Here is a 144179-nt window from a genome sequence, read left to right as displayed (position 1 = left end):
AGGAAAATATAGAAATATGTCTTCTACATCGAAACATGAGGGGTGTAGAAAGAAACATTTGAGATATGCAATCAGTGTACTTTAATATGGTACAAAGTGATTAAATGGGCCCTAGAGAAGCACAAAGTTTTCTCTTGGTTTGCTAGAGAAGCAATGTCTGCATTGTTCCAAGGTAGTCACTAAGTGTCAAAACTTAATGTTTCTCTTACCAGAGAAATATGCCTGGTTTCAAGGTTACCAAACTGACTACTGTAAACAATTTCTGCAGTCAATTCACAGGACCTCCACGGTGTGCCTTTTGCTGGATAGGAAAATGCCAGCCAGCTTGGAAAACAAGAAGACACATTTATGTCTACCATGAGCATTGGCATCAGCCAATTATCCCACACCGTTTTCGGCTAGCCAGTGCTGAAGAGAGCAAGGTCAGTACTCTTTTAGCTGAAAGACCTAGGAGTTAACTAAGTGTGGCACTTTCTGTGTCAATTTCAAAGTATTTTATAATACTAAATAGTCACTAAATAGAATTTATGGAATTTCACACTTGGAGCATAAACTTTATGATCCTTCTCTTCCAGACTATTGTCATTTTCTTTCTGGCAAAGAATCAGATTTCTTCATTCCGTCTTTTCTAGTAATTCAACGAGCACTTATGCATTCTATTTACATAATGGTTTATCGACAATTCTTTTGGAGGTGTTCTGCAAGCCACTTACTTCACCTGTGGGTTTCAAGGCTTTGGTTTATCTTGCAAAACAGAGACAATATCACCCACATCACTGCTCTCCAACTATTTGTGGGAAAGAACCAGTATTTTTAAATTATTATTTCAACTCTGTCACAAACCTCTATGTAGTTGTACTGTGCATGGCTGGTTCACAATGCACACATGCAAGTCCGACAACACACTATCCAGTCTATACATGATCTATGGAACAAGGCCACTGATCCCAAGCTTGAATGTCATAGAAATGTCAAATTGCTACAAAATTTTCTAAGTGTTTATTCCTTATTTCTGTAACAGTGTGCATCAAATTTAGCTTTTATCTACACTTTCCACAGAGATCCATGACCCTTAGTACAAAACTGTGACCACCTGAGGAGCTCAATTGCTACCATCTAGTGGAATGACTCTTCTGGAGAACTCTTTCAGCCTAACCAACTACACATTTCCTTCAAGCACTGAACCTTCTACTTCATTTCCTTGCTGTTACAGTCTGTTTCCTTCTACGTATTACACATGTCCAGGAATGGACATTTCTGATATAGTCTTCTTTTTAATTGGAAGACAGAGCTCATTTTTATTGTTTATTTATTTTTGAGACAGAGTCTTACCCTGTCGTCCAGGCTGGAGTGCAGTGGTACAATCTCAGCTCACTGCAACCTCCCAGGTTCAAGTGATTCTCGTACCTCAGCCTCCCAAGCAGCTGGGATGATAGGCGTGCACCAACACACCCAGCTAATTTTTGTATTTTTAGTAGAGATGGGGTTTCACCATATTGTCCAGGCTGGTCTCGAACTCCTGACCTCAAGTGGTCCTCCCACCTGGGTCTCCCAAAGTGCTGGGATTACAAATGTGAGCCACTGTACCCACCCAGAGCTCATTTTTAAAAAGATATAGTCTCTACCCCAGGTTAAAAGCTGTATGTCAACATATTAGAAGTATCTTAAAGATAGAATGCCCATATTAATGTTAACAACTTAAGTGACCAACTTAAATCACATGTGTGGCCCAGGAGGCTCACAGCAAATATTTGACCAATTAATAACAGGAAGCATCAAAGGGAGAGAAGTGAGGTGACCACATAATTTAACATCCAAATGTAGTTTATAATTCAGAACTCAAAAACATTTTATTATACAGGCATACCTCACTTAATTATATATCCCTTTATCGCACTTCCCAGATACTGTGTTTTTCACACATTGAAGGTTTGCAGCAACCCTACACTGAGAAAACCTATCAGTGCCATTTTCCCAAGGGTGTGTGTTCACTTCACGTCTCTGTGTCACATTTTGGTAATCCTTACAATATTCTCACAATATTTCAGACCTTTTCATTATTATTATATCTGCTATGGTGATCTATGTTTGATGTTACTTTAATTGTTTTGAGGCACCACAAACCATACCCATATGACAGCAACTTAATCAATAAAGGTTGTGTGTGTTCTGAATGCTCCACTGACTAATTGTTTCCCATCTCTCTCCCTCTCCTCTAGCCTCCTTATTCCCTGAGACACAACAATATTGAAATTAAACCAATTAATAACCGTCCCATGGCATCTAAGTGTTCAAGTGAAAGGAAGAGTCGCATATCTCTCACTTTAAATGAAAACCTAGAAAAAAATTAAGCTTAGTGAAGAAGGCATATCTAAAGCTGAGATAGGCCAAAAGCTAGACTTCTTGTGCCAAATAGTTAGCCAAGCTGTAAATGAAAAGGAAAAATTCTTTGAGAACATTAAAGCTGCTACTCCAGTGAACGCACAAATGACAAGAAAGCAAAACAGCCTTATTGCTGACAGGGAGAAAGCGTGAGTGGTCCAAATAGATCAAACCAGCAACAACTTTGTCTTAAGCCAAAGCCTAATCCAGAGCAAAGCCCTAACTCTTTTCAGTTCTATGAAGGCTGAGAGAGGTGAGGAAGCAACTGAAGAAAAGTCAGAAGCTAGCAGAGGTTGTTACATGAGGTTTAAGGAAAGAAGCTGTCTCCATAGCATAAAAGAGTTACAGTAAATAGACAAGAACAAGGCAGGAGAGGGCTCTCCACTCACCAGGAATGTCAGGCAATCATCAGGTGATGGTCGGGTGGTTGTTAAACTGTCTCGCTAAGATAATAATTGGTTACAGCTGGCACCAGAAAAAGGCCGTCTCCAGGTAGATAGAAAACACCTGAAGCTAGTGATCACCTGCTTCCTGATAAGGTCTCGGGAATTGGGTGAGTGGGCTCCAGCATGTGTACTAAAAGGCAAAATGGCAGAGTTTAACTGGTATATGACCTTCTTGGAACACTTGACTGGTGAGGGAAGAATGCCTCAAGTGAGCATGCATACAACTCCAGTAATTACACTGCACATACAGCCCTTCCCAAGTGCTGACAGGCCACTGCACATGTGGACAGCCCAAACCAAGAAAAGAATCAGGAGAGAAGAGACACAAGACCCCAGAAGTATGCCAACATATAAAACCCTAAGTCAAAGGTCAAACTGCACACTTGAATCTCTCAAGTCACCCACCTGGGCCCCTTACAAGTGTACTCTGCTTCCTTTCATTCCTGCTCTAAAATTTTTTAATAAAATTTCAAACCTGCTCTAAAACTTGCCTCGGTCTCTCCCTCTGCCTTATGCTCCTTGGTCAAATTCTTTCTTCTGAGGAGGCAAGCATTGAGTTTGCTGAAGACCCATACAGATTCACCACTGCTAACAAAACTACAAGGTAAAGAAGCAAATGCTGATGTGGAAGCCGCAGCAAGTTATGAAGAAAATCTAGCTACAATCATTAATGAAGGTGGCTACACCAAACCACAGATTTTCAAGAGAGACAAACCAGTCATCTATTGAAACAAGATGCCATCTAGGATTTTCATAGCTAAAGAAGGGAAGCCAATACCTGGCTTCAAAGCTTCAAAGAACCATCTAACTCTCTTGTTAGGAGCTAATGCAGCTGATGACTTTAAATTAAAGCCAATGCTCATTTACCATTCTGACAATCTGACGGTTCTTAAGAATTATGCTACATCTACTCTTGCTGGGCTCTAGAAATGGAACGACACAATCTGAATGACAGCACAGTTTGCTGAATATTATAAGCCTAGGAGTGAAACCTATTGCTCAGAAAAAAAGATTCCTTTCAAAATACTACTGCTGTTGACAATGCACGTGGCCACCCAAGAGCCATGATGGAGATGTATAAGATTAATATTGTTTTCATGCCTGCTAACACAACATCCATTCTTTAACCCATGAGTCAAGGAGTAATTTTGACTTTCAAGTCTTATGATTTAAGAAATACATTTCATAAGGCTATAGCTGCCAAAGATAGTAATTCCTGTGCTGGATCTGGGCAAAGTCAATTGAAGATATTTACCATTCTAGATGTCATTAAAACATTCATGATTCATAGGAGGAAGTCAAAATATCAACATTATCAGGAGTTTGAAAAAAGTTGATTTCAACCCTCATGGAAGGCTTTGAGGGGTTCAAGACCTCAGTGGAGAAAGTCACTGCAGATGTGGTAGAAATAGCAAGAGAACTAGAATTAGAAATGGAGCCTGAAGCTTTGACTGAATTCCTGCAATCTCAAGATCAAACTTTAACAGACACAAGTTGCTTCACATATATGAGCAAAGACATTGATTTCTTGACATGAATCTACTCCTGGTGAAGATCCTGTGAACACTGTTAAAATAACAAAGGATTTAGAATATTACACCAACTTAGCTGGTAAAGCAGCATCGGGGTTTGAAAGCATTGACTTTAATTTTGAAAGAAGCTCTACTACTGTGGGTAAAACGCTATCAAACAGCATCACATGCTATAGAGAAATATTTTTTAAATGGAAGAGTCAATTGATAGAGCAAATTTATTGTCTGATTTTAAGAAATTGCCAGAGCCATCCCAGCCTTCAACAATTATCACTTTGATCCCTCAGCAGCCACCAACATTGTGGCAAGACCCACCAGCAAAAAGATGATGACTCACTGAAGACTCAGATGTTCCTTAGCATTTTTAGCGATTAAGTATTTTTTATTAATGTATGTACATTTTTAGATATAATACTACCACACACTACATAGACTATAGTACAGTATAAATATAACATTTATATTCACTGGGAAACCAAAAAATTTGTGTGACTAACTTTATTATGATATTCACTTTGTTGCAGTGGTTTGAAATCAAACCCTTGATATGTCTGAGGTATGCCTGTAACATAACATAATAAATTTCAATTGTGAAATATATTGACCCAAACCTTTGCTTCTTTCAGGAAAAGTTACAGAGTGTATAATGTACTTACAAAAAAAGTTTTTTAATAATCAGTGAAAGAATACAGGCATTGCTGGACAACATTTAAAGTAACATTATCTTCCTTGCCAATGATTTGGTAGAGATAAGGGAGGATGCTGGAAGAAGGTGGTTATTGCCCTCCTAAAATCCTCCTTGTGGTCCTAGGAGGCAATGGAAAGTTCTAGATGCTAACTCTGAGTGGTAATAGCAGGAACACTACTGCTGTCTTCACCCACCTCTTCTTACAAACAAATATTCAGAGATTCACTTGAATTTTAGGCAGATTTGCTTTCTCTGCTTTCTCTGTTCTGTAAAGAATCAAGAGTCAGAAAGTTGCCCTAAGATCCTATATCCCGACCAGTATGCACCGAATGGGAATTCTAAATTAATGTATTATTATTGTCAACTGCAAAGGGAGCTTCCTAATATCCCCTCTAATGAGAAAAGAAGAACAAAAATACAAGAAAATAAGGGAAAACAATAGCTTTGCGCAGGAGAGATTATAGCAGAAAGATTTGACATTTATTTTACCAGAAGTTATTATCTAATATATTACAAGGTCAGACCTGTATGAATGACAAAAATCAGAGAATTATTAAGGCTCACAGACCATGTCTTCTATTCTGAACAATGAGTGTTTGGGATACAACAAAACAAAGGTACTTTACACTTAAAGAATATTTTTCCCTCATTTAAATTTCATTCACTCCTTACCTAAATATCACTGACTCTTTTATTGGACCTTATTCACTTGTCATCCTTATTGCTTTTTTCATCTCCTTACTATGGAAATAAAATATACATGCAAGAACCTTGGGCTGAACTTACATCAAGTCCCACTGGAACATTGTAATAATACAAAATAAATCCTGAAATATAGACTTAAAAATATAGATAGTTCTATGAAGCTGGAGTTTACAATTTTTCTTTTCTAGAATCAGCCCTTAATCATACACCTCTTCTTTTCTTTTACTTACACAGAATTTCAACCCTTCTTGCTACATTCAAGACATAGAAATCCAGCCAGAAGACAACTCAAGATATTTTGTGGATCTATGCCTTGCCTTCAGAAAAGCAAATATCTACCATAAAAAAACACTGGTCCAATATTCACTTCTATAAGAAATGCAGGGGCAAATAAATTATGGATTTTATTATCGCTAACAGAGAGAGTCACTTAACCATTACTCCTTACTACATTCTGCTTTTCTAACAAAATTTCGACTGAATATTCTCCCTCAGAGCCTCCAAAAGGAACCAACTGATGACAGCTGATTTTGGACTTCTGGCCTCCTGAACTATAACAAAATAAACATCTGTTGTTTTAAGCAAGCCAGGTTGTGAATGTTTGTTACAGAAGCTCTAGGAAACTAAAATACTTAATATCTAAGTATCTTAAAACTAAGATACCTTCTTATACCTTCTTATCATGCAATCATAGAAAATATGTCCAATTAGTCACAAGTGGGATTGGGCAAGAGAAGATGGATAAGGGGTGTAAATCCTTCACCACAATTAAGAAATTATACGTAGAAATTGCATTCTATTGGTGAAGCAATAAAATCATTGTTGGGAATAAGAACAGCATTACAGTGTGGTGGCTCAAACCTGTACTCCCAGCAATTTGGGAGGCTGAGGCAGGCGATTCACTTGAGGTCAGGAGTTCAAGATCAGCCTGGCCAACATGGTTAAACCCCATCTCTACTAAAAATACAAAAATTAGCAGGGCATGGTGGCGTGTGCCTGTAATCCCAGCTACTTGGGAGGCCGAGAAGCAGGAGAACCACTTGAACCTGGGAGGTGGAGGTTGTAGTGAGCCAAGATCGTGCCACTGCACTTCAGTCTGGGTGACAGAGTGAGACTCCATCTTAAAAAAAGAGAATATCAATATGGTATGGCTTAATACAGAATACAGAAGCCTGGGTTTCAATCCTACCTTTACCACTTGCAATGTGTACGTATCTTTTTATTATTATTATTTCAGTAGATTTGGGAGGAACCAGTAGTGTTTGATTACATGAATAAGTTCTTTAGTGGTGATTTCTGAGATTTTGGCGCACCCATCACCCGAGCTGTGTACAATGTATCCAATGTGTAGTCTTTCATCCCTAACCTCCCTCCCACCCTCTCCTCTAAATTCCCAGAGTCCATTGTATCATTCTTATGCTTTTACATCCTCATAGCTTAGCTCCCACATATGAGTGAGAACATGCAGTGTTTGGTTTTCCATTCCTGAGATACTTCACTTAGAAAAATGGTCTCCAATTCCATCCACATTGCTGCGAATGCCATCATTTCCCTTCTTTTTATGGCTGAGTACTATTCCTTGGTGTATATATATCACATTTTCTTTATCCATTCTTTGATTGATAGGCATTTGGGCTGGTTCCATATTTTTGCAATTACAGATTGTGCTGCCATAAACATGCGTGTGCAGGCATCTGTTTTGTATAATGACTTCTATCCTTTCATCTGGGGTAGATACCTAGTAGTGGGATTGCTGGATCAAATGGTAGTTCTACTTTTAGTTATTTAAAGAATCTCCACACTGTTTTCCACAATGGTTTGACTAGTTTACATTCCCACCAACAATGTAAAAGTGTTCCCTTTTCACTACATCTATGCCAACATCTATTTTTTTTTAATTTTTTGATTATGCCATTCTTGCAGGAGTAAGGTAGTAACGCATAGTGGTTTTGATTTGCATTACCCTGATAATTTGTAATGCTGAGCATTTTTTTTCTTATGTTTGTTGGCCATTTGTATATCTTCTTTTGAGAATTGTCTATTCATGTCCTTAGCCCACTTTTTGATGGGATTGTTTGATTTTTCTTGCTGATTTGTTTGAGTTCCTTGTAGATTCTGGATATAAGTCCTTTGTTAGAAGTACAGATTGTGAAGATTTTCTCCTACTCTGTAGGTTGTCTGTTTACTCTGCTGATTGTTTCTTTTGCTGTGCAGAAGCATTTTAGTTTAAGTTCCATCTATCTTTGTTTTTTTTGCATTTGCTTTCGGGTTCTTGGTCATGAAATCGTTGCCTAATCCAATGTCTAGAGGGGTTTTTCTAATGTTATCTTCCAGAATTTTTATGGTTTTGGGTCTTAAATTTAAGTCTTTGATCTATCTTGAGTGATTTTTTTATAAGATGAGAGAAGAGGATCCAGTTTCATTCTTCAACATGTGGCTAGCCAATTAACCCAGCACCATTTGTTGAATAGCGTCTCCTTTCCCCACTTTATGTTTTTGTTTGCTTTGTCAAAGATCAGTTGACTATATGTATTTGGTTTTATTTCTGGGTTCTCCATTCTGTTCCATTGGTTTATATGCCTGTTTTTATACCAGTACCATGCTGTTTTGGTGACTATGGTCTTATAGTATAGTTTGAAGTCAGATAATGTGATGCCTCCAGATTTGTTCTTTTTACTTAGTCTTGCTTTTGGCTATGCAGGCAGGCCCATTTTGGTCCAATATGAATTTTAGAATTGTTTTTTTCTAGTTCTGTGAAGAATGATGGTAGTATTTTGATGGAAATTGCACTGAATTTGTAGAGTACTATTGGCAGTATGCCCATTTTCACAATATTGACTCTACCCATCCATGAGCATGGGATATATTTCGATTTGTTTGTGTCATCTATGATGTCTTTCTGCAGTGTTTTGTAGTTTTTCCTATAGAGGCCTTTTGCCTCCCTGGTTAAGTATATTCCTAAGAATTTTTTTTTTTTTTTTTTTTTGCAGCTACTGTCAAAGGGGTTGGGTTCTTGATTTGATTCTCAGCTTGGTTGCTGTTGGTATATAGCAGAGCCACTGATTTGTGTACATTAATTTTGTATTCTGAAACATTGATGAATTCATTTACCAGTTCTAGGAGCTTTTGGGATGAGTCTTTGGATTTTCCAGGTATATGATCATGTCATCCACAAACAGCAACAGTTTAACTTCCTCTTTACCAATTTGGATGCCCTTGATTTCATTCTCTTATCTGAGTGCTCTGGCTAGGACTTCCAACACTATGTTGAATAGAAGTGGTGAAAGTGGGCATCCTTGTCTTGTTCCAGTTTTCAGGGGGAATGCTTTCAACTTTTCTTAGTTCAGCGTAATGTTGGTTGTGGGTTTGTCATAGATGGCTTTTATTTCCTTAAGGTATATCCGTTCTATGCTGATTTTGCTGAGGATTTTAATCTTAAAGGGATACTGGATTTTGTCAAATGCTTTTTCTACATCTATTGAGATGACCATGTGATTTTTGTTTTTAATTTTGTTATGTGGTATATCACATTTATTGATTGGAGATGTTAAATCATCCCTGCAACCCTGGTATGAAACCCACTTGATCACGGTGGATTATCTTTTTTATGTGCTGTTGGATTCAGTTAGCTAATAATTTGTTGAAGATTTTTGCATCTGTGTCCATCAGGGATATTGGTCTGTAGTTTTCTTTTTTTATTATGTCCTTTCCTTGTTTTGGTATCAGGGTGATGCTGGCTTCATAAAAATGACTTAGGGAGGATTCCCTCTTTATCTATCTTGTGTCTCTTTATCTATCTTGAATAGTGTCAATAGGATTGGTACCAATTCTTCTTTGGATGTCTGATAGGATTCAAATATGAATCCGTCTGGGCCTGGACTTTTTTTTCTTGGTAACTTTTTAATTACCATTTAAATCTCGCTGTTTCTTATTGGTCTGTTCAGAGCTGCTATTTCTTCCTGGTTTGTAGGAGAGTTGCATATTTTCAAGAATTTATCCATATCCTCTAGGTTTTCTAGTTTATGCATGTAAAGGTGTTCATAGTAGCCTTGAATGATCTTTTGTATTTCTGTGGTATTGGATGTACTGTCTCCCATTTTGTTTCTAATTGAGCTTATTTGCATCTTTTCTCCTCTTTTCATGGTTAATCTTGCTAATGATCTATCAATTTTATTTATCTTTTCAAAGAACCAGCTGTTTCTTTCATTTATCTTTTATGTTTTTTGTTTCAATTTCATTTCGTTCTGCTCTAATCTTGGTTGTTTCTTTTCTTCTGCTGGGTTTGGGTTTGGTTTGTTCTTGTTTTCTATCTGCTTGAGGTGTGACTTTAAATTGTCTGTTTGGGCTCTTTCAGACTTTTTGATGTAGGCATTTAAGGCTATGAACTTTCCTCTTAGCACCACCTTTGCTGTATCCCAGAGGTTTTGATAGGCTGTGTCACTATTATCGTTAAGTTCAAAAAATTTTAAAATTTCCATTTTGATTTCATTGTTGACCCAGTGATCATTCAGGAGCAGGTTATTTAATTTCCATGTCTTTGCATGGTTTTGAGGGTTCCTTTTGGAGCTGGTTTCCAATTTTATTCCACTGTGGTCTGACAGAGTACTTGCTATAACTTCAATTTTCTTAAATTTGTTGAGACTTGTTTTGTGGCCTATCATATGGCCTATCTTGGAGAATGGAGAATGTTCCATGTGCTAATGAATAGAATGTATATTCTGTAGTTGTTGGGTAGAATGTTCTGTGAATATCTGTTAGGTCCATTTTTTCTAGGGTACAGTTTAAGTCCATTGTTTCTTTGTTGACTTTCTGTCTTGATGACCTGTCTAGTGTTGTCAGTGGAGTATTGAAGCCCCCCGCTATTATTGTGTTGCTGTCTATCTCATTTTTTTAGGTCTAGTAGTAATTGTTTTATAAATTTTGGAGCAACAGTGTTAGGTGCAAATATATTTAGAATTGTGATATTTTCCTGTTGAACTAGTTTTTTTATTAATATATAATGACGTCCCTCTTTATCTTTTTTAACTGCTGTTGCTTTAAAGTTTGTTTTGTCTGATATAAGAATAGCTACTCCTGCTTACTTTTGGTGTCCATTTGCACAGAATATCTTTTCCACCTTTTAACCTTAAGTTTAGCATATTCCTGGAATGTAGTAAGTACTAAATAAATGCTTATTACCTCTTAGTGTCATATTTTTAACTGTTAATACACCAGCAAACAAAATAAGCACACAAAAAATCTATTCCGACGTTTTCTCAGGGGACTATTATAGTAAGTAAGGATATGGTATAAATATCTGAACTGCCAACCGGTGGAAGGACAAGCCACTTTTAGTAGCAAATAAGCTATTAACACATTATAAGGTAATTAGACTGATCCAGCCAGATACAAAGAAGTACTTGCCTCATGTAAAAGGAATTTTTTTCCAGAATTTTTAGGCAGGTTTTTTATTTAGACATACACACAAAAATATGTTTTCTGAAAGACTGTACACAAAAAACTGCCCTACTGAATCCTTGCCCATATACCTGTGAAAAGAGCTCTGAACTGAGCATTGGGTTGACTTCAGACTCTGCTGTTCACTAGCTCTGTGACTTCCCTAAGTCTGTGTCCTCATGATTAAAAAAATAATGGGTAAAATATGTATCTTGTATAATTTTTGTAAGGATTGAATAATAATACAAGTGAATTAGAACTTTGTAGATTATAAGTTAATACACACTATGCAGTATTCTGTAACTGTAATGAAATGCTCTGAGGGCTGTGAACAGAAGGGTCAGGTCCAGGGTTCGAGCCCTACCCTAGGAGGTGATAATCCTGGAGAAGGCTGAATGTCATGTCCAAGTTCACACATCTAGGGCAGAGGGAGCAACATGACCCTGGTCCAGTTACTGTGAGAAAACATTTCTAATGGTCCATTTTCAAGGCATAATAAATCTATGTACTGGCAGCCTCCCTGCAGATGTAACAAACCACGCAGCTCATGCTTCTAGAAAGTCACAATAAGCAAACAGAATGTAGAGAAGACATCAGCCCATAAATAGAAGACAGTTTCGTTATTGGGAAATCCAAACTTAAGCGGGGAAGGAGACCAGGGTATAACTTTATAAGGAAGATAATGAGACCTAGGCAATGTCCGGGAGGATTGTAACCCCATAGTTCTCAACCAATGAGGAACTAGGGGAGGGACTTGTGTGCTGGGAGGTAAATTACCTGCAGTAACTGCCCCAGGTGTGCCTGCCTACCAGACACCCAATCTTGCAAGACCACCATTAAAAGTCTTGCTTCCACTGTTCTTCATGTCTCTGAGTTAATTCTTCGGGTTTGGATGGGTAAATGTGTGTTTCTCACAGTCACTTATCTCCTTCAAGCCTCTTGCAGTAACAGATAACTCTGGGTGACTGCCCAGATCACATGCATCCCTTCCTGAGAATGAGCCTGATTCAGAGAAGCAGGTCATCAGGATGCAAATCTATTCTGTGTGACCCTGTTCCCTGAGCCATAGGTGATTGCTCCAGGGGTACAGACCCAACCAAAGCAATCAATCATATTCTGTCTCATTTCAACTGAGGAACACAGATATGCAGAGCCTTGGAATTGCTGGATCTGGGTATCCCTGGAGATAGGTATTCCAGAAGGAAGTCCAGAAATGGCTGCTGCCAAGTCTCTGGAATCTCCCAGATTTCTTTTTTTCCTAAATCAACTTTTCCTTTACTTTCATGACATAAGCCAATAGCTTTCTACCAAATTCTTCATTTTTACTTAAGTCAATTAGGTCTTCATCCTTGGTCATCATCATGGTCATTCATCATCAGAAATGCAGGGGACTGATATTGCATTATTCTAATTTTACAGAAAATGTATGCACCTATTTAAAATACTATCTATAAGAAATAGTATAATATTATGTTTTATAAGCAATACAAGTCTAACTGACAAATAAACCCTGAATTCCACATTATAATGTATTTTATTTAAGGTGGACAATTGGAAACTTACTAACCAAAAGAAGTAGGGAGACAAGACAATGATATTTCTTGTTTATGTTCTTTTTGTTGAGGTTTTCAATAAACTGAAAAAGAATCAAACTTTCTACTAAAAGAAAAAAACCCAACTGTGACACTATCTTTTGCACTTTTTAACTACATATTTTTTTATTATAGGCTGAGGCGGGTGGATCACAAGGTCAGGAGTTGAAGGCCAGCCTGGCCAAGATGGTGAAACCCCATCTCCACTAAAAATACAAAAGTTAGCCGGGCATGGTGGCGGGCACCTGTAATCCCAGCTACTCGGAAGGCTGAGGCAGAGAATCGCTTGAACCCGGGAGCCAGAGGTTGCAGTGAGCCGAGATCACACCACTACATGCCAGCCTGGGTGACAGAGTGAGACTCCATCTCAAAGAAAAAAAAAAAAAGAGTCTGTATGCCTATTTTGTTTATATACACATATACAATTGTAAAAAATAGATCTGGTTATTGCTACCAAAAACTTGTGAGGTTTTAAAATAGATCAGGTTACCAAATGAACATAATTAGAGTAAAATGCATAAACTGTTAACAAGACAATATACTAGGCAATATAAACACTATACATAAAATCAGAGGCAATAAAGAATATCTCAAGAATAAGGTCAATTCCCATGTCAAAATTTTACTGCTGAAATTTCAGAGGTCTGTAACAGTTTTCCTTAATGACAAACTTTTAAAAAATTGATTAAATTGATGTAATAGCCTGGGAACTATCTTAAAGAACACAAAGACAGTATCAAAATTAGATTTTTCACTAATTTACCCTGAAATTATAAGTTTTATAAATCTTCTTTAAAAATGGCTTTGTTTCCATCTATATAGATCTTAACTCTTAACAATTGTCTTCACTTAAACCTCTTTTAAAAATAGGCAGGTGGTATAAAATGTATTTAGAAATGCAAAGAAACTAGAATAGTGAAACAACCTTGAAAAATAATAACAAAGTTGGGGGCTTCCATTTCCTAAAATAAAGATTTGGTATAAAGCTGCGATCATCAAGACATTGTGGGATTGGTGTTAAAACAAACAAATAGATCAATGGACTGTGCAGAAATAGACCCATACATGTATGATTGCATTAGTCAGCTAGAGCTGCCATAACGAGGTACCACAGATCAACTGACTTAAACAACAGAAATTTACTTTATCACAGTGCTGGAGGCTGGAAGTCCAAGATCAAGGGGTCAGCAGCATTGGTTTCTGGTGAGGCTTTTCTTCCTGGTTTGCAGGCGGCCACCTTCTCATTGTTTCTTTACATGGCCTTTTCCTCAGTGCTCAAGTGGAGAGAGAATTTTCTGGTGTCTCTTTCCCTTCTTCTATACTAGGCCTACTAGATCAGGGAGTCCCGACCTTATGACCTCTTTTAACCTTAATTACCTCCTTAAAGACCCTCCCTTCAAAAACAATCATGTTGGGAGTTAGGGCTTCAACATATGGCATTAGGAGAGAAATAATTCATAACAATGGTCAATATTTTTTGCAGAGATGTAAAGGAATCCGTGTAGAATGGATAGTCTTTTCAGCAAATGGTACTGAAACAATTGGATATCCATAGCCAAAGGGTGGGGAAAAAAGTACTTCAATCCATACATTGCCTCATATACAAAAATCAACTCAAAATGGGTGATATACCTAAATGTAAGAACTAAAACTACAGAACTTCCAAAGGCACTGTTAAAAATGAAAACAACAAACTGAAAGAATATCTCTGCAAATAACATATCTGACAAAAGAGCTATATAAAAACTCTCAAAACTCAATAAAAAGAAAACAAACAACCCAATCTTTAATGGGAAAAAGCTCTGAATGGACCTTTACCAAAGAAGATACATGGATGTCAAATAAGCACATGAAAATATGCTTAATATCATTAATCATTAGGAAAAGGGAAATTAAGACCACAATGGAAAACCACTACACACCTATAAGAATGGCTAAAATTTAAAAACTGACTTTACCAAGTGTTGGTGAAAATGGAACATAACTCTGTTCTGCTTAATGTCTTCCCAGCATCTGGTAGCCACTGGCACCCCCCGCCCCACCAAAAAAAAAAAAAAAAAACTGTTCTTAAATTGAAATTGTAGGGTGAAAGGAGGAAGTCACAACAAAGCATGAATTTTCATCAGTATCATGCTGCATGGATGTAAACTAGAATGAAAAACAAAAGTTCCAATTCACCAACTTTTATTGTGTGGATCATGTTTTGCTGTCTTATTTAATAAACTTTGCTTAGCCCCGTGTCACAAAGGTCTCCTGTGTTTTCATCGATAGGACATAATACACAACTGACCAATAAAAGTCAGATCTGAACCCGTTTCTAGAATCTAGGCACTCCCTTTTCACTGATTGGTAATTGGTAAAATGTAAGTTTAGATCTAATATTGTATTTGCTACTGAGTGGAGAGTTCCTGCTTGATAATGAAGACAACACACAAACAGCTGCCTCAAGAGAGAGAAAGGGAGGTTCCTGACCTGTCAGAAACCAACATAAATCCTGCACTCAAACTGACTTAAGACAGTTTGAGTTTGCTTCCCTCATTAGTTATTAAGCGGTCCTAACTAACAAAGTGACCATTTCTGGAGTAATTTCAGTATAAGAAACATGCAATTTCTAACATCTACCCCTAGACTGCTGTAAGGAATGAATGATAATGTACATAACTTGCTTAGCGCAGTGCTCAGCAAATATTGATTCTATAAAAGTTAGCATAGTAGGACCAGTAACCAGACTGCAGTGGATGAAAAAAAAAATGGAAGATGAAGAGAGAAACAGGTATGGGTAATATTCCAAGTGTTTTTGCCAGAAAGAGAAATAGAGAAGGGAAGTAGGGCTAGCAGAAGTGAAATTCACAGATAAGGAAATTTTAAGCTGAACTTCTTTTATGCTATTCCATTGAGTGTGTTGAGAAAAATGTGTTTTATCATGTTCAGTCAATATCATACTAAATTTGATTTTGGTTGTTTTCCTAACACCTTCAGATTTTTAATTACTATTGCTCTAAGGCTTGCTGAACTTATAAAATTTTATTACTCACTTAGAGAGAATATATGAGAAAAGTAACAGAATGTTTATGAATTAGACCTTTGGATTGAAGAAACTTAAATGAAACTTTCTCTTTCTTTCTAATTAGTAAAATCTCTTTTAGATGTTGCTGCCATTGATCCATGTTTCTCTGATAACTGTTATGATAAAATTATATTAAGCTGTTATGTATTATTCTTTCAAAATGAAAACGATCATATTAGAATATCATCAAATTATTCTATTTTAATGAGTTCAAAAAATTAGGGTTTAGGTTAATAAACACTATATAAAATGGTAAAAATTTGTCTAAGTTATAAGGATGATATCATCCTGAACCTTATTTCTTTTGCATAAAGTGTTAATTATCTACAGATCACAGGTTATTTTGCTATTCCTCCCACCATTGCATTATTTGAATTTTAATAATGGACTTTTGTATGTACAATGTCTCCATTCAAAATACTGACTCACTCTTGATGTAACTTGTGACACTAAATTAGAAACTCAAAAATGTTCATTTGAACCAAACTAAATTAATGTTGTGTGCTGCTCCAATTACCAATGAGAAAATGTTTTATCCTATCACTATAATTTTCCAGTGGATGTTGGTAGGGAAAGTGGGAAGTGTCAAAGTATGAACTAATTAAGCAGATCTATAATAACTACATTTTCATTCTCATACCACCAAGAATTATAACAGTATAACTGAAAAATATTGCCATCCACTTTTGAGCACAGTAACAGATCATTGATTCTACTTTCTACAAACCCCTGGTAAATTCTCTAGACTGTATTAAAGATGACTAACATACATATCTCTCATTGCTTACACAGTCTTTTACATAAATAACCCATAGGATCTCACCCAACTCAGTGAAGTAAATAAGACCTTTCAAAGGTGTGAGAAAACTAAGCTTCAGAAACATTTACTGACACCTAAAGTGCAGAGTTACCAAGAAATGAAACTATAATTCAAATGCATCATCCAACTCAAAATTTCATGGTTTTCAGTATACCACACATATATTTATAGACCTTATCATATGTATTATTTCTTCTAGCAAGAAATTAAGTGAAATTCCCTCACACAAATTTTAAGATGGTAAAAATGAGAACACCATAAATTCCTCTCACAGCCAAAGCTGTCCCTTCACAGCCTTGTTTTAAATTTTGATTGTCTATAAGAAAACCACAAACTTCCAAGAGCATTACTCTGACCCCACGGCAGCGGGCATCTTCCAGAGGATATTGACAGAACATATCCCTCTTTGACCTCAGGTGTCTGGGAACATGAATTGTGACTGCTTACCTCCTGCTAAGCCCCTGAAACCCACTGGGCTTCAACCTTTGCTGTAACCAGCAGGTTGCCCTGCTTGGATTACTCTTTTAATGAACAGAGCCAGATGGTGGCCAGTGAGTTTACTGGACAATAGAAGCTTCCTTTTCCTTGAAATCTGACTTTTTCATAATAGAAATGCTAACGTCTTTTCTGTAACTTCCCAGAAACCCACATTCTTATAATAGTCAATCCCTGAGAAATTTCCAAAAAATGTTTCTCATCCAAAACAACTTTTTATGGGTGTATATTCTCATGTCATTACATACTCTATCTCAACTAGATCATACAAATTTTAAACTCCAGGGGCTGAGGCAGGACTGCATGGTATCGCTTCTCTACTTCCACTAAGCAGCTCTGTCAACTCTACACACATTGCCCTGGTATGTTCCTGGATATTTAGTAGACACTCAAAGATCTTGACTGATTGTAGTAGTCACTGTGCAGACTGAGTCAACAGAAGAAGGCCTTCCCCCAAGGAATGTAAAACGTAAGATAGATAGCACAGGTTTAAATATACATTATATACATAATAAGAAATTCAGTAGAGAAGATTCTTTACAAATATACACAGAATATATTAATCTTAAGACATTCATATTATGTTCAAGTAAAGGTTTGATTTTTCTATTGTGAGATTGTAAATGAATCATTTCATTTATAGGTATGTATACCTAGGGGAAAAAAGGGTAATTTTAGCAGGTCTAAGGTAAGCTACATGTGAAAGATAAGAATTTGAGAGAAAAGGAAAATGAGAAACAAACAAGGGTAAGGAATGACATTGTAGCCTCTGAATGAAGGAAAACCTGAGAGACCCAAGTAGGAATGCTGCCTGCTCATCATTAACATGTTCTACGTTAAACATTACAAACTTAACATTTTTGTAGGTCAAAAATGGTCAAATATTGGCAATTTTGTATAGTTTCTTCTAATAAATACAGTGGTATATTCATCAATTATTCGGCAAATATACTTGAAAACCTTCCAATGAACAGAGAATATTGATGCAGGATCCAATAGTTGAATTGATAAGACCATATAAAAAAGATTATCCCAAACCTAAAGTGCAATAAGTTCTTGAGAAGACAAAATTTCTATAGTAAATATTTGGAAATAATATAAAATATTTTCCCATCAATCCAATTGAAAATTAGATGCATTTCTAAAAGTAAAAAATCACTGCCCAGATTACTAGAGTTAATATGTTTCTTACTTAAAAATTAGACATATAATAATATGAGATAGTAAGTGATATTTAGGTTCAGAAAAATAAATAATTATTGGGCTACTCATTGGATACCATCAAGTTCTCAATTAAGCCTCTACAAAAGTTACTCAAATTATGATGTTTTTATTAATCTATTGAGGATAAAAAGAAAAATTCCATCTCCCACAATGAATGTGTGTGTGTGTGTGTGTGTGTGTGTGTGTGTGTGTGACAATTGCCTCATTATTTAACTCTATATTATCTGGTTTTAAACACACACATAAAGACATTTAAGGACAATTTTATTCTTATTACTAATTACATTCATTATACCATGTTTCTATAGTTGAGTGAATAAGATACATATTTACCCATTTCTAAATGACTAGATAGATTTTTTACTGTATGTATTTTCACAAGTGTTTTCCTTTCATAACGTTGACCCATAAAGCATGTAGCCTAGTTTTAGAAAACATTCATATTTTCACCCACTAACAACAAGACTTAAATTTAATGTGTATGCATACAATTGGTATTTTTTATTGAGTTAGGAGACATGGAAATTACTGTCACTTCTTCCTTAGCAGCTTCTCACACCCCCTTTTATTTCCTGCTCATTCAAACTTAAGATTTCTAAGCTGGATTTGGATTAAGTTCTTTTAAAAGATGAATGGAGGCCAGGCACGGTGGCTCACGCCTGTAATTTCAGCACTTTGGGAGGACAGGGAGGGCGGATCACGAGGTCAGGAGATAGAGACCATCCTGGATAACACGGTGAAACCCCATCTCTACTAAAAATACAAAAAAATAGCCGGTAGTGGTGGCAGGCGCCTGTAGTCCCAGCTACTCGGGAGGCTGAGGCAGGAGAACGGCATGAACTCAGGAGGCAGAGTTTGCAGTGAACCGAGATCGCACCACTGCACTCCAGCCTGGGCGACAGAGCGAGACTCCGTCTCAAAAAAAAAAAAAAAAAAAAAAAAAGAAGATGAATGGAAATAATCAACAGAGAATTTGCCACCTCTGTCTACATCATACATGCCAGGGGGTTCCAGTCTCTGTGTTTCTTTAAAAATATTTTCTAAACTTGTTGATTTTTATCATTCTTAAATTTCAGGATAAGAGCACCATTATAGCCTTTGGATGAAATAGATTTCATGTTGTCAAAAGTCCAACACAGTGATAGTTATAGAATTATTCCCCAAAGACAACATATTACTAACTGTAAAAAAAAAATAAAATTTCGTTTAAAGCTTTAAAAAAAGCTTTTTATTAAAGCATATTGCTATCTTTAAAACAGGCAATTAGGGACTTACAGCTATAGTGGTGGGAAGCTGATTAATCCTTCCCACACACAAAAAAGTATATATATACTTTTTAATATTTACTCTTGTGTATATTTATTTATTATACATTGTATTATATATTTTGTGTATAGAGATATATACACAATATATACATATAGATATATACAATATATACATATTTTATGTATATACAGATATGTACACAAAATATTTTGTGTATATACAGATATATACACAATATATACATATAGAGAGAGAGATACACAATATTGTGCATATATAGAGATATATACACAATATATACATATAGATATATATACAATATATACATATTTTCTGTATATATATACACAAAATATAGATAATTACGCAAAAAATATATATATAAATAAATATATATGCAGAAAAATATACACACACACACACAAACTGAACAAATACAATCATGTCAGGGCTCTTAAAATCTATCAAGCCAGATGACAAATTGAGAAGTTTTTTCTTGAAAAACTACTGAAACTTTGGTTAAGAACAATAGCAGTTGGTGGCCTTTTTTGCCTGTGGCTGCTGGCATTCATTTGTCAGCCCCCACCTCAGGTCAGTTACCAAAAGCAAACAAATAGCTTTATCAGGTGGGTCTAACCTAAAAAAGCCTCAGTTTTACTCCCAGAGGGGATGTGGCATTAACTTGGGAGAGCAGGAAGGAAACTTATGGTTTTGTCAGTTAAAGATGGCAAAGTTGGAAGAAAACAAACTAGGGAAACCTGCAGCTTTACTAGCCTGTTACACTTCTGGATTGGGCAAGCATGGATCAGCCAGAGATTTAATTGGGAGAACCTGAAAGTGAGAAAACGTAGAAAGATTACGTAACTCTCCCAGATCCCTTGCTGACTGGAGAACTACTGCATTCATTAGAAAGACTCGAGCAATCTGGGCAGAAGTTAAAAGCTAAAAGAGATTGGAGAACTAGATAACTTTCAATATGCTCCCAAACCCACAACAAGATCAATTGAAAGATAGTAGAAGCCTTACTGGCTAGAAATGTTTGAACATATTATGTTTCCATAATTGACTAACCTCTAAGCTATCCAAACTTGTACTTTCTTGGGTGTTTTTGTTTGTTTGTTTTGTTTTTCGAGACAGGGTCTCAGTCTGTCACCCAGGCTGGAATATAGTGGCTCAATCATGGCTCACTGTCACCTTAACTTCCCAGGCTCAAGTGATTCTCCGATCTCAGCCTCCTCAGTAGCTGGGACTACAGGCACACATCACTGAAACCAACTAATTATTTTTTAATGTATTTTCTGTAGAGACAGGCCTTCACTATGTTTCCCAGCTAGTCTCAGACTCCTGAGCTCAAGCAATCTTCCCACCTCTATCTCCCAAAATACTAGGATTACAGGAATGAGCAACTGTGCTCAGACCAAATTTGGACTTTCTAAGGCAGCCTGGAATAAAAATTTAAATTTAAATTTAAAAACTGAGCAATTAAAATTTTAAAACTATGAAGCCAGGGTAATAAAATGTGGAAGTATCATTGGATATACCATGGGAGGGAGACAGATTTTGCATTGTAAGTCAATACAAGGTACTAAAAAGAAAAACAGAAAAGAAAAATTTCAGAAAAACAAAACATAATCTAGAGGTGAGATAACATATTACCTAAAATATTCAGTTCTTAACAAAAGAAAATGAGTTATGAAAAAACAAGAAAGTGTGAACCATACTCACTAGACGTTAACTCTAAGTGGATCCAGATATTAGATTTAGCAGACAAATACATCAAAGCAATTAAACAAAAGTATAATCATAATGAATCAATCAATGGGAATTCACAAAAGATGAATTAAAACTATAAAAAGAAATAAATAAAAATTCTATAGTTTGCAATTTATATAACTGAAATGAAAGTTTTACTATATGGGCTCAAAAGTGGATTTGAGATGGCAGAAGAGAATTAGCTGAAAGATCAATCAATATAAACTTTCCAATCCAAAGAACAAAAAGGGAAAAAAAATTTTAATGAGCAGAACCATAGAGTATTCTGAAGAAAGGTCAAAATAGATCTCACAAAAATGGTAAGAAATTATAGCCCAAAACTTTCTAAATTAGATGAAAATCACATATATCTAAAGATCCAAGAGTCTAGTGAACTCTGGGTAAAATAAACACAGATATCCAAGCCTAGGCATATCTTAGTGAAACTACTGAAAAGCAAATCAACTTATAATGAATGGAGAACAACAATATGATTAAGAGCTGATTTCTCAACAGAAAAAAATAGAGGCTTAAAGGAATTGGAATGACATAATCAATCTTCCAAAAGGAAGAATTAAAAAAAACCCTGTCAACCAAGAATTCTATACATAACAAAACTATCCTTTAAAAAAAGAATGTGAAAAAAGACAGAACAAAAGTGAAATAATTTGTTGATAAAAGATGTATCTTATAAGAAATTCTAAAGGAATTGTTTCAGGCTGAAAAAAAAATACCATATGATAACTTGAACGCAGAAGAAGGAATGAAGAGCACCAGAAATGGTATCTATGGATAAATATTAAATAAAGTATATTTTTTCATTAATTATTTTGATTTTTTAAATAGATAAAAATGTTTAAAGTCAAAATTATAACAATGTATTGTTGGGTTTATAATATAATTAACATAATATATATAAAAATAGTAGAACAAAGGAAGGGAAAGGAAATAAGCTATAGTAAATAGTTAATATATCTTACTAAAATAAGCCAGTGTTTACCTAAAGGAGATTAAAAAATTAAAAATGCATATTATAAACTTTAGAGGAATTATTTTTTAATTAAAAATATATAGATAAAAATTCCAAAGTATAATGGAACCTTAAATATTCTTTATTTAACACAAAGAAGATGGTAGAGAAGGAACAGAATAACAAAAAGCGACATGAAACATATAGAAAACAAATATCAAAGTGACATATATAAATGTAACCAAACAACAATTACATTAAATGTGAATGGACTAAACATTTCAATCAAAAGGCAGAGATTGACAAACTGGATTTGAAAACTAAGATCTAACTATATGCTATATATAAGAGGCATTCTTTAGATTCAAAGACACAAATAGGTCCAAAATGAAGAAGCAGAAAAAAGAAGGATCTTTCATAATCATTAAAGGGTTACTATATACATTAGGAAGATATAATAATTATAAATGTGTATGCACCTAACAATGGAGCCTACAAATATATAAAGCAGAAAAATAAGAGAACTAAATGGAGAAATAGACAACAACTATAGCTACAGGTTTTAGTAATTTCAAAAACTGATAGAACAACTAAGCAGAAAATCAAGAATATAGAAGACTACCAACCTATTTGACCTAACTGAAGTGTACAGAATATTTTACCCCAAAATGGAAGAATATTCTTTCTTTTTAAATGCACATGAAACATTCTCAAAAATAGACTATGTCTTAGTCCATAATCAAAATACTGAAATTATATAAAACATGTGTTCCGAATTCAATTTATTTAAATTAGAAATCAACAAAAGAGGGAAACAGCAAATTCTCACATATTTGGAAAATAAAGAACACACTTTTAAGTAGCAAATAGGTCAAAGAAGATATCAAAATTAAATTTTAAACTATAAAATTAATGAAAATACTGTACAATGTATCCAAATTCATTGAATAGAGTATCTAAAGAAAACTTACTACTTTATATGTTTATATTAGAAAGGAAGAAAGATCTAAAAAATCTAAATTTCCACTTCAGAGAGCCAAAAAAACAAGAACAAGTGATGCACAAAGTAAATAGAAGGAAGAAAATAAAATTGGAGTGGAAAACAATGAAATAGAAAACAGAAAAACAATAGAGGAAATTAATCAAACCAAAAGTTGGCTCTTTGAAAAGTTCAACAAAATTGATAAACCTTAACTAGATTGAAAAAAAAAAAAGAAAGAAAAGACAAAAGACAAAATTACCAAAAGAAAAAAAGGGCCATCCCTAAGACCCTAAATAAATTAAAAGTATTTTAAGGGACTATTATGAACAACTTTATGCCAACAAACTATTCAACTTAGATGAAATGAGCAAATTTTTATGGAGGTTATCAAAATGTTATCAAAAGGAATGGAAGCTGGGCACAGTGACTCACGCCTGTAATCCCAATGCTTTGGGAGGCCGAGGCAGGTGGATCACCTGAGGCCAAGAGTTCAAGACCAGCCTGGCCAATATGGCAAAACCCCATCTCTACTAAAAATACAAAAAAAAAAATTAGCTGGGCATGGTGGTGGGCACCTGTAATCCCAGCTACTCAGGAGGCTGGGGCAGGAAAATCGCTTGAACCTGAGAGGTAGAGGCTGCAGTGAGCCGAGATTATGCCATTGCACTCTAGCCTGGGCAAAAAGAAGGAAACTCTGTCTCAAAAAAAAAAAAAAAAAGAAGAAAGAAAGGAAATGGAAAACACATACAGATGTATATCAAGTAAAGAAATTAAATAAGTAATTTTAAAATTTCCCAGAAAGAACAGCCCTGACCCAGACTGATTCCCTACCAAATATTTAAGGAAAAAATATTACCAACCCTAAACAAATGCTTTCAGAAATTAGGAAAAGAGAAAAAATTTTCTAACTTATTTATTGAGCCAGTATTTCGAAGATAACAAAACTAAAGACTTTCTTAATTTTTATTTTTTAATTGACACATATTTATTGTACATATTTCTGTGGTACATGTGATATTTTGATTCATGTGTACAGCGTAATTGACATATCAGTCACCTTTTGACAAAGATGCCTTTATGAAAAATCAGTTGCTGTAATTGCATGGATTTATTTCTGGATTCTCTATTCTGTCCCATTGTTCTATGTGTCTGTATTTGTGCCAATACTATATGTTACTACTCTAGCTTTATAGTATATTTTGAAATAAGGTATTGCAATGCTTCCAGCTTTGTTTCTTTTTGCTCAGGATTGCTCTGGCTATTTGGGGTCTTTTGTGGTTCTATATAAATTCAGGGGTTTTTCTCTATTTCTGTGAAGAATGTCATTGGCATTTTCATAGAAATTGCATTAAATCTATAGATTTGGTAGTAGAGAAAGACTTTTTTAAAATAAAAATTACAAACCAATATCTCTCATAAATACAGACACAAAAATCCTTTATAAAATATTAGCAGAACAAATCCAGAAATACATGAAACAGAACACACACCTTGACCAAGTTCTCCTAGGAGTTCTCCCAGGAATGCAAGTTTGGTTTAACATCTGAAAATTAATTAGTGTGATGTACCATATTAATATTAATAGATATGAGGACAAAAGCCCCATGATCTCTCAATCAATTCAGAAAAGACATATGACAAAATCCAACATCGTTTCAAGATAAAAACACTCAATAAACTAAGAACAGAAAGGAAATTCTTCAACATGATAAAGGAAATCTATGAAAAACGTATAGCTAACATCATACTTAATGGTGAAAGAAGGTTGGAAACGAGGCCACATTGTCTGCTCTCATCATGTTGCAAATAACATGATTGTATAGGTAGACAACCCTAAGGAATCTACAATTTTTAAAACTTCTATAACTAATAAGTTTGGAAGATCACAGAATACAATATCAATGCACAAAAAGCAGTTGAATGTCTGCATACAAGCAATGAAGATGCAATTAAGGAAGCAATTACATTTGCATGTCATCAGAAAATGAAGTATTTAGAAAAAAAGTTAACAGAAGATTAAGACAAACCTCTGAAAACTATAAAACAGTTTTTTCACAGAGCAAAATTTAAGATCATCTTAAAAAATGGAGAACTAGTTCACATTCAAGGATTAGAAGACTAGATATTGTTTAAAAGGTAATTTTCTAAAGAACAGCAGGATATTCATGTACAAAATAAAAGAACTCGCACTGTTACCTCACATTATATCCTTTCCTCACACACCCCCACACACCACAGACCAAAGTAACACAAAATAAATTGTAGGCCTAAATGTAAGGACTAAGTTATAAAACTTGCAAGAGAACACAGCCTTAGGTAAACAAAAATATCTTTAATAAGACATCAAAAACATGATCCATGGCAGAAAGAATTAAAATTTGAAATAAATTGGACCTTATCAAAATTTAAAACTCAATCTTCAAATGACATCATTAAGAAAGTGAAAACATAAGCTACAGGACAGGAGAAAATAATTGTAAATCATATATCTGAAAGAATATATTTAAGGAAAAACAAAAGCTCTTACAATTCAATAACAAGAAAATCACTTAGTTAAAAAACAAATGGGCAAAAGATTGGAATAGACATTCACCAAAGAAGATATGTGGATAGCTAATAAACGCATGAAAAGATACTCATCATCATTAGTTATTGCACAAAAAATTAGAATCACGAACATATACCATTGTACACACACAGTAGAATATCTCTAATCAGAAACACTGGCAATATCAAGTGTTGGCAATGATGCTGAAAAACTGAAACTCTCATACATTGCTGGTGAAAATACAAAATGGTACAGCCTCTTTAAAAAACAGTTTGGTGGTTTCTTTTAAAAGTGTAAAGCATAAATATGTCATATAACACAACAATTTCAATCCTAGGTCTCTAGCCAAGAGAAATAAAAGCATTTGTCCCTAAAGACTTCTACATGAATATTCATAGCCTAGGTATTCATAATAGCCAAAAACTGGAAACAATCCGAATGTCTATCAACTGGTATGTACATAGGTAAAATGGAATTATACTAACAATAAAAAGTAACAAACTACTGCTATGTGCTGCAGTATGGATAAACCTTGAAAGAGATCCTAAAAACTAGATATTGTATGATTTTATTTAAATCATAAATTTAAGGGTTTTGTTTAAAAAAAAAAAAGTTCAGAGAAACCAAAAGTACATCAGTGGTTGCCTGGGGTTGGGGGTGGGAGCAGTGATTGATTGCAAATGGACACAAAGGAAGTTTTGAGAGTGATAGACTGTCCTAAAACTGGATTCAAATTTGGTTTGTTTACGGTGATTGGATTCTATAGTAAAGAAATTATACTTTAATAGGGCTGTTTAAAAAATTATTTGTCAACTGAGGCCGGGCACAGTGGCTCACACCTTTAATCCTAGCACTTTGGGAGGCCGAGGCAGGTGGATTGCCTGAGCTCAGGAGTTCAAGACCAGCTTGGGCAACATGGTGAAACCCTGTCTCTGAAAAAAATCTACCAGAAGAAGAAGAAGTAAAAACTGTTTCTGTAAATGTATTTAATATTATCACAATTCAATATTTATTGAAGATCATTATTAACCAGATATGTACCTTACTACTTAGAGTAGGAGGCTTGGCTATTACATAGTTTTACTATAACATAAACTATGTAGTAAACTATGAGTAGTATAATATAGTAGAGAAAACTGAAGTCCTAGAAGATAGAGGTAATGCATCTTGTCTTGGAATTAACTCTGAGGAACACAAATGAAAGGTATATGATAGTCAAAAATGTTTCCCTAGTCATCACCATTATATTTCCATTGACCCCTGAAGTATTTTAAGCAAATGACAATGAAACTTTGGATTACTTTTTTATGCTCCTGATGAGTAACAGAGTGAAGCAAAATGTCATCCCAGTGGCCCCAGGAGAAAAATGCACCTATGGTTACTTTGCTGCTTTGAGTCTTGCTGCCACTGATTTGTTCTAGGACTCTTTCCGTCTAAACTTAACCACTCATCACTCTCAACCCAAGTAGCAACTTTAGAGCCATTTTAGGGTGCTGAGACTTGGGGGTTTTTGCTACCAGAGTATAACCTAGCTAAGCCTAACGATACACTCTCTCCGTAAAGAGACTATAAATATATTCTTTTTTGCTACTGAGCCTATTCTGAAGGACCTACCCAGAATAAACTGTGAACAGCTGCCAAGTCAGTCATGTCTTCCAAATAAACCCTGGCGATCAATGGAGCTGTAAATGTCATCACTAAATTACCTCCACTCCAACACCAGAATTATAATCCCCAGCTCAGAAAGTGAAAGATCAGACTATAGTGAGGGACTATGATTTGGACACAGCTCTCTGGATTTCTCAATGAATAGCTTATATCTGTTCCAGCTACTTTGCCTAAAATCCTCTTCCTCAGTCCTCAAACATCTCTCCAATCAGTGAAAGCCTTGCAAAAGGTTTTTATCTTTTCTGTTTTTCAATCTTAATTGAAAGAGAACTCACAGAGAAGTAGGAGTATATTTTCTGGGTTTTGCAAGGGCTGCTTTCACCATCATAAAATGAAAATTATTATCATTCTTACATACACTTTACACAATTTAACATAGAATCAACAGAAATCCAAAATACTAAACTTGGAGCCAGAGATATTCATTGTTAATGAAATTAAAGAGTATGACAACTAAGAATTACTTTCTCATTTGTGCTCATTTAGACAAACCTGTTCAATATGGAGTAGGCATTGCTTCGTGGTTTTGGCACTAAATGATTTTAAGAGCTTTGTGTATTAATAATGAAAAAATCTCTTTTCTGTTACTTCATTATTAAAACTCTCTTTTTGTTTTTTTTTTTCAAATCTACCTAAACCTAGCAAGTAAAAGACTCTATATACTGATGATGAATGAAACCCATCTCAGTGAAGGTCACATTTAGAATGAAAACATTCAATTGTTGAAAGTTTCTTTCCTCTGAAAATACTGTAGAAGAATTTCAACATTACAGTTTGAATGACAATCATTATTCTACTTTGCAAATTACATAAAATTTCTGTAGAATGACAACCAAGGTCAACAGCTTCTTTGCACAATCCAAGAATAAAAATTAAACCCTAACATTATAGCATTTTAGACAGAAGGAAAACGTAAAAAGCTTTCTGTAATATGTTTTAAGTTTTAAAAAACTTTATATTTATAAACTATAAAAACTCAACAAATTTTGAGACATCCAGCTGTTTCTTGAAGGGAATTCAACGTATTTCCTTGAGGATTTTGTATTATATGAAAGCATTACTTCCTGTTTCTTCATAAAATCTAGGAAAATCTTTCTAATTCCAATTGGAAACTCTTCTTCATTTCACTACCACTCAATTAAAAAGAAATGATGACTTATGAAATTGTGTTTGGTTTTATTTACATTAATCAACAATGATCCTAAGTAAGTTCTTGCTCTTCTAAAGTTTATACTGTGTTTCACATACTATTTTTCTTCTCTGATGTAATAAATATTTATACCTAATTTATTTTTACATTATGTTATACCCTTTTCCTACTATTTAGGAATCCATCTTATCATTATTAGAAGAGGTTCTTTTCTCAACCACCTCTATTATAGACTTCAATCAACACATTTATTTCTCAGATTTCTTTTTAGCCTCCCTTGACCAAGAACAACGTTTTAAGTAAAATAACCCTTTTTTATTAATGTTGTGATGACCAAGTAATGTTCAGCTTGAATATTATAAGTTATCTTATGTTACACACATCTTGTATTTTATAATCGAGACTCAAGTTTAGCACCTTTTTTATAATTGGTTAAACAAGAAACAATTAGCAAAATCACTAATTAGAACACTGATATTTGGAATTAGCTATATGAAATAGAGAATCTCCATGTCTTCAGCCCTTCTCTCAACCTTTCTGTATTTCCACATGCCTGTCCTTTTTTAGTCCTGTATGATGATTAATTATAATAGCCCAAAAAAGAAATGGCAGATTGCATTAGGTTATACAGAACCAAAGAGATCTGGAAAAAACAGAGCGTGATCCATACCTACACGAGTTCTCAGATGATATCACATATTGCCAAGAAGTATTACTACATTAATACCACAACAACATAAAAATTATCAGTAAAAGCCACTAATACACAGTAAAAATCCAAACCTAAGGCTTATTCATGTGTGGGGTGTGGACGTGTGTGCATGTATGTGTGTGTGCATGCGTGTGTGTCTGTGTAGAAGAGAGACATGCGAGAGGTCAAAAATAGAGAAATGAGAAAGAAAAGGATAAAAGATAGATGATAGAAAGCCAAAGACCATTTCCCTTGTTCAGAACTGATCTCTTCCCGTGGAACCAGAGAGCTTTTGAGACTGGAAAATATGGGAAAATAGACATTTTACAACGAGGCCCTGTCACCTCCAGAAGTGTTTTGATAATGAAGAGAGCTCCGGCACTGCTGTAATCCCCATCCTGGGCAGCTTTCATCTCCCTGCTAAGACTGCATGGTCTCGGGTTATTTTTAGTGGTCTGCTTCCTTCTTTAACTTAATTTTGTGGTGATATGTATATAAAGGTTACATAGATGATCAAAGGAAGAGATCTTTAAAAGGCTGAAACCCTGCTGAGCATAAACAAAAAGAATTTTTGTCAGTATCCATGGTAGTTCTCTGTGACTTTAAAAAAAAATAGCAGCAGCTAAGACATACATTTCAAGCGATGAGAAGCAGGTTTGCAACTGAACTGCCTTGATCAACTTCTAAATTAATATTTTATGTGACAGGGAAGTATCCTCTCTTCTCCAGCCCAATCTGGGAACTTATTACTAGCTTTCCGCATGAGACCAGCTGGAAGCTCAGGCATGAAGGTAGAGGAATTGTCCCTGGCTATTGTCTATCAAAGCCTCCTCTTATAGCAGCAGCTGTAAACCGGCAGATGTGGAGCAAAATAAATCCAATTCAGATTTTCTTGCCTAATCTATATATCCCTCTAAGGGAAATGGCCTGCATATCAGTAAAACCAAGCTGCAAAAATGTCCTATTGTTTCATCAGCCTCCAGTTAATAAACAAGATTTTAAAAAATCATTTTCACCAACACAACCCTGCACTGTCCCAAGGGACCTGCCCTGAAGGACCTTCAAAAGGTGACTGTAAGAGTGAGTTTCTACCTTTGGGCTGAAATGTGGTGAATGGGCCAGTGTCTTTGGAAGGCTCCATTCTAAGCAGCACCTTGCACACCACAGGCTGCACAGATGGCAGTCCTCTGCCACTCTTCTCAAACCTACAGGCCTCCAACCTCTCTTCTTCCCCAGAAGCTCTGAGTGCCTGACCAGAGGTTACTTACGTCCACTGGATAGTTCCTTATGGAGATAAAAAATAAAAGAGAAAATACAAAGGGGAAAAGTGGCAGAATTGGAAAACTCATTTGTTTCCTCAAACCTCAAAGCATGACCACCCAGAAAGAGGTCGAATTGAGAAAATAATAACAAAGAAAATTTTACTGGAAATGACGGTGGGTAGGGGACAGAGAAAGGAAGCTCAGTCTAAAAAAGAATCTATCTAGCACCTTTTCAAATAATTCTATAAATGTCCTTCCAGAATGACTAAACCGGAAAGGAAATGTCTCCCCGACCCCTTGCTGGTTAATATTTAATGTTTGTTTAACACACTGCACAAGCTTTCTGCTGTTCTGTAACATTTGAGAAAGGAATTACACACTGATCATAATATATTGTTTAAATTATATGCATACCTAAAGTTTTCAGTTATAACTAAAATAGAAAATGTGATTGAGAATTTTTTTAATTGCTAGAAGATAGATTACACAGGTGCATTCATCACTGCGTTAGGCTTTTTTGTTGTTGTTGTCATTATTTTTACTATAGCATAGCACTTTCAGAGATGGAGGCTCAGGAAAGGCCTTCTAATGTGACAGTTTTCAGGCAATAAAATGGGACTCTTCCAGAAGAGACATTCTTGCATATTAAAGACTGTGCATGTGTCAGGGCAGCCGGTACATGGAAAATCTCTGAAACTTCCACTCAATTCTGCTGTGAACCTAAAACTGCTCTGAAAAAAAAATAAAAAATAAAAAAATAAAAAACTCTCTAAAAAAACGGCAGCAACCTTTTGGGAGATACGCAAAACAGATGAATAAATGGATATTAACTTTGCAAACTAGAAAAAGCTGAATCCTAAATTGTCAATGGAGGAATACTCAGGGCAGTGAATTGCTCTGTATAGTACTCCAATGGTGGCTACATTTGTCCAAACCTATAGAATGTACAACACTAACAGTTAATCAAAGAACCAGATGGAACATAACAGGGAAGATAGAAACACGTAATTACAAAACACATCCAAAAAGTGGGTAAATGACTAAGAAGAGAAGGAGAAACAAGACTAGTTGATGAAGATGTGAGAAAGTAAAAGTATTTGAAAATAACTTTGATTTAAAAGGAGAAAAAATGTAAGAGATTACAAAGTCAGAAACTAAAATGTAAGCAAACGAAATTCTACATGGAAAAAGGGTTATGACTGTTTTTACGGTTGATTTTTTAACCAATTATGACACCACGTGCCCTTTGTAAAAAATTTAGAAAATGCATCAAACTAAATAGAAGTAATAGTATCCATAATCCCACAATTCAAACCAAATATAATAAATATTCAAATGCATTTCTTTCTATATTTTAAACACATTTATATAGTTATGAAATGATGACATTGACAATTTAAATTCTGTTATTATCCCTTAACACAATCACGTGAATCATTTCCCACGTTATTAGAAATGCTATGCAAATGTTTTTAATTATTATATAATATTTATTGTACAGATATACCATGTTTTATTATCCTTTTTCCATTTGGGGGTATTTATACAGTTTTTCACTATTATAAGTTGTGCTGCAAATAGCATTTAAGCATCAGTTTTTTAATCTATATTTTAAGTTCTTTCCTTAGGATGGATTTTCTTAAACCATAATATTGCATCAAAGGGCTTCATTATCAAAGCTATTGGTACATATTACTAAATTGCATAAGTTTCTAAGATATGCTATCAGAGCCAATGGCAAATCTTCACTCTAGCACCAATTATTATCATTTTTTATTTTCCGAATATGTAATTTTAAAAAAAGCTTTCATTCTTATTTTATTTTATATTCCTCTATTAGAAAGCATGAATGTTTTCTCTCCAGTTGTGTTTTCTTATCTGGTTCCCTCCAGTATTTTGTAAACTGTTGGTTTACTTCGTCAATTAATTTTAACAGATTTGTAGTTTTCCTTATGGGAAATCATAAATTTCCTGGTTTTACCATTATGTTGAGAGGGAAAACAACATTATGTCAATTTTGCAAAGAATTTCTAGATGATGCTAGCTTAAAAATATATGGAATTTTTTATGACCTGAAGGTTATAACAGATAAAATGACGTTCAAGCTAGAGCTAAATATTTAATAAGGAGAAAGATTTTCAGAAATTTCACCCTTTGATGCTACCCAGGGTGGTGTCACAAAGTAACCAGAACCAAAGATTAATTGAAGCACATCTATAAAGAACTATTGTTGTAAAATAATTACTACCCTACGTTAAATAATCCAGAAATTTGAAATTTCATCACTAGAGTAGCCTAGGGATCCCTCTCTGAAAATGTAAATAATGCTAGTAGAAGTAGCACATGTAATAAAAGTGTGTGTGATTTGTAAGAGCTGCCTTTCTTCTCATGAGAAAAATCAAGCATGTGGGAAGCATTGGATCCCTGATGGGAGCATGAAAGACACCAAACCTAGGCATATCACAGGTAAGAGGCAAATCTCCCTCCGGCAAGCATTTTACCGATTTTTCCTCCTAACTCATAAGCTCCCCTTCTCTCCTTTTCCATCATGGTAATCCACTCTTTCTTCTTTAGGAGACCTGGGCCCTGGTCCCAATTCTTGCAGGAACAGAAAGAAAAGCTTAACGATGCCACTTCTCCCCCAGGCCTCAGGTTCCTATAAATTAAAGATTTGAATAAAATGATCACTTTAAAGTTCTGTAATTTATAAGTGTTGAGGTTTTAATGGTGCTTTGAGGGAAAATAGCAAAATGTTCTATCAACTGTATTGGTTTTGCTTGAAGTCATAATGTTCACTTTCAATACTTTCTCTTTATGACGATGGAAAATTCTTAAGTGTATTACTGTCTAATCCAAAGCAAAAATGAAAAGGTGCTGAAATCTGGCTTTTAACTCTGATATATTGATTTGTTATTTTAAGACTTATGAGACCAAATAAATGTATATTTTCCTGTTTTAAAAAAATATATTTTCTCAGCCTAGTTATGTAGCAAATTGTTAGCCCCACTAACAGAACTGTAAAGGGGATTTTCTTAAAGAAACCATAAAACAATGGCACAAGTTAGTGGGGAGGGAGAGATATAAATAGAGCACAGAGGATTTTTAGGGCAGTGAAATTGCTCTGTATGGTTCTATAATGGTGGATATATTTGTTCAAACCCATAGAATGTACAACACCAAGAGTAAACCCTAAGGGAAACTGTGGGTGATGACAGTGTGTCGATGTACATTCATCAGTTGTAACAAATGTACCACCCTGGTGAAGTGCTGATAATGGGGAAGATTATGCATGTATTGGGAAAGGGGGTATATGGCAAACCTCTGTACCTTCCACTTAATTTTGCTGTGAACCTAAAACTGCTCTTAAAAATAAAATCTATTTAAAAAAAACCATAGCAGCAACATTTTGGGAGATGCAAATCAGAGGAATGAATCGATATTAACTTTCCAAACTGGAAAAATCTAATCCTAAATTGTCAATGGAGAAAGCTGAACAGAAACCTAATTCACAAACCAGAATCTTCATATGTCTCAGAAGTCAGCAGCAGCGGAAAATTCCAGTATTGGAAGTGAAGATACAGCTGAAAATGGAAACAAATTTCAAAGTTTGATTAGAAAGCCTCGAATGAGCTCCCCTTCTTTGTTAAACTGAGCGATTACCTCTGCCTAATCCCTAGGGAAAGAAAAAACAGAAGGATTCTGGATGAGGACACTGCATACAGTTGAAGTCAGTGGTATCATACTAAAGGAGGATTAAAACTGAGCATTTACACTGTTGGTGGGAGTGTAAACTAGCTCAACCATTGTGGAAGACAGTGTGGCGATTCCTTAAGGATCTAGAAATAGAAATACCATTTGACCCAGCCATCCCATTACTGGGTATATACCCAAAGGATTATAAATCACACTACTATAAAGACACATGCACACATATGTTTATTGCGGCACTATTCACAATAGCAAAGACTTGGAACCAAGCCAGATATCCATCAATGATAGACTGGATTAAGAAACTGTGGCACATATACACCATGGATACTATGCAGCCATAAAAAAGGATGAGTTCATGTCCTTTGCAGGGACATGGATGAAGCTGGAAACCATCATCCTGAGCAAACTATCACAAAGATAGAAAACCAAACACCGCATGTTCTCACTCATGGGTGGGAATTGAACAATGAGAACACTTGGACACAGGGCAGGGAACATCATACATGGGGGCCTGTCATGGGGTGGGGGACAGGGGGAGGGATAGTATTAGGAGAAATACCTAATGTAAATGACGAGTTAATGGGTGCACCAAACCAACATGGCACATATATGCCTATGTAACAAACCTGCACGTTGTGCACATGTACCCTAGAACTTAAAGTATAAAAAAAAAATTGAACCTGAATATTGAAACTCCATCCCTCTTTCCTGACTTGGTTCACAGGACACTGGCAGGGGGAGCCTGGAAGATCCTTATCTGTAGAATCTCACCAACTCAAGCAAAAGAAATTAAAGATATTGATATCTGAGTGTATCCCCAATGAAACAGTCTGATCTGCTCAGTCTATTGTGAAGTCTGTGGTCAACAAGCCCTGCACATGCAATGAGCTTCTCAGTGCACCACACTTGAATGTAAACTCACAGACAAGGAGTAATAGTCATTGGAAAAAAGACTCTAAGTTTTAGGGAAGAGACAAAACAAAGACAGAAAAAGGAACTTGAAGGAAATAGAGAACATTCAAGAAAAAGAACAATTTTTAAAATGTGTCTTCAGTATTCTCAGAGAGAAGAGATTTTATATCAATGAAGCTTGAACACAATAATATAGAGTAAAAACTTTGAGAGGAGAAAAAAGAACTTTGAGAAATTGTTAATAGTAGTAGAAATGAAAAACTCAATAGAATGACTGAATGATAAACATGAGGATATCTCTCAAAAAGTAGAGCAAAAAGGACAAAGGTATAAAAAAAGAAGAAGAAGAAATGATAAGAAAATGTGAGGCTAAGTCCAGGAGCTCCAACATCGTAGTAAAAGAATAGAAGGAACATACTTCAAAATAATAAAGGCCATATATGATGAACTCACAGCTAATGTACCAAATTCATACCAAATGGGGAAAGCTGAAAGCCTTTCCTCCAGGATCTGGAACGAGACAAGGATGCCTGCTTTCACCACTCCTATTCATCATAGTACTGGAAGTCCTTGCCAAACAATCAGGCAAGCAAAAGAAATAAAAGGCATCCAAATTGAGGGGGAAAAGGGAAGTCAATTGTTCCTCTTTTCTGATGATATGATCTTATATCTAGAAAAACCTAAAGACCCCACCAAGAAAAATTATAACTGATAAATGAACTCAGTAAAGTTGCAGGATATAAAATCAACATACAAAAATCAGTAGTGTTTCTATACATCAATAATGAACTAACTGAGAAGGAAATCAAGAAGGCAATCCCATCTACAATAACAACAGAGGAAAACACCTAGGAATAAATTTAATCAAGGAGGTAAAATATCTTAATGAAGAAATCTACAAAACACTGAAAGAAATTGAAGAAGACACAAATGGAAAGATATCTCATGCTCATGGATTAGAAGAATTAATATAATTTAAATGACCATACTACCCAAAGAAATTCACAAATTCAATGACATCTCTATCAAAACACCAATGTCATTTTTCACAGAATTACAAAAAAGAATCTTAAAATTTGTTTGGAAACAAAAAAGAACCAGAATAGTGAAAGCAATCCTGGGCAAGAAAAACAAAGTGAAGTCACACTACTTGACTTCAAAGCATATTACAAAGCTACAGTAACCAAAACAACATGATATTGGTATAAAAACAGACACATAAAGCAATGGAACAAAAATAGAGAGTCCATAAATAAATTCCCATATTTACAGCCAACTGATTTTCTATAAAAATACCAGGAACATACACTGGGATAAGGACACCTTTTTCAATAAATGGTGCCAGGAAAATTGGATATTCATATGCAGAAGAATGAATCTGGGACCCTATCTCTCCCCATATACAAAAATCAACTCAAGATAGAATAAGGCTTAAGCATAAGACCTAAAACTATAACATTACTAGGAAAAAAATAGGGAAAACATTCAAGTCATCAATCTAGGCAAAGATTTCATGGCCCAGACCTCAAAAGCATAGACAATTATTACAAAAATAGACAAATGGGATTATATTAAACTAAAAAGCTACTGCACATCAAAGGAAACAATCAACAGATGAAAAGACAGGAAGAACAGGAGAACAGGAGAAAATATTTGCAAACTACTTATCTGACTAATATCCAAAATATACAAGGAACCTAAACAACTCAATGATTTAAAAAATGAATAATCCCATTAAAAAGTGGGCTAAGGACATGAACAGACATTTTTCAAAAGAAGACACATAAATGGCAGACAGGTCTATGAAAAAGTGCTCAACATCACTAATCAGGGAAATGCAGACTGAAACCACAATGAGATGTCATCTTTCCCCAGTTAGAATGGCTATGATGAAAGAGACAAAAAATGGCAAGAATGCAGAGAAAAGGGAACTCTTATAAACTGTTGATAGGAATGTAAATTAGTATAATCACTATGTAAAACAATGTGGAGGTTTCTCAAAAAATCTGAAAATAGAACTACAGTATAATCCAGCAAGCTCACTACTGGGTATTTATCCAAAGGAAAAGAAATAAGTATTATCAAAGGGATTCCTGCACCCCTATGTTGACTGCAGCACTATTCATAATATCAAAGAGATGGAATCAGCTTAAATATCCATCAATGGATGAATGGATAAAGAAATGTGGTATATGTATACAGTAGAATACTCTTCAATTACAAAAGAGAATGAAATCATGTCATCTTCAGCGACATGGAAGGAACCGGAGGTCATTGTGTTAAGTCAAATAAAGCAGGCACAAAGAGACAAATATTGCTTGTCCTCACTCATATGTGAAAGCAAAAAGAGTTTATCTCATAGAGGTAGAGAATAGAATGGTAGATACTGGAGGCTGGGAAGGGTGTGTGGGTGGGAGGCCCAGGATGCAGAAAGGTTGGTTAATGGGTACAAACATACAATTAGATAGAATATATAAGTTCTAAAGTTCATGACTTTAAGTTCTAGAGTAGCATGACTACAGTTAGCAACAACGTATTGTATATTTCTAAGTAGCTAGAAGAGAGGTCTTGAGTTGCTCCCAACACATAGAAATTATAAACACTCAAGGTGATGGGCACCCCAAATACCCCAACTTGATCATTACACATTCTATGCATGTAACCAATATTCGCATGTACCCCATAATTACATAAACTATTGCATATCAATAAAAAACTATCGAAATAGTAAATTTTATATTATGTATATCTTACCATAATAAAAAAAGAAAAAGAAAAAAGCTCCAGTAGGGATGTCTCCAAAAAGATGAAATATAGATACATTACTTGACCTGTTTTAATTAAGAGGAAATTAAAGTTTCTGAGGGATAAATTAGGAAAAAGAGATAAGTAAATAGAAAACAAAGCAAATTCAAAATGAGATAATTATTAACCACAACAAGAGAAATTTTTAAAGCTGTGCAAGGAAAGAAAAGTATCGCAGGGTCTAACCTAGCAAGTGGCTAACCTAGGCCCACTTCTAGCATTTACAGAATGGGGGCAAGATAAATGAAGGCCCACTTATCGTATGACTATATATTTTAAAAATACAAATTAAATTAGCAAAGTGTTAAATAAAATATATTCTATCCTCCTACCTTAGTAAATGACCTGGAAGTCCAGGACAGAATTTAAAATTCTCAAGTTTCTCCAAGTTCCACACCAGAACTTTGCAGTGGAAGGGGAGAACCAGCCACTGGCCCCAGCTGAACAGCTCACCCTTTTTCTTCCAGCCCCAGGGTCCATCCCACATCTGAAGAGCCTTGTGGGCATGTGTCTGGACACACACACGTGTCCATGCTCTGACCACACCCTCACCAACACCTCCCTCCTAGGTACCCACATAGGTGGCACCCTCCACCTTTAGTAGGACATGAGACACGCATGGGCCTTGGAAGCCATTTCAGGCCATTTGGGTGGGGAATTCTAGGTCTCTGAACCCAGTGCGAGACCTGGAAAGGGTGCCTCCTTGACCCTGTGAATTTCTCTCCCCATGAGTAAGGGCCAGAAGAAGATCTCCCAAAGAGTAGCTGGCAAGACACGGGCCTCTTTACAAATGTCTAAGACTAGTATTGGGCTCAGGTGAAAACAGCATTTATATAAGCATGGCAATGTACATAATAAATATTAATACAAAAATGTTAACATGAAATTATGAAGAGGATGATGGGAATGGGAAACATGCAGTGAAGTGCTTGGTATAAGGGGTAAAGGATTAAAGAGAAATAAGGCCTAATCTTTTATAGTAGGAAGTCTAAAGATAATGCCTAAAAGTGAAGAACCTAGAAGTTGAATATAATCATGTTATTTAGGGATATAAAGAAAAAAAAGAAATAACTAAAAAGCATTGAGCTCTAAGAAATAAAATGGAGGAGAGCAGAATTGTAGGGGAGTATTATTCTCTATATAAGACTTGTAGAGGCCGGGAGTGGTGACTTATGCCTGTAATCCCAGCACTTTGGGAGGCCAAGGGGGCCAGATCATTTGAGGTGAGGAGTTCAAGACCAGCCTGGCCAACATGGTGAAACCTCATCTCTACTAAAAATACAAAAATTAGCCGGACATGGTGGTGCATGCTTGTAATCTCAGCTACTTGGGAGGCTGAGGCAGGAGGATTGCTTGAACCCAGGAGGTGGAGGTTGCAGCGAGCTAAATCACGCCACTGCACTCCAGCCTGGGCAACAGAGCGAGACTCCATCTCAAAAAAAAAAAAGAGAGAGAGAGACTTGTATAATTATTTGACAACTATATGCATTTCAACTTTGATACTAAAAAAATTAAAAAGAACGTAGTATAAAGAATAATCTTTTCTAGTGCATTGAACCACTTGCACCTTAATATGAACTCTGGGAAACTTTTCATTAACCTGGTCCTTTCAGAATAACAAAAATATAAGAGGCAGAGCTTTAGAGGAGAATATTAGCATGTAAGAGGAACATTGGTGATAGGAAAATGTTTCAGATTCACAAATTTCCTTTGGGTTTTTTTTTTTTTTCACCTTAAGTTCTGGGATATATGTGCTGAACTGAGGACACTACATGTTTGAATTTATTCATTCAATAGATATTTATTGAGTAAGTATTTATTTATATGTGACAGGCACCATGTTAGGAGCTAGGGACACAGAAGCAAGAAAAAAAATTTTAACACATGTTTCTGTCCTTGCAGTACTTAATGTCAAGACCAGGTGACATTATTGAATCAAATATTCATTCAGTGAATATAAAATATCAACTGTGGCAGGTGCCATAAAGCAAAGTTCTTGGTGCTAAGAGTGTGTAGAAGAGTAAACCTCCCTCAGTGAGAAGAGTGGGGAAATGTTCCCCAGAAATCACCCTCAAGTTAAAATCCCACTGAGTGGGCCTTACCTAGACAAACCTGTGTGGGTGGAAAGAGAGGCACAGAAGAGTGTTCTGGAGGAAGAAAGAGCATTCCCAATGGCATCCTTGTTGTTTTATTCCTTTTTGTGTGTGTGTGTGCATCTTATTGACAAATGTCCCTACTCTGCTGTGAACCTTCCTAGCTTGTTACATTTTCAAGCCGTAAGAGGTGAGCAGGTGTATATGGTAAAGAGAACTAAAAGAGGTGCAGTGGCTCACGCCTGTAATCCCAGCACTTTGGGAGGCCAACGTGGAAGGCCAGAAGTTTGAGATCAGCCTGGACAACATAACATGACCCCAACTCTACAGAAAATATAAAATTAAAATAAAAGAGCTGAAAGAGGCTAGTCCTGGTAAGTTGCCAAGTGAGATTCTGACCACAGAGATTGGTGAGATGATCACACAGTGATCAAAATTTCTCATTTTTTTCTCTGAGAAGTCATACAGGAAGGCTTTGCAGGGTCTTCACAGTAGGCTGGGTGCTCTGAAAACAGACACTGCATTGGGATTAAACATGCAAGGATTTTATTAGAGGAAACCCCGTGAGAGGAAATGGGATAGGAGGGAGGCTAGGAAATGGTCAGACCATGATTAAGCTTGACCCTTCATGAAGGAGAGAGGGAAGGAAGGTTGGGTGGAAGTAGGGTTGCCTGGGACTGAGGGGTTTCTGTGACAAGATTGAAGGTGGGACAGTTGGGGCACACCGGGAAGGTTGGCCACCCTGGGCGGAAGCACTAGACTGCCCTGCCGTGCAGTCTAAGACAGGCTTGGCAAGGCCATCAGGGAGTCCTTGAGCCGAAGCCACCCATCGGGAGAGTCTTAGTACAAACTGCCACACTCATCATTAGCAGCAGCAGCTCGTGGGAATTTCAGCCTCAGTGAAAAAGCAGTAAAGGATTTGCAAGCACCGCAGCAGGGGCCCTAAGTCGATTCTGGGCAGCACCCGGTAGTTGGGATTCCATGAGGTGCATTCGCATGGAGGTCTTGGAAGCGGGTATTGGGAAGGGAGAAGGGGCCACAGCAGATCATTTTGTAAATAACATCCAGATGGCAACATGAACAATGCATTGGAGGAGAACAACAATAGATGCAAGGAGGCTGTGTAGCAGGTCCACCAAAGATAAAAAGAGGCTGCAGGTATACAAAGAAATGAGTACTTTACATAAGTAATTGATACACTACATAGTATTTTTATTACCCCTGATCAAAACTCTTTCACAGTCAGGAGTTTCAAGTTACCTTAAAACACAGTATCTTTGAAAGGTATTTAACTCCTAAACCCATGAAGAGATTCTCTTGTTATTTTTATAACAACATTTATTACCCATTGTGTATAACCATATAGGTTCAGTCATCAGAAATGGGTAATAGCATGAGTTGCCAGAAAAAAAGGCCAGCCTGGCCTCTAGCCTAGTCCAAACTTCTGTTTTCTTCGACTGTGAGTTGCTGGGCTGATTTACAGAACTTTGATGGCTTGTTTATTTTCAGTTCAGGGTTTTAAAACTTCCTGGTAAAGTTCCCAGAGACGTAAGATGCCCAGTGACTGAGCTACTTTGATAGTCTGCTAGTTTTGTTCTTTATGTATGACATATCTCAACTAAAAGAGCCACTTCTTGGTGCTTAATAACGCAACCAGCAGGATGATATCAACTTTGTTTTTATATTCTGCAAATCAGTTATTTCATGGGAAAGAATTTATTTCACCATTTAGGTACTTTTATTGACAGCTGTAAAAAATACTTTAATATCCTGCCCAGGGAATCTTCCTACACTGTCATATTTCCATTTAACTTAAATGTAAGTTTAAACACAGACTTGACTCGCAGAGTTATCTGCTCTGTTCAAAAGAACTCAAAATATCCGAGATATTCTGATTCTTTTTTACAAGAGAAATGAATGACAAACACACAATAAATTAACATTTCTGACACAAATGCTACTCTGCTCACTGTATTTTTTACCTCTTTTCTATTCTTTTTTTGCTGCCATTAAAGACAGAATCTGTTCTTCTAATTTATGAATTCATTGCATCCGTTTTCATACCAGAGTCAGCCTTCAGACTTAAACTCTGTAGTTACACTTCTCCAGAGTCTCCAATAGTCTCTCAGTGTATGTTTCACTTATTTTTTTATTATCATCCCTAAAAAAGCCATCCACTCATGTTTTACTGGAAGTTAATAACAGTGTTAAGATCCTTTATACTTTTGATATTTCAGTAAGAAGACTCTCTATTAATTCCCAATTAACTCGCTGACTGCCTTTTGCCACCCGCCAGATTTTCTTTTTTTTTTTTTTTTGAGAACGAGTTTCACTCTTGTTGCCCAGGCTGGAGTGCAGTGGCGTGATTTTGGCTCACTGCAACCTTCGCCTCCCTGGATCAAATGATTCTGCTGCCTCAGCCTCCCATGTAGCTGGGATTACAGGTGCCCGCCACCACACCTGGCTAATTATTTGTATTTAAAGCAGAGATGGGGTTTCACCATGTTGGCCAGGCTGGTCTTGAACTCCTGACCTCAGGTGATCCACCCACCTTGGCCTCCCAAAGTGCTGGGATTACAGGCGTGAGCCACCTCACCCGGCCACCACCCACCAAAGTTTCTATGCCTTGCCTATTCAGTTTAAAATAAAGAAGTATTTGACCTCTGCTCATGCATGAAAAGATCAGAATTTATAATTTCTGACTGACCTTCAAATTTATTCCAATGTTACCTTTCAGCAAGAGGAACAAAGTAGTTGAAAAATAAATATTTCTTATAACAGCAAATCTGCTATAGGTGCTCAAAAGGCAAAAAAAAAAAATCTGTAAAGCACAGAACCACTTGCAAATGGCAAAAACCACAATGTTTGTTCTTTTAAGGAGAATCACATTATCAGTGAAGAATATCAATCACATTTGCTACAAAAGCATTTAAAATATTTTCTCAGTTTGATATCCCAGTTCTCAAATTATGTTCCAAAAACTGAAACAATTCTTTCTGATATGTTTATATGCCATTAAATGAACTAATGATTTATTCTCTACTAAAATATTAACCAATATAGCTAATTCTAATGGAATAAACTATAATAAATTTTAAAATTTACAATCTATCTGCCCTAATAATTTTTGGCCCATGCATAATGTAGGCATTTAAACCAGGTATTCTGATTATTTGCTATGTTGCCTGTCTCCTTCTCCAAGCCTTCTCGTGAATAATCACTCTCTCCACCCCCCTGAATATTCTTTGTGCATTTACTAAATCAGAAGAGCAGAGCATAGTGCCTAATTGCTTTTTCATTTTCTTGCTATTATTCTTTTTTCCTTAACTCAGATACAGGCTTCTTGAAGACATGGTATATACCTTTAAAGCCTTTTCTGATATCCCAATCATTAACCAAAAAAAAATTAAAAACTCATCTACAGAAGCCACACTTGCCTTCATTACAGAATTACCCAACCCCTAATGGCTCTCCTCAGGAAGCTCTGCACCTGTGGTTAAAGAGTTCTGTCTCTGTTAGAAATCTTTTTATTGCAAATGGGGGAAAAACATCTCCAACTAGTTTAAACAAAAAAGTATTTTCTACTCACGTAAAAGTCCACACGACGTCGTGACTTCAGATACAGCTTTCTTCAGGACTCAGGTGATATCCCCTCTTTTCTTCACTTTCTTGGAGTTGACTTCATTCTCAGGCTCCCTGCAGTGATTCTTGCAACTCGGGATTCCCAGATCCACCACACACAGTCCAGTGCCGGAAGGAGAGTCCAACAAAAGCTCAAAAAAAGTCTTTGGCTAAGTCCTCTTGGTTGAGACTGGCCAGGTTGGCAGGTGCTAATAGCTTAGCTTGGGGAAAGCCTCCAGCTCTGGAGCCCAGGGCTCCAGACTCAAAACTTGCAGGCTAAAAGGGAAGACAGAGTGGCTTCCGGGAAAAACTGTGGTCAGAGAACAAGGACAAGGAGGGAAAAAACCAGTCCATAGCCACTTGTAGTATCGCATCCCCTTGTGACTTTTAGATGCCCAATAGCAGTATTCGTCTGAGGCTTTCCGTATTATGCTGCCGTGATGTTTCCTAGTGGCAAACACCTATGGGACTATCAAACAGAATCTTTGTTTGTTCTTCCAGAAACAATTTTCAAAGCAATGTAATATAAAATGTATAAATATACCAATAGTGTATCTCGACTTCCACTGACTATCAGTGTGTTCTTCTCAGGCTCTCAATATAATAAAATTATGTGATTTTTTCATTATCTGTTTTCTGACATTATGAACAACTATAATGCCATAAATAAAAACCTTTTGTTAATTCATAAATATTAATTTGTTGTATTGTCTTCAATTCTTTTTTTTTTTTCTTTTTTCGATACGAAGTCTTACTCTGTCACCCAGGGTGGAGTGCAGTGGCATTGTCTTCAATTCTTAATAGGGATTCTAAAATACTTCCTTGAGGTAACGGTTCTTTTTTTTTGAGATGGAGTTTCACTCTTGTCACCCAGGCTGGAGTGCAATGGCACGATCTCGGCTCACTGGAACCTCCGCCTCCTGGGTTCAAGCGATTCTCCTGCCTCAGCCTCCCAAGTAGCTGGGATTACAGGCGCACACCGCCACACCTGGCTAATTTTTGTATTTTAGTAGCCATGTTGGCCAGGCTGGTCTCAAACTTCTGACCTCATGTGATCCCCCCACCTCAGCCTCCCAAAGTGCTGGGATTACAGGCATGAGCCACCGCGCCCGGCCCTGAGGTAACACTTCTTGACTCGTAATTTTAGTTATTTTTACTTCATTTAACATGGCACTAAAAGCTCCCACGCAGAGGGGAACATATTACAGCCTGCTGTTAATGTTTCCCCTGATCCTAGACACCTTTCTTAAGAGGTCCATTCCTTTCAACACTTTCAAGCCAGGTAACCACGTTCACCAGTGTTACTTCCTTTTTCTCTATTGTAAACACTTGAGAAATATGTTAAATGTCATTCTATCATTTCCTCTTCCTCTTGCTTCCCTTTAAATATTTTGGTAGAAAATACTTTTCCCAGAAATATAACTGAGTTTATTCATCTTTAAAACCGTATCTTTGCATACTATAGAATATTTTTAGGCAATGCCAAGGATTTTTTGTTTTTTTGCCTCTCATCAATTTCTTCTCACATTTACTTTTTCATAAAGTTGACTTCTTTTTCATTCAAACTTCTGTCAGATTTCTACTTGTTCTCTCTTCTTTCCCTTAAGACTTGTTTAGTACCTTCTAAAAGATGCCTTCTCCAAACAATTTTTCAGAAGACTAAGATGCTGCTTAAACCTAAAACCACAGTCTTAAAATTATTTTTATTTTTCATCCACATGCAAATTGAAAGACGTGGAGTCATGAAATAAAATATTCTTAAGCTTATTAATATTTATGTTTACATATACATACACGGTGAGTCCCAAAATAGTATTTTAAAGTGCTGGATGTTTTTGCCTATTGATTTTAATTAAGTGTACTTTAGGTTGTCTGGATTGCAAGTAAGAGAGAAAGGAAAATAGATGAAAAAAATCAAAAGCAAGCTTTTTATTCCAGTTCTTGGGGAAAAAACTAATAAGCCACCTCCACAGTGAATTTCTAGTGAGTCATTAACGAGGGATTTGTTGCCTTGGTTACTGAGCCAGGTAGAGATTCCAGTAAAAAAAGCAATGTGACCTATAGCTCAAGAAACTGAAGAAGTGAAATTTCTGCATGATGATATTTGCAGTTACTACAGAAAGAAATGAAAAGAGTAAAAAGTATATGTTAAAAGGGAAAAGAAGATTACTTCGATTTTTGACCCCATGTCAAAGATGTTTACAACCACACAACACACACTTTTAAGAATAACATTTCAGTGTTTGTTTCCTTGTGAAATATTACAAGATATAAACCATTTCCAATATATGACACCTGTCCCACCCTAGAAAACAAAGCACTTGACTCATCAGTGGTGAATGGACATTCCTTTGGTAGAGAATATTGCAGTAACATACATTTACAAGATAAGCATTCAGAAAGCAGAATAATTGGATAGATTTTCCAGGCATCCTATCTCTGTGGCTTTTCCATCACACCGTATCAAAAATTTAAATTACCTGAAGATTGGTACCAAATCTAGAAGCAAAGCAATAACAAAAGGAAGAATTCGAAAGCAAGACTTCAAGCATCATCCTCATCTTTGGCTGTAACTGGCTTTTTCACTAAACTCAGAATCATACTGAAGATATTGATGGTCTACTAACCAACCTCCAGAGATGGCAGAGATTACAATATCTGTGATGATTCATTTTGTTCTGTTTCTCTGGAGAACCCTGACTAATACATTATCCAAGTCCTACTTCCCACTCTTTTCTGCCAATACTCCAAGCCACAGCAGTTTACACTAAAACCAAAATCCAATGGTAGAAAGTAAAAGACTGGCAAAGTCACCACTATCTTATGGATGAGAATAGGACATTTAATAAGAAACCACAAAAATCATAAATTTTGCCAACAACCAAGGCCATGACATAGGCAATAGGACAGCTTCTGTGAAACTGCATGAGCCTCAATTTCCTCCAGGAAATTGCCCAGGAATAATCATATCCCCTCCAGAAGATAGATTCTTACCAAACTCAAATGAGGTAATACATATGAAGCTCTGGTTAGATAAAAATTGATATCTTTTCTTTTCTCTTGTTTCCCATCTGGATCTCTTTTACCTCCATTTTTATTTAAAAGATCTGGTTTCCTAAAAGGTTTAAACTTAGAACTCTAAAATTTAAAACATTTTCCATGTACATTCTGGAAGGGCTATTTTTTTCGCTAAGTGCAATATCACTATTGACTATTGGTCGGCAACCCTCCTTCAACACATACAAACAAATACTTTGAAACAGAACTGGAAATAAAGGATAAAAGGGAAACAAAACTGGAAATAAAGGATAAAAGGGTAGACAGTGTTGGATCAAGGTGTAAATTTCTAAAACATTTATGTTGTTTAATCCATGCCCAAACTTGAATGCGTCATGTAGGGCTCACAGTAGATCTTACAGCCCAGACATGAAGCATTCATGATCAAACTATATTCTCAACCGTAAATTACCCTGGGCTTACAATCGTCCCACCATCCTCCTATATTTAATTGCAGGATTTCTTTCACCATCATTAATCCAATTTGGGAAAGGCTTAAAGTACTCTATTCGAGCTAAGCACCGACTGAGTTAAATGAGATGAATGTTTGGCATCTGTGGTTTATTGCAAATTCAACAGAGGGTGATGAGATTTGCTTTATTCCCAATCTGGCTTTATTGAGGCTTCTCTTTTTATGAAAGTAATGGGCTTTCTGCCTTTATTTCCTGTCAAAGTTCTTTAATGCTTATTACTTGATATTTATTTGTCCTTTAGCTTTCAGAGGTGGCCAACTCCTAAGATGCTTAAATATACTGCACAGAGTTTGAATTTTCTGGGATTTTTTTCTTTTTTCTATTTTTCAAAAAGGTTAGTTCTTCATAAGAATTATTTTACTGTTAGTGATAACAAAATGGTAAAAATACTTCTGGGGCTTTTAACTCTCTGCTTAGTAAAACTATCTTTTTTGTACTTTCTTCATGATTCAAATACCACATTATATTTACTACATAAGGGATGATCTTTAGATATTAGCCAATACAATTAAAGACATATAATAATCATATTTGAAAGTATCCATTTTACAAACAACAATTTCATTCTATGATTTTCTGTATTTTCATATAGAAGTCTGTCATAGGTAATGGACTTTTGGCCTATTTTGTGTCAGGCACTGAGGAAGTAAAACAAAAATATATGACATAGCTTCTGCTTTCAAGGGGTTTACAGTCTCTCTCCCAGAAGCGAAAAGCATATAAACAAGTCATTATTATATCATCTTGGCAGAGTTTTCCTGGAAAAACCACCTGAGGCAGGATGAAGCTCTGAAGATTTATTTGGGACATACAATCCCAGGGAAACAGGGGGAAGGAAAACTGTAAGTAAAGCTGGAGGGATGAGAAGCAATGCAAAGTGATGCATTACTGCGCTAGCAACTGCTTCATAAGGAACTCCAAAGAGACACAGCCGATCACTTTCAGGGCATTTGCTCAGCTACTCAGATGCCTCCAGACACACTCTGCACAGAGACTCTTTGCCTAGGGGGAAAAAAAGCCCATGGAAAAAGAGGATATTCTTCTATCTGGCCTCCTCCTATTTCCCACTGGTTAACGTTGACGCTGTGGAGAGTGAATTCCCCCGCCCATCATCTTGCACCAGCAAGCCCTTGGGCAGTCCATGGGCAGGCAGATGTGGCATGCAGCTGGTGGCCCTGTTCAGAGGTGGCCTGTAGGGTAGGGGCTGAAGCAGATCTCATAGCTCAGGAGCTCGGAGGGAGGGTGAGCCCCAAGACTGCACAGGCACCGGATGAATCGACACAAACAGGATGGCAATGAAGAAAGATAAAAATGTTAGGAAAACCCAGACAAGGAGCAACTGAGGAAAGCTGAATCTGTGACTAAAAAAGCAAATTCATGAAATTAAGTTTTTCATTGAAAGATTATATGCATATTATATACACCTCATAAAAGCTAACATGTGGCCTGGTGGTTCTTGGAAGGATCCACGTTGTTCAATTTTAAGCCCTAAGTCTGTACTAATGCCATGGCTATATTTCTCTAAGAAGAAATCTCAGCTTACCTGGGGGCAGTGGGCTCAACCAAGGCTATGGTTTAGAGGAGGAACTGATAACCCCATTGACTGCTACCGTCAATCATGTCAGAAATGTCAGTCACTTTCCAATGGTGAAAATTAACACTGACCTGTTTCATTTTCTAAGACAGGTGGTGCGCCCTCTTTATCATGTCTTGCCCTTGTTCCTTTGTGATGTTTTTATTCTTTCCTAGATAAATTCCCTCAGAAGAGAAAATAAGCAAAGTCAAAAATTCCCTCAGAAGAGAAAATAAGCAAAGTCAAATATAGAATGACAGCTAGTCTATCTAGGATTTTTGGTCTCAAGATTCTATGATTTAACATAAGCTGTAGCTTTTAAAATTCAGGTGCCCCATATGGGCTGCTGATGAGCATTCAGTTTGTGACTCTACTAAGTCATTCTCTCTTACTAAGTGTGTGAAAGTGTAAGTAGATTAGAAAAAGTTTAAATAGCAAAGTCAGCTTTATTAATTCAGCACAAATGGTTTGTATACATCCTGAGCACCTACGTCTTCACCATGAAAAATACATGTCTTTTTAGATTTTTTAAATTTCTATTTTTTTCTGCAACTCATACTATCCTTATTAGGCACCTATGTGCCTAATAGGACATTTGCAATGTTCTACACATTATAAGTGGTTCCAAAAGAAATGAATCTCATCCTTTATAGAGCTCACTGTCTAGTTAAGGAGACAATCTAGCATCAGAATATCAAGGATGGAAGTTACTATGGAGATTTGCTAAGGCCAAAACATGTCCCTGAAACAGTTAATAATATAACTACAGAAAATAAAAATAAGCAAAACAAACAACTGTCATAATAGTTTGAATATTTGAGAATGCCTGTTTGAGAAGTTGAAGGAGATTAATAGAAGAAGTAGTGAGTGAGCTGCAACCTGAAGAACGCCCAGATCTTAAATGTATAAAGCAGGAAGGCAAAGGACAGCCCAGTTACAATAAAAGAGCATGCGCAAAGGAACCCAGAAAAAAATGAACCCAACAAGGTCTCAAGACAATGGGGACACAATCCAAAGCAGTGGGCAGAGCAGAGGGTGCTGGTTGGGGAAGAACAGGGAATAAAACTGGTAGGATGAGAGGGGGAAAGATTTGAAAATCCAACCCACTATGACATAGATTTTTAAACACACATTAAACCCTATAGCCTAATTCTCCAGCTAACTTTTTTCAACCTTGATAACCTTCCAGAAGTCCAAACTCAAATCACTAATGGTATAGTGAATGGCAAGACCTGAAGTAGGTGCCTGAAAACAGGAAAAGCCTATATAATTCCAAGCGACAGTATGGATAACACTGCATCATCTAGACTATGCACTCCTGTGTATTTTAAGAATCCCTGGAATAATGATTTATATATTCAAAAAGCACAGATTTTAACCAGAGGTCTCCACTTTTCTTTCCCAACACACACGCATGACTTTTGGGGGGAAAAATGCCTAAGACCATTTACTAAGATGCAAAACATTCTCTCTCTCGTGGCATGGGGAAAATTGCATCTATTGACCCTTCTTCGTGTTTCTAAGGTTTTTATTAACAAAGCATGGAAATAAATTCTTTGTAACCTCAATCTGAACTTTTATTATTGGGATCTCATCTTCACATATGATGTTCTCTTAATTGCTGGAATCTAGGAGGTAATTTTAATTCTAGATTATTGTAACTTGAACATGACCCTGGTAAATTATACATACATGGTAAATCTCATGGATAGTGTTACTGAAAATCTTTAGAAAGTAGACATGTGGTTTGCAGCAGACCCATACCCACAGAAGACTTTAGACATAATTACTGCTTTTCTGATGTTATTTGGTCTGGAATTTGATGACAAACTGAAGCCACACTCTGCTAGCACCTGAAAAGATACATTGATGGTTGGGCCTTGGCCAGGCCACTTATTGGCCTGATGACACATTGACAAATATAACCCCAAAGTGAGTGTTCATGGCAAAGCAAGAATTGCCATTTGTGGTGGTGCATGGACCCTTGTGCGCTTATGTGGCCTCACCCCCAGCCTCCTGCTATCAAATACAAGGAGCCCATTGGCTCCCCGCTCTCCAGGTTGACTGCTGTTTGAACACAAGAGCTGAGGGGAACCTGAGGACCTGTATTCATTCATTTACCTGATTCCTTATTTCTTGCTTTTTTTTGCAAAGCTTCTTTGCCAATTTTGTAGTAACCCCACATGAATGGAAATGAAGCCACATCCAAGTTATCTCTCTCATTAGACTTGAAAATTGGATTTGAATTTGTGTTCTTTCATAATAAATTCTACTGAGCCTTTAAGATTGTTAGCTATTTTTTGAATAATGCTATTTAATTAAATAAACAGTTATTATTTATTTCAGCTGCTACATATCAATCACTGAGCTAGAAAATGGGAAACCCAAAGATTAATAATTAATATACAGACTCTGCCTTCAAGGAACTTGCGGCCTACTAGAAGGGACAGACAAATAAATAAAATGTACTTTTTAGTGATTTGCATTGAGTCCAATAGGAACTCAGAGTCACCTCACCTAACCAGTGGAGAAGAGAGCAGAAGACCTGAGGGAGGTAGGAAGAAAAGGTGATGCTTGAGTCAAGCTTTTGCATCAATAGTTGCGAGTAAATTAGGACAAAAGATATTCCTGAGGGAAAAGCATAAACTGAACAAAGGACTCAATAACCAGCATGGTGTGTGCAAAGAAGCAGAAGCCATGTGCCTACCTAATGCTTGAAATATGAGGTAGGGTAGACAGAAGATGAAGTCTTATTTGGTCCATGATGGGCTTTGCGTTTTATCCCATCAGTGATGAGGAGTCATGGAAGGTGTTGTGTAATGTAATTAGTGTTACCACTGGACAATGAGTTACCTGGGTAGACGAGCTCAGTGACAGTTCTAGTTAGATTTCTTTTTTTAAACAATTTCGCTTTGTTGCCCAGGCTGGAGTGCACTGGCACGATCTCGGCTCACTGCAACCTCCACCTCCCGAGTTCAAGCAATTCTCGTGTCTCAGCCTCCTGAGTAGCTAGGATTACAGGCACCCACCGCCATGCCCAGCTGATTTTTTGTATTTTAGTAGAGACGGGGTTTCACCACGTTGGCCAGGCTGGTCTCAAGCTCCTGAGCTCAGGCAATCTGCCCGTCTCAGCCTCCCAAAGTGCTAGGATTACAGGCATGAGCCACTGTGCCCGGCCTCTAGTTAGATCATGGTAAGAAGAAAAGATTTGTGACCATCTCTGACACATTAGTACCACAGTGTCCTTTCCAAAAGAGTTCATTTTCTTTCGTGTGTGTGTGTGTGTGTGTGTGTGTGTGTGTGTGTGTGTGTGTGTGCTGGACAGATAGACTAATCTGTATCTCATAGCCTCTGGAAAACCATCTTTAAGATTTATAAGAATTTGAATCTGAAAGTCAGCTGATTTAAAAAATAAAAACTTAAAACATTTTATGATTTAAACGTTTTACGATCTGAGGCAGGTGGATCACGAGGTCAGGAGATCGAGACCATCCTGGCTAACATGGTGAAATCCTGTCTCTACTAAAAATACAAAAAATTAGCCAGGCCTGGTGGCAGGCGCCTGTAGTCCCAGCTACTCGGGAGGCTGAGGCAGGAGAATGGCGTGAACCAGGTAGGCGGAGCTTGCAGTGAGCTGCGATCACGCCACTGCACTCCAGTCTGGGTGGCAGAGCGAGACTCCGTCTCAAAAAAATAAATAAATAAATAAATAAGAATGTTCACGGTTGTGCAGCAAATATTACAATGAAATCTAATAGCATATTATAATTCTGAGAGTATATAATTCCAGATATACTGTACACAAAGAAGGACACAAACCAGTATCTGTTAGGGAATGGTGAGTTATAAATTGCTACTGAAACAGAAACTGGCCCTGATAATGCAGCATACATTAAATATCAGAATCTTCACAAGTATTAATAACATTCAGGGTCCACCTAGTCCAGGTATCTAAATATAACAATCCCTGGGGCTTCTTTTAGCTGAGTACCATGAGTAGGTCAGAACAGCTCATTGGGAATGATTCAACCCTCACTCATAGACCAAATTAAAAAAATACACACAAATGAAAGTAATAAGCAAGGAGTTTCTGAAATTGACGTTCAAGACCTCTGAATACAACGGCAAGCACATTAGCTAGTGTGACTAATAGCACAGCCTCAGTTGGGGCTCATCTGGGACCATCTTCCTTGGTAGCCCCAGATCTGCTGACTCTGTCTGTGCAATGCTGCCTTAGCACTGATGTTACCACATTTCAGTGTGATTAGCCTTGGTATATGGAATTATTCAAAGTTCCTCTTTACCTGTTGATTTATACTGAAACTGTGTTTCATTCTAATATGCTCTGCAAAATGCTTGCAGTCTGCTTTACTCCTCAACTCTTGGGATAGCTTTTATCTGCCTGCTGGTCTAGATAGCTCTAACGTGAATGTCATGTGCAGAAATCTCTGCTCTGACAGCTGCATTCTCTCTGGGGTGTTAAGGCTGAGAGGAAGGTTTAATCTGTTCCCTTGCCAGGAATAGTCTCCATGGTATTGAGGCTTTAGATATAAAAACAGACCTACAATGCATATGCCCCCTACCTTACGTAATCCTTCTCCAGGTGTAAAAATTAATAGACAATACTGCATTCACCATACTTACTACACTCTGTTTTCCCAATTTCTCCTCAATGTGACATACTTAATCTTGTTATAAAAATTATCGTCTTTTAAATGTATCACTAAGGAATTCAGCTTTTAGAAACCATTCTCCAGCTTTTCCAGGAAAAGAGATATGGCTCAACCCTGTAGTTTTTACATACTTAACCTTGGAACCCTGTGCAATACAGCTCAGTCTCTAAGCCCCATCTTACCAGAAGCCAAATCTACCCAGGATAGGCTTAATTCTAAATATTAAGATTCTAAATACTGACCTTGGATATCTAGTTTTAGTATTTGATTCATGCTTTCTATGCTGTGTGGGAAGCTTCCCGGTTATGCAAAGCTGATTTTGGATTCTTATCTTTAAAATTCTGCATTGGTTAATAACTATCGGTATAGTTATATCTGCCATTGCTCACTTTTGCTCTCAGTTGAAGAATAGATTGAGTTGCTTAATAATTAAGCAAATTTTGTTCCACATATTCACCTTTTTTGACCAGAAATTCAGAGGCCAGAATTCTATTGCTGCTCTGGTAAAATGCCCAGGCAGGACAACTATCCTCACATGATCTAAATAGAGAGGAGGAAAAAGGTACTTATCCTACAAAGCCCAAAGTCAAGAAGCTCTGTTCTCTCAACTCCATTGTCATTGAAAATCTTCAAACCTCCAACAAAATTTTGTGACATTTCTGACACTCTATGAGTTGCAGAAACATCTATATAAGTGTTTCTAAACAACCACCTCTTCAGACTTAGAGACTTTCGCAAGAATACTACCAGTTCTGACTTCAATGTCTTAAGGATGGAGCTCTATTACTGAAAAAGAACACTTCTTATGGGATCTGGCCTTGACTTCTTACAAGCTTTTTCTGTGACATTGCCAACTAATCTGCTTCTAGCTTCTACAAATGTGGGTGCTAATAAAATCTGACCCACTTCTGCATGGGGATGTTGTGATGCCAATCGATGCACATAGAAATACTTCAGACAACACATAACTCAATGTTATAGCATCAGCATTACTGCGATAGTAAACATAAGTTGCCGGCTTGGTGAGGGAATATGTTAAGCCGGTGTGATAAATGACAGGCTAAAGACCCACACAGGAGTTACCTCTTCTCCTTCCCGCTGCGTGGCTTTGATCCTCCCTCAAAGACAGAAACTATTAGAGCTAACCTTTAAAAAGAGAGATGCACAAATGCACCCTCTCTGGCTATCACAAAGAGTTCTAAGTTGGTCTGAAATAAAGCACAGATCTTTGTTATTATAAGAATCTTCCTTGTTATATTAGTCATTTCACCCCAGAGATGAAAGTGATTCTAGCAGCCATCTATATATCTCATTTAACTGCCTCATTTTGTACATGAGGAAATCAAGGCTTGTGGAGGTAAAGCCACGGGCCAAAAACTACACAGCTACTGAGTAGCACAGCTGGAAGTAGAATCCAAGTGCCTGGATTCCTGGTCCTGTGCCTTCTCCACTATAATCATTGCCTGTATCGTCCACAGTTGCTGCATTATTTTTAAATAGATAACAGAAAAGGCAATGAATGCATGTATTCCTTTACTCAACATGTATTTATTGAGTGTTCACTATGGGCCAGGCATATTCAAGACACCGGAGATACAATAGTTAACAAAACACACAAATTTTCTGCCTTCAAAGAGCTTATACTTTTGAGAGAGGGGAGAGAGAGACAGAGAGAGAGAGAGAAGCAATTGCTAAGGAAAAATAAATAAATTAATCACAGAAGGAAAATATGGGGAAAGGAAATAAAATTCCTAAACAGGGCAGCCAGGGAAGGTGACTGTAAGTAAAGACCTGAAGGAAGTGAGAAAAGGAGCCATGCAAATATAGAGGGGACAAGCATTCCAGACAGGAAGTAACAAGAGCATAGGTCCTGAGGTAGCAGCTCCTGGTGGGGTTCAGGGAACAGGAAGGAGGCCAGTGTGGCAGGTGTGAGTGAATGAGGAGAGAGGCAATGAAGCCAGAAAGGTTGGACGGGAGACAAGTTTGCAGAGCTGCTTCATAGGTCAGTAAGGACTGCAACTGAGTCGGATGGGAAGCCTTAGAGCAGTAACATGACCAGACTTTCATTTGAACAGGATCGCTGTGGCGAGGTGCTGAGAAAGAGGACAAGCATAGGCACAGGATGGATGAACTGCTGTAAAAATCCAGGGGAGAGACGACGGTGGTTTGGACCGGGATGGTAGAACTGGGGCGATACCTGGTAGAGTAGACAGAATATGCTGATGAGCCACATGCAAGGTATGAGAGAAAAGGAGGTATTAAGCATGACACCACAGGTTTTGCCTTGAACAACAAGGAGGACAGAGTTGCCATTAGCTGAGTCAGGAAGAATTACGGGGAAAGCTGATTTGGGAAGGGGGTACCGAATAGCAAAAGCTCCATTCTGGACATAAATTTGAGGAGCTCATTAGACATCAGTGTAGAGATGTCGACTGGGTGGTCGAATATGTAAGTTTAGAGTCCAGAGGAAAAATGCTAACTGAAAGTATAAATTTAGGAGTGAAGCCAAAAAGGTAGTTAAAGCCATGAGAAGGCATGAGATCACCTGGGGAGAGTGAGGATAGATAGAGAAGAGGCTCAATTACTGAGCCCCAGGGTTCTCCAACATTTAAATGTGGAGAAGATGTGCTAAAATAAAAATATCAGGGAGCTAGAAAAGCAGCAAAATAATTATGGCCTATTCTCTCTGAATGAGTTCCTATCTCCATACTGCACATCCTTTTATGCCTAAATTCTTCTTCCCTTTTATTAACTTATTTTTGTAAATTGTATCACTCCATTTTATTATTTATCTTACTCGTCAGTCTTCACTGCAAAGGACTCATAATGTTTTTCAAAATCCAAATCCCCTCCCACTTTCTGAAAGAAGACATTTGCTGCCATCAAATACATTCAGAAGACTATGCCACAGACTCTGAAGTCTCTTCAACATGGGGAGATACAAAGATGAACAAATAAAGTATTTGTTGTCAAAGACATTATTATAAAAGTGTATAGTTTCCCCAGATGATTATTTGAAGGAGGAAATGGCCATTTGTATATATATTTCTATATATTTCTATTTATGTGTGTGTATGTATATACACACACAACAAATATTTATTCAATGCTTGCTAGGTGCCAGCTATTCTGTTAAGTGTGTTGTGTATATGCATTCTCTCAATGTCCTCCCAATAATCCCAAAAGGTAAGTACTATTATTATCTACATTCTAGAGGTGAGGAAAATGAGGCTTTCAGATGCTAAATAACTTGCCACGTTTATCAGGTTTAAGAGGTACTGAATCTAGACAGTTTGCCTCCTGAACCCCTACTTCTTAAACTTTTGCCCAGAATTCTAAGCTGGCCACCAGTGCAGAAGACGGATTTGAACCCATGCAGCTGTCTTGCTTGGTCTGCATGGTGTTTGTTTTGTTTTTAAATGGACTTTGAATGCCTTCAGGGGATGTACACATTCAGTAATCACAGCCCACACCAGTCATTACAGCCTTCATTTTTACCCTTCATCATTTAACTTAGCAGCTGCACCGAGTGCATTGGAGTTGTTGACCCTTGCTCTACCATCCTTCTTCCCTCGATCTTTAACAGGCTCAACATTACTTTCAATCCAGCACATTTATGCCCTACTTCTTGCATATTCACACATACCCACACATACACCACCCATCCCAACACCAACGCAAATACCTCCAACACTGCCATCAGGAGAAATAAAACAAAATAGGATTGTTCTTTCTTTCCATCCTTGATATTTTCCCCTATAAAAGTCATTTGTAATGTTTAAGGTCCTCTCCCAAATTTACCTCTCCCAATCTAATTCAAATACAACTCCCACAATGTAAAGGCAAACTTGTTTTTTGCCTAGAAACACAGGACTATGCCCCGGTGATGTTTTGTAACAGGAGGGACCCATCCTCCGAGAGCTGCATCATTCATCATTTGCTGGCTGTTGTTAACACCTCTCAACTCTGAGCGGCGGATTAGGACACACACGCATGTTCTAGTGAGGCTGAATTCAAGTCATTTTTGTTTTGAAATGGCAATGCCTATGCTAAGAAGAGTTGCCTTATGAAGTCATTCTTTTTTTTTTTTTTTTTTTTTTTTTTGAGATGCAGTTTTGCTCTTGTCGCCCAGGCTGGAGTACAACGGCAGTACATCCGCCCGCTGCGACCTCCGCCTCCTAGATTCAAGCAATTCTCCTGCCTCAGCCTCCCCATTAGCTGGGAATACAGGCACCTGCCACCGTGCCCTAATTTTGTATTTTTAGTATTTTTGTATTTTTGTGTGTGTGTATTTTTAGTAGAGACGGGGTTTCACCATGTTGGCTAGGCTGGTCTCAAATTCCTGACCTCAGGTGATCCACCCGCCTCGGCCTCCCAAAGTGCGGGGATTACAGGCATGCGCCACCGCGCCTGGCCATGAACTCATTCTTAATTGCATGTCCATTACACAGTTAGCACATAAGAAGATTTTCTTAAATCATCTGTATCAAGAAGTTAACAGAGTTATTTAGCTATTTCTGACTCGTAAGTGCTAAGGTTCTGTCTCCTTAGAATAGGGGAGAAAAATCTGAGTTCTTTTTGTAACTATTAGTATTTTTTTGTTTCTTTAAAGAAAGCAGGAAGACACTTTAACAAAAGCCCAATAGAAATCATGTTTTCTGTAAAAGGAAATGATGAAAATGAAGAGTTTGTTTGTGGACCTAAACTCTTGGAATATTGTATCATCAAGGTATTAGAACCAGTTTTCCAGAAGCTACTCTTTGTGTTGAGGGTTTCAGCAGAGCAGAGATAAAACCAGGTGCTGAGCACTAAATTAGGTCAGCTGAGCCCCTAGTCTAATGCACTGATGTTTGCAGCAGGGGCAGTTATTAACCTCAACAGGGTTTGGGGGTGGGGGTCATTGGCAGGGAAATGGTTGGATTTCCCTTCCCTTTATACATTGATATGCAAAAGATTAATTAGCCTTAAACCTCAAGACTCACTATGTTTCATCATTCATTTCACTAATGAGAACACCAGGATTCATCCTCATTAGAATTTGTCAAATACTTCACAATTTTTTTAAAACCAATACATTTGGCCAAGTTTCCACACCCATTAGCAGATATGATTTGTAAAATAGTTCTGCCAATAAAGAGCCATTTTATTATCCCCATTTCATACATGAGGAAAGTCCAAGAACCCAGTAACACTCCCGAGATCACACAGCTGCAAGGAATAATACAGCAGGAATTCCAACTCACGTTTTGTAGTCCAACTCCCACGTTCTTTCCATGAGTTATCATTTGTTGGCTGCTCTGATTTTCATGATTGAATAATGAGATGTGTGGCCCACGGTCTCATCACTCACAGTCCACCATCTGTATTAAAAATGGGTTAGGAGAATGGAAAACAGTCTTGCCAGGATATGACAACTTTCCCCTGGTCAGAATATGGATATAGAAAGTTCCAACAGTTTGTTCCTAAGCTGCTAACACAGTTTTTCCCATGAAACACTACCACTGCATGATGTTACACAAAGAGAGGTTTTGTGATCCCATTTCCTAGTACATCATCAATGTCCTACTGCGCTCCATGATCCTCTAGAAAAGGGTATGACAGTGAGTGTATTCCAAGTATTGTACTGAGCACCTGGGTAGATTCGTGTACCATGGATGCTCTGCAGGGTCCTTGTGAACCCCTGAAACTCACTAAATTCAGGGAAATTTTCCCTATGGAGCATTTCTCATAGCTTGAGAAACACTGTTTAGGGCAATTGGTAGTAAACTTTTAGAATTCACTCATCTGAAATTTAGTGTAGAACAAAAACTATAAATAGAATCAGAAACACCTCTGAATGAATTTATGAATGGCATATTTATCATCAATTACTCAGGGGAACCAGGAATGGCATGACCCGAATGTCCAAGGCAGATGTCAGAATTCTCAGCCCATTTCCAACCTGCCCCTCCATGCAGCTTGGTGAGATGGTGCTCCAGGTCGTGTGGTCAAAGGCTGACTCGGGATGACAGCTCTTGTGTTCTCAACTCAAATTTCCTTCAGGCTGCCACGCAGCTCTGTATTCATTCTTGTTAGTGATAATGAGATGAACCCAAGGCTTAAAAATAATTGTGTTTAAATTTAGACTTATCTACATGGAGAATGTCTCTCCAAACCTCAATATATTCTTTTGAACTAACAGTTGTTATTTTTTCCTCCTTTTCTTTCAGTGATGAACAAAATTAGAAAGTAAAATTTTATAAGAAATATTTTGTAAAGTCCCTTTCTTAACCCAAAATGAAATTCATAGATAATATATCTTATGTATACATACATAATCTTTTGTAAATCAATAACATATTCTAATCATACTACAAATGAGAAATAATAATTTCCAATGAGCTGAACGTCAACATGTAAATGCTCAAGCAATGCAACATTTCAAGATGTGAAGAATTTCTGATTTGTGCTCACTACATAACAATAGCCCCACCTTCATTATGACAAGTCAGAATACATCTTCTCAGCTTCAAAATGCCTTCTCGGTATCCCTTTTTTCCTCATTTAGAATCAATGTATTAAAGAATTTTAAGTAGGAAGCAAAAGGTTTTTATTACTTCCTTTAAAATAAATCACTTAGGCTGTTGTGTGGAGAATGAACAGAAGAGGGGCAAGAGAGAAAATGCAGAGACCCACTAGGAGGCCACACAGTGATCCCAGCAAAAGATGCTACTTTCACGCTACTAACAACTAAATCTGCAGTCTTCTTCCTGCATCCAGATGCCTATTAGACATCTCTATTTGAAGATGCTGGTGCTTTGTGAAATATTTCAATCTCCAAATTAAATTTTAGATTTCCCTCATTCTTCTACAACAAACTGCATCTCTTATTTTCTCATCATACCAGTCTTACATTTCTGCAACATCTCTTGAACTTTCACCTTCTTTTGTATCCAATCCCAGCCTTGTTCTTCTAGCCAGAAATAATAACAGACTCTTAGCTGGACGGCTGCCTTGTATCTCCAGTTGCAATCCACTCTATAAGCAGCTTCTAGAACAATCTCTCTTAAATACCAACATCTATACATCATTCACTTCTACAACCACTATCTTACCCTGGCATTTGCAAGATTGACTGGAGCTTCACATGGCATAGTGTGACCATGGAACACAAAAAGGGTCAAACCCATTGTTAAGGTGTTCTAACCATCCAAGTTATCCATCCAATGGGATGTCTTCCCCATTCCTCCTCTCTATTGCCTGCTATCTTTTGCAATTTCTTACATCATCTTACCTGTGAGACCTAACGACTCACTGCCCCCGCCAGCACTCTGAAAAAGCAAGAATATTTCATTCTTTCCCTCTTAACTTAGACACACACACAAACAGTAGGTTCTCAGTGTGTGTTTGATAAATTTATTTCAAAGTGTAAAATAAAGCTCCAAAATGATGACAAAAGAGAGTGCAAAGCAAAAACCTTAAGCATTTTCTGTGGATTTAAGAGTGTTTTTTTGGCTGCATAAATGTCTTCTTTTGAGAAGTGTCTGTTCATGTCCTTCGCCCACTTTTTGATGGGGTTGTTTGTTTTTTTCTTGTAAATTTGTTTGAGTTCATTGTAGATTCTGGATATTAGCCCTTTGTCAGATGAGTAGGTTGCAAAAATTTTCTCCCATTTCGTAGGTTGCCTGTTCACTCTGATGGTAGTTTCTTTTGCTGTGCAGAAGCTCTTTAGTTTAATTAGATCCCATTTGTCAATTTTGTCTTTTGTTGCCATTGCTTTTGGTGTTTTAGACATGAAGTCCTTGCCCATGCCTATATCCTGAATGGTAATGCCTAGGTTTTCTTCTAGGGTTTTTATGGTTTTAGGTCTAACGTTTAAGTCTTTAATCCATCTTGAATTAATTTTTGTATAAGGTGTAAGGAAGGGATCCAGTTTCAGCTTTCTACATATGGCTAGCCAGTTTTCCCAGCACCATTTATTAAATAGGGAATCCTTTCCCCATTGCTTGTTTTTCTCAGGTTTGTCAAAGATCAGATAGTTGTAGATATGTGGTGTTATTTCTGAAGGCTCAACCCTTGTGGAAGTCAGTGTGGCAATTCCTCAGGATCTAGAACTAGAAATACCATTTGACCCAGCCATCCCATTACTGGGTATATACCCAAAGGACTATAAATCATGCTGCTATAAAGACACATGCACACATATGTTTATTGCGGCACTATTCACAATAGCAAAGACTTGGAACCAACCCAAATGTCCAACAATGATAGACTGGGTTAAGAAAATGTGGCACATATACACCATGGAATACTATGCAGCCATAAAAAATGATGAGTTCATGTCCTTTGTAGGGACATGGATGAAACTGGAAATCATCATTCTCAGTAAACTATCACAAGAACAAAAAACCAAACACCGCATATTCTTACTCATAGGTGGGAACTGAACAATGAGAACACATGGACACAGGAAGGGGAACATCACACTCTGGGGACTGTTGTGGGGTGGGGGGTAGGGGGAGGGATAGCATTAGGAGATATACCTAATGCTAAATGACAAGTTAATGGGTGCAGCACACCAGCATGGCACATGTATACATATGTAACTAACCTGCACATTGTGCACATGTACCCTAAAACTTAAAGTATAATAATAATAATAATAATAATAATAAAAGAGTGTTCATGACCTTCCAAGCCAGCTGCTCAGTCTACTGTGGCACAGCAGGTTAAATTTTCTATGAAGGAACAATATGTACAACCTCAAAGCATTGATTCTAAAGTCAGATTATGGTCCAAATCTCAGAAACATCATGTACTAACTATAAAAATTTAGGCAACTTAAACTGGGCGCAGTGGCTCATGCCTGTAATCCCAGCGCTTTGGGAGGCTGAGGTGGGTGGATCACCTGAGGTCAGGAGTTCGAGACCAGCCTAACCAACATGGTGAAACCCTGTCTCTAATAAAAATACAAAAATTAGCTGGGCGTGGTGGCACGTGCCTGTAGTCCCAGCTACTCAGAAGGCTGAGGCAAGAGAAGCACTTGAACCCGGGAGGTGGAGGTTGCGGTGAGCTGAGATCATGCCATTGCACTCCAGCCTGGGCAACAGAGTGAGACTTCATCTCAAAAAAAAAAAAAATAGGCAACTTAATTAAAAATATTTGTGCCTTGGTTTCCTGAACTGTAAAATAGGTAGTAATTGTATCTACTGCATAAGATTGTTTGAGAAGTGAATGAGTTGTTGCATACAAAACACTTAGAATGGTACTTGGCACATAGTAAGCATTTAGCAAGAATTCGCTGTTATTATTGAAACCAAGTTTACCCTTAAAACACTTACAAATTTTTGTGTGTGTGTGTGTGTGTATATACACATATATATATATGAATATAATATTGTTTTGTTAAATTCACAGCCATCTTATTCAATAAAGATATGATGCTAATCAAATATTTGGAAAACTTATAACACCACTGGAAAAATATATATATACAAATGATTAAGTCCTAAGGTCTAGAACAAAGGGAAAGTGCAAAAGCCCATCCCAGTGAAGATTTGTGATTCTTTTAAATGACTATGAAATGCATATAATGGGACCTTTATAAAAAGTCCAATTCTCAATAGTGTGCTTCTTATAAAATCCTAATTTTATTTCACTGATGGCAATCTTTAGGCCACTCTAGGCCCAAAACTTTAATTTTTATTGAAATCATCAAGGAATTATAGTACTAAGATTCATCCCTTTCAGATCAGAAATTAAGATTGAGAGAAATTTAATTTCCACTATTTTCCAAGTACGTTACTCTCTCCAGAACCAGAAACATTCTTATTTAGATCCCATTGTTAAAAGCATATTTTGGTAAATGGGTATCAATAAAATATGCAGTTATAAAAATAACATTTTGGTTAAACCCTAGAATGTTAACTACACAAAGGATTCCAGAGTAGGAATTGTTTTTTATACAATTAACAAATTCGTGTTTGGATTCATAAACAACACATAACTTTATATGGATTGATGCTTTCCCACACTTTTTAAAGAAAGTATCACAATCAGAGAGACAGGCTAAAGTGAAAAAACATTATCAGAGATGTCACAGATTCCTTTTGCTCAAGTGGGACACAACGAAAAGCCATCTTGTGTCCCTCTTGTACAAGAAGAACATCTTTTCGCGGAATTCCAGAGTTGGAGCAGAGGGAAGGCTTGAATCTGCCACATTTGCAACTGCCAGACCACAGGGCAGACTCGGTTCTGTTTTCTGGTGTTCACTAATTTTTCTTAACCTCTCTCTTAGGCATCTGAGGGTCTGCTGGACTATGGGCCTCATCATTTCCTCAGCCTCCACTGAGGGCCTGGATACTCCTCAAAGACTGCAGCCACTTTGAAGGATGCAGGAGAGGCAGGAAACTGGCTTGGGTTCCATCGCAAAAGGATTCCAGCAGAGGTAGGATAGCTACGTCCACCGCTTCTCTACTGTACAGACCTCAGCAGCAAGAGGTCTGAGCTCTACAGGGTCAGGATGGTAAAGTTCTGTCTGAAAACTCACAGGCTGCTAAGAATAGCATGGCCAATTCCCAAAAGCAGTGTCACTCTCAGGGCAGAACTCACTCCTACATCCAATCCAGCTCAATCTTCTGCCCCACAAGGGACTTTCTCCTTCAAAGAATTTCTACAGCAAGTGTTTTCAACTTGCTAATGTTGACCCTCATGTAAAACCTGCCTTGCAGGCTGGGCGCTGTGGCTCATGCCGGTAATCCCAGCACTTTGGGAGGCTGAGGCAAGCAGATCACCTGAGGCCAAGAGTTGGAGACCAGCCTGGCCAGCATGGTGAAACCCCGTCTCTACTAAAAAATACAAAAATTAGCCAGGTGTGGTGGTGGGCACCTGTAATCCCAGCTACTCGGGAGGCTGAGGCAGGAGAATTGCTTGAACCCGGGAGGCGGAGGTTGCAGTGAGTGGAGATCGTACCACTGCACTCCAGCTTGGGCGACAAGAACGAAACTCCGTCTCAAAAAAAAAAAAAAAAGAAAACCCACCTTGCATTAACGCCTAATTGAGCAACATCTTGTCAGAGAAACTGTAAACTTTCATATCAGGGGATGTTTCTTATACATCCCTTTGGAGCCCAATATATGCATGTATTATATTAATACTGAATGAATACTGTTTGAGAAGAAAAAAGAGAAAAGCTTAACTAGCACAAAACCATTCCCTACATCTATGGGCAGCTTAATAAAATATTTTCTGTGTTCATTTCTGGTAGATGAACTTATGTTAAATGTTTTTAATTCATTCATTCAACATTTAGTTCCTGCCTTTATTTTTTATTATTTTTTAAATTATTTTTTAGAGACAGGGTCTTGCTCTGTCACCCAGGCTGGTGTGCAGTGGCGTGATCATGTCTCACTTCAGCCTCAGACTCCTGGGCTCAAGCAATCCTCCCAATTCAGCCTCCCGAGTACCTGAGATTACACGTGCACACCACCAAATCTGACTAATTTTTTTATTTTTTTGAAAGATGGGGTCTTGCTATGTTGCCTAGACCGATCTCAAACTCCTGGGCTCAAGCTGTCCTCCCACCTTGGCCTCCCAAATGATTGAGTTTATAAGCATGAGACACCATACCCAGCCAGTGCCTGCCTTTGAAGGTGAAGGATACAATGAGAGGTATAGCAGAGTCCAGGTCACACAGCCCCTTGGACACTATGCTAAGGAGCAGGCCCTTAACATTTATTGCTCAGAAGGTCATTGAGGAATGTTTTGCAGGGTATAAAACAGTCAGTTTTGTTTTATGGCTAAAACACTCTGATGACAATGTGAAACATGAATTTGAGGGGCAAGACTGGAAGCAGGGTTAAGTGCAGGACACCAACAGAGAAATGGCTAGGAATTAAACTAGGGCAATAGTCATAAGGATGCAGAAATGGGAACAAGTATAAGATAGAGAAATAGGTACAACTTGATGACTGACTCTTGGGGGAAAGGGGTGGCAGAATTCAGGAGTGACTCACTACACTGGAAATGCCATATGTGTCTTTTCAGCTAACCTATAATCTGCAAGAGTTCCTGGACTATACTGTGGTATTTACCACTGTCTCTATCATCTGGTACACACCCTTGCAGGTGGTAGACACTTAATAAATACTCCTTGAATTAAAATTAAAAATCTTTTGATTAGATCTGACTCTTACACATCTAGGAAAATTGTTTGAAAAAAAAACTTTATTCTTTTCTAGGTCTGAACCTACTCAAATAAACTTAAAGAGTTTAAAAAGGCATTCTATTTTTACTATCATCCCTTTCAGAAATGAAATTTCAATTTCTCTAATTTTACATTACCATGGTTAAGTGGACCTCACTATCAAAACATCTTCCTAACATACATTGATAAGCATTATGTTTCCATTGAAATCATAATTGTATTTCATGAAACAAACACATTAGTTTTTTTAAAACTGTTTCTTCATACGAATCAAGAAAAACTGGAAAGTGGTTATACCTCCACGAAGAAAGACTGAAACCTAGGACAGTTGTTCCCTCATTACCTGCAGTTTCACTTTTGCAGTTTCAGTTACTTAGTCAATCATGGTCTGAAATATTGCAATATATTTGTAAATATATATTATAATATTATTATTTATATATACAATATATAAATATTTCTATATAATATACATTATTTGTATATATATAATATATATTATTTTTATATATAATATATATTATTTTTATATATAATATATAAATATATTACGATATTTTTATATATACAATATATAAATATATTACAATATATTTTATATATAAATGACATTTTAAGAGAGAGACTATATTCACACACCTTTTATTATAGTCTATTGCTATAACTGATCTATTTTATTATTCGTTATTGTTAATCACTTACCTTGCCTAATTTGTAAGTTAAACTTTATCATAGGTATGTACATATAGGAAAAAACACAGTTTGGTATTATGTGCAATTTCAGGCATCCACTGGGATTCTTGGAACTATCCCCCATGGATAATAGGAGACTACTGTACTCAGTATCAAGCTGTTGGCTGCATACACAAATCATTATTTTTCTTCAGAACAAGTTCATGAAAGCATGACAGTCACCTGGTCTTTGAAATGCTAACTGTTAATATTTTTCTAGGTAATAGAAAATAATATTACTCTTTTTTGTGAGGTTCAGAAATAAACACTATGCAAATCTAACAATACTGTATGTGGCGTGACATACGGATCCTTAATAACTTTTCTTTCTTGTAGATTAATAGAATTTTTACCAGCCAGGGTCCCCAATAGAAAACAGATGACACACAGACAATAGGCTAATTTTAGCAGAGTTTATTTATGAAAAGCTTAATCATAAAGGCATTGCTCTGGGGGAAACACAATACACAGAAGAGTCACCAAGGCCTGACAGTAGCCTGACTGTCACCATTCCTATGCCACAAAGAAGGAGGGGAGCAGTGGTCACTGGGATCTGGAGAGAGAAAGTCATGTAGAAAAAGATCCCTTGAAAGGACCAGAGATTTCTGCTAAAGGGCACTGAACTCCTTCAACTCCACAGGAAGGAGCCCAGGCAAGCAACTACTATGCCAGTGCTCTCCTCCCTCCCTCTGGTCTTTTAATAGTGCTCTCAATTGGCCAAACCCAACAAAGGCAATGGGATCCCATTAGCAAGTCCATATAGGCAGGATCCAGGGGCAGAGAACAAGGTGGAGAATGGTGGGAAGGGGACCTGGAGGAGAGAATAGAAGACACCAGCTTGGACTCACTCATTTGAGCTTTTCTGTCTAGGAAAGATGACCTCAGTACACTTGCCAGTGTCCAGGCTGTTTTTCATCATCTCCCTCTTGCAGAGTAAAAATTTTTCCTGAGTTCACATTTAAACTTCTAAGTATACAGCTATCAATAAATACCATGTTCCTCTAGCATATCAGCAGGAAATCTGAAAGAACATGGGATAAGCAAGTACAAGGAAAATACAAAATGAAACACCTAGTAAAATAGTAAGTAAACATTTTAGGAATTGTGCCGAAAAATTTCTTTAGAAATCTTTAGAAACGTTTCAGAATTTAGGGATGTTTTATTATTTGTATCCCTCCTCTCCCCTCCCCATCCTACACACATGCACACACACACACACACATACACATTGAGCACTTTTGGCTCAAAAAGTGTCTTTTCTTTGATCTTCTTTTGGAGATTTAAAATCTGCTTATCTGTGGAATGGAACTTCAAGAGATCTTTTTATCTAAGTGCTTAGACATTTCTACAAAAGGCACTCTTTAATCTGAAAAGTATCGATTTTTCTTATTAATTGCTACTGTTTGCCAACGGTACAAAAATTTTCCTTGTCTTATGTCTGTTTATCACACTATGTCCAAAACAGTTGGATTTCCAGCACTTTTGTGAGCTACTTAGTATGTTTAGTACTGAGCATGGCACTTAGTAAGTGCACAATTAATATCAGTAATAATGGTAGTTGGTAGCTGTAGTTGTTTATTCTTTTGAAAAAAATAGTATTTTTTCAAGGCAAAGATTCAGAAATGCACTGTAAAGTGTGAGATTCAGCTAAAAGTTCTGTCTTACAATATGCACTGTCATGAATGTAAAACTTTTTAAAAAGCTTCCATTTTCTTGAGGAATATTTGGAAGTTTATGGTAAAGACATTGAAATCCAGTGGATCGCAGAGATTCTAGCCATATTGGCAAGGACTCTAAAATCAAACCTCAAATATAGTTATTTTATTTATTCGTTTATTTACTGGGGCTTCACATCCTAGCTTCTTCCCAAAAGAAAAGAAATGTTTTATTGTCATTTCCTCCTCATTTTCTGTGTCTTTCCTTAGAGTAGAAACTGACAGGTTAGATCATATTCCGGCAGAGTAATGAAACCACAGCCCAGACATGTATTATTTAAAGACCTGGATTTCATTCACCATAGGTGAAGATGACTGAAGTCAAAGAGCCTGGTTTATATCACTGGGCTGCCAGCAGGACAGAACTCGCAGCCTCTGCTTCCCATTATGAACAGATCTATAAAGGAAGCTATGCCTTTGTTTCTCCACCAAAGCACTCATTTTATATAGTGCCAACTTACAGAATTTTCAAGAGCAGAACTTCAGTGGGCAAAACAGGAAGATCCCTCAAACTGGTTTTGAGTATAACTCATCAAAATATGAGAAAAATAGAAAATACAGGTTCATGGCATAGTTTCTCTCAAATACTAGACAAATAATAGGTGCAGGCAAAAATAATTTGTTTCTTTGAATCTGATACTGCTAATGTCATTCAGAATGAGAGCTGTATTGATTAAACTTTAATTTGAAATGCAGAGTTTAAAATGCTAATCTCATTCACTAGTTCATGAGACTTTCATAATCAATTTTATATTTGTGTTCTTCATCATGATGGTATTATTTTTTAATAGGCCAGAGTCCTTTTACTAGCAGTATACTGGCCACTATGTAATTGGTCCTCTACTACACTGATTGTTAAACATTTCGAATATTACCTTGGGTCAAAGTTCCTTTAATGAAGGATTTTTATCAATCTCTTTTACTATTAAACTTAACAAATTGAATTCTGCAGTTGCACTTCTAGTTACAGTGCAGAAAAGCATAAAAGAATTTTGCTCCTGTCATAAAAAGAAAACACGCAACAAACTAAAACTTTCTCTATTCTTTAACACCAACAAAGAATAGCCGACACAAATTAGTCGAAATGCTGAATTAACTGAATCTTGACAGGCTGATTGCTCAGAAAATCTTTGCTTCATTCAAATTTTCTCTACAAAATTCTGGTAAGGAATCTATACTGCTGCAGCTTTGTGACTTTCTAACCAGAATGTGTTCTCTCTGCTGGGTCATCATTTTTCATGCTTGCTATGGCCAAGTGATGTAGAGTAATAAACTTACTTTCATGGGAAGAAATCCAATGGCAGTTGTTGAATCCAGTGATTCTCAGTCTTCATATTCTTTGTCCTATTGCATTTGACTCCACTGATCCGTAAAATACTTTCTGCATCTCACTGCTGCATTTCCTCCATCTTTCTGGTCCCTCCTCACTTAGTTGCTGGTTCCTCCTCATTACCCTGTCCTCCAAATTTTGGAGTATCTCAGGCGTAAGTCCTTGGACCTCTTCTTTTTTCTCTCCACCCTCACTCCATAGGTAATTACTATGGCTTGAGTTTGAATATGTCCCCCAAAATTCGTTTATTGGAAACTTAATCCTCAATGGAGAAGTGTTGGGAAGTGGGACCTTGAAGAGTGCTTGAATCATGGGGGCAAAACCTTCATAAACTGATTAATGCCTTTATCATGAGAGTGGGTTTGTTACAAAACGACAAGTTTATCCTCCTCTTGCTTGCTCTCTCTCACCCTCTCTTTGCCCTTCTGCCATGGGATGATGCAGCAAGAAGGCCCTTGTCAGATGCTAGCCCCTTAATCTTGGACTTCCAAGCCTCCAGAACTGTGAACTAATTAATTTTGTTCATTATAAATTACTTAATCTGTGGTATTCTCCTGCAGCAACACAAAATGGACTAAGGCAATATTATTACCCAGACTCATTGTTTTAAATACCATCTGTGCCTTAAAAATTCCAAAATACCATCTATGCCCTAGTAATTCCAAAAATTTCTCCAGCCTAGACTTCTTCCTGCACTGTCTTCATTTGGATATCTAATAATCATCTCAAACACAACATGTCCAAGAATGAGTTATTGATTTTTCCATCAAACTTTCTCTCCCCAAAGTTTTCCCCCCCTCAATAAACAGCAATTCTATTCTTTCAGTGGCTTACATCAAATTCCTTTGAGTCATCCTTGATTCCTCTCTTTATCTTACACCGTACGTCTCATCCATTAGCAAATCCAGTCTACTCTACCTTCAAATTCTATCTAGAATCCAACCACTTCTTATCTTCTCTGCTACTATCACTTTGGTTTAAGCCATCATCCTCTCTTTCCAAGAGTATTACAAGAGCTTCCTAGCTGGTCTCCCTGGTCCCACTTGCCTCTCTGCACTGTAGTCAACACAATAGCTTGGAGTGATCCTTTTAAAAGTGAAGGCAGATCATGTCACTCCTCTGCTTAAAAAGTCTTTCATAGCTTCTTTTCCCATTCCAAACAAAAGCCAAAATCCTTACAATGATCTGTAAGGCTCTACACAATCTGTTCCTGTCACTCTCTGATCTCAGCCCCATCTTGCTCCAGCCACAGTGGCCTCCTTGCTGTTCCTTGAACACACCAGCTTTATTGTCACCTAGAGTCTTGTAGGAATTGTTCCCTCAAATATCCTGATGGCTCTCTCCATCATCTCTTTTAGATCTTTGCTCAAATATTACCCTCTTAGTGAAGATTTCCCCAACAATACTATCTAAAATTTCAGTTTTCCGCCAGCATTGTCTATCCCCCTTACTTTAGTTCCTCTTTATCAGTCATCATGATCTAACATAATTTAGATTTTGCTCATGTATCTTCATATCTCTGTCTGTTTGTTCTTTATTTAATGTAAGTGTCTTGATAGTACCATTTTCTAATGTGTTGTTCATTATCCTAATTGAGACAACACCTGGCTCAGCACACAGTCAGTAAACATTTGTTAAATGCACATATAGAACATTTACTTTTCTACTTGAAATTAGATGTGAAGATAGAGTCTTTGCTTGCACAGAGTCGTGACATTTCCTAAGCAATGCCTCTGCTTGTGAATCACAATGACTGTCATGTATGAGTATACAGACGTGATACTCTGATCTAAGGATATCATACATGTTAATTTAAATCTCAGAACAATCCTATAAATAGGTATCATTATCCAATTTTAGAAATGAAGAAACTAAAGCTTGGAGAGTTTAACTAAATACTCTAAAGTCACAGAACTAGCATGGATTGAGCTAGATTTCAAACTCAGATCTATGCAACTATAAAGGCCTCCTTCTTAATTACTATGACAGGCTACCTTCCTTTGAAAAATTGCTTAGGACATTATTCACTTAATAGTTACGCACTCAAAATCAAGAATTTGTGTATAACTAGACTACGTCACACTGTGTTAGGCATAAAGCAAAATAACCTTAGGTAAGGTGATCAATGAACAAAAAACTGCAAAACCTCTTTGGTGTTAGCACACCTTAAAAAAACCCTAAAAACCTCCTTTTTTGTTTATTTCTCATCTGTATCCCAAATTTGCTAATACCCCACATCAGCTACATTCTTTTTCATTATTTGTTGTAATAACTTACTGATTACATTATTTGTTATAACAACATTATTTGTTGTTATAACTTATTGATTCCAGAAATGTTAACTTGAGGATTGTAAAGGGAAATATGTTTATTTCCTTATTAGTTAATTTGATTAACTTTGTTATTATTCTTTGTTTTATGTTCTTGCCAGACCTGACAGATCCATTTTACTCTTGGGTTGTGGTGAACTTACCATTATGTTGCTATATTCAAATAGAATAGGATGAAGAATGAAGAAAGGATGAGGAAGATTTACATACATCAAAAACTTCTCTTCAGTAACATGAATCTCATTTATTTAGTCTCTGGTAAACAGACTAATAGGAAGGGCCTATATAACAGAAACATACACATTAAAATTATTCTAATTAGAAAGCACATTTATGTGTATATGTTTGCCATTATGCTCTACTTATTCCTATTTTATATCAAATTTATACCTTGGAAGTGCTACTTCGATTATGAACCAACTCGCAAATCATCTGAAACTTACTTGTCTTTTAACTCTAAACAAAAGAACTAATGGCATCTTCTATATGAACTTTGGAGATCATAATTTATGCAATAAGGTACCTATCACCATCAATAAAAAGTAAGCTTCCATTTGGGCCCTGGACAATATTCATCAGAACCAAACAAGAATGGGAAACAAGAATTAGAGGACTCATTCAGTCAAACAAAATCTAAGGATTAAAACAAGAAACAATTGTGAAAACATATTTCAGTCACTGAGCCTGTCCTTAATTTCTAATCTTTCTGGATAGAACAACCACTTAATATTATAAATTTCTGCTAAAAACATTTAATAAATAATGTACTGAAGATCTGATGCTCTATGTTAGTTCAAGTACGTAGAAAAACATTTCAAGTGATTATGCAAAAGTGAAGCATACACCATTTTCTTCTGTTTCTTTTATTTGCAACTCATGAATAATTTCTGCTTCTGATGATGATAAATCCCCTTCTGATCAGAGTAGCTACAGATTTAAACTTGGATTTACAGTTAATAGCATGAAGTAGTTAAATAAGCTGAAGTTGGAATATGCTGCAAAAGGGAAGTATTGTAAATATATTTCCTTTAACAAATAGAAAGATATAAAAGACATTTTGAGAAAACAAATTTTAATTTTAGAGAACAAGTACAACAAAGGAAGCAAGCAATAATAATAACAAAAAAAGCACTGGAAATCCACAAAATAAAAATGAAACTTCTTTCATTTCTTCTCCATCAGATAATGTGAATGTTACTTTCTCTTTTATTTATTACACATAATTAAATATGTATAACCTAGGCAGTAGATGGAAGAGTGGATTAGAGCTATAATACTAACATGAAATATGCCCAATACCAGCCATTAAGTATGAAAAGAAAGCTGAAGAACAATATGTATTCATGAACTTTTAATGGAAAAGTGCTTCTACCCAAACTAGTTGTTGTTTATATGTGAAAGCCTGGGGAAAGGTTTGGAAGAATACATACCCAACTGTAAAAATGACTTTCTCACAGAGAATTGTGGCTACTGTGGGAAAAAGGAGCTTTGATACTTATTCTGGATGCCTCTGTGGTGTTTGAAATTTTCAATAAGAATGATATTTCTTGCCGAATTACATATGAAGTAAAACTACAGGCTGGGGGCGGTGGCTCATGCCTGTAATCCCAGCACTTTGGGAGGCCGAGGTGGCCAGATCACCTCAGGTCAGGAGTTCGAGACCAGCCTGACCAACATGGAGAACCCCCATTTCTAGTAAAAATACAAAATTCGCCAGGCATGGTGGTGCATGCTTGTAATCCCAGCTCCTTAGGAGGCTGAGGCAGGAGAATCGCTTGAACCAGGAGGCAAAGGTTGCAGTGAGCCGAGATCACACCATTGCACTCCAGCCTAGGCAACAAGAGTGAAACTTCATCTCAAAAAAAAAAAACACACACAAAGTAAAACTACATAAATGTTTATATGCACAACCTCTCGTTTAGTGTTTTCAGCCAGAAAACATCAAGGCTAGATTACAGACCAGCTTTGGAGCAGTCTGGAATCAAGTTCCACCCTCATCCTGATTAAACATGTAACCTTAGATGAATTATCAAATCTGAATCTATGGACTTCAACATCCTCATCAGTATAATTCAGAGACTGAGTTCAGTGATATCATAAGCTCCTTCCTGCCTAAGTGTTTATGACTTTACTATGAAAAAGGAAGACTTTAGGTCAATAAAACATTTCTAGATTCTCTTTTCTTGGTAAGTTCTTTCTGTCTAATCAGAGACTCTAATTACTTACACACATACCTCAGGGATATTGCAGGTTTAGTTCCAGACCACTGCAATAAAGTGAGTCACACACTTTTTTTGGTTTATCAGTACATATAAAAATTATGTTTCCACTATACTGTAATCTACTAAGTGTGCAATACCATTAGGTCTAAAAAGTGTACATACCTTAATTTTAAAATACTTTATTGCTAAAAAATACTAATGATCATCTGAGCCTTAAGCAAGTTGTAGTCTTTGCCAGTGGAGGATCTTGTCTTGATGTTGATGGCTGCTAACTGATCATGTTGGTGGTTATTGAAGGTTGGGGTGGCTATGAATATTCCTTAAAATAAAACAACAATGAAGCTTACTGCATCGATTGACTCTTCCTTTCATGAAAGATTTCTCTGTAGCATGTGATGCTATTTGATGGCATTTTATCCCCAGCGGAACTTCTTTCGAAATTGGGGTCAATCTTCTCAACCCTGCTGCTGCTTTATCAAGTAAGTTGATGTAATATTCTAAATTGTTTTTTGTCATTTCAACAACATTCACAGCATCTTCACCAGGAGTAGATTCCATCTCAAGAAACCAATTTCTTGGCTCATGCATGAGAAGCAACTTGTATTTGTTAAAGTTTGATCATGAAATTGCAGCAATTCAGTCGTATCTTCAGGCTCCACTTCTAATTCTAGTTCTCTTGCTATTTCCACCACATCTGCAGTGACTTCCTCTACTGAAGTATTGAACCCCTCAAGCCTTCCACGAGGGTTGGAATTGCTATTTTAACCTCCTCTCATGAATCACATAGTTGTCCTTTATAGCATTGAGAATGATGAGACCTTTCCAGAAGGTTTTCAATGGACTTTGCCCAGATCTATCAGAGGACTCGCTCTCTATGGCAGCTACAGCCTTACAAAATGTATTTCTTAAATAATAAGACTTAAAAGTCAAAATATTTTTTCAATAGAGATCTGTTTCATTTACACTGAAAATCTGTGGTTTAGTGTGGCCAACTTCATCAAGGATCTTAGTTAGATCTGGATAACTTGCTGCAGCTTCTACATCAGCACTTGCTGCTTCATCTTGCACTTTTGTTATGAACAAACCTCTGCTAGTTTCCAACTTTTCTTCTGCATCTTGCTCACCTCTCCCAGCTTTCACAGAATTGAAAAGAGTTAGGGCCTTGCTCTGAATTAGACTTTGGATTAAGGAAATGTTATGGCTGGTTTGATCTATCCAGACCACACAAACGTTCTCCATGTCAGCAATAAAGCTGTTTTGTTTTCTTATCATTGGTGTGTTCATTGGAGGAGTACATTTAATTTCCTTCAAGAACTTTTCCTTTGCATTCACATCTTGGCTGACTATTTGATGCAAGAGGCCTATCTTTCAGCCTATGTTGACTTTCAACATTTCTTCCTCACTAAGCTTAATTATTTCTCTGGCTTTTGATTTAAAGTGAGAGACACGTGACTCTTCCTTTCACTGAGAGACCATCATTGTAAGGTATTATTTGGTTTAATTTCTACACTGTTTGTCTTGGGGAACAGAGAGGCCTAAGGAAAGTGAAAGACATGGAGGAACAGCTGGTTGCTGGAGCAGTCAGAACACACACATTTATTGATTACATTTGCCATCTTATATGGATGCAGTGCATGGCACCCCAAAACAATTATAATAGTAACATCAAAAATCACTGACCACTTGGCGCATGCCTGTAACTCCAGCTACTCAGGGGGCTGAGGCAGGAGAATCACTTGAACCCAGGAGGCGGAGGTTGCAATGAGCTGAGATCACACCATTGCACTCCAGCCTGGGCAACAAGAGCAAAACTCCGTCTCAGAAAAAAAAAAGAAAAAAGAAAAAAAACAATTCCTGCTGTGGGAAAAGAGCACTGACAGACTTGCTCAACGCAGGGTTGCCACAAACCTTCAATTTTTTTTTTAAAAGTACTGCAAAATACAATAAAGTGAAGGGCAATAAAATGAGGGCTGCCTTTATGTAATTCAAGATATTCCAATTTCATATACACATGCATACCATGCACTTACACATACACATACATTCTTCAGGAGGAAGTCAAGACCAAGGTCATCTTCTGCAGCCCTCCACATGTTTGCCTGCAATATTTTAATGACATAAAGTCTTAGCTTTGTTGCCAGGTGTGAGGAAGTCATGATAAATTTTTACCTTTATTCACCCTTATTCTGTTTTGACCTCAACTGGTGTATTGCAATTCAATTATGGCACTAACCACCTGGAGTTAGCAGAGACCCCAAAGTTACAGGGCAGAGTCCACAACAAGACTGCCTTCACTTCATATCAGCTGGCTTCAGTTCTGGGTGATTTCCACAATCCCGCTAACTCACTAGAGTGGCTCACGAAACTTTAGAAGGCATTATATTTATGATCACAATTTTATTATAAAGGATATAACTTGGGAACACTTAAATAAAGACACACATAGAATAAAGTGTAGGGGGGTCTCAAGTACAGAGTTTCTCTGCCCTGTGTTCATGGAATCAGTGCCCATCACCCTCCCAGAACATCTGTGCATTCACCAGCCAGAAAGCACCACTGAGCTTCGGTTTCCAGAGTTTTTGCTGGAGTTACATTACATAGAGATGATTCATTAAATAATTGGCCACATGACTGAAGTTGATCTCCAGCCCTCTGTTCCTCCTCAGGGGTCAGGCTGACTCCACATCTCAACTCTTTAATCACATAGTTGTCCTTTCTGGTGAGCAGCTCCCCTCCTGAAGCTACCTAGGGGCCCACGGTGAACCACCTCATTTGCATAAACTCAGGGGTGACCCAAGAGGCTCAAGAATAACAAAGATGCTTCTACCACTTGAAAAGTTCCCATGGTGTTAGACGCTCCATGCCAGTAACTAGGACAAAGATTAGACACATTTTTAAATTATACAACTCCAAACCTTCTGGGGATAGTATTTAAATTTGACAACCCCAGCATTTTTGTTATCAATACAGAACTACCAATGACATAGCATCCTTAATTACATATACCTAATTTAGTGACTTTCAGCTAACAGTTTACACAACAAATTTGTGGTTGCTTTATCTCTCTACGGTCCTGAGAGGAGGACAGCATCGTGGTTAAGTGCTGCAAGCTCTAGAGATAAAGTTATTGGGTTTAAATCCAGGGCTCTTTCATGTCTCAGTTGTTAAGCAAATTCTCTTTCTGTGCCTCTTTTCTCCCTCTGTAAAATGGGAAATGAAAATTATACCCATCTCCAATGTTAATTGTTAGGACTAAATTAGCTAATCTATGCCAAGTGTTGAGGACAGCGCATGGCACTTAGTGAATGTTCACTATTATTATTGTCATAATGAAACTTGTAAATACTGTTTATTAAATGTTTCACCTTGACACATACAGCTTTGTTTTTCCTTTGTATAAATTTAAGGGTTACAAGTGCAGTTTTGTTACATGAATATATTGTGTAGTGGTAAACTCTAGGCTTTTAGTGTAACCATCACCCAAATATCATGCATTAAACCCATTAAGTAATTTCTCATTCTTCACCCGCTCCCACCCTCCCACTGTCTGAGTTTCCATTGTCTATTATTCCACACTCTATAACCTTGGTTCCTAGAGCTTTCATACTATCCAAATTATCTTCAAAATTGAAAATCCTACCCCACAGTTGAATATATCATCGAGCTCCAAAAATAAAGGGGCTGGACTAAATAATCTGAATGTCAATTCTGATTCAGAAATGGTATAATTATATAGCTGGCCTCCCGTCATCTAAAAGAATTCTAGTTCTGTAGTCCAACCGGTGTGACTTCCTTATACATTCCTTAGAATCCTAAGATAGTGATTCAGAATTTCTCTGTCAGAATTATACTGAAAGTATGAGGAAAGGAGCTCTGCCAGTACATCCCAGGCAGGCTCTATTTCAGGTCAACAGGGCTAAGGTATCAGACAAAAGTTGAGGACATACCCAGATCTGCAGACTTCTATCAAGGTAGAAAAGATCCATTTTCTCTTTCTACAAAGAAAAGTCTACTTCATCTTCCCCCCGCCTGAGAGCAGCAAATGCAGTCTGCCCTCTGCCAAACCCATCCTTTGTTATTAAACAACATACCTCTGTGTTTGCCTTTTGCTTATCTTTTTTTCTGTCTGCAAGTGATTCACAGCACCTGATGTGACAGATCATCAGATTTTATTAAAACCATTTAGAATTTCTAGCATCCTGCCATCTCTTTGTGCCTGATCTTTTCTTATTATTTCACCCATAGGCTAAAATCCCACAAGTTATAGTTCAACAGGAGAAAATTAAATCAAACAATTTCTTCATTTCTTTTGATTAATATTTTGAAGACGAAAATAATGTTTTGCTATGGTATCTTTGGAAAGCTAATATTTGATTGTTAAGAACGATTCAAGCTTAATGCCGAAGAGGTATGGTTCTTAATTCACATCCAAATAGTCAGTAAGTAATCATTTCCTTACTTTTTTTTATGTATTAGCACATCTGCAATGATGTAGTCCATTCATAATGACTCAAAGAGATAATAGAGCAGAGAGTAATGACAATAAAGAAGTTTGGATAGAAAACTAAATGACAAAATAGCTTAATAAAACACATAAAAATAATACAGAAAATGAGAAAAACCACTCTTAAGATTTAAGAATGAAATATTGTACTGGGAGAATGCTGTCTATATCATACATCTTGATTTTAGACATCTTCTCCATTAAGGTGTGAGCTTATTGGCTCATGTAGCTGAAACACTGACATTTTGGCTTCATAAAAGCAGAATTGCATGGATTTGTGGCTGGCCATCTTAATGACGTACCCAGAGGGTCAACTAACTAAATATACCTAAATACCCCAAAATAAAGAAAGGACTTTTGTGCCATACAGAGTTTTAACCTTGTTCCTATCTCATTCAACATTTTATAATTTTTTATCTACATGAAGACAGATGAAGATATTTTTATTAGCTTCTCATAAAAAGCCAAATGATTTCTTGGTATGTTGATTGATGGGCTCAATATCAAAATTATGCTGATGGTATAGGGAAGTTTAAGCTTTCCCTCTGAAGTTTCCATTAATCAAGTCTGCTGAAATAAACTGACAATAAACAGATTAACAGGAGAAAAGGCATACAAATTTATCAGTGTGCACAGGGGCCACAGAAAACATAATACTCAAAGAAGGGCAAGAAAGTTAAAGCTTAAATACACTCTTCATAGAGTAGAGTAGAGCAAGGGGTTAAGCAATTTTCGAGGAAGAGGAAATGGTTGTTAGGGGAAATAAATGGGCCCCTTTGAGACAAGTTCCTCTGAGTTCTGTGGGAGGTGGAGACATGCTATGGGAAGATGGTGAAGGCAGAGCTGAACTGCAAACAAACGTTGTCTTTTTATGCAGATAAAGCATCTCAAGTAATATCCCTGAAAAGAATCGTTGAAAGAATAGATGAAAAGTCTGTCAGTGTGGTGGCCTAGGTGTGAAGACTTTTAGTTTCCTCTCCTGCAAGATAATCAATTGTCTCTGGTGAAAGTAGATTCCGGGGTGGGGGGTTAATACAATTGCATTCCTTCTGGATGAACTTCCCTCAGTCAGATAAGGGAACTTCAGAAAGAGCCCCTGCCTATGCTTCAGAAGGCAAAGGGGGAGGAGGAGAAGGTCAGAGAGAGATCTTGGCTCTGAGGCATATTTCTGAGGCCTTTCAGTCTTCTTTGTGGAAAGCACTCCACATGCCAAAGCACCACATTTTGGAGTATTGTTTTCTGAGCCCCAATAGTGGTTTCCAACAACGTCATAAAAAAAATAAAAATTAAATAAGAATAAATGTAAAATTCTGCATTTAAATTGGATTTTTTAATTACACAAATATAACATGGGGAGGTATGCTTTGAGTACATTTGTTATGAAAATTACTTGCTAACTTTGATAAGGATAAAACCAATATGAGCCAAGAGTATAAACCAGCCTAAAGAGGATAATAAAAATTTAAGCTTCATTAGTCAAAAAAGTGGTCCAGATTAAGAATTTGAGAATGTTGTATGCTCATGGTGTTGAAGTTTTGGTTCTGTTTTGGATAATTATCACTAGATGATTAAAAGGACTGACTACCGAGAGTATTTGATATACATTTCAAATACAGAACTAAGGTTCTTTATCATTTACTCTGCCACAGGCAGGTTTTTCCTTGCACTGCTTAGAAACCAAGGAGTTTATTTCTCTCCCACCTCAATTTATTCTGAAAAACCAAAAGAAAAAAATGAGGAGAGGGAAAGAAAGGGCATTGACTTTTCTTCTTGTTCTTAACATACTTAGCAATATTATAGGTCAGAGACGTACACAGAAATTGGAGGCAAAAACCATCTTTGAAACTTCTCCAACCCAGAATGGCTTTTTAGAGAATTTTATCTCCTACATTGGATAGAATGAGCTACCTGGGCTGTCTTCCCCTTATGCAGTGTGAAGGTGTGTAGGGGACCTACATTCCCCATTTGTCTTGGTACTCTGGGCCTCCTGCCTAAATAGCTGGTTTTTATAGACTATCACAGACAGTTTTTGTTTGGGGTATTGTATGTCAGACTATGCCACCCCAAAATATGCCACTGTGGCATAAGAATTATTTTGAGCTGAAGGCAATTGAGTGTCAACAAAGAGAGTCAAACTGTAAAAGATTTTAAAAGGTTTATTATGAACCCAATATGAGTGACTAAAGCCCAAGACCAAGTCTCAAGAGGTCCTGAGGGCATGTGCCCAAGGTGGTTGGGTTAGAGCTTGGTGTTTGTTTTTTTGTTTGTTTTTTGAGATGGAGTCTCACTCTGTCATCCAGGCTGGAGTGCAGTGGCACAATCTCAGCTCACTGCAACCTCTGCCTCCCAGGTTCAAATGATTCTCCTGCCTCAGCCTCCCGAGTAGCTGGGATTACAGGCACCTGCCACTGTGCCCAGCTAATTTTTTGTATTTTTTAATAGAGACGGAGTTTCACCATGTTGGCCAGGCTGGTCTCGAACTCCTGACCTCGTGATTTGCCTGCCTTGGCCTCCCAAAGTGCTGGGATTACAGGCATGAGCCACCACGCCCAGTCAGAGCTTGGTGTTTTAGGGAGATGTAAGCCATCCATCAATACCTGTGAGGTATACACTGGTTTGGTCCAGAAAGATGGGGCAACTTCCAGTGGGGGCTTCCAGGTCATAGGTAGAATCAAAGATTTTCTGATTGGTGATTGCACTGAAAGAATTAAGCTATTCTCTAAAGACTTGGGATCAACAGAAAGGAGTGTCTGAGATGAAAAAAGGGGTTGTGGAGACCAAAGTTCTTATTATGTAGATGAAGTCTCATAGGTGGCCGCCCTTAGAGGCAATTGATGGCAAATGTTTTATATTCAGAACTTAAAAGGTGCTAGCCTCTCAGTTAATCTCTTCAGGATCAGAAAAAGACCTACAAAAGGAAGGAAAGAGATAGCTTTGCCAGGCCTTTTCAAAATAGGTCAAAGAATTATATTCTAGGGTAAAATAATTTCTTTCAGGATCTGCTATCTGTCATTTGATGCTATGCTAGAGTCAGGTTGGAATTTGGTATCTTATTACTACAAAGAGTCAGTTGGTAGTCTTAAGATCTCTGTTTTAATGTTGACACATGGTTCAGTTGTGCCTGAATTCCAAAGGGAAGAGGGGGTAATGAAGCATGTCCAAACCCTTCTTCTCATCATGGCCTGAACTAGTTTTTAGGTTTACTTTGGAATCTTCTTGGCCAAGAGGAAGTGTTCATTAACTTTGTTGGGGGGCTTAGAATTTTATTTTTGGTTTACATGAGAAAAAGCAGACACAGGATAAGCTGTCTGCTGTCTTCCTCTCTGCCTAAAAACAGGTTATACATTCCTTGTGATGATATCCCCTCCACCACCATGTGCCATACCAGTGTAGTGGCCAAGGACATAGCCCTCTAAAGGTTCAGTAAAAAATCAATTCACAAAAGAAATACTAACTGGAGAAAAAGCATACACATTTTGTTGTTGTTGCTGTTGTTGTTGTTGTTGTTGTTTGGGGGTTTTTTGTTTATTTTTGTTGTTAGTAAATTTTTTTATTTTTATTTTCAAGTTTTGGGCACATGTGCAGGATATGTATGTTTGTTACCTAGGTAAATATGTACCTGCAAAGGACATGATCTTGTTCCTTTTTATGGCTGTAAAGCATTCTATGGTGTATATGTACCACATTTTCCTTATCCAGTCTGTCACTGATGGGCATTAAGGTTGATTCCATGTCTCTGCTATTGAATATACATTTTCTTTTTAGTGAGACAGTGGCTTGCTCTGTCACCCAGGCTGGAATGCTGTGGTTATCATAGCTCATTGTAGCCTTGACCTCCTGGGCTCCAGTGATCCTCCCGCCTTAGCCTCCCAAGTACCTGGGACTACAGGTGCATACCACCACACCCGGCTAATTTTTTTTAACTTTTTATATAGACAGGGTCTCACTGTGTTGCCCAGGCTGATCTTGAACTCCTGGCCTCAAGTGATTTTCCCACCTTGGCCTCCCAAAGCACTGGGATTAAAGGCACAAGCCACCATGCCCAGCCAGCATACACATTATTTAACATGTATACATGAGTACCTTCATAATAAAGGCACAAATATACATGGAAATTGTCCATTTTTATGCTTAGGTTCAACAAACTATGGACAGCTATGTAGAAATATTATTGGATAAAAAGGGTATGACCTGATGCTAATGGACTGAGTGGGGAAACCAGGCAAGGCCTGTCAGGAGGATGGGACTGAGAGACACGAGGGCAGGAGAAAGTAAAAGAAAAACTTTTACTTCTGAGGTCTTCATTTTTGGGTATTGTTTTTTGAGCCCCAACACCAGGAAGGGAATAACAACCCTATCATCAGAGACAAGATGGCACCAAGAAAGAGTCTATATAACGAACCTCATGAACTAGCTCTTCTCTACTATTAGATTTCCAAATATTGGCCTTCCTACAACTTGCCACCCCTAGGAGTTCAAGGTCCCTTTTCTTTGTCTTGTCACTTCTCTGTAAATTTATCTTCATTTGTCTATATGGTATTAAGGCCTCCAAGCCTAGCCATTGCTTTTGGGGTTTCTCTTCTTTCTATGAAGTCTCTCCTCCTCACTCTGCCACATGAAAATTTTAACACCAAATAGAGGCATACGGCCTTTTCTTCTGTTCATCTGTCTGTTGTCAGTTTATTTTACAGACTCAGCTGGAGAAACTAAGAAGAGAGAGAAAATTTTTCTCCCCTGCAGCACATAATGTGAGCCCTCAACATTGCCAATAACCATTAATGTCATTCCTTTAGTAGATATGAATCTGTACCATATCGACATCACGTATACTCTTATTAATTCAAATGACTTTCTACACTACAATTTTACCCACACAGCAATCCACACTCAAATATATTTCCACAGCATTCTCAAAGCATAAGTCATTATAAAAGGTATCAGATTATTTTTTAAAAGAAGATTACAAGTTAAAGAAGTCCTTCAAACCCTTTCTTGAAAATAGAAATGGCAAAGAATGAAAATGTGAACGGAGAAGCATTAAGGGAGACACAACTTTTCAAATTGTTGAAAGATTCTCAAGGAAGAGGAAATAGGCACAGTTTCATTCTGCCAACTAATGAGCAAGAATGACAATGACAGAGCCTTCTGTTCAATGTAAGAAAAGTTTTCAACAATGAAAAGAACTTGAGCCAAAATAGCAAGTTCCTTGTGAGGGGAAGAATTCAAGCAGGAGTTGAGTAATGTTTCAACAATATTCTAAGAAAAGATAAAAGTCATGAGATTTAAGTTTGGGTCTGTGATCTGTGCTTACAATGAAGTACAATAAAAACGTTTAAAATGTGGAAATAATCAAAGGGAAAATTGCAAAATTTTGCTGTGTAGTTTTACAACAGCTTCATCCAAAACATGACTATCGCTGATAAGTTAAATGATAGTAATATTATATAGTCAGGCTGTGGCACACATTCTATAGGTTGTATAAGCCTGGGACTTATGAAAAGATGACAAATTTGTGAAACATTCTGGGTTTTGTTCAAAAGAGATACAACAGAAAGATAAGACAACAGGAGACTAAAAGTATGTTTAATAATCTCAGGGAAATAAATAGTAGAGCAAATAAAACATTACCTAGGCCGGGTGTGCTGGCTCACGCCTGTAATCCCAGCACTTTGGGAAGCTGAGGCAGGTGGATCACAAGGTCAGGAGTTCAAGCCAGCCTGGCCAACATACTGAAACCTAAAAAAAAAATACAAAAAAATTAGCTAAAAAAAAAATCTACTAAAAAAAATACAAAAAAAATTAGCCCGGCATGGTGGTGGGTGCCTGTAATCCTAGCTACTCAGGAGGCTGAGGCAGGAGAATCACTTGAACCTGGGAGGCGGAGGTTGCATGTGAGCAGAGATCGTGCCACTGCACTCCAGCCTGGGTGACAGTGTGAGACTCTGTCTCAAAAAAATAAATAAATAAAAATTACCTAAATGGAAGCACATGAATACACTCTTCCAACAAAGACAAGGTGAATCAAAACTAAGAACTGCGAAATGGAGAAGCTATGGTAAAATAACTGCACCTAAGTAACCTAAATAACAAAACGGAGAAGCTAAGGCTAAAATAACCATCTGACGACAGCAGAACAGAATTTACCTGTTGCAAGCCTGACAACATGAAAATAATATTGCTTTTAACAAATTTGAAAGGTGATGAGGAAGAATGGTGGTAAAACAAGGGCTAATTTCTTTATCTTTCACAATACAGAGTCGGCACAGGAAACCAGAAATTAAAAAGGTCTTTTGTAAAAAAGGGCCGGGCACGATGGCTCACTCCTGTAATCCTAGCACTTTGGGAGGCCGAGGTGGGTGGATCACCTGAGGTCAGGAGTTGGAGACCAGTCTGGTCAACATGGTGAAACCCCGTCTCTGCTAAAAATACAAAAATTAGCCAGGCATGGTGGTGCGTGCCTGTAATCCCAGCTACACAAGAGACCAAGGCAGGAGAATTGCTTGAACCTGGGTGGCAGAGGTTTCAGTGAGCCAAGATCATGCCACTGCACTCCAGCCTGGGCAACAGAGCAAGACTCCATCTCAAAAAATAAATGAATAAAAATGTATTTTGTAAAAAGTATGTTGACTCTGCACTTGATGTTTTGTATAATTAAAATTTTTCTTAACCCTAGATAACTCCTTCAGGGATGAAATCTCTTATTTTAAAAGAGGCTTATTTGCTTTCTAGAAATTCCTTCAGTTTCACCCCCAATTTATAGTTCTATTGAATTTAAATAAAAATTTTACACTTTCGATTCATGCAGCAAGTTCAGGATGATCATATTGTGTCTTTAAGTGTTTACACTGTTAGCTATATATATTCATGTTAATATTCTTTATTGTAATTATCTAAATAGCAGAATGTATCATAACTTTTTTCAATTTCTTATAATTTTCTGTAATGTTAATACTGCTTATCTAGATGGTAGAACGTATCATAAATTTTTTTACTTTCTTATAATTTTCAAAATAGCTTGAGTTTTTAGGAAAGAAACGATATATTTTTACAGAACAAAAAAGTTATTACTGTTTGAAGGGAAAAAAACAATGAAAGCATGAGGCAGATTCAATTAAAGGTAGAATGCTGAAATGCTAGAAGTGAAAGTAATCTAAATAGGCCTTGTTTTCTGAACCCATTTTGAGTAGTCATAAATGGGTAGTTCCTAGCTTTCTTAGTTGATTATGTATAGATATGTCTTGCTTTGCACAAGCTTTCCTCAACTCCTCCTTTCTTGGGTGGGGAGTCTTATTTGCCATTTCCTGCACACATGAATATCTCTGTCAATGAGCTCTCTGTATTGTAGTTATCTGTTTACTCACCAGTCCTCCCACGTCACTCCTAGTTCCTTGTATTTCTAGCATCTAGTCCAGTGCAGCACCAAATACATGTTTATGTGAACATTATTATTGTGAGAAAGAGAAGGAAGGGAAGAAGAAAAAGAAGGAAGGGAGGGAGGAAAGAAAACATTCATTTCAAACAAAATTATAAAATCTCAAACAAATAAAAATGCTCAATATCAGGAGGCATTAAGGAAATGCAAGTCAAAACCACAATGAGAAACCACTTTACACTATAGAATGGCTATCGTTAAAAAAGAAAATAAAAACATAAAGAGTTGTCAGATATGGAGAAATTGGGATCCTTGTGTATTGCTGGTGGGAATGTAAAATGGTGTAGCCACTCTGAAAAATGGTATGGCAATTCTTCACAAATTTAAATGTAGAACTACCATATGATCCAGCAATTCTATTCATGGGTATATGTCCAAAAGAACTGAAAGCAGAGTCTCAAATGGATGTTCGTACACTCATGTTCATAGCAGCATTATTTCCAATAGCCAAAAGGTAGAAGCAACCAGAGTGTCCATTGATAGATAAAAGGATTTTTTAACATGTGTATATACATACAATGGAATATTATTCAGCCTGAAAAAGGAGGACTATTTTGATACATGATATAATATGGATGAATCAAAGACATTATGCTAAGTGAAATAAACCAGACTCAAAAAAACACACAAATGTTATGTGATTCCACTAAGTTCCTAGAGTCATCAGATTCATAGAGATAGAAAGTAAACAGTGGTTGCCAGAGCCTGGGGGCAAAGGAGGATGGGGGAGTTAAAATTTAATGGTATAGAGTTTCAGCTGGGGAAGATGAAAAAGTTCTGGAGACAGATGGTAGAGATAGTTGCACAACGATGTGAATGTACTTAATGCCATAGAACTGTATGCTTGAAATGGTTAAAATGGTAAATTTTATGCCTTATGCTTTACCACAGTAAGAAAATTTGAACCACAAAGGAAAATTTTCAAACAAGTTCATTTTGATACTGAATTAATCACATGAGAGGAAATAATTATTTTTTGTAAAAAGAAGAAAAGAAAAAACACCAAATACCAAAATATACTTAATTTATTGTTTCTTTAAGTCTTGCTCTGAATATATATTAATGTCATATACAATTAATGTACCATATGATACTATTTTTAATAGAAACTTCTATTTCTGGTTTTGTCTTTTAGAAAAAAAGGAGTAGTTGAGTGAAAAAAAATAGCTAATTTTATTAACTGGATGTATCTTTGGCTAAAGTCTAGTTGTTTGAATCCCAGGGCTAAAAATCTCACAAAAGTCAAAACTACTACAAATAAAAATAGTGTAAATAGAAATATCACCATACCCTAAAGGCAGCGGGCATTAAGGCTGGAATTGTAACTCTATGTGAGTATGAATTCATTTCCCTTTCCCCCCCTAGGTTGTTAAGTATTGGTATTACAAATAAGTAACTGCTTACAATTTTATGTATTTTTTAAAATTATGAGTTTTCAATATAAAGGTATTAAAAACATGCCAACCTTGAATAGTTGCAAAATAAACAAGTCACTAATGAAAAAAATCTACTTAGTTATCTCCCTTCACAAACCCTTAGGAACTTCTCAGACAGCGCTCCCACTTATGGTAGAATCTTAAGGTATATATATCTATATCGATATATATCTATACGGATATATGTTTAGATATCTAATGTATATATCTAGATATCCATATAGATATATGTTTAGATATCTAATGTATATATCTATATGTCAATATAGATAGATATATTAAATATAAATATATAGATCAATTTTTTTTTAGATGCAGTCTCATTCTGTCATTTTGACACCCAGGCTAGAGTGCAGTGGTGCAATCACAGCTCACCACAACTTTGACCTCCTGGACACAAGCAATCCTCCCACCTCAGCCTCCTGAGTAGCTGGAACCACCGGTATACATCACCACACCTGACTAATATTTGTATTTTTTTTTGTAGAAATGAGGTCTCACTATGTTGCCCAAACTGGTCTCAAACTCCTGGCCTCAAGCAGTCCTCCCATCTAGGCCTCCCAAAGTGCTAGAATTACAGGCATGAGTCACCATGTCCAGCGAAGATATTAACACCAAAACATGATGTTAACAAATGCTATTTGCCGTGCACAAGGCAGTTTCTCATAGTTTAAATGTAATTTTTTTGTCCAAAGGAAAAAAAAACTTTTATCTAGGTTGTTCAAGAACCCTTTCAAAATGTAAGAACATGCTTATGAAAACAAAGGGAAGTGGAAAAGCCGCAGCTGGCCATAAGCTCTAAGTCAAAGCTGTATTTGGGGTCTCAGTAAAGAGGAGATAAACCCAGTAAGTCTGGAACTTACTAACTGGCTACACAATTCAGATTAAAGAGAACTCAGAAATGATCATCACAGATTTACAAACCTAAAAGTATAAAGGATGGCAGTGCTTAAATCAGAGTAATATTTGGGGCAACAGTCTAAGTGGAAAATTTGGTTCAAATCATGTTTTGTTTTTAGGGGGTCAGTAGATACCAGGGAACAGCTATTCCATAGACAAGAAGTAGAGGCATCAGAAGAGGATGAGAGTCAGGATTAGAGAGGAATATTTACCTTTTATCATCAGGCCAGACTCCTAGCAGTCTCCCAGGCACTATGAACCTATGACTACAGACTACAAAGCCCACAAAATACAAAAATCTCATCTTGCTTAAGGGCAGGAAACGTTGAAAGAAACCCAGGGAAAATAATTTCTTTCCATATTTCTTCTAAAGAATGCCTGCAATACGAGAAAAAATATTCTCTTTCTCAGTGTAGCAAAATAGCCTATGACCTTATAATGTGATTAAACTCTATTGGTGCTGTTAAGAAAGGGACACTTAATTACATGGTGCTTTTCATCTTCTAAGTGCTTTACAAGAACTGTATTAACTAATTAACGACGGAAAACCTGATGTTTCTTGGAAAAGACCGCTATCTCTTCTCTTCACCTTTTAGATGAACTTTTTTTTAAATCTTGAAACACAACATGCACAAAACAAGTGATATTTAAACTTTTCAAACTAATGATTATGGCAAGCAGTTCATTTTCCTGGTACTTCCAGATTTGAATTGCAATTAAAAAGGATGTAAGTAAGCCGTCTAAAAAGAGAAACAGCTCTACTCTGGCTCATAAAAGCCCATCTGGTGAGAAACAGTGAACCTTGTAAATGATGAAGTAGCAATGACGTGAAGATGCTCACTTTTGGTCTGTGGCTCCCACATCCTCGAGAAGCAGATGGGATAAGGGCACCTATTCCCACCTGCACTGAGCTCTCTAACATGGGCTTCAGCTGAGATTTTCTCTTTCACTTCCAATGGTTTTAAAATTAGTGATCCCAAACATTCATCAAAGGAACATGGGTAATACAGTGTATTTTCTTTGAAGATAAACGGTTTTGGTGCATGCCAAAGTTTCTTAAGAGCACGTTTAAAAATCTGGATTGGGGTTATCATTCAGATATCATTCACTCATACAATTAAAGTGTATTAAGTACCTAAAATGAACAAAGTACTCCTTGTTTAGAGTCAGGATGGGCATCTTTCTAACTACACCTCAAGAACTGGGTGGTTTTTATACCTGTATACTAGCTCATACCCACTCCATGAAAATTCTGTCTGCCAAGGCCAGGTTGAAATCCCAGTCTAGAGGGAGGTAGCATGAGATATAGAAAAATTTACAGCGTTGGGTTTAAAATGAGCTCTACATATGCACTTCCAGTGGCACAAATGTAATGTAAGAAAAATGCCTAGCCAATGGTATAGCGTATATAATATACAGAAGTTGGACTCTGGATTAGCCTATTCTTGCATTGCTATAAAGAAATGCCTGAGACAGAAGTCACAATCTTTTTTGTAACCTAATCTCAGAAGAGACATCCCATCACATTTGCTGTACTCTACTCACTAGAAGCAAGTCACTAGATCCACCCCATACTCAAAGAGAGATTACAAAAGGACATGAAAACCTGGAGGCCAAGATCATTAGGGCGAGTCTAGAGACTGCCTACCTCAATGACAAACAATTATACAATGCTTTACTCTTGGAAAGATGCAGTTATTTCTTTCATCATTCATTGATCCAGCAGTATTGATTGTGCACCTACTTAGTGCCATGCCCTGGAAATCTTGGGAGCAAAGCAGATGCTCTCCTGGTCTTCAGAAAACCTACAGTCTAGTGTCCTCAAAACTAAACCCTTAAATGGTTTTGATCACAAAGAATAAAGTGTTTCAGATAGCAAGAACACTTATTTCAGGAACTTTCTGTCTTATTAACTGCTTTTTCTTAACTGCTGCTCTTGTAAATAAAATACTGATGACCTTTCAGTAAAGAAGAAAAATTACCTTAATCTTCCTACATCATAATTCTGTGATAATCCTTTGCTTGGATCTACAGACTTTCTAGCTCAGTGAGAGCCCAAGTGATTAACTTCAATTTCTGTACTGACAATATAGTGTAAGGCCTACAGATAAGAAGTTTGAGCTCACCCAGCTGTGGAAAGAGAAGCTGCTTATGAATTTAGCTCTTTGTCCCTCACAAGCCAAAAACTGACAGAAAAATTCATGAGGTCACTGATATGGTTTGGCTGTGTCCCCATCCAAATCTCATCTTGAATTGTAGCTCCTATAATCCTCATATGTCATGGGAGGGATCCAGTGGGAGGTAACTGAATCATGGGGTTGGGTTTTTCCATGCTGTTCTCATGATAGTGAATAAGTCTCATGAGATCTGATGGTTTTATAAAGCACAGTTCCCCTGCACATACTCTCTCTTTCCTGCCACCATGTAAGATGTGACTTTGCTCTTCCTTTGCCTTCTGCCGTAATTTTAAGGCTTCTCCAGCCACATGGAACTGTGAGCTCATTAAACCTCTTACCTTTATAAATTACCCAGTCTCAGGTATGTATTTATTAGCAGCGTGAGAACAGACTAATTACAGTAGATAACTGACAGAAAAATTTATGAGGTTGGTAAGGCCCCCTTCAGATTCTATGGCCATGCTTTGTCTTCTAAAGAAAAACTTGAGAGGTTTCTGACAAGAATGAAAACCAAGATGATTTTAGTGATTTCAAAATAAACAAACACATGATTAGTGAAAAAAAAAGAAAGAAAGAAATGCCTGAGACTAAGTAATTTATTTTTTAAAAGGAAAAAAGGGGTTTAATTGGCTCATGGTTCCCCAGACTGTACAGGAAGAATGGCAGCATCTGCTTGGCTTTTGGGGGGCCTCAGGAAACTCATAATCATGGCAGAAGGCAAAGGGGGAAGCAAACACGTCTTACCTGGCCAGAGCTGGAGGAAGAGAGAAAGAGGGGAAAGGTACCACACACTTTTAAATAACCAGATCTCATGAGAACTCTATCATGAGAATAGCACCAAAGTAAGAAGCTGCTCCCATGCTCCAATCATCTCCCACCAAGCCCCACCTACAACACTGAGGATTTCAACAGAACATGAGATTTGGGCAGTGATACAGATCCAAACCATATCAGACTCAGATAGACCTGGTTATAAATCCTGATTGTAGCATTAGTGGGTAGAAGCCATATATTATACCTTCTTTACCTCTCACAGTATTGTTTAATAAAAATAATACAAGGCCATTGTTTTGGACTAAGCTTCTGCTATAGGCCTGAACAGACCAGACGAAAAATCAAAATGGCTGATGCCGTTTTGCCTAAACTAAGATTTGATGCCTAAACCAACCCTTAGCTTAGGTTTGGTGATGTGGAACAACTTTGTTTAGGTTTGGTGATATGGAACTTTAGCATGGGTGATCCTTCCTGGAAATCAGGACAGAACAATAACAGTCAATTTCTCAAATAGGCCAGTTTAACTCTTCAATAAGAATGATAATAGAGTTCCCTCTACTTTAATCCTTAGACAAAAATGGTAGCATAAAGAACTGGATGTTAGCTAATCAGTTATATTTTTACTGTTCTGTCTAAAAGCAACTAATATACTCTTTGTTCTTTTTTTAATAGGTACATAGTAGGTACATATATTTATGGGATACATGAGATATCTTGATACAGACATATAATATGTAATAATCACATCAGGGAAAACCTATTTACAAATTCACCTCAAGCATTTATCATTTCTTTGCATTACAAACATTCCAATTATACCCTTTTAGTTATTTTTAAATATATAATAAATTATTGTTGACTGTAATCACCCCATTGTGTTACCAAGAACTTGATCTTAATCATTCTATCTAACAATATTTTTGTACCCATTAACCATCCTTACTTCTCTCACAACCCCCTCTACCCTTCCCAGCCTGTGGTAACCATCATTCTATTCTGTATCTCCATGGGTTCAACTGTTTTAATTTTTAGCTCCCACAAATGTGCAAGAACATGTGAAGTTTATCTTTTGGTGCCTCTATTATTTCACTTAAAATAATGGCCTGCAGTTCCATCCATGTTGTTGCAAATGACAGGATCTCATTCTTTTTTTATGGCTGAGTAATACTCCATTGTGTATATCTCTACCATATTTTCTTTATCCATTCACCATTTGATGGACACTTGGATTGCTTCCAAATCTTAGCTATTGTAAATACTGCAGCAATAAACAAGGGAGTGCAGATATCTCTTCAATATATGGATTTCCTTTCTTTTGAGTAAATATCTAGCAGTGGGATTGCTGGATCATATGGTAGTTCTATTTTTAGATTTTTTTTGAGGAAACTCTATACTATATTCTCCATATAGTTATACTAATTTGCATTCCCACCAACAGTGTACAGGGGTTCCCTTTTCTCCACATTCTCACCAGCAGTTCTTATTGCCTGTCATTTGGAAAAAAGCCATCTTAACTTGAGTAAAGTGGCATCTCATTGTAGCTTTGATTTGCATTTCTCTGATGATCAATGATGTTGAGCACTTTTTCATATACTTGTTTTCTATTTGCATGTCTTCGTTTGGGAAATGTTTATTAAAATATTTTGCCCATTTTTAAAATCAGATTATTAGATTTTTTTCTATAGAATTGTTTAGGCTCCTTATATATTCTGGTTATTAATCATTTGTCAGATGGGTAGTTTGCAAATATTTCACCCACTCTGTGGGTTGTCTCTTCACTTTGTTGATTGTTTGCAGAAGCTCCTGAACTTGATATAATCTCATTTGTCCATTTCCACTTTGGTTGCCTGTGCTTGTGGGGTATCACTCAAGAAATTTTTGCCCAGACCAATATCTTGGAGATTTTCCCCAATGTTTTCTTTTTATAGTCACATAGTTTGAGGTCTTCAGTTTAAGTCTTTAATCCATTTCGATTTGATTTTTGTATATGGCAAGAGATAGGGGTCTAGTTTCATTCTTCTGCATATGAATATCCAGTTTTCCCAGCACCATTTATTGAAGAGATTGTCCTTTGCCCAATGTATGTTCTCGGCACCTTTGTCAAAAATGAGTTCACTGTAGTTGCATGGATTTATTTCTGGATTCTCTATTCTGTTCCTTTGTTCTATGTGTCTGCTTTTATGCCAGTACCATGCTGTTTGGGTTACAATCACTCTGTAGTATAATTTGTCACTCTGAGATTGGTCACTCGTGTCTTATTTAGTTCATTCGGTGAAGTCATGTTTTCCTGGATGATCTTGATGTTTGTGGATATTCATCAATGTCTAGGCATTGAAAAGTTAGGTATTTATTGTAGTCTTCTGGTCTGGGCTCATTGGTATGCATCCTTTTTGGGAAGACTTTCCAAGTATTCAAAGTTGAGTGTTGTGATCTAAGTCTTTGGTCACTGCAACCATATCTTCATTAGCGGGCACCCCAAGCCCAGTAATGCTGTGTTCTTGCAGAGTCACAGAGTTACTGCCTTGGTGATCTTGGGTAAAATTTGAGAGAATTCCCTAGATCACAAAGCAGTCTCTTGTTCTCTTCCCTTACTTTCTCCCAAACAAATGGAGTCTTTCTCTATGTGCTGAGCTTCCTGGAGCTGGGGGAGATATGACACAAGCACCCTTGTGGCCACCATCAGAGGAACTGCAGAATCAGATTCAAAGCCAGCACAGCTCAAGGCCCACAGTGACCATTGCCTAGCTACCACTAATACTCACTTCAGGTCTAAGGGCTCTACAATCAGCAGGTGGCAAATATAGCCAGGCTTATATCCTTCCCTTCAGGGTGGCAAGCTCTCCCCTGGCCCAAGGCAAGTCCAAAAATACCATCTTAGGAGCCAGGATGTGGAGCTGGAAATCTTAGGAATCTACTTTGTGCTCTACTCTACTGCAGCTTAGCTGGCACCCAAACCATCAGAAAAAATTCTTCCCACTCTTCCCTCTCCTTTCCTCAAGCATAAGGAGTATCTCCCAGCTGTAATGCCAGCACTTTGGGAGGCCAAGGCGGACAGATCACCTGAGGTCAGGAGTTCGAGACCAGACTGACCAACATGGAGAAACCCCATCTCTACTAAAAATACAAAATTAGTCAGGAGTGATGGCACATGCCTGTAATCCCAGCTACTCGGGAGGCTGATGCAGGAGAATCACTTGAACCCGGGAGGCGGAGGTTGCAGTGAGCCAAGATCGCGCCATTGCACACCATGCACTCCAGCCTGGACAACAAGAGCGAAACTCCGTCTCAAAAAGAAAAAAAAAAAAAAAAAATGGAGTATCTCCCAACCACTGCCACAGATCCACAGTGAGTACTGCCTGGTGACCACCAACGTTCATGCAAGGCCCAAGGGCTCTTCAATCAGCTTGTGGTGAATGCCGCCAAGACTGGGTCTCTCCCTTCAGGGAACTGGGGTCCTTTCTGGCCCCAAGTGAGTCAAGAAATACCATCCAGAATCCAAGACCAGAAATCAAAGGCCCCAGGAGCCCACTTGGTACTCTACCTCATTGAGGCTGAGCTGGTACCCAAGCTCAAGACACAGTCCCCTTCCCTCTCCTTTCCTCAAGGAGTCCTCTTACCTCTCCTTTCCTCAAGCAGAAAGAGTCTCTCCCCATGACCACAGCTGGGAATACACTGGATCACACCTGAAACCAGCATGACACTGAGTCTCACCCAAAGCCCACAGTGAGTACTGCCTGGCTACTACTAGTGTTTATTCAAGACCTAAGAGGTCTTGAGTCAGCAGGTGATTAATCCTGTCAGGACTAGATTCTTCTCTTCAAGGCAGTGAGTTCCCTTCTGTTCTATAGTGTGTCTATAAATGTCATTCGAGAGCGAGGGCCTGGAATGGGGCCTCAGGACTTTGCTTTCTGTGCCATTTTACTATGGCTGAGCTGGTATCCAAGTTGCAAGACAAAGTCCTCTTTACTCTTCCCTCTCTCCCTGTCTTCTTCACTTGTCAAGTGGAAGAAAGGACTCTCTCCCAGAGCTATGAGCTGCACTGTCTGTGGTTGGGGGAGAGGTGATGTAAGCACTTCTTTGGCCACCCTAGCTTGTGTCTCACTAGGTCGCATGGACCCTAAGTTCTCTGGCTCTGAACCCAGAACAGCATCAGGACTCGCCCAAGAGTTGCGGTCCTTGTGGCCTAGACTGCCCTTCAATTTTATTTAGGGGCCCACAGCACTTTAGTGTGTAGTGGTAGACCTAGCCAGAACTCAGGTTCTGACCACTGAGATGAACAATTCCCCTCTGGCTAGGACTGGTCTAAATGCTCCCTCCATGGGTGCCAGCTCAACTCTGGCCTTTGTTGCTCTCTGCTGTGACCATCAACACTGAGTTCCAATGCAAAGTCTCACAATCACTGCACTCTCCCTCCCTCAAGCACACAATTTTCTCTCTGCACCAGGCAACTGCTGCTGAGGGATGAGGGAGGGATAGTGTTGATGATTCAAGACTGTCTTTCCTACCCTCTTCAGTGCCTCTTTCCTTACTATGATGTTAGAACTAGGTATTGTGGTCACTCACCTGATTTTTGGTTCTAATGGAAGTGCTCTCTTGTGTGAATAGCTGTTCAGTTTGGTGTTTCTGCAGGGGACAATCACTGGAGGGTTCTATTTTGCCATTTTTCTCCACCTCCCTCCCGACTCTTTATTCTTTGCTTCTTCTTTCTCTAACCTTTCTCTGTCTATAAAGCTAATCCCTTCTATCCAGCTTATTGGAACATTTATTCTATTTTATGCAGTAAGGTGTTACCCAATTTTAGAATCACAAATAAAGTCAGTTGAGATTTTAAATATTTGTAATTTTGCCTTTTGACAGTATCATTCACAATGCTAAGTATATAGTAGACATACATTAAATTTTTGTTGACTGACATTGACTTATTAGCCATTCAAGTAAAAGACACACGTGCACAGAGGTACACATACCCCCACTATATTTACCTCCTTCCAGCTATATAGTAACAGGCAGGTTCTAGCAGAGCCTTTGAGCTCTTCCTGGTAAGATAAGCCCCAAAGTTACTAGGATCAGAAAGAAGTTGACACCTTCATTTCTGAAGTTTACATATTCTCAGCTCAGCAGCTTCAAAATCAATTTCTAGGGGTAGTACCAGGCCTGCTACTTATCTTGTGACCTGAGATCTACAAATAACAGAAATAGCAAGCTCTAGATTACTAACAATTCTCAGTCTATCTTGGGTTATTTATATATTGTTACAACTCAAATATTTAAAGAATATTCTTTCTGGTCACTGCCCTTCAGTAATTTAGTCTAGAGGTCACAAAGGCATAAATTATAATTCCAGTAAACATTTTCTCAGAATTGTTCTGTTTTTTCCATTCTTCCCCATCATCTTTTAATAAAAATAAGACCTGAGCAAATATGCACAAATTCTAATTTGTTTTATCCAGACAAACTTTAAATCCCTCTTCCTTCTAACTTTGTTATTTATATTTATGATACAATATTAGCTATATTTTTATACAACTAGAGAAGAGCAATTGCAAAAATTTATCAAGAATTCCTTTCCTAAAATTGCTCTTATAATAACCACAAATTGTTAGCATCTATCACCATATGATGTAATCATATAAAAGCCTTTTCTAGCCTCATCCCCATAAGGTACCTCTCTATTATATTATAATGATAAATGCCAAAATTTTTTGCATGACACTTAATCTGTTATAGAATTCTACAGGGAATGCTAGACTACTACTCAAGCTTTCTTATAAGCAGCTACAGCTGAAAATCAGCATCATATTCTTAAATCAACTGATCTTTTTCCTTTACAATATTTATTTCTGACAAAACAATTTACAACTATATCATAAAGTCAATACAAACATATACCAGGAGTAAATATGCTATTGTGTGCTTGAAGAGATCATGATTACATATTCAGCATAGGGATAGATGTGGTATTTTGAAGAGAGTCATGTTATGCTATCCCGTAATGCAGCCAATTCCCAATTATACCTAATAATTGATTATGAGTAATTATGATTCACAGATAAAGCCCAAGTTTATATTAGCCAATAGTTAACTCCCAATAATTCATTATTATGTGAAAGGAACATTACTTTTGGGTAAACACAAATGGAAAATTTGTTCCTAAATCTCTCTTCCATTTCCTTCCCCTCTCAGATTAGTTGTTAAATTGCGATTTGCTCTTTTCTATAAGACATTATTACTCAACTTAGTGCAACATAACTCCATTATGTGCCTTGTGTTTTTTACATTAATTAGCTCAATTTTTCTGTTGTTAAAAAAACATTTTATATATATTTTTGAGAATATTATTCAGGTCTTTATTATGAGTTTTTTAAAATGTTTGTACTTAAGGGTGAAAATCATAAACACTCAGAACATTTTTATCTTTGAGAAAGTTTTTTTAAACACTTCACATGTTTTATACCTTTTCTAGAGTACTTATTTATGAAGGGCAGCAGAATATGCCACCCCAAAATATAACACTTTGGCATAGAGATTATTTTGAGCTGAAGCCTATTGAGAAGAAGCAGATACGAGGAAAGCTGTCTGTACTCCTCTTATCTGCCTAAAAGTAGGACATGAGTTTACAGAGGTGTCCTTCCACCCCCATCACCAGAAAGGACAAATGTTGATCACCAAAGTCAATTTTAGACCCTGGTCAGCCTGAAGATGACATCAGAGGCATCTACATAACCAATCGTACTAACTAGCTTTTATCTACCATTCGTTTCCCATTCATTTGCCTTCCCACAACTTGTTGCCTTATGAGACTCAAGGTCCTTTTCCTTTGTCTTGTCACTTCTCTAAAAATGTATAATTCTTTGTTGAAGATACTATATAAGCCAAGTTCTAAGCCACTTCTTTGAGAATTACTCATTCTGTGCCTATTTCCCATCTATGTACAAAATAAACATGTTAACACACTTGTTTGCTTTCTCTTGTTAATACGCGATCTTCTGCTGTAGTATGATGGATCAAAGGAAAATTATTGTTTTCCGCCCCCTAGATTTATATTCTCAAGTGTAGTAATTATAATGTCTAACATTTTTGGATATTTACTGTGTGCCCGCCAAGGGGCTCAATACTTTGCCTCCACTCTTCCTTTATATCTAAGCAAGTATTATTATTATTATTATTCACATTTTACATATTAAGCAACTGATGGCCAGAAAGGCTAAATAATTTTCCCAGATTCCACCAGGAACTAGGGGCTGGAAGAGAGAGTCACAACGAGACAACTGATTCCACAGCCTACATCTTAGCTACCTCACCATATCTCTTCCTCATAGCTAGCTGCCCATATTTCAGCCTATGTTGGCAGTCTTACCTAACATACGTTCAGGATATATTTGAAACAATTATATAAACACAGCATATTCCAGCTTCTCAGATCGAGCTGTACACAAAGGCAGTTTAATCAGTTAGAGGCATGACAAAACAAATGGCAAACAAAACAAAGAGCCCAGCAGTAGGACAATGAGCAGGACACAAGTTATTCTGCCTTTCGTTCTGGCATGTCAGTATTGCCTCCTCTCATAGCCCTGAGATTCCTGTCAGTCTAGGCATCATAGGTGACACATAACATCCAGTGAAGAAGGGACAAATTCCATACTGGCTATCTAGTTTTTGTTTGTTGGGTTTTTGTTTCTCGGTTTTTGGGTTTTTTTTTGTTTGTTTGTTTGTTTGTTTTTGAGTTATAGAAACCTTTCCCAGAAGCCTCCCAACAGACCAACCCTTGGGTTTCATTGACCAATATTGAGTCATCTGCCCATTCTCAAATCAGTCACTGGCAAGGGTGATAAGATCACCTGACTGGACTAGACCAATCATGATTTACCCTCTGGAGCTGGGAAGGGGATCATATTCCCTGAGCACATGTAGGTGAAACCCGTAAATAAAATCAGGGTACTGCCTACAAAGAAGAATAGAGAGAAATGGCTGATAAATATCTAACCAATGGCATCCATGCATCCATCTCTCTTTATATGTGCATGTTGTGTATATGTATATAGGGGATCTATCTATCTATCTATCTGTCTATCTATATGCATCTATGTGGGCATATACCCACCAATGTGTGAGAAAAAGGTGCCCTCCAGAGGAGTAATTATAGTTTTTTGGGGGGAGGGTTGTTTTTTCTTTTAGATCCAGACCTATGGAGTCACAGAAGAGTTATTGTTGACATCTACCATGAGAAGTCAATGTTATTTCCTTATTTTGAGATAAGAAACTGTTCATTATTACAGTGAAAGTTCTAGCCCTGACCTATTAATAACTATTAACAGTTTGAGTATCAAAATACAGACTCTATTCCATTAATACTATGTCTATGAATTTCAATGAATTTCACTAAAATGTCAAGGCTTTTTGTCCTCATTTTTCATTAACAATTTGCTTCTTAGACAGGTGCGGTGACTCATGCCTCTAATCCCAACACTTTGGGAGGCTGAGGTGGGAGGATCACTGGAAGCTAGGAGATCAAAACCAGCCTGGGCAACATAGTGAGACCCAATCTCTCTACAAAATAAAAATTTAAAAATTAGCCAGGCATGGTTGTGCATGCGTATAGTCCCAGCTACTCAGAAGGCTGAAGTGGGAGGATTGCTTAAGCCCAGGAGTTCAAGGCTGCAGTGAGTCACAACCGTGCCACTGCACTCCAGCCTGGGTGACAGAGCAAGGCCCTGTCTCTAAAAAAAGAACCAAAGAGCCTACTCCACACCTTCCATCCCTGTGGGAACATTGAGATGGAACAAGAAGGAAGGAGTAGACAGAAGAGAGAGGCAAATAAATTTAGAAGGTTTCAAGCAAAGAGACAAGAAGGGGCAGGAGTTTGGAGGCCAAGGAGAGAGAGGATGCCCCAGGCAGCCTCCAGTCCCAGCCTCTGCAATCTAGAGGGCTTCCTTTAGAAACTACAACCATGTTGCTTTCTACAAGAAACACATTTGCTGCTTTTAGAGAATACCCAAGGCCTTCATTTTCTTCCTTTTCCTCAGCATCTTCTTTAGCATGCTCTCCATTTTAGATCCTGTCTGTGATCATCCAGTCTCAGCATTCCTCTTTCCAACTTCTGACAACCCAAAGAGGTTGGTATGTCAAATCTCAGCCAGGAGTCATGGCAGATGGAAGCATCTAAGCATAAAAACAACTACTGACAACTGCCCCACATGTTGGATTTGCTTTTCATGACCAGAGCAAATACACTTAAGCTGCGTCATCTCTAAAACTAAAGAATATATAATACATATTTTATATCTGTAACAAGTTTTTATAAGCAGATTTCTGATTTCACTTTCCTCAAGCAGCTAGACAGTAGAATAGGGGTTGATCAGTCCAGCTGCAAACTCGTTTCCTAAGCCAGAAAAGAAAGAAAGGAAGAAGGCTGCAGTCAGAGTTCCATGACACTAGTGAGCTGGTGGAGAAATTTTCCCTTCTCCATCGCTGACTGAAAGGATCTTTAAAAGCAGGTGAGCATGTGGAGCAAAACACACACTGCAATTCAAGAGTGAAGACTGGATGGTGGTTTAATGGAGAAGCACAGAGAACGAGCCTACATCTGAAGGCAGAAATCAGAGAGCACTTGGGTGGTTACGCATCCAGGTGCACCGAACTGAATGGGACAAGCACCTGGGGCCACAGGTGAACCAGGCCGTGTGGGAACTGGGAATATCAGGATCCAGGCAAGTTTCTGCCATTGTCTATCCCACATCCTGAGGTGCACTCGCTTCCACAAGTGCTCCTTTACTTTTTCCCTCCCAGGACTACACAAGACCCACCTCCCCACCTTTATTTCTTACCATTTTCCCAGAGCCACACAAGGCCCACTTCCCCACCTTTATTTCTCACCATTTTCACAAGACTTCTTTGAGATTTGCAAATATCTCTACTTACACCCTCTCTGCTATGTCCTACTTGTTCTACTTTTTGTTCTATTTATTGGTTAAATTTTTTGTTCTATTTATTGTCAAGGGAATTATTTCCCCTTCCTCCTCCATAGCTAGATTTCTTTAAGTGGAAAAGGATATATTCCTGTGGCCATAATGAAAGTATCAATAAGGTTTTCTTCCTTTGCATTTACTACTTTCCTCAAATCAAGTGCAAGAATTCTGACATCAATAGAGCCTCTGCCTCCTTCAACTCTTTTGTTGTCTGTTACTGAAAAGTCAGAGCAAGAGATAAAGTTAATGAAAAGAGATAAAGTTAATTTGTGCTAAGCAATTCAAATTCCCTGTGAACTATCGAATCAATGGCTGAATCTTAAGCATAGTAATTCACATGGAATATCAAACATTTCACAGTTCGCCAACAGCCTCATGTCTGTCTCAAAGAATTCCCAGAATAGTAATTCCAACATTCCCACCCTTTTCCATTCTGAAAATCTCCTCACTGGTGCTCACTTAGGAGCAAGGAATAAGTCAAATCTGAGAAAACTCATGAGCTATTCTAGAAGCACAAAGAGTTTTCCCTTTTGGAGACTTATAGGTTGAATTGGGTCCATTCCAAAATACATATGTTGAAGTCCTAACCCGCTGTAATTCAGAATGTGATCTTATTTGGAAACAAGCACTTTACAGAGGTAATCAAGTAAAAATGAGGTCATGAGGCTGGGCCCTAATCCAATAGGACAGGGGTACTTGTCAAAGGGGGAAATTTGGATGCAGAGATGATCATACAGAGAAGACAATATAAGGAGACACAGGGAGAAGACAGCCATCTACAGGCCAAGGAGAGAGGCCTGGAACACATCCTTTCCTTATATCCCTCACAAGGAACCAACCCTGCCAGCACTTTGATTTTGGATATCCAGCCTGGAGAACGGTGAGACAATAAATTTCTGTTTTCTAAGCCACCCAGTCTGTGATACTTTGTTACCACAGCCCTAGAAAAGTAACACAGAGACATCCAAAAATCACATCCAGAATAAAAGATAAGATGGTAAGGTTCCAGGGGCGGATGGGCCTCCCTTAAAGGCCATCTGGAATGTTCCATCCACAGTGAAAGATAAAGAAGTGAGATTTTATGTACAAAGCACATAGCATAGTTCCTGACATATAGTCACCACTCAAAACAAATGAGTTCTCACCACACTTCCAGGAGTTAGAGAGCACACGCTCCTTTCTTATTGCCTTGTGAGGTAACAAGGTCATCTAAACAGACAAGAGGATGTGGGACTGACTTCACCAGCTACCACAGGCCTCTCCTATCAGGTGAGAATATGTCTAAGAAAATTCAGTTCACACCATCAGATATAACGAAACGCCATGAAATGGAGACAATGGGATGAGTCTTATAGAATAGACAAAATTAACAAAATTAAGTTCCTTGCCTCGAAGAGTACAAGTTAACTGAATATTCACTGGCAAATATTGATTCTTATCATATAGCATACACAATAATCAATTCAAAATGGATTAAAGACTTAAATGTAAGACCTGAAATCGTAAAACTCTTAGAAGAAAACATGGGGCAAAGGTTTTTGACACTGATCTTGGCAATGATGTTTTGGATATGATACCAAAAGCACAGGCAATGAAAGCAAAAGGAAATAAGTGGGACTATATCAAATGAAAACGTTTCTGGCTCCAGGAATGAATCTCCAAGTCCGTTATTATACATTAAGCAGATGCAAATACATCACCAAACCTCACCTTCAGCTCCCAATGGTCTCCAAAAAGATTATTACTCAAAGAATCCCTGTCTCATAGGATCCCAGCACTTCCTGCAAGAAAGCACCGTGTTAGTCTCCAAGCATTCACGTTTCTCAAATAACAGTCCCAGAGGGACAAAAAAAGCCAAATGGCTCAGCATAAGGTCACAGCATATGTCTGTTTTGGAAGTTCTAGTACATTAGTTTTTCATTTCTGTATCTTGAGAAACATACATTCTTGAAGAAAATTTTTACTATGAACATATTAAGCCTCCCATCCATCAGCCACCTCCAAGCCATTATCCTGAGATAGTCTCATTTGATCTATACTCCCCCCATTTCCCCACCCACTGGATTATTAAATCCCCAACATATCACTTCACTCACAAATACTTCAATATACAAGATAGGATTCTTTTTCTATATAATCAAATAGCACACTCAAAAATTAATAACAGTTCCTCACTATCAACAACTCCCCTGACTATTGGGTAATTTTTACTTTGTAACTTTTACATACAGCTAAACCCACAAGATTTGTTGATACCGCTCTTTAACCTTCTTTAATCTATAGGATTCTCCTCTCTCTTTTTTTCTTGTACCATTTGGTTGTGGAAGATACTAGATCATTTGTCTTGCCAAATTTCCCACATTCTGGATTACCGATTGCCTCCCCAGGGAATAGTTTAACCTGTTCTTATTAACTATCAGCTTAGAGGCCTGATCAGATTCAAGCTCCATTTTTGAAAAGAATATGTGTGGTGCTGGAGACACAGCATCTGATTGTTTCTCTGCGATGAGGCTTGAGCCAGTGAGGTCATGTGCTACCAGCCTGATCTATCCATTACAGAATTTCTGTCCTAGTTTTTGTCCCCCATGTAGAGTCTGGGACAAGAGCATGGGTGCAGAAGGTTGATTTGGGAGTTGATCCCAGGAAGCAGTAGCGACGGAGCAGGGCCAGTGACACAGGAGAGGAAGAAAAAGCAACAAAAGTATGCATTAGCAAGTCCACTGAGACCTCCTGAGAAGCATGAAGACGTCCAAGAATAATCCACCTGGAAAATAAGAGGCAGGACCCTTTATCCATCAGTTCCCATCTCTAGGTTGAAGGTTGCTCCTGGGGACATTAACTCTTCACTCTCTGGGCTGAATCAGAATGCTGGGGCCAGGGGAACTCAAGGGGTGACAGAGAAGGCTCAAGAGCAGGGAGCAAAAAGACTTCAAGTGCACTGAGGAGGAATGTTGGTAGTGGGAGAGGAATCTGAGTGCAACAGATCTGTCCACCAGCACTGAGGCCAAAATCAGAGGTGGTTCAAGGAGACAGAGCACAAGCATCAGAGATACCTGCCCCAGTCCCCATTAGTTCTGTTTCTCTATGTATCATCCTATTAGTTCTGTTTCTCTGGAGAACGCTAATATGTTAGCATTTATTATTATATTTTGTGCATTTTATATTACATGTTTCATAATACATATTATACATAATATCATATATAAATGCATATATCAGAACTTCTCATTTCTCCCTCACTCCTCAAATCAAAGGTGGCCTGCTGTGCACACTGTTCTGTACCTTACTGTGTCCTAGGGATCTTTCCATATCAGTGTATAGAGGCCCCCCTCACTTCTATCTACACCTACATAGCAGGGCATTATGTGGCTACCTCAAAATTTATTCACCAGTCTTCTATTCATGAACATTGGGTAGAGGATTTTTCTGTTTCAATTGGTACAGCAGTAAATTACCTTCTGCATCAGTAATTTTATGTTTTTTGTCTACAAATCTTAATAGATACCTCGAAGCAGGATTGTAGGATCAAAATGCAAATGCATATGTTCATTACTTGAGAAAATTAACACACTCCCTAGTATCTAGAATGCAGCTATTAACCTGGCAAATGCCTTTTTCTCCATACCTGTCAATACAGCCCACCAGAAGCAGTTTGCTTTCAGCTGGCAAGACCAGCAATACATCTGCACTGTCTTTCCTCAGAGGTCTATCAACCCTCCAGCCTGAAGTCATCATTTAGGTCACAGGGATCTTGAACACTTTCTATAAGATGTCACACAGGTCCATTACATTGAGGACATGATGCTGATTAGACCTAATGAGCAAGACGTAGCTCTAGACTTACTGATGTCATTGAGATGACATTGAGATGTCACAGGGTGGGAAATAAATCTGACTACAAATCAGGAGCCTTCTACCTCAGTGAAATTTCCAGAGGTCCAGTTGTGTGGGGCATGTTGAGATATCCCTCCTAAGGTGAAAGTTAAGTTGCCTCATCTGGCCCTTCCTACAACCAAAAAAAGAAGCAAAATGCCTTGTGGATCTCTTTGCATTTTGGAGGCAACATATTCCTCATTTGGGTGTGTTACCAAGTGACCCAAAAAGCTGCTACTTTTTAGGGTGGCCCAGAACAGGAGGAGGCTCTGTAACAGGTCAAGGCTTCTGTGCAACCTGTGCTGCTACTTGGGCCACACGATCCAGCAGATCCAACGGTGCTTGAGGTGTCAGTGGCAGACACGGATGCTATCTGGAGCTTTTGGCAGGCTTCTATAGGTGAATGGCAGTGCAGACCCTTAGAATTTTTTAATTAAGCCCTGCCATCCTCCACAAATAATTACTCTCCTTTTGAGAGATGGCTCTTGGCCTGCTACTAACCTCCATAGAGAGTGAACACTTGACCATGGGTCTCCAAATTACCATGCGACCAGAGCTGTCCTTCATGAACTGGATATTATCTGGCCCACAACGCTATAATGTTGGTCATGTGTGGCAGCATTCCATCATTGAATGAAAGTTGGTTATATGTGATCAGGTCCAAGCAGGCCCTGAAGGCACAGTAAATTACATGAAGAAGTGACCCAAACGCCCATGGCCCCCAGTCCTGCTATACTGCCTTCTCTCTCCCAGCCTGCATCTATGGCCTTGTGGGAAGTTCCCTATGATCAGTTGACAGAGGAAGAAAACAATTGGGCCTGCTTTGCAGATGGCTCTGCCTGATATTCAGGAAGCTCTTGAAAGTGGACAGCTGCAGCACTACAGCCCCTTTCTGGGACATCCCTGAGGGAGAGCGGTGAAGGAACATAATCCCAGTGGGCAGGACTTCAAGCAGTGTATCTGGTTGTTCACTTTGCTCAGAAGGATAAAAGGCCAGACATGGGCCGATTCATTTAGCTCAATGGTCGGGGACCTGAAATGAAGGTGATTAAAAATAAGTGACAAAGAAATGTGGGGAAGAAATATGTGGATAGACTTCTCTGGATGAGCAGAAAATGTGAAGATATTTGTGTCCCATATGAATGCTCACCTCAGCATGCTGAGCAACCTCCGGAGAAGAGGATTTTAATAATCAAGTGGACAGACTGACTCGTTCTGTGGACACCAGGCAGCCTCTTTCCCCAGCCACCCCTGCCATCGCCCAAAGGACTCATGAACAAAGGGACCATGGTGGTAGGGATGGAGGTTATGCATGGGCTCAGCAACATGGACTTCCACTCTCCAAGACCAACCTAGCTAGGGCCACTGCTGAGTGCCCAATCTGCCAGCAGCAGAAAGCAACATGGTCCCCGGTATGACACCATTCCCTGAGGTGATCAGCCAGCCACCTAGTGGCAGGTTGAATGCATTAGAAGGCTTCCATTTTGGAAAGAGCAATATTTTGTTCTTATTTTGAAATAGACCTTACTGTGGATACAGATTTGCCTTCCCTGCCTGCAATACTTCTACCAAACCTACCATCCATGTACTTATAGAATTCCTAATCAAAAATCATGGTACTCATACAGCATTGGTTCTGATCAAGGAATTCACTTCACAACAAAAGAAGCATGGCGGTGGGCCCATGTTCATGGAATTCACTTGCCTTACCATGTTCCCCGCCAGCCTGAAGCATTTGAATTAGGACACTGAGTAAAGCAAACTGCCCTCCCCAATGTGGATAGATCTCATCCAATTTTTTGGAGGCCTGTATACAACCAAAAGCTAGAGTAAGGGTGAATTTGCTATCTCTACCTGTCTTCAAGCTGGGACATCAGCCTTCTCCCGCCTTCTCCATTTTTAAAAGCTCTAATATTTGCAGAATATTAATCCTCTGTTAAGTTTAGCCTAAAGCTGCCTCCTTCCATATTTTAAGTTCAACATAAAGGTTTCTCCATACATAGTAAACTGTAACCTAACTGGAAGTGTAAACAAACTGTAAGCTACTCTTATGCCAATCACCGAGTTTCAGCCAATCAAAGTAGACCAACTGTTCAAACCATGTTCAAATAAGGCAAACATGGAGCCATAACCAATCCAGCTGTTTCTGTACCTCACTTCTAGTTTCTGTTTGTCACTTTCCTTTTTCTGTCCTTAAATCTTCAACCACATGGCTGCACCGGAGCCTCTCTGAACCTATTTTGTTTCAGAAACTGCCCAAATCAAGAATAATTCTTTGTTCAATTAAACTCTGTTAAATTTAATTTGTCTAAGGTTTTTCTTTTTACACCTGATATAAATTTATTATATTTTTTCCCAGTTGGGTTTTTTTTTTTTTTTTTGCCATACAATTTGTTTGTATTTCATCACCTCCAGTAAGACATCACATAAATATCATTGTTTGGCACCAGTCTCTTGCGTTTTTGGCTGTGGAAAGTGGAAGGGCCACATTTCTCTTTCTGGAAAAGGTTAAAAAAATGTGCTACAAAGGAATTATTTATTTGGGATTTTGATCTTGTATGATATAGTCAGGAAATCAACACCAGGAAGAAGCTGGCTCCTGAGAGGAGGGCAATACAGCAGCTGGAAACGCTAACAAGGGCTCTTTGGGATGCATAGAAAGGAACCTCTGAATGTGTGGAAGGAAGTAAAGGTGAAGGAGGAAGCAACACACCTGCCTTGGCTCCTGAGGGTCAGTGCACGACTGTAACATGTCACTTCCAAGGACTTTCACCCTGTCATGAGGCATTGGTAGAATGGGAAATCTCTAGTACATTCCCCTACCATGACCCAGGAAGTAGAAAGTTAAAATCAGTGGGGAAAACAGTGGGAGAAGTTTACGAGCAGGACCCCTTAATTCGCCAAGTAGGTGGTATCTTCTCCAATTGACTGATGTTTTTGAAATTTGTTTGTAGTGAGAACAAAACCTTCAACTCCTCCACCAGGAAAAGAAGAAACCTCTAAAAGTAAATACTCTCGGAGAGGTGATTCTGTGTACTATTGACAGATAATCTTTAAGGATATCATTCTTTCCTAACAGCAAGTCTTGATTGGTGGGAGTTGGGGCAGGGATGGGAGGTGGGAGGGCAGCTGGTGACTGAAGGTGAAAGGGAAGCCGTGAGAGGGAAAGAAACGGAAAGAGAACCTGGAGGCACTAGGGATCAATGTCTCAGCTTCAACACTTTGTCTAGAGCAAGCCCTGGGTGTATGATTTCTTAACCTGTTGGAAAAAATGAAAAAGAACTTCCCTTGAAAGCTTCATTAATTCTGTTAGCCAGTGATTACAGCAGCCTTTAACAGAAGGGGAATAACCCCTTTTCCCTGAAATCTTAAAGGAAGACACCTCGAATCAACTTTAGAGGTGGTAGGAGGAAAAGAAATAAAAGGAGCAGAAGAGAGGTGGAAAGGGAGAGACGAGGAGGAAGGAGAAAAGGGAAGAGACAAGTCACTGAGGAGGAGAGACGGGCACTATAGTAATGTGAGGGTTAATGGGGAGAGCTAACTCAGAGACACCCCCTGACAAAGGAGACTAAGCTCCACTGGTTAATCCTCACAAGGCAGAAAGTCCAGCTGTGACATTCCAAGAACAGCAGCTGTACTGGACATTTGTCTTTCTTTTTGGCTGCTGAACTACTAAACCACCTTCATATTTCTTGGGACTTCTCCACTTCGCCAATCTTGGAAGAAGAGCCACTTCTGGCTATAAAGCTGAAAATGCCTGTTACTTTGTTTGCCAGCCTCTTTTGCAAGCATGACTATCTTAACCTAAACAATTGCTTTGCAAGCTTTAGTGTGCATAGTATAGTGCATTTGAGGGATTCCCAAACCTTCCCAAACCTACATATTGACTGAGTAGAATAGAGTGGAGCCAATTGCATGATTTGCAATTGAACCTTCAACTGATTCTGATGCTGCTACCACTATTTGTGCTACACTTCTGAGTACACTGACAGACAGCTCCTTCACCAACCCGATGAACCCACCTCGGGCTTTGAAACGGTCACTAATGATGCAAAGAAGAGCTTGGAAAGGAGAGAGGTGGGGTTTGCAGCAAGTCCAAGTTCCTGGAGCTGCAAGAGCAGAGGAGGTAATGCTGTATCCACCTTCTTGGGTCATGGATGCTGGAAGTGCAAGTGCATGGCTGGAGGGGCTTGGTAGGCAGAGGTGTCTGGTGTCTTTGCTGAACCAGTTCTGTGGCATAGAACCCAAGTCGACTTCTCCAGTCCTCCTGGTGATTTCTTTAGTCACTGAATCACTTTTCTGCTAAAATCTGTTAGTTTGATCATGTTGTTTGGAAATAAGGGCTTCCACAAAAATAAAAACTAAAATAAAGACATGACCTTCAGCCAGGCGCAGTGGCTCACGCCTGTAATCCCAGCACTTTGAGAGGCCAAGGCTGGCAGATCACAATGTCAGGAGATCGAGACCATCCTGGCTAACATGGTGAAACCCCATCTCTACTAAAAATACAAAAAATTAGCCAGGTGTGGTGGCAGGCGCCTGTAGTCCCAGCTACTCAGGAGGCTGAAGCAGGAGAATCGCTTGAACCAGGGAGACAGAGGTTGCAGTGAGCCAAGATTGCGCCACTGCACTCCAGCCTGGGCGACAGAGCAAGACTCTGTCTCAAAAAAAAGAAAAAAGACATGACCTTTGATATCTGTTTCTCACAGTACCCGGCACATCACCATGCACTCAACAAATGTGTCTTGTGTTGCTATTGTCATTTACTATTATTATTACCTACAAAACAAACAGATCTTCACAATCATCCATCTCATGTTTTTCTTTAGCTGTATAATTCCCTTCAAAGACATAAACACATGTATAAGAAAAACGTGAATCTAATTTTGCAACTCCATCTTCAGTAATACTCATCAACTCTCCTACCTGTCAGAACTTTGGGCCTTGAAAAGATAGCAAGAAGAAGAGAAAGGAAACTGGAAAAAAGCAGGGTATCAGAGGCAACACCAATGACTGGTATCTAACTTAAAAGCTATGATAAGTTATATATTAGAAGAAAATGTTGCCTATGCCCTAAATAGATATTCTTGAATGAATATCCTAATCAATATTTTAAGGAATATATACACAGGATGGTGTTCAGCTGGTTTGCCCATATTTTATAAAAATATGTCCTGACAAGATTATGTGGTAGATAGTATGTTGGATTTAAGAGTTCAAATGTAGACTGACTTTCTAGCCTGGTTCTATAGGTAGTGAGATATTTAATATTTTTAAAATAGTAAATATCTACTAAACACAGATTTACTGTAAATTCATCTTTAAAGACTCCTGCTAAATTACATCCAATATAATTATATTTACTTCAGTTTATTTCAGTCATATATACCCAATCTTTATATTAGAATCACAGATTATTTGGGATAGAATATTAGATATTAGAATCACAGATCGTTAGGGATAGAAGGAACTTTCGAAATTTTCTCATAACTCACCTGATACTTAGTGACAAAGCCCAGATTAAAACCCAAATTTTCTGGTCGGGCATGGTGGCTCACCTGTAATCCCAGCACTTTGGGAGGTTGAGGCGAGTGGATCACCTGAGGCCAAGAGTTCAAGACCAGCCTGGCCAACATGGAGAAATCCCATCTCTACTAAAAAAAAAATACAAAAATTAGCTGGGCATAATGGCATGCTCCTGTAATCCCAGCTACGTGGGAGGCTGAGGCAGGAGAAATGTTTGAACCCAGGAAGCGGAGGTTGCAGTGAGCCGAGATCATACCACTGCACTCCAGCCTTGGCCACAGAGTGAGACTCTATCTCAAAAAAAAAGAAAAAAATTTCTGATTCCAAGTCCCATGCTAATTGCACTACATTGATCAGCCTTTAACAAAATATAAAATATATTCAAAAATATCTGAACATAAACATTAAGAAATGTTACCTTCTTTTAGAGAATTAAACCCTTTATCACTGTGTAGTGCCCCTCTTTATCCTTATAATTTTTTTGTCCTGAAGTTTGCTTTGTCCAAAACTAATATAGCTACTCCAGCTTTCAACTGATCAGCATTAGCATGGTATACCTTTCCTCATACATTAAATTTTAATCCATCTGTGTCTTTATATTTAAAATTAGTTTTCTGTCAATAATAAATAATTGGGTCATGTTTTTTGATACACTTTGATAGTCTTTGCCTTTTAATTGGTGTATTTTAACATTTAATGTGATTGTTGACATACTTAGAGTGATATCTGCTATATTTGTAACTATTTTCTATTCATTGCCCTTGCTCTTGTTTCTTTTTTATCTTTCACTCTTTTTCTACCTTCTTTGGTTTTAATTGAGCATTTTATATGATTCATTTTTCTCTCCTCCCTTAGCATATCAATTATACTTTTTATAATTTGTTGGGTGGTTACACTAGATTTTGCAATGTACATTTACAACTAATCCAAGTCAAATAACACTATACCATTTCACAGATAGTACAAGTACCTCATAACAGAATATTCCCAGTTCCTCTGTGCTGTCCTCTATAACATTCCTTCATTCCACTCATTTATAAGTTATAATTTCCCAACATATGGTTGCCATTATTGTTTTAAACAAACTTCTCTATTATATAAGTTGAGAATAAGAAAAACAAAATATATTATTTTACCTTCATTTATTCCTTCTCTAACACTCTTTCTTTCTGTATGTAGATCTGTTTCTGACCTAAATCGCCTTTTTCTTTCTGAAGAATTTTTTAAACATTGCTTTCAGGGTGGGTCTTCTGGAAACAAATTCCCTCACCTTTTGTTTGTTTTAGAAAATCTTTATTCCTCTTTCAGTTTTGAAGGATAATTTTACTAGATACAAGAATTCTAGGTTGGTGCATTTTTTCTTTCAATGCTTTAAATATTTCACGCCAGTATCTTCTTGCTTGCATGATTTATAAAGAAAAGTCTGATGTAATTCTTATCCTTGCTCCTCTAGAGGTAAGGTGTTTATTTCTCCTGGCTTATTTTAAGATGTTCTCTTTGTCTTTGAGTTTCTTTAGTTTAAATATGATATCCTAGATATAAATCTTTTGTTCTTTATCCTGCTTGGTGTTTGTTTCAGTTCATTTTCTGCTGCTAATAATAGAATAACTAAAACTGCATAATTTATAAAGAAAAGGAAATTATTTCTTATAATTATGGAAGCTGGGAAGTTCAAGGTTAAGGGGCTTACCTGATGAGTGCCTTCTTGCTGGTGGGGACTCTGCAAAGATGGCATAGAGGATGACCTAGTGAGAGGCTGAGCACGCTAGCTCAGCTCTCTCTTCCTCTTCTTATACAGTCACTAGTCCTGCTCCATGATAACCCATTAATTTACTAACCCACTAATCCATGAATGGATTAATCCATTCAATCACCTCATAAAGATCCCACCTCTCAATACTGCCACATTTGGGATTAAATTTCAACACAAGTTTTGGAGGGCACAACTATTCAAACCGTAGCAGTGTTCTTTGAGCCTCCTGAATCTGTGGTTTGGTGTCTGTCATTAATCTCGGAAAATTCTTAGTCATTATTACTTCAAATATTTTCTCTCTCTCGCTTGCTCTCTCTCTCTCTCTCTCTCTGTCTGTCTGTCTTTCTCTCTCTCTCTCTCTCCCCAACTCCTTCTTCCCCCCACCCCACCCGAGATGGAGTCTCACTCCCATCAGCCAGGCTGGAGTGCAGTGGCACAATCAAGCTCACTGCAGCCTCAATTTCCTGGCTCAGGTGATTCTCCCACCTCAGCTTTCCGAGTAGCTGGGGCTACAGGTATATGCCACCCGGCCCCGCTAATGTTTTTTTTTGTTTTTTTAGTAGTAGATATGGGGTTTTGCCATGCTACCCAGGTTGGTCTCTGACTCCTGGAATGAAACGATTTGCCCACCTTGGCTTCCCAAAGTGCTGAGATTATAGGCATGAGCCACTGTGTCCTGTCTCCTTCTCTCCTTCTTCTCCTGGTATTCCCTTACACATATACCACACATTTTGTAATTCTCCCAGAGTTCCTGATAATTTTGTTCCATTTGTTTTATTCTTTGCCCTTTGCATCTTAGTTTTGAAAGGTTCTCTTGACATACGTTCAAACTCACTGAGTATTTCCTTGGCCATGCCCGGTCCACTGATGAGCCTATAAAAGGCATTCTTTATTTTTGTTACAGTTCTTTTTTATTTATATTTTTTATTTCTAGCATTTCCTTTTGATTCTTTCTTAGAGTTTCTACCTCTCTGCTTACATTATGCACCTATTCTTGTATGTTGTCCACTGTTTCCATTAGTGCTCTTTGCTTAGTAATCATAATTATTTTAAAATACCAGTCTGATAATTCCTAATCTCTGCCATAACTGAATCTGGTTTTGATGCTTGCTTTTTCTCTTTAGACAAACTGGCTACTAACAAGCTGGTTCTAAAGTTTACATGGAAAGGCAAGACCCAAAATAGCCAACACAATACTGAGAAAGAAAATACTTGGAGGAAGGAGGAGGAGAAACAAGGACTAGGAGGAGGAGGAAGAAGGAGAAAGAGGAATAAAAGAAGGAGAAGGAGGAGGAGGAAGATGCAGGAGAAGAAGGAAGAAGATGGAGGAGGAGGAAGAAGATGGAGGAGGAGGAAGAAGAGGGAGGAGGAGGAAGAAGGAGGAGGAGGAGGGCAGGAGAAGGGCAGTAGCAGGAGGAGGAAGAAGAATCTAGACACGGGCCTTGTACCTTTTACAAAAATTAACTAAAACTGGATCATAGATCTAAATGAAAGACACAAAACTTTAAAACTTCTAGAAGAAAACAAGAGAGAAGCAAGGTGACCTAAAGTGAGTTTTTTAATACACCAACAAAAGCACAATCAAGGAAAAATAAATTGATAAGTTGGACTTCATTGAAATTAAAAACTCCTGCACTCTTAAGAGAGTAAAAAGGCAACTAACTTACTCACTGGGAGAAAATCTTTGCAAAATACAGAACTAATAAAGGTCTTGTGTTCAAAATATGCAAACAACTGTTAAAACTCCAAAATAGTGGGTCTATTTTACTTCTTTTTTTCTCCCTCAGAGATCCTTGTTCTGAACTTAGCTCAGTTTTAAAATGGGCAAAATCACGGAACAGATGCCTTACCAGAGATATACAGATGTCAAATAAGAAAATTAAAAGACGCTCAACATTTTATTGCAGGGAATTGCAAATTAAAACAACAGTAAGGTGGCACTACACAGCTATAGAATGGCTAAAATCCAAAACTGACGCCACCAAATGGCGATGAGGATGTGGAGCGATAGGAACTTCCACTGTTGGTAGGAATCAAAAATGCTGGAGTCACTGTGAAAGATGGTTTGGCAGTTTCTTACAAAACTAAACAAATTTTTACCACATATCCAGTAATCACACATCTTAATATTTACCCAAATGATTTGAAAACTTACATCCACACAAACCGCTACACAGATGTTTATAGCACCTAATTGCCAAAACTTGGAAACAACCAAGATGTCCTTCAGTAGGTGAATGAATAGACTGTGGTGCATACAGACAATGGAATATTACTCAACACTAACAAGAGAAGAGTTATCAGGTCATGAAAGATGTGGAGGAAACTTAAATGCATATTACTAAGTAAAAGAGGCCTATCTGAAAAGGTTGTGTACTATATGATTCCAACTATATGGCATATTAGACAAAACTAGGAAGAGAGAGAGCAAAAAGATCCGTGGTTGCCACAGGTTGAGGAAAAGGAAGAGAGGGGTAAGCAGGATTTTGAGGACAGTGAAAGTATTCTGTATGATACTGTAATGGTGGAGACATGCATTTGTCAAAATTCATAGAACTATACAACGAAAGAGTGAGCCCTAAAATAAATTGTGTACTTTAGTTAATAATAATGCATTTGTATTGGTTCACTAATTATAACAAATGTACCACACTAATGCAAGATTTTTTTTTTTTTTGAGACAAAGTCTCACTCCGTTGCCCAGGCTGGAGTACAGTGGCGCAATCTTGGCTCACTGCAACCTTCACCCCCCAGGTTCAAGCCATTCTCCTGTCTCAGCTTCCCAAATAGCTGGGATTGTAGGTGTGCCCCACCACGCCTGGCTAATTTTTTGTGTTTTTAATAGAGATTGGGTTTCACCATGTTGGCCAGGCTGGTCTCGAACTCCTGACCTCAAGTGATCCACCCACCTCGGCCTCCCAAAGTGCTAGGATTACAGGCATGAGCCACTGCACCCGGCCCAAGATTTTAATAATAGGGGGAAGTGCTTGTGTGAGAAGGGGGATTATTTGGGAACTCTCTGTCATTTCTGTGCAATTTTTCTGTAAACCTAGAATTGCTCTAAAGCATTGTCTCTTAAAATATTTTTAAATCTCTAAGCAAACATTTCTGCTCTAATGTTGAAAGTCTCAGAGCAAAAGCAGAGTATGGTTTATCAAATGAAGTGGTATCTACATGTAATTTTCCAAGAGTGCTTTTCACTAAATAGCCCTAAGCTGTTTTCTCAGACGCCAAGTAAATAAACCGAGTTTAGTCTATAGCTTGTGATTCATCCTGGGCTATTTTCTACAAAAAAGAAAAATCTTTCCCATCAGTTACTTCATTGCATTAATTCTTTATGTCTCCTTGTTCCCCACAGCCTTCTGCATCAGATATTTTAAAGCTCTTTCCTATATGACATGTATCCTTTCATTATGATTATGATTATTTTAGATAATCCCCACTGCTTTCTTTCAATGGAGAAATGTTCTCTTAGGCCCTGGATTTCCTTGCACTTCTCTAACTCTCATGGATTCCCTGAGTTTCATGCCTCCTTATCTTCCTTGCTATCTTGCTATCTTATTTTCCAGAAATTACTATGTTTTAAATCCTCTCCTGAAGATTTTCTCTATTTCAAGATCTCTCTAAAAAGTCTGTTTATCGAGCAGTTTCAGAGATTCAACTTGGTATAACATATGACCAACAAATAAAGAATATAGGAAAAAACTATAGTGAAATTAAGCAGTTCTTGGCTTAAGGTGTATATTAGAGTTCTTCAGAGAAACAGAACCAATAAGATTTATAGAGATAGAGAAAAAGAGATTTATTATGGGAATTGGTTTATGTAACTATGGAGGTTGAGAAGTCTCACAATATGCCATCTGCAAGCTGAAGAATCAGGAAAGCCCATGATATAATTCAGTCCAAGTCAGAAGATCCAAGAACCAGGGCCGGGAGTGGGAAGCTGGGACTGGTGTAAGTCCCAGAGTCTGAAGGCTCAAGAACCAAGAGGTCTGCTGCCCAAGGGCAGGAGAAGATGGATGTCTCCACTAAAGAAGAGAAGGAGTGAATTCACTCTTCCTCACCTTTTTATTCTATTTGAGCCCTCAATGGATTGAACGATGCCCTCCCGTATTGGTGAGGAAAGATCTTTACTCAGTCTATCACTTCAAATATAATCTCTTCTGGAAGCAACCTCACAGACATACTCAGAAACAATGTTTTACCGGCTATTTGGACATCCCTTGCCCAGTCAAGTTGACACATAAAGTTAACCGTCACAGATCATAGAGTGAGTAAACTTTGAAGCTGAAATTGAACTATGTCTTCTGCATCCCAATCTAATCCTCTTTCACTAAACAACATCATCATCTTAAATAAGGTGACGAATAAGCATGCAGCTTCCCTCCCACCGCTCGGCAGAGGAGAGAAAGATAAATCTCAGGAAATGCTTAAATAACACTTTTACATAATCACCACTAGTATTCAAGAACTAAGCTACATATCTGGAGCTATATATCTTAAATATAAATTAAACTGGTAGATGCTTTTAAAAGGTAACTAAGAATGGCCCGGGCTTGGTGGCTCACGCCTGTAATGCCAGCACTTTGGGAGGCCGAGGCGGACGGATCACGAGATCAGGAAATCGAGACCATCCTGGCTAACATGATGAAACCCCGTCTCTATTAAAAATACAAAAAAATTAGCCAGGCGTGGTGACGGGCGCCTGTAGTCCCAGCTGCTTGGGAGGCTGAGGCGGGAGAATGGCGTGAACCCGGGAGGCGGAGCTTGCAGTGAGCAGAGATCGCGCCACTGCACTCCAGCCTGGGCGACAGAGCGAGACTCCGTCTCAAAAAAAAAAATAAATAAAAATAAAAATAAAAATAAAATAACCAAGAACGTGGGTATAGGGGTAAGTTAATTTGGGAGTTGGTTTTTTATCTCTATTACTACTATTTTTTATCTACTATTACAACTGGGAAGTGGGAGAGCGTCACAATTCAGAAACAATACAATGATAGTCCTGAAAAAAGTGATCCTTCTAAAAACTACTGGCACTTGAGAAATGTGAGGGATAAATACACCCATGTTGTAATTCGTGATTATATTAGGTAGGTGCAAAAATAATTGCAGCTTTTGCCATTAAAAGTAATGGTTTTGCCATTAAAAGTAACGGCAAAAACCTCAATCACATTTGCACCAATTTAATAGCAAGCTCAGGAATAATACCTGGGCCAAGCAAAGACAACCAGAGTGTTCTTAGACCATTAGATAACCTTCTTATTATAAAGATCACCACAGAACTTCACCAGGACACTGAAGTGAAGCACACATAGAGAACCCGCACTTTGCTCAATTTTAATTTAGAGTTAAGATTTGATATGGATGCAGCCACACTCTTCCAACATATAAACAGCTTTTATAAATAGCAGATGCCATTGCAAACTGCTTCATGGAGCTGGCAGCCACAAAACAAAATTTTTGGTCTGCCAACTGAATTTACAAGGAGACTGTGGTTTTGGCCACATTAATACCATTATATGCCCAACCAATGCATCTCTGATATCAGATATCCTCTGTGGGATAATCACTGCAAAGCAGCACCTTGATAGAACCTTTAGATTTTTTTTTAAAGCTCTACCATATTGACTATTGTTACAATAAAAAGATCTAAATAATGATTGAATGGCTGATTCTTGAATCATTATTTCTGCTGCTGCAGGCAAAGATGATTCCTTCACATATTCATTATCGGATCAAATCTGATTTACTTGTATGGCTCAGTGACTTTCATAACCCCTTTTTGCTCACAGACATGGTCCAGACATCTGACAAACAAACAGCTTGCAACAGCTGGCCTTTCTCTAGCTTTCTGGCCAAATTAAAAGGCCTGTTCTCAAAACAGTACACCCCTTTTGTGTCCCCATGCTTAACACACCTTCTTCCCTTTATTGGGGCAAATCATTTCATTTTCGCTCACCTCATGACCTCCTACCCATCATTCAAGACTTGAGTCAAATATCATGCCATCCCTCTATTTCCTCAGGAATCCCTCATCACTCTTTTCTTCATGTTGCCACATGACAAAGTACAAATGAGATGTGTTATTAACATTATTAAATGCCTATCTTTCTGAGTAGAACATAAACTGTGGGTGTCAGCAACAATATCTTGTCCGTGTGTGTTTCCTCAGCATCTGGCCCAAATAGGTTACATAGATTTTATTTTATTGTATTTTATTTTATTTTATTTTTATTATTATTTGTAATAGAAATATTCCCTAGGCTGGTCTCAAACTCCTGGACTCAAGACTTTCACCTGCCTCACCCTTCCAAAGGGCTGGGATTACAGGCATGATCCCCTGCGCCCAGATACACAGATATTTTTAAAATGAAAAAAAAAGGTCAAATTTTATTGCATTTTAGTGAGCTGGGTTTTTTTCCCCCAAAAAGATGTCTTTCTAATTTCTACCATTCTTTAGGACAACAGATTTATGTGACATCAGAACAACTGAGGTAACATGAAAAATATGTTCAGCAAACTTTTTTACGTAACTGTTATTTCACTTCTGATAATACAAAAATTCTCTATAGAAATCTGAGAACATACACAAAAAGGAAAAAAATAATAATTAAGAATCCCCTGACCCTGGAGATAACCATTATTAACATTTTAGTATATTTCCTTCAAGTATTTTTTAATTAGGTTATCTAATTAGAATAATAATCTACAAGCATTTTAGAAGTCTGGGTAGTCTTAAACATAATCTTATATCATAAGAGGTTTCCATATCATTAACAAAATGATCAAGACAATTTATTGGATTCACAGAAATGCAATATTTTATTTAACCTTTTCCCTATGTTGGACATCTGTGTTTTTCCACATTTTTTACTATTTTACATAACACTAAAAGAAATACTTCTACAGAAAAATCTTAATGAACACTTCTGATTATTGCCTTAGAATGAAAGAGTTTCCTTGGAATTTGAATTACTGGTTATGAACTTTTTGTTTTTTGTTTGTTTGTTTTTGAGACAGAGCCTTGGAGTCTCACTCTGTCACCCAGGCTGGAGTGCAGTGGTGTGATCTCAGCTCACTGCAACCTCTGCCTCCTGGGTTCAAATGATTATCTTGCCTCAGCTTCTTGAGTAGCTGGGATTACAGGCACGCACCACCATGCCTGGCTAATTTTTGTATTTTTAGTAGAGACGAGGTTTCACCATATTGGTCAGGCTGGTCTCGAACTCCTGACCTTGTGATCCGCCTGCCTTGGCCTCCCAAAGTGCTAGGATTACAGGCGTCAGCCACCATACCCAGCCGGTTATGAACACTTTTAAGGCTCTTAGTCCAAATTATTAATTTAGTTCCCAAAAACTTCACCCCAACCTGTGCTCCCAGTAACAGTTAACAGTATAGAAATCTGGTTATCTCACCGCCTCTTCACCACATAGAATACCATCATGGTTGTCTTCAATCTGTGCTATTTCAATAGGTGAAAATGGTAAATTTTTATTGTTTTAATTTTCTTTTCTCTAATAACTAATGAGGAAGAATAATTTTCATTTCTATTAACCATTTTTACTTCCTGTTAGGTATATTTTTCATTTATTTCCTTTACTCTAATTTCAACTGGGTCTCGATATTTTTCTGGATGTGTATATGTTCTTTATAAATTAAGGATATTAACCTTTTATCATATCATAAATGTTTTTCTCAATATACCATTTACTTTTCCTTTTTATGACATTTTGACATCATAAATGGGGCAAAAGCCATAATTTATCACTTATTTGGAAAGAGGTCACAAATTCCTTAAGAACTGGTAAAGCCCCTCATTAGAAAAATATATGCATGTACACACTTGTGAACAATTTTTAAAGGTCTTGAAATCCATCTATAGACTCTATCAATTACATTACTCATTCATCCCTATTTCAACTGGGTCCTAATCACCTCACAACCCCACAGGGTGATATAAACTCATTACAACTTCTTTTTTTTCTTTTCTTTTGAGACAGACTCTTGCCCTGTCGCCCAGGCTGGAGTGCAATGGCGCGATCTCAGCTCACTGCAACCTCTGCCTCCCAGGTTCAAGCGATTCTTCTGCCTCAGCTTCCCGAGTAGCTGGGATTACAGGCACCCGCCACCACGCCCAGCTAATTTTTTGTATCTTTAGCAGAGATGGGATTTCACCATGTTGGCCAGGCTGGTCTGTAACTCCTGACCTTGTGATCTGCCTGCCTCGGCCTACCAAAGTGCTGGGATTATAGGCGTGAGCCACCGTGCCCAGCTTGCAACTTCTTACTAATTGTGATGTATGAAAAGAACGTAGAGTGGCTTGTGTGCCATATTGTGTGGGGAAGAAGCAGTACGTAATGGTAGACGGAAACTGCTTTCGAGGTGGGAAAACCTGAGATCTTAGCCTAATTCTGTCACTAGCTAAATAAACTGGAAAAACTACTTAATCTTTGTCGCCACATCTTCGTCTATAAAGTGTGCACACATATGTGTTTAACTCATGTTCGTGTGTGCGTGCATGCAGTGAAATGAGAATTAACATTCTCTAAGGTCTTTTCTATTTGTAAAATGTACGTACATTATATACCAAAGTGATGTTCTGCTATACAACACTTTTATTTTTGAAGTCATTTAAAACCATCCTGGAAAATAGACACATAAACTCCAAACAGCACAGCTGTGACTATTTAGCACTCCTTAGTTACAACCAGTCATACTACCATTTAATGGTGTCATTAAAAATACATTGTCACCATAGAAACTGCAACTTTATAGGATACCAAATCTTTCTTTGAAATGCTCATGCTGAGCAACTTACATTGTCTTATGTAATAATGGTGGGTTCTCCTTGTTTTTTAGCAGACATAGCTTTCCCTTCCCCAATTTATCTGTAACCAAGAAAAACTATCAAGGATCTGCTTTAAATTGCTTGATACTTTATTATGCAAAAAAGAGAGAGAATCAGCTTAAAAAACAAAAACTTTCTCATACTTGGAAACATACATTACCAGTTGTCAACTGTACCACTGTCTTGTAGACTGGGAAACAAAAATGTTCCCACTCTAGACAAAATGCTGGTAAAATTCTCTCCTCCCACCACTTTTTCACTTTGTCCCTTTCCCGACATTTTTCTTCCTAATTGCCCGTTTGCCCTTTGGCTCTGTTTGTTTACTTCCCCACTCATCACTTTGCCACTTACACATCCGGTATCCTATTTCTTCCTAGGTGGTCACTAGGAACCAAAACGTTAGTTGGTGTAAACTTTATAAATAAACTCACAGGGTTATTTGCATTTTAAGCAGGGAATCTTGAAGCCTACAGATTTTTCAAGATGTAAGAAGTAAAACTTTAATAGTATGGGAAAGATAATATGGTCAGTATTGTGGAAAGCAGTATGGTGATTCTTCAAAGAGCTAAAAGCAGAACTACCATCCATCCCAGCAATCCCATTACTGGGTATATACCCAAAGGAATATAAATCATTCTACCACAAAGACACATGCACACGAATGTTCATTGCAGCATTATTCACAATAGCAAAGACATGGAATCAACCTAAAATGCCCATCGATGACAGATTGGATAAAGAAAATGTGGTACATATACACCGTGGAATACCGTGCAGCCATAGAAAAACTGAGGTCATGTCTTTTGCAGGAATATGGATGGAGCTGGAGGCTATTATCCTCAGAAAACTATTGCAGGAACAGAAAACCAAATATCACATGTTCTCACTTATAGGTGGGAGCTAAATGCTGAGAACTTACGAACACAAAGAAGGAAACAGCACACTGGGGTTTACTTGAAGGTGGAGGGTGGGAGGAGGGAGAGGAGCAGAAAGATAACTATTGGGTACTTGGCTTAATTCCTGAGTGATTAAATAATCTGTACAACAAACCCCCATGACATGAGTTTACCTATGTAACAAACCTTCACATGTACCCCCAAACTAAAATAAAAGATTTTTAGAAATGGCCAGTATTTTAGAATTGAATAGCCCAGGCTCAAGCTCCCTCAACTGACCCTAGACAAACTACCTTCCACTCCACCTACTTATGTGCTCCCTCTCTTTGCCATTAAAAATTGTGCTGTGTACCTACTAGATGCTCTCCTAGGCACAAGGGCTACACCAGCCAGTGGAGTAGACAAGGGCATATCACATATTTCTGTCTAGTTCAAAGAGAGACAGAAAACGAAAAGGCAAACAAAAAAAGACAAGTGTTTATAGTGATCGGTGAGCCCTGCAGGGATCTGAAAGAGCTTTCCAAGTAGAGAGACCCACTGGTACCAAGTCCTGAGATAAGGAAGAATTCTCCATGTTTTGGGGAGAGTAGATCACTGTGTCTGGAACATGGTGAATGAAGTGGAAATTGGTTCAGGATGGGCCATTTCCTGCAAGAGTTTGAAGACAAAAATGAGGAGTCTGGATTTTATACTCAACCTAACAGGAAGTCAATGGAAGCCTTCAAGAAAGGAAGTAAAACAACCTGACTTACTTTATAAAAGGTCACCTCTAGCTGCTAGGTGCCAAATAAACTGAAGCAAGAACCAAGGAACACAGAGAGACAAGTTTGAAGAAATTGCAGTAGTCAGGTATAGTGGTGGCTGCAATTGCCAGCAAAAGCAATGGCATGAGTATTAGAAGCTTCCTTTCGATTAAAATGAAAACCCTTTGACTAGGATGCTAAAAAGTCTTATTCGCTTTCACATCTTTCCCAAAATGCCATCATGGCTGCTATTATCTAGTCTAGATTCTGATGAATAAGTGAAATAATACGATCATACCCCTTCTATTCCAGGGCTTCTGTATCCAGCTCTGATTTATCCAAATATTCAAGTGAAGTAAAAATTGCAAAGTCTCTCAGAACTTTTAATAAATCATAGTAAAAGCAGTAAACATGACTTATACAGCAAAACAGAACAGAGTCAGAGGCAGGGCAGAAACTCAGCATTCCTTCCTCCCCCTGTGTTGTTCTGTCCTTTAACCCATCTTTACAGCGATTCCAGATACATCTCATTAAATCTCTAAATACTTATTCCAAATGTACTTATTTGTGCAGCAGCCATCCAAAAAGAATGCAGCAAACAAGTGAGAGAAATAATTAGTGGCTAACTAAACTTAACCTTTTATGAGAGACCTTAGCAGAGGTTTGCCAGTTTTTTTTTATTTTTATTTTTTTATTTTTGCAAAACTGAATCATTCCTCATTAGTGTCTATGTCATAGGCTACTTTTACATGGACTCATAGAATGACAAATCATTACAGCTGCAAAGAAATCTTAGAGTTTATTCTAGTACAACTCCCTGATTGTACAAATTAATAAATGTAAGTCATTTTCCTATGATCACAATGTGTACTAGCATCAGATGCTAAACAATAACACCACTGAGACCTTTTCTCACAAGGTTGTATTCAATCCATTTATGTTGCCCCTTTTCCTAAATCCTTACCCTCCTCATGTCTTCTTCACTTGCTCCCTTAATGGGCTTATATTCCTTCCATGAGCCATCATTGTAACCACTCCCTTCCATACATGATCAGTTATCTTGACTCTCCCGAACTCTGTCACACTCTAAGCCCCAATCATAATTGAATTCAACTTTATACTACTTCACATCTGTACCTAAACATCTGAATATGGCTAGAGAAAAGCACACCGTTGATAGGTCTCAGTTAAGTATAAAAACACTAACCTCTTCCACACAGCCAATCTGGCAAGACTGCTCAATTTGTAGTATGGTGGAGAAACATTCCAAATGGGAATGAGCAACAACTGCAAGACCTCTTAAGAACTTGCTGAGAAGTCATACATCACTTCCACTATATTTTACTGGTCAAAGCAATTTACAAAGCCAGCCCAGATTTGACGGGAGGAGAAAGGTACACCAGCTTTTCATGGGAGAGGCTGAAAAAAATTTATGGCCATTTTTGATCTAGCACAGTCAGGGTAATTGAGGAAATATCAATGTCTCGTTTGCTGCAAGCACAAAAAAAAAAAGCCTTCTTAAGCCCTATCCCTACATTGTCAAGTGTTCTTATTTAGATTTCAGAGGGAGAATTGCACCCCAGGATGGAGCTATAATAGTCATCTTCCTCCAGAATTCCCCTTCTCGGTAACATTAGAAATAATTTAAGAAAATTTTCATTTCTTCCTTTCCAATCTTCTGCCCTCTCAGATACACCTCTATTTCAACAGCAAGAACAGTTGGGGGAAGTGGGAAAGGTGGGAGTGAGGGAGGAATTCCTAAATATGGCATGTGCATTTATTTTGAGCAAAATCACAAGTCATTTCAAACATTTCATTCAATTAAATCATAAAATATGTGGGCTGGGCATGGTGGCTCACGCTTGTAATCCCAGCACTTTGGGAGGCCGAGGCAGGTGGATCATGAGGTCAGGAGATCGAGACCATCTTGGTTAACATGGTGAAACCCCGTCTCTACTAAAAAAATACAAAAAATTGGCCAGGCGTGGTGGCGGATGCCTGTAGTCCCAGCTACTCGGGAGGCTGAGGCAGGAGAGTGGCGTGAACCCAGGAGGCGGAGCTTGCAGTGAGCCGAGATTGTGCCACTGCACTCCAGCCTGGGTGACAGAGCGAGACTCTGTCTCAGAAAAAAAGAAAAGAAAAACATAAAATATGTGGAAGTGGTAGAATTTGAAGATCTTCAGTGAAAAGAAAGAAGATTTAGATTATATTAGTCAGTGCGGGATGTAATGGTAGAATCAATGAGAGGTGTGTCTAGGTTTTGCGTGGAAAATTGGGTGGAAAAAGAAAGAGAGAAAAATTGGCTATTCAGAATAACATGTGCTGTTAAAGTGCCTTGAAAATGACATTAGCCTGCTTAATGAGGACAATGATCAAAAAAATCACAGGTGAGGTGTTATAATACGGAATAATTTGCATTCTCTTAGCGGTCAATACAAAAATTCCTTTGTAGGAAGAACATCTTAATAAAGCCACCTTTGCAATAGCAACACATTGGCTGGGCTTTGGCTTCTTAAGAGAGAAAATACTCTGGGGACTGTTGTGGCGTGGGGGGAGGGGGAGGGATAGCTTTAAGAGATATACCTAATGCTAAATGACGAGTTAATGGGTGCAGCATACCAGCATGGCACATGTATACATATGTAACTAACCTGCACATTGTGCACATGTACCCTAAAACTTAAAGTATAATAATAATAAAATAAAAGAAAAAGAAAGAAAAGTTTTGCTTCAATCAGTGGAAGAGAAGAAATGCAGATTGCCCAATTCTAATGGCGGAGGGTTATGGAGTGCCTCTGGAAGAAGACACTGGGCTCATAGGGAAGGAGAAACTTGGCTGAGACAAAAGCCTGGAGGGAGATATTTTAAGTGGAATGCTGAAGGTAATCTCCCCCTCCAAAAAAACAAAGTCTACAAAAATTCATGAAATGTTGCATGTGAGTTTGCATGTGAAAAAAAAAGAAAAACAAAAAAACCCTGATTCTAACTAGTTTAGAAAAAAGAGTGGGGGTGTGGAAAGAAAGGAGATGTTCACTTAAGCCAGTCTCTGAAAGGCTAGAAATGCGTGTGGAACCAGGAGCAGGAACCCACTCACTCTCCATTTCTCATCTCTGCTTGTCTCTGGTTGCTCATCCCAATACCTCGCTGTGGCAGGGAACACAGTCCCCCACAGCTCCAGGTCTTACAGCTCCACCACCCACTGAGGCCAGAGGGGATCCTGTGGCAGGCCCAGCATGGGTTAAGTGTCCACCCCTAGACAAATCACTGTGGCCAAAATGATGACAGCTTCCATTGCCTGACAGTGGAGGTGGTGGTCTACTTAAAAAGGGAAGAGTTTTGACACACAGAACAGTAAGGGTCTGCTATGGTTTGTGTCCTCTCCAAAATTCATGTTGAAACTTAATTTCTAATGCAATTAGAGGTGGAGACTTTAAGAGGTGATTAGGCATGAAGACTCCACCCTCATGAATGGGATTCATGCCTTATAAAAGGGCTTGAGGGAGCCTGTTTGTCTCCTTTTTCCTCTTCTGATGTGTGAGGACACAGCAACAAGGTGCCATCAATGAGGAATGGACCCTCACCAGACACTGAACTTCCTGGATCCTTGGTCTTGAACTACCCAGCCTCCAGAACCGTAAGCAGTGGATTCCTGTTGTTTATAAATTACCCACTCTAAGGTATTTTGTTATAGCATCAGGAACCAACTAAGACAATGTTCATTCCAGATTTTATGTGGAAAATACTGAAGAATCTAGGTCTGCCAGCCAGCTGGTGTGGGAATGAGAACTTGTCAACCAACATGCAATATTACAAGGCCAAAGATTTAATTGCTTTTAATTTAAGAAACCATTTAAACCATATAATAATCATATTCTCTTTAGTCATCAAATAGACGATTATGTCATTTCCACTTTCTGTTTTTTCAAGAAGAAATCCTCAATAACTGGCAACAGGCCTTAAATGGTAAATTAAAAAACACTTAATTTTCATATAAATTTTTGGGTTTCATCAGGCTTCAATTATATGAATGCATACATATATATAAATGCTCAAAGGACACATTAAGGAAAGTTTTAATTACAGATATGTGAAACACAAAAGGGCAGGAATCTTGTCCTTTTATGCCATTGAAGCAAATGTGGATTGAAATATGTTTTGCCTATCAGCAAATGTCTCTCTTCTATGTTATGAAATCAAATCCTTTAGGATTTACCTAGTTTATTATTTACTGACCACAAGTTTTTCTTGCTTATTTTGATCTTAAAATGGAAAGTAGTTATAGTTGAGGCAGCTAAATATTAAAAAGGAGTAAAACCAATCAGTATCCATCTTTAAATGATGAAAATTGCATGTAATAACTGTCATACTGCTAAAGGCAATCCTCTAACTTCTATCAATACGTGCTTCACAGCCTAGAGTATTAACTTCTTCCACCAGGAAGCAACTTCACCATAACCATTCCTTTCAAGGGAGGGAAGAAAGCGTCACCTGTGACTTCTGGCAGTTTGTGATCAGGAATATCTCATTGCTTAGAAAGGAGGCATCATAGCCACTGCTGGGGTTTTCATTGCTGGTAAATTACCAGGAAAAACAGACTGTGAAGCTGCCATTTTTTTTTTTAGCCCTTCCTCCCTATTAAAAAAAAAGTCCTCTTTTCCATACTTTGCTCGATTTTTGTCCAGGAGGATAACAAAGGAGACCAAATAGAAAATAAAAACTTACTGCAGAGAAAATGAGAAAGACTGTTTCGATAGATTTCAGGCTGGGTTAATCACAACCAGGGTCATATCTTCTTATCTGTGTCAAGGGTGTGATTGCTTCAGACAAGCCTGCCATTCTCTTCCCACCAGCTGTTCAAGTGGTGGCTCTCCAGAGATTTTAGACAGAACTGTGTGCTGCCTGAAACAGAGTCCTATCAGCAGTTAAAGGGGCTTTGCGTCCCATTCCGGTGTATTCTACTTGTTACAGAAATACTCTTACATTGTCGATCCAAGCAAAAATACCATGGCGTACCTGGCTAGAAAGAGACCTAATGCAGAATCCACCCTGAAGGGGGCTGTGTACCCACACTGCCAACCTTAGATGAATTGATCCAATTCAGGTTTCTCTCCTGAATAATATCAGGAGGCTTGAGCATACTCATTTGATCCTTTGTTTGTTGGCTAATTGGTTGGTTGGCTTCAATCCTTAAGAATACAACCAAAAACAATGTAGAGAGTGACTGAACACACCTAATGAAGTGTATAACTAAGAATCTAGAAATAGAGAGAAGGTCATTCACACAACATACACAGACCCCACGGCACAAATATAACTACAGAGACATCCTGGTGTTGCCATCAACTTGTCTCTTTGAAGGCACTGATGAGACCCTTAGCAAGGAAGCAGCTGAGGGAAACATGCCTATTCTGGTTCTGTACAGATTCTTTTTTCTTTTGTTGTCCAATGTATATTATTTACTAATCCTCTTTTATAACTACACATAACTATGTTTTAGCCATACTAGTCACTTCCTCTCTCAAAGCAGATGAATTTTCTCTTGTCTAAAATTGCCCAAAGTTCAGATTTATAAACTTTTCCACTGTCATAGCTTTTTTCAACTGCCTGTAACAACATGACTGTTTATTTATTCCTTGGCTCTCATTGCAGTTTATCTCAAGGACCACCACACCTTCCACCCCCAGCAAGGACGAAACAATGTCTTGGCTAAATGCTACCTCAAAGACCTTTCCATTATTCCAAATAAAAATCGCTTTAGGATTTCCTCCTCTGTCAACTCTCCCTCTCACCCTTCATGTTTGTTGTTGAACAATTTCAGGCCCACTAATGTATGTCAACATTAAAAATATAGAGAGATATATCCTACAAAAATCTACAAATTAGGAAAATCTTATTTATTTTACAAAAATGTTCATGTGAGATTCACTTAAAGAACATGTTCTAGCTTCTAGTGAGTTTTGAAATTATTTACATGCCACATTTTAGGATCACACTTATTAAGCAATATTGGCTTGCTATTTTTTCTAACATACAGTTTCATTAATTTATAAGCATACTTTCTATATAGAATCCTTTACAAATATGCATTGCCTATAGAGTTCTAGTGCATTAAAAGCTAGAACAAAGCAGTGGTGCTCACTACTACAACCGACTCCTCCCACAACAAGGTAATGTTTTCCTCCAAAGCCCTGACAGGGCAGTGAAGTGACTTGTCGGGGAAGAAAAAGAAAAGACTATCTCTAAGACAAACTCAAAAGTTCTAGATGGAGACTCCAAATCTAACAATGTGGCAGACCAGACAACCTGAAAGTGTCTGACAAATACTAACTTCAATATAATCACATCCACTTAAATGCATTCCTAGAAAGTAAGAAGGTAAGGAAAATAATCTTCCAAGGCTAAGAAAGGAAATAAAATCGGCTCAAAGGCACTCAAGTTTTAGCTACCATGAAGTAGAGTTGTGAGTATCTGTTTCAATAAGGGTCATGAGGTTTTTTTGTTTTTGCTTTTGTGAGATGGAGTTTCACTCTTGTTGCCCAGGCTGGAGTACAATGGCGCGATCTTGGCTTATTGCAACCTCTGCCTCCCAGGTTCAACCGATTCTCCTGCCTCAGCCTCCCAAGTAGCTGGGGTTACAGGCACACGCCACCATGGCCAGCTAATTTTTTTATATTTTTAGTAGAAACTGGGTTTCACCATGTTGGTCAGGCTGGTCTCGAACTCCTGACCTCAGGTGATCCACCCACCTTGGCCTCCAAAGTGCTGAGATTACAGGTGTGAGCCACCAGGCCTGGCCCAAGGTCATAAGTTCTAATGATCATAATGAGGCAGAAAATAAGGCCTTGGGCTCAGACAAGGCAAGATGTTGAAACTGAAGCCTTCATATCAAGCCAGAAATCTCAAAAAGGCAACACCATTATCTTCATATGCATAACAACCCCCTAAAACTATGTGGCCGAAGGCAACCATGATTTATTGAAACTCTCAGAATTTCTTGGTGGGTTGCCTGGGTGGTCCTCTGCTTCTCTAACCTAGGTCACTCCTGCAGTTGCAGTCAGACGGCAGTGGCAATGGCTGGAAGATCCAGGATGACTTCATCCCCTGGTCTGGGGCCTTCGTGCTGGACCTCTTCCATGCAACCTTTATTCTCAAGAAGATTAGTCTAGGTTTTCTGACAACAAAGTGGCTCGGGTCAGACTTGCATCCTGTGTGGCCTGGCAGCTCTTCCAGCCTTCCCCCACTCCCTCTCAACTTTCTCTTACACAGGCACTCTCCTATGAATTCCCTGCACAATCAATCTCATCTTGGTGTCTTCTTCTTGAAGAACCTGGATTACACACCAATTCATAAACAGCATAAATTAGGGAGTGATTATCTGCTTAATGAAATAATTCTATTAAATAATAAATTGCCTTGCAGCATTTTTTTCCTCTCTTAGTCTGAAATTTTTTAAACTTCAAAAAAGTACTGAGAATAATATAATAAACACTTATGTGCGCAACACCTGTGATGGACTATATTTAGAATATTTTGTGTGATTTGACTTAGACACTATTTTTCAAGAAGATGCTTAGTGACTAAGGCAAGGTATGATTGGATTGCTATTCTTTCTCCAAGCAATACACCATTCTGTTCCTCTCGCCAAACTCGTAGACTCTAGGACAACTCAGCAAAACTAGTTGTCCAATTCCTCAGTGTTTCAAATAATTAAAATGCTAGAAGATGACAATAAACAATCTATAATTTGTCCTGTTCATTCATTGTTTTTATTTCAGGGCCATTTGTTTAAGAGCTTCCTTTCAAGATCCATTACATGTCTCCGTAAAGTTAGCATAGTGGTTCAAGAGCATATTTACTCATCAATCACTCATTAGAAAGGAAATGGTAAGCCTCAGTATTCCCATTAATTGTGTCTTGTACTGATTCACCTAGTGGGCTACCAAGATGTCACTTACACCCATTATTTCTAAGAAGAGTTCAACCAGAGAAGCTTTAAAGATCTGATTTCAAAATAAAAAGAACATCTTTAAAAGAAAATCTGTTCAGAACCAATGCTTTTATTATAAATCCTGTTTAATGACTGACGAAAATATAAGAACTTCTACTTTTTTTCTCTAAATAAAAAATACACTTTCAAGAGGTTTTGTGTTTGTTTTCCTCAAAAAGATACGCGTTGCACTATATGTACACATGAGGTATCCTTTTCATTTCTAGCTTTGTACCATTCATGAAAAGATTTGTTTACCTCCTCCTCTTAGACTTTCTTGATTTTTTCCCCTTACTTACTCCCTCATATACATAACTTGTTTCTGAAAACACCAGGACATCCAGATGTAATCCATTATCCCGTTACATTAACCATGTGACATTAAAAATCCAGAAATCAAAATATAATTCACATCTATTTGGAATAACAATATAGGTAAGTGTCACTTTGTAATTTCACTCCACTCAATTTTTTAAAAAAATTTTTAAATTCATTGAAGGTGCAGCTTGAGGCAACTTTCTTTGAATATAATTTCCTGCTTGTTTCCTCATTAGGACACTCCTGTTATTCAAAACAATGTTCATAGGTTGAAGAACATGGATTTTGATTCATGAACATATTCATCATATGCCTGGAGGGTTCTAGACACAATTCTGCTTCTGCTTCCAGTTCTGTGCTGCTTTCTTCTACACTGCTAGGCTTTCTGTTTTCTTTTTTCTTTTTCGTCTTCTTTTTTGTTTTTTTGTTTGTTTGTTTTTTGTTTTGTTTTGTTTTAGAGATAGGGTCTCTTTCATCCAGGCTGGAGTGCAATGAATGGCATGATCACAGATCACTGGAGCCTCAAACTCCTGGGCTCAGGTGATCCTCCCGCCTCAGCCTCTTGAGTAGCTGGAACTACAGGCATACACCACATGTCTGGCTATTTTTTTTCTTTTTTTGTAGCGACAGAGTCTCACTATGTTGCCCAGGCTGGTCTCAAACTCCTGGCCTCAAGCAATCTTCCCACCTCAGCTCCCACTTCAGCATCCCAAAGTGCTGGGATCACAGGCGTGAGCCACGGTGCCTGGCCAACTTCCTGCCTGATGGGAAATCTTACTTAACCCTTCACTCTATTGAGTGTCCTTCAGCTATTACTTTAGGATTGGATCTTTGTGAGAAGCACCAAGGAGATGAACAAAACTCAGAGACACCGGCAGGAATCTCTGATGTCGCAGCTTCTCCTGCCATCTCTTCTCCAGAGAATGCTGAAGAATTGTGTTCAGTCATTTCAAGAGCAATGCCCTCAAAAGCTATCAAACATCCCCAGAGGACCATTCTTTAGTTCCACTGCTACTGTGCTTAGCACAGTATTTTTGAGGTGCTAACAGAAGGAAAAAAGGTAATTTACATTCTTTAAGGCTATTGACCGGAATCCCCCTCTTCTACCACTGCTTCCTGTTGCTCAATTTAAAGGGGGAAATGGCAATAAAAAGTAAACTGAATATGTAAAAGGCCTAGCACTTTGGGAGGCCGAGGCAGGCCGACCACTTGAGATCAGGAGTTCCAGACCAGCCTGGCCAACATGGTGAAACCCCATCTCTACTAAAAATATAAAAATTAGCCGGGAGTGGTGGTGTATGCCTATAATCTCAGCTACTCAGGAGGTTGAGACAGGAGAATCACTTGAACCCAGGAGGCGGAGGTTGCAGTGAGCCAAGTTCGCACCACTGCGCTCCAGCCTGGGTGACAGAGCGAGACTCTGTCTCAAATAAAACAAAACTGAATATGTAAAAATTGTATACTAGTGAAAGGATTACTAAGGGTCAAACCATGCCCCTTAGAAGAGGGTAAAGTTAACAGATATCGTGACAACTAGCAGATTTCCCAAAGCACAGAAGGAAAAGCTGAAGGTCTTCCTTAAGAAAATCTTCCAAGGGCTTCAAATGAAAGCAGAACTCCACTTCAGCATCATGGGCTGAGGGGCCTTCGGCATTCTCCATCTGGTCTGTCCCTCACACAGAGCCAGGCCTTGCTAGTTCCTGGCTGGCCATCAGAGCAGGCTCCACACGCATAAGGCACGACTACTATGCTAAGAAGTGTGCCCCACCCACGTGGGAATAGGTGCCCTCAGCTGGGCCAGCCACACTACCTGGCCTCAGTGACTGGTCTGAGGGCGTGTGGCCTAAGCAAAAATCTTATTCTTATCTGGAATTTTGTTTTTTTTTTCCAGAGTCTCACTCTGGAGTACAGTGGTGCAATCTAGGCTCACTGCAATCTCCACCTCCCGGGTTCAAGCAATTCTCCTGCCTCCACCTCCTGAGTAGCTGGGACTACAGGCGCGCACCACCGTGTCTGGCTAATTTTTTTGTATTTTTAGTAGAGACGGGGTTTCACCATGTTGGCCAAGCTGGTCTCAAACTCCTGACCTCAGGTGATCTGCCCGCCTCAGCCTCCCAAAGTGTTGAGATTACAGGCGTGAGCCACAGCGCCTGGCTTTTTTTTTTTTTTTTTTTTTTTTAGACAGAGTCTCACTCTGTTGCCTAGGCTGGAGTGCAGTGGCACAATCTCAGTTCATTGCAACATCTGCCTCCCAGGTTCAAGCGATTATCCTGCCTCAGCCTCCCAGGTAGTTGGGATTACAGGCACCTGCCACCATGCCCAGCTAATAGAGATGGGGTTTCACCTGGAATTTTCTAGCTGAATCCAGGATACCCTTTCCTCCTGTGAGCTGTGATGCTAGAGGATTCAAGCCCAGTGTTGCCTAAGGCTAAGTGCCCTGATAGTGGAAAGAGCCCACATGAAGGAGGAGAAAGTGAAGCAAACAGGGAGAGAGAATCGAAACACATGGATGGAAAGAGCACTTTGAAAACTTTGATTATCTTTGTCCAGTTGTCCTCGAGAAAGCTCTCTCCTACTCATCTCACGGTTGGTTCCATAAACCAATTCGCTCCCCATTTTTATTCAAGTTTGTTCAAGTTAACTTTCTGAAACTCAGAACAAAAGAGTCTAGACTAATGTTTTCTACTTTTTATGCAAAAAAGCCACAATCTTAAGTTTTTGTGTGTAAGATCATGGGCTGATTTAATGCTGTTTTATTGAACTTTGCATTTGAAATGAAAATCTCACTATTTCCTTTTATCATTCTTAGTTGATGGTATATTATTCTTTGCCTATCTTCTTCTCATCATGAATATATAGTATCACACTTTACTACTGTAATAGAGAGAAAAAGCGATTTTTGAAAGTAAAAATGCTCTATCTCTGTGATCCGAGTGGGGCTGAGGTGTGGGGACAAATCTCCATTTTGCCCTGTTCCTCCTGAAGGGGGAGGTGGGGACTGGGTCCTGAAGTTGGCAGCCCATTGTTTTTATTTTTTATTTTTTAATTTTTTGAGACAGAGTTTCGCTCTTGTTGCCCAGGCTGGAGTGCAATGGCTCAATCTCGGCTCACTGCAACCTCTGCCTCCCAGATTCAAGAGATTCTCCTGCCTCAGTCTCCCAAGTAGCTGGGTTACAGGCATGTGCCACCACACCCGTGGCAGCCCATTGTTTAGCATTGCCCCGTAAGGGTCTTCAGATGCACAAACGACTTGCAGAGCCTAAGTTTGGATGTAGGGCTGGAGAAAGCTGAACTGATCTGTATGCAAAGGGGACAGGAATTGGGGGCAAAGAGGCAAAAGAACAAAGGAAAAGATGGGAGGAGAAAGGAAGTCACAGGCACGCTCTGGGAGATGAGCCACATTGTCCTGTAACTGGAGCCACTTTTTCCTACCAGGGCACTTAACCTCAGGCAACACTGGGCTTGGATCCTTATAACATCTCAGCTCACAAGAGGAAAGAGTAACTTCTATCCAGGATTCAGTTAGACAATCCCAGATGATAATGGGATCCTGGCTTAGGCCACATGCCCACTCCCTCAGACCAGTCACTGAGGCCAGGTAGTGTGGTTGGCCCAGCTTAAGTCACCTGTTCCACAGGGCTGAGAAGAGCACACTCGTTGGCATAGTCATGGTGCCACCGGCAGTGTGAAGCCTGCTCTGAAAACCTTAAAGCTTTTTGAAAACAGGAAAGCCAAATAAATATTCCAGTTGATAAGTTATTTGCTGTCTGAAGAGGCAATATAACTAGAGCTACCATATAATTTATGACCCAAACCTGGACCCTTTGAGAGTAAAAGGTGATGCGATTAATAATAACATCATATATAAACCAGGGTTGTCCTAGGCAAGTTAGGCCTACAGTTGAATCAAGCGTTACCTTCTTATTACCTTCATATCCAGAGAAGTTGGCCACACACAGATGCCTTGTACAAGGTTTTCAGAGGGAAATTTTTTAAAAAAGAAAAGAAAAAAGAAGTCTGCTTCAGGTTTTCAATGGTGTGTGCTGAGCAGGAACAACTTTCACATGATTGCTACTCTCCAGCCACTGTGCAGCCCCAGCAGGGAGAGGACGGGGTGCAGGTCACGGTGCTGAGGAGAGAGGCTGGGTGGGGACACGCAGCTCTTGCTGTGCTGGGTTTGGAATCAGCCAATCACCCAAACCTCAGCCAATAAATCGGCTCCACCATGTTCTACTCTTGTTCTACTCTTGCTGCACTTAATTTCTCTCCATTCATTAGATAGATGTAGTCTCACCCAGAAAACATTAATTTTTTTTTTGAGATGGAGTTTCACTCTTGTTGCCCAGGCTGGAGTGCAGTGGCACGATCTCGGCTCACTGCAACCTCTGCCTCTTGGGTTCAAGCAATTCTCCTGCCTCAGCCTCCTGAGTAGCTGGGATTACAGGCTCACACCATCAAGCCCAGCTAATTTTGGTATTTTTTTTTAGTAGACATGAGTTTCACCATGTTGGCCAGGCTGGTCTCTAACTCCTGACCTGAGGTGATCTGCCTGCCTCAGCCTCCCAAAATGGTAGGATTACAGGCATGAGCCACTGTGCCAGGCCCCTTTAATTTTATTTTTTAAATGTACCCTGCCTGTATCCCAGCACTTTGGGATGCCAAGGTGGGAGAATTGCTGGAGCTCAGGAATTTGAGACCAGCCTGGGCAATGCAGTGAGACACTATCCCTAAAAAAATAAAAATAAATTAAAATGTACCCAGATGCCTTTTTCCTTGTGGCATCTCTGGCTAACTTCTATGGCTTCTCTCTTCACTTATCCAAGAAGGAAGAAGAAAATTTGATGATGTTGCCAAATGCAGGTCTACCCAGGTGTCCACACAGGGTCCAGTGTGTTAGAATGTGGCAAGAGCATCACTTACGGCTGATGGGGAACATACCTCTAAACTTTAGTCTGTCCAGAAGATACAAGGCAGAAAAAAAAAATTGGCTCATCCTCACTTTCAAGCATGTGTGACAGAGAGAATCAGGAGTTTCAATTCAGACAGACCCTAATTTGAATCCTAGCTTTGTCATTGACCACTAGCCTTGTAAATTAACCATCACAGTAATCACCCTACCTGAATCTGTTTCTTCATCTTTTTTCATTTTGATTTTTTTTAGCCACAGAGTCTTGCTCTGTCACCCAGGCTTGAGTGAAGTAGTACCATCATAGCTCACTGCAGCCTTGAACTCCAGAGCTCAAAGGATCCTCCCACCTCAGCCTCCAGTGTAGCTAGGTCTACAGGTTTACACCACCATGCCCAGCTAATTTTTTAAAATTTGTGGACAAATGAAGTTTCACTATGTTGTCCAGGCTGGTCTCAAACTCCTGGCCTCAAGATATTCTTCCTCCACTCTGTCACCCAGGCTGGAGCGCAGTGGCATGATCTCCACTCACCGCAACCTCCGCCTCCCGGGGCTCAAGCAATTCTCATGCCTCAGCTTCCCAAGTAGCTGGGACTACAGACGCCCACCACACCCAGATAATTTTTGTATTTTTAGTAGAGATGGGTTTCATCATGTTGGCCAGGCTGGTCTCGAACTCCTGTCCTCAAATGATCCACCCACCTTGCCCTCCCAAAATTCTGGGATTATAGGTGTGAGCCACTGTACTCAGCCTCATTTCTTCATCTTTTTTTTTTTTTTTTAAATTGAGATGGAGTCTTGCTGTGTCGCTCAGGCTGGAGTGCAGTAGCGCAGTCTCCGCTCACTCCAACCTCCACCTCCCAGGTTCAAGCATTCCTCCTGCCTCAACCTCTTGAGTAGCTGGGATTACTGGCATGCACCACCACACCTGGCTAATTTTTGTTATTTTTGTAGAGACGGGGTTTTATCATGTTGCTCAGGCTGGTCTCAAACTCCTGGCCTCAAGTAATCCACCCACCTTGGCCTCCCAAAGTGCTGGGATTACCCAGACCAGTTTCTTCATCTTTAAAATGGGGTAATAGCACTTAACTCATAGGAATGTTATAAATGTTATATGAGTATATCAAACACCCACTGTGCCTTACCTCACATTCTCTTGGAACAACTTTTTTACTCCAACTACTGTGTAATAACCAACTTCATGAAACATAATCTGACAGCCAGACGGCCAAATAATTTGGAAGGACCAGTGAAAAATAAAAATGCAAAGCCACTTGTTCCAAAAATTATTAAGAATATCAAGTCAACAATATGAGTGCATTAAACTAAACCCAGGCCTTGTGCAGCTGCACAGGTTACATGCCCTTGGCACAGGTACTGTTGACAGCTCCTCCCCTTTGCCCCAGCACTTCTCTGACACCATGGCGGTTATATATGTGCAATCTGGAAGCCTGGGCAAATTACGATCCATGGCGCAACGCTGGAGCAATAGAGGATGGGGGCCAGAAGATAAATGCCACCCTTCTGTGACACTCAGGTGGACAATTCTGAGATGCATTCTACATCCTGATGAGGAACCTGTGAATCAGCTCCCTCTCTTTCCCTTATCTGCCCACAAGTTCTTGTCTCAGACTCTGCTCTCAGGCTTAGACAAAGGCATACATTTGATAAAACACTTTGCATAGACCTGTCTTATCAAAGTTCTCCCTTTTTCTATCTGAGGTGCAAGAAACAGTGATCAATAAAAGAGATGTGAGAATTAAATTCTAACCATTATGAAGAAGAGGAAGAAGAAGGAAGAAGAAGAGGAGGAGGAGCAGAGAAAAAAAGGAAAGAAAAGAAAAAAGGAGAGAAGTTTGTACACATTTCACTCTTCCATGTCAGTTCACCCTTCTCCTCACCCACCCATCCTTCTCTGCCTCAACATCATATACTTATATTTTCTTTAAACCCTATCTGATCACCCCTTGCTACAAGATTCTACAAATTCCATTTATTGAAGTCTTATTTTTTTCTGACATTCATTTGACCTTGATCCTGTAACAATCTCACTGGAAAACAAAACATGATCGTGATTCAGGCTCTGAATGGGGAAGGAGAGCAAAACTCATGATTTTACCGATAATGCAATAAACTAATTTAAAGGAAGTAAAGTAAAGACCATTTTTAAAGTGGTCTCAAGGCCAGGCACGGTGGCTCACACCTGTAATCCTGTACTTTGGGAGGCTGAGGCAGGCGATCACAAGGTCAGGAGATCGAGACCAACCTGGCCAACATGGTGAAACCCCGTCTCTACTAAAAAAAAAAAAAAAAAAAAAATACAAAAAATTAGCCAGACGTGGTAGCACGCACGTGTAGTCCCAGCTACTCAGGAGGCTGAGGCAGGAGAATTGCTTGAACCCAGGAGGTGGAGGCTGCAGTGAGCTGAGATCGTGCCACTGCACTCCAGCCTTGACAACAGAGCAAGACTCTGTCTCCAAAAAAAGAAATTAATTAAATAAAATAAAATAATTAAGTGGTCTCAAGACACCAGTTTAAAAGAAAAAAATGACAATTCTATTCTTGGCTAGCTAAAAATCACATTATGATAACTATTAAAAATGTATATATTTCACTTGCTTTATATGTTATGTTACAGTATTGTACTTTACTCTCTCAAAACAGTATCGTTTCTCTTGTCTCTTTTATTCATCAGCACAGCTATTCAATAACCTCTCTAAGGAACCATATTAGAACAGGAAAACAGTACCGAACAGTACAGTGACCTTGCCTGACCAGCTTGACTCACCCACCATGAGGGCTCTGCCACCTACTACATGCCCACCATTCAGCAAATTTCAATAACCCAACAAGATCCAGACTGATTCTCTATCAGATTATTGGATTTTTCTATACTATTGGGTATTATACTATTAAGACCACAAATACCAAAATATTTCTCAATTTTCATCATCAATTCTGGAAGATAATATTTTGATATTTTATTATAAAAACATAATACACTGTAAATAGCCAGCACAGCAAAAAAGTATACTCTAGAAACCACTGACTACAATAGACTATCAATACATTAGTAAATCATACCTATAAATATTACAAACAGTATTCATATTAGTTTTTTTCCAATGTACCTGCTAATACATTAGAAAATAATTAATTGCAAGAGATTAGAGTGCATAACATCCTCATTAAAAATATATTGATATAAACTTTTAAAAAACTATTGTATCTATAACTTAAGCCATGGTTTCTTTTTTCCACCAAAATTATATCAGAGTGTTTAGACTAACTATAACTTAAATAAGTGTATTTGCACATTTTTTTATTCAACAAATATTTCTTGAAGACTAGTTTGTACCTGGGGAAAAAATAATACATAAAAGAGAAATGGAGTCTAGCCCCTGGGAATTTATAGTCCAGTAAGGAAAAGAGACGAGTAAGCAGACAGTTAGAATACAATACAGAGCAATGCGTGTCATGATGGGGAAGTCTGTTCTGGCAGTGCTTAAGGAAGCCCTTAACCCATTCTTGAGAGGTCATGGAAGCTTCCAGAAGGAAGGGACAATTAATCTTGTAAAATTAACAATCTTGTAAAATTGAAGGGACAATTAACCTGTAAAATGAGGAGCAAGGGTTGACAAAACAAAAGGAGAATGGCAGAGATGGTGAAGATTTATGGCAGGGAAACTGTACATTCCAAAGCCTAGAAGTAAGAAACAAGGTACATTCTTTGAGGTCCTGAAAGAGGTTTCCTATGGCCGTATTATCCAAAGATTTAAAATGCTTTGTAGACTTCCATGTGAATAAAATTTACTTTATATAAATTAGCTTAAAACTTCCCTTCATGCTGTGGCTTCTTTACTGATGGGATGGTTGCACCTTGGATGCACTGATGCCATTGCTGCACTGATGCATTGATGCCATTGGTGCATGGATACTATTGATGCCTTGAGGCACTGATGCATAGAACCCATTTGTGCATTGATGCATTGCTGCCATTGATGCAGTCCCTCAGGGATCTTCAGCCATTTGTCAATAAGAGCAACTCTTTCCTTCCCTCTTTGACATCATAATCAGAATTGGTTAACTGATGTTATTTAGAGAATTTCTGTGCTTTGGCCTATATAGACTATTTTTTTGTTGTTGTTTTGAGGCGGAGTCTCACACTGTGGCCAGGCTGTAGTGCAGTGGCATGATCTCGGCTCACTGCAACGTCTGCCTTCCTGGTTCAAGTGATTCTCCTGCCTCAGCCTCCTGAGTAGCTGGGATTACAGGCGTGCGCCACCACACCCAGCTAATTTTTGTATTTTTAGTAGAGACAGGGTTTCACCCTGTTGGCCAGGATGGTCTCGATCTCCTGATCTCATAATCTGCCTGACTTGGCCTCCCAAGGTGCTGGAATTACAGGTGTGAGCCACCGCACCCGGTCGCCTATATAGACTGTTAACTATAGTTAATATGCCCTATTAACTAGAGCCAAATATACTACTTCAGGAACATAAGTCATCTAAATTTTAGAATTAGTCCATCCTGGGAAACATGGCAAAACCCAGTCCCTACAAAAAGTACAAAAATTACCCAAGCATGGCGGCATGTGCCTATAGTCCCAGCTACTCAGGAGGCTGAGGTGGGAGGATTGGTTGAGCCTAGGAGGTCGAGGTTGCAGGGAGCCACGACTGTGCCACTGCACTCCAGCCTGGATGACAGAGCAAGACCTGTCTTTTAAAAATGTAAATAAATAAATCAAGTTTTTGAGTTATTTATTTAGTGCCAAATTTATTTACTCCTGGGCATTTTCCCCTTCTTCTTCACTCATATGTTGTAGTATTTGTAGATAAGAGTTAGAATAATTTTTTTATCAATACCTCTTGGACAATAATGATAATTGATCTTTCGTCTCAATGTTGTATATTACAGATAACACTGTAATACCAAATTTAATTTCTTCCTCGTATATGCTTTTATTATTTTCCATTTCTGTGGTATGATCAGAAAATCTTCTTGTTGCTCTCATTCTGTCAGTTTACCATGGAAATCCATGACCACAGAGGACTTGAAGAGGTAAACAGCTGAACATTAGGACTCTCTAGATTATTTTCAAATAAGGAAGTATTTTTGCTGAAACCTAAACCACTCAGATCTATACACTACAAAAGGATTTTTTCAATTTTCAATTTTTATTTTATTTAACCTCTTTAATTCTAGTCCTGTGGGGAGAGTAATGCCTACCTCACATGCCTAACAAATGAAGATTGCCTAGTGTTAATAAGTGGGAGGTCCCTTTTTGAGTTAGATGGTAAGGATATAACACAGAACAAAGCCAAAACCAAATATGATCATTTTTATTGAAACAATATAAATTCCCAAAACTAAATGCAAATGTGGATATTTAAGAAATTAGCAGTTTCCAAGGGGCAAGGAGTTTATTTTTCCAGGTAGCTGCAGATTTCTCAGCCCTTCTGTGTTTTCACTTATTAAAACACAACTGAAGATTTCTCCTGACATGGATTCACAGCAGCTCGGATCAGAAACGCATCTTATTGTAGTGTGTTGTTAGAAGGACTTACTTCTGATGATTCCACAACTCCTCAGATGTAGTCAAGGAAGATCCTTCACCTCAACATATATAAATATTCAAAACTGAGTTGCTGCAATCACTCGCAATAGTGAGCAGCATGTCCTAGCCCAGTACCGAGCACTTAGTGGGAGTAGCTGGGAAAAAAAAAAAAAAGTGTTAAGTTCATTCATTTATGAAGAATTTCCCAAACACTGATAAAGAAAAGACCAATAAACTAGTAGAAAAATGGTGAAATATATTGACATACAGTTCACAGAAAAGGAAAGACAAAATTGCTCTGGAGCATGTGAAATGATATTTAAAATTACTCAACATAAGAGAAGTGCAATTTAAGGCCAGGCACGGTGGCTCACACCTGTAATCGCAGCACTTTGGGAGGCAAGGCGAGCGGATCACCTGAGGTCAGTAGTTCAAGACCAGCCTGGCCAACATGGTGAAACCCCATCTCTACTAAAAATACAAAATTAGCTGGGCGTGGTAGTAGGGCCTGTAGTCGCAGCTACTCGGGAGGCTGAGGCAGGAGAATTGCTTGAACCCAGGAGGCAGAGGTTGCAGTGAGTTGAGACTGTGCCACTGCACTCCAGCCTAGGCAACAAGAGCAAAACTCAGTCTCAAAAAAAAAAAAAAAGTGCAATTTAAAACAACACTCAGTCATCATTTTTCAATTTTTGAAAAACGTTGCTAGGTAACGTTTAATAACATTCTGTTGGTAAGAATATGGGAAAATAAGCAATATCATATATTATTGGCAGGAACGTAAGTTGATTCAACCTTTCTGAAGTACAGTTCTGCAATATATATCAGATAATCTACTCATAAACACAGAAAATTCCTTTTCTAGGAATTTATATAGATATATTCAAACAAGTACAAAACAATACACGTGCAAGATATGCACTGCAGCATTACTTGCTACAGCAAAAGACTGGAAACAACCTACAAGTCTATCAGTAGGTGACTGGCTAAATAAATTATGATATATCCACTCAGTGAAATATCCTACAGCTGGCAGGGTGCTGTGGCTCATGCCTGTAGTCCCAGCACTTTGGGAGGCCAAGCCGGGCAGGAGTTTGAGACCAGCCTGGCCAACATGGCAAAACCCCGTCTCTACTAAAAAAATACAAAGAATTAACTGGGCATGGTGGCAGGTACCTGTAATCCCAGCTACTCGGGAGGCTGAGGCAGGAGAATCACTTGAACCCAAGAGGCAGAGGTTGCAGTGAGCCGAGATCACGCCATTGCACTCCAGCCTAGGCACCAAAAGCAAAACTCTGTCAAAAAAACAAAAGAAAAGAAAAGAAAGAAATATCCTACAGCCATTAAAATTAATGAGGATTTTTTTGTAACAATATAAAATAATTTCAAATATTAAGTTAAAAAAACACAAAGTACAAAACCATGTGAAGAGTATGTTACCATTTGTATGAAAAAACTGTCTGCTTACGTATTTGTTGGCATACAGTTCCATAAAGCAGTTCTGGAAGCGTTTTTACAAAACTCATAGCATTGTTTCCTTACAAAGAGAGAAGACTGCTTGGCTGATGAATGGGATGGAAGGGAAATTTATAAGCCTTATGGTAATTTTGAATCATGTGAATATATTTCATATGCAAGAAATAAATTTAAAAATTGAAAATAAATAACACTTGGCTGAGCATCAAGAACTCTGATTACTGATTCTGTCTCAGCCTCTGTGATCTTAAATCACTACATTTCTCTGTGGCTCATTTTTTCCCTTCAAAAAATAAGAAAGTTAGACTGGCAAATCTCTCTGTTTCCCTCTAATTTTAGAGTTTGAGTTAGGCATATGTAAGAAATCATGGCTTCGGGGAAAAAAATAGAATAATACTTTTACACATTATACATATAAAGCTTAATGGTGGCTCTGGCCCGTGCAATTGTGATTCTATTTCTTCATAGTTGTGTAGCAAAAGCCTGGATTCAATGCAAGCAGGTCTACCCCTCCTTCTTACAAACACATGACATCAACATGGTCTTTATGAAAACTGGAGGTGTCTATGCAGAGCCTCTGTAACCACTGTAACCACGTGCCAAGCAAGCAGGTACTTGTAATTCTCCAACTCAGGACTCCTGAAGACAAGTAGTTCTCACTCTTTAACACAGTCCACTTAAGGAAAGCCAAAGACCCCAAGACCTTCTCATCCCAGCCATTCTCGCTGTGGTAAGAATCTGCTTCACTCAATACAGAAACATGCTGGTTTATATCTGTGCATACACACAACTTAGTGGTTTAGAAGTTGCCACACACAGCTAAAAATCTACTTTGGATGAAAAGCAGGGCCAAGAATACGGTTGTTGCAAATATGCAATGCTCTACACTGTAGTTAACCAAACAACTCATAACACTAACTTAAAATTACAAAGCAAAAGAGCAGCAACTACAAATAATACCATACTCAAAAAACCAGGGATGATTTAGGGATAAGAATTTC

This window comes from Pan paniscus, chromosome 17, assembly GCF_029289425.2.
Source record: "Pan paniscus chromosome 17, NHGRI_mPanPan1-v2.0_pri, whole genome shotgun sequence".
In the NCBI taxonomy this organism is placed as follows: Eukaryota; Metazoa; Chordata; class Mammalia; order Primates; family Hominidae; genus Pan; species Pan paniscus.
Note: the sequence above shows the minus strand (reverse complement) of the source record.